General features: G+C 37.2%; 3 protein-coding genes and 1 long non-coding RNA gene across 5 annotated transcripts; all 4 read right to left on the bottom strand.

The window, feature by feature from the left end:
* Window positions 1-553: 553 nt before the first annotated feature.
* LOC131959997 (dnaJ homolog subfamily C member 7-like) lies at window positions 554-9611 on the bottom strand. Of its 2 annotated transcripts, XM_059325207.1 has the most exons (15): window positions 9523-9611; window positions 6352-6440; window positions 5958-6082; window positions 5717-5830; window positions 5523-5597; window positions 5133-5251; window positions 4880-5033; window positions 4059-4223; window positions 3844-3935; window positions 3679-3752; window positions 3428-3574; window positions 3185-3340; window positions 2019-2108; window positions 1865-1903; window positions 554-1071 (listed from the first exon to the last, which is right to left on the bottom strand). In XM_059325207.1, the coding sequence occupies exons 1-14, from the start codon at window positions 9591-9593 to the stop codon at window positions 1866-1868; spliced, it is 1509 nt and encodes a 502-aa protein (XP_059181190.1). In that variant the 5' UTR covers window positions 9594-9611; the 3' UTR covers window positions 554-1071; window position 1865. The 2 variants fall into 2 exon arrangements, with proteins under 2 accessions (XP_059181190.1, XP_059181189.1); XM_059325206.1 differs by having other exon boundaries at window positions 554-1903.
* Window positions 9612-11886: 2275 nt separating this feature from the next.
* Window positions 11887-105407, bottom strand: LOC131959561 (zinc finger protein 385B-like). Its single transcript, XM_059324768.1, has 9 exons — window positions 105270-105407; window positions 66328-66609; window positions 27050-27204; window positions 24643-24750; window positions 19144-19327; window positions 15361-15684; window positions 15044-15246; window positions 14766-14864; window positions 11887-13345 (listed from the first exon to the last, which is right to left on the bottom strand). The coding sequence occupies exons 1-9, from the start codon at window positions 105310-105312 to the stop codon at window positions 13115-13117; spliced, it is 1629 nt and encodes a 542-aa protein (XP_059180751.1). The 5' UTR covers window positions 105313-105407; the 3' UTR covers window positions 11887-13114.
* An 8134-nt stretch (window positions 105408-113541) lies between these two features.
* LOC131959787 (ras-related protein Rab-5C-like) lies at window positions 113542-121388 on the bottom strand. Its single transcript, XM_059325006.1, has 6 exons — window positions 121232-121388; window positions 119166-119507; window positions 117907-118058; window positions 117355-117477; window positions 117153-117246; window positions 113542-116289 (listed from the first exon to the last, which is right to left on the bottom strand). Exons 2-6 carry the CDS (start codon window positions 119332-119334, stop codon window positions 116162-116164), a joined length of 666 nt encoding a protein of 221 aa, XP_059180989.1. The 5' UTR covers window positions 119335-119507; window positions 121232-121388; the 3' UTR covers window positions 113542-116161.
* Window positions 121389-124595: 3207 nt separating this feature from the next.
* Window positions 124596-126833, bottom strand: LOC131959737 (uncharacterized). Its single transcript, XR_009389520.1, has 4 exons — window positions 126629-126833; window positions 126290-126403; window positions 125104-126188; window positions 124596-124982 (listed from the first exon to the last, which is right to left on the bottom strand). It is a non-coding gene; the product is annotated as an uncharacterized LOC131959737 (long non-coding RNA).
* Window positions 126834-131214: the final 4381 nt, after the last annotated feature.

Consider the following 131214-nt stretch of genomic DNA (forward strand, 5'->3'; position numbering starts at 1 on the left):
TGTAATCGTCTGATTTGATTTCATTGTAGTCTTTAAATATTTTTGTTGTGTGTACTGTATCAATACTCTATTATTATTATATTAATCTAGAGACGTTGCTGGAAAAAGTACTCACATGTCTAACATAAGTAAAAGTAGCCTAAAAAATTCCCATTACAAGTAAAAGTCTTGCAAAATGTTAAAGGGCTTAACTCAGTATATAATTAAACATTATTAAGAATTATCACTTTCAGTGTTCTTACAATTTCTTCTTAAGCTGGTTGAGCTAATTTAAACTTCTAAACTACTCTTTCATTGGTTCGTAGTTTCTTCGTTAGCAATGTTTTAGTAATGTTTTTTGAGCTGATATATTTTATATGTGTAATCTTAATCATAAAAAAGTAAATAGTAACTAAGACTATAACAAATTATACACAAGTACAGAACTTGGACATATTTATTTAGTCACTAATGTAATCTGGAGAAAAGATTTCAATAAAAAAAAATCCATCAATAAATTCAAGAGAAAAAGTCCAAAATTACAGTAAAAGACGAGCCTTTATTTTTCGCAATAAGAAAAGCATGTCAGTAATACTGTGACAAGTTTTAAAAATGATACATAGATCAGTGACATATCAATTAACAACAGAAGCATCCAACCTACCATCAGTGGCCCTTTTTAAAACAGGTGGAACAAGTAGGAGAAGGGCTGTACTGACAGAACGTGCAGGACAAGTATGGGTGGATGACAGCTAGGTGTGATGGATGACGACATGGAACAAAGTCTTTTGTGTTTGACAGGATGAAGAATTCAGTGAAAATTTGAATTTTGGTCACTGGCCAGGTTCGAAAAATGTCCTGTAAAAGGAGCTTAAAACAAAAAAACAACATGCTATACAAGTTTAACTGTTGTCTTATGCAAATATAACTTACTCTGCAGCTTTTGATGAATTGTAAGGTTAACTGATCCGCTCATTCTGGTAAGGCACCACTTGAATTTGAATGGGACAGTGGGACAGATGTGTGATCGGTGCTTTCAAGAGAAGAGAATCTGTAGGTGTACGGGTGCTGATTTTGGCCTTTTTGCACAATCTGAGAGCAAAGAGGATGAAAACATTTACAAATGAGTCTTTAAAAAAGGAGGAAGACAATGAACACTGGCATTCTGCTGTATACAGGTTAGAATATACAGTACAATAAATATAAATAGACCGAGGGAAGACTGAAGAAAAAAAATTATGGACACAAAACGATTTACATTCGAGTCAAATATACAATGCAGCATGGAGAAAACAAAAACCCTGCACGTCGATTCTATATTTGGCAAGCGAGCCAATAAAACCTGAACACGCTCGTAATAGAATGGCGTTTTCCTGAACAGGCTGTCCTGAGGTCAGTTTTGACATTGAACTTCCACAGTACATTGACTCTCAATGCTCTAGAGACATGCTGTCCCAGGAAAACCTTAAAAACATATGCCATGTTATGTCTTCTAAAACTAATCAAACATGATGCTTACACTTCAAGAGCATTCCTTATTACTGCCCACCATTCTGAGACAGTTTTACAAGATTTCATTTTGATTTTGGCATCATGGACAAGTTCTGATCAGATAATCCAACCTCTTAAAAAAAAAAAAAAAAAAAAAAAACTTCTTAAGCACTTCTTTAATTCACATTGTTAATTCTTAACTAAAATCTCCTGAATTGTCGTTCCCACTGTTTGTTTGTTAGCATCAATGCGAGGAGTAAATTTAGAGTGAATGCAATAATCAATAGTGGGGAGATTTTGCAAGACACTCAGAAGTATGAGCATCAGGAGGTGACTGTGGGTCCAACTTGATTTTGTCCGCTGCAGGGCTGCATTTTCCCATGCACTTGCTCACCTTAGCCAAACTGGAAAAAGAAATTTCCAGGTCCAGAGTCTTGGGGGAGAAAAAACAAAAAGGAAAAACGAAGTTATTAATATCCTGCACTTTATAGATTAATTCTTCCGTGCTTCAATAAACTTGCCTGAAGTGGGAAAGAATAAAAACATACCTGGACTGGAATCAAAACTAAATCCTCCTCCTCCTCCTCCTCCACCGTGGCCGCCAAAGAAAGCCCTGAAGATGTTGTTTGCATCAAAATCTAGAGAGAAAGCCAAGTGGGAAATAAATAATAAAATTAGCTGGTGGTGAAGGCTTCAGGAAGAACAAGATGGAGAAAAAAAAGACAACAGAACTTGTCAAACTAAGCACAGAATGAAGGTGAATCAAGCTGTTTGGCAAACTGTACACACATTTGAATGTACACACCTCTCCCTAGTGTACACACAGTGTGTATGTACACTATAGACACTTAGTACACTAAGAGCTAGACCACCAAGTGAACCCGATTTAGTGTCTGATGTGATGTGATTGTGACATAGCGCCATCTCCTGGAATTTGTTCAGTTTCTGTGGTTCAATGTCACTAGACCTGGCAAAGAATTCTTACAGCCTCCATTTTTCTGTAATGTTATATTATAGCTAAAAACTGTTTTTTTATTCCTTTTTTAACCAGGCAATACTGTTTCAGTTTAGTTTTACTTATTTGATCATTTTAGAGCATTTCAGTTTACAACAATCATTTTTCACTGCTAATTGTCCTCCCAGTTTGAGTTTTACCTTGCCAGTGAGTCAGTGAGTGTGAGTCAGCATGAACAATACCAACACCCTGAAACTGAAGCAGCCCCATTCAAGTATTTAATTACACCTGTTACTCCTGAGCCAGTGGGGTCTTTCTTTAAAAGCATCTGTTACTTGACTCTAAAAAATAATGTTTCAAAATTAATTACCCCAAACAATTGATACTTTTTCTGTCATCTCAATAATGGCCTACAGGTTAAATGTAAATCTAGCCAAATAAAACTCTTTAAAACTTCTTAAACACCACTTTTATAGACTTGCTTTTATGTAATGCTTTCTATCTCACCACTCCTTTTTACTTCTTCACTTTTTACCTTTTTTCTTTACTCCTTTTACCTTTTATTTTCTGTGTATCTGAGAATGTCTTGTGATTATTCCTGCTCTCTCATATTGTTTTTCTTTTATGTAAGAATTGTTTTTAGCCTTATGGCATCATTTTCTGTGTAATTAACTGCCCTCTGTCAAAGCACTTTGTAAACTGCCGTTTTAAAAGGTGCTATATAAATAAAGTTATTATTATTATTATTACAACTTTTACCTCCGCCATCGAAGGAGCCGTCATCCTCCAGGTCGTGCCCGTTGTCATATCGGATCTTCTTCTTTGGGTCAGAGAGCACAGTGAAGGCCTCACCCACCTCCTTGAATTTCTTTTCCTCCTCCTTCTGAACCTCTGGGGTCGCTGCACTGTGCCGATCTGCGAGACAAAGATAAAAGTGAGATGAAGAACCACAGAATATAAAGTTGGTTTCCTGCGTGCCAGTGCAAAGGCCGAGAGGTCTACCTGGGTGGTGCATGAGGGCCCGTTTGCGATAGGCTTTTTTGATCTCATCCTCTGTGGCGTTCTTGCCGACTCCCAGCACCTTGTAGTAATCTTTCCTCTTGCTCTTCTTCAGCTCCAGCTGTGCCGTCTTCAGCATATGTTTGTGATCTAGAGGGATAAAATGTGAGTGTGTGAACACCTGACCAGCTAGTGTGTCAGTTAAAACAGGTAAAAGTGCAAAAAAAGCCCCAACAATAACAACAGCAGCTTACCTGATGTTTTTTCTGTCTGATAAACTTTTTCATAGTCCCGTACAGCTTCTTCATATTGCTCTGTGTTCATGTAACTATGGGGTCACACAAAGTCACATTTAGAAACTGCAAAATGATTAATACACAAATTAGGAAAAATGGATTAATATTAACTGCTTATCATACCACTGAGCTCTTCTCAAGTAGGCCTTGATATAAGTGTCGTCTAGTTTGATTGCACTGGTGCAGTCGTCAATGGCTTCGTTAAGTTTCTTCAGCTGTTGATGAAGTTAATGACAGTGATCTGATTGAGGAGCTGCATAGTTGCTTTTTTTAAGGCAAATAATCCGACACATTATTGATCATCTTCTGACTGGTAATGCTAGTTTGTCGTGTTTTACCTTGGCTCCTGCCGTGGCTCTGTTGCAGTAGAGTTTAGCGTTGGTCTTTATGTTGTTGGGGTCTATCGTCAGGGCTTCAGTATACAGCTGGTAGGCGGATTCAAAGTTGCAGTTCTTAAATGCCTGGTTGCCCTCCTCTTTTTTGGCTTTTAAGGCTTTGGCATTCTGATAAGTGGAGAAAACAAGGCACAATGTTTCTTTAAAACATTTACTAAAATTTGCATCAAAATGTCACAATGTAAAGGATGTTTTCTGTATTTCAGCCTGGATTTACTGTGTTAAGCTGCCTTGTTGCATATTTGAACTGTAGGAACAGGCATGATTTATACTACCTATACACCTGAAGACTTTGAAAAGATTTGGAAAAGACTCCTGGAAGACTATCAGCTCACACCTGCTCACATCTAAAGACAAGTGTTTAGAGTTTTTAGTCCCAGCCTAGTCTCAGACTGAGATTCTACAAAGAAAGGTGTAAGCCTAGCATTAGTCTATTTGTTTTAGCCTTCTGTATTTGTCACCAAAATGTGTGCATAATTGACGGATAACAAACATGCCTTGTAAAAAATTTTTCACTCAAAACATACGGTAAGCCTATTTTTTGAATATTTTATTTGAAAAATCACATCACAGGTGCATTGGTGGAGTAGACACAGCTTAACACCTGCACACTGTCTTCACTTGCTAACTTTATACACATTTAACCTACATAAGATATTTCCACATTCTTGGTGGTTTAAAGTAAAAATTCATTTCCAAATAAAGGAAAGGAATTTATTTATTTTTAATTCCTTTGACAAAAAGAAGATCAAATGGCAACTTACCCTGCAGGCTAGCCGGGCCTTTTCGTGGTCAGGTGCCATGCGCAGAGCCTGGATGAAGAACTGTACAGCCTTATCGATGCAGTCCTCGTAGTAGAGACACAGACCTCTGACGTAGAGTGCGTCTGCATTTGTGGAATCCATTCGCAGGATATCACTGTACAGGAAAGATTTGTTAAAAGATTTTTTAAATTGCGTCTGAAACCAAGAATAACTGTAACAAAACAATCAAACCATGAACCTCAGCTGTTCCTACCTTGCTACAGACTGGGCTTCTGGATAGCGTCCCAGCAGAGCCAGACACTCGGCCTTCAGGATTTTAAAGCGGTGGCAGGCAGAAGCCACAGCTAAGGCCCGGTCCATGCAGTACACCACCTGGATTTTGACATAAACAGTTCATGATACCCGTAACACTCCATCATTGCATACATTCATTAAAGAAATGCAGATATTTTGAGCTATGCAAAAGATAAATATTGTATTTATTAGAACAGTTGAAAGGTTTTTGTCAAACAAGCCATCGGTCATTGAAATATCTTTAAAAAATGTTCAAGTTAGACCAGACAGAGACAACTGATCACATGACAACTAAGGGGCTGTAATGTTTGTCAGTATTAAGTGCAAAAAGAAAATTGATGAAAAGTACCTTTCTGAAATCCCGCTTCACAAACCCAAAATCCGCCATTCGTTCATACTCCAGCAAAGTCGATGCACTCTTATTCTGAAACATTACACAACAGACAGGTTTGAGTTCAGCACCAAGGCTGTCCTGAGTACCCAACTCTTTACTTATACAGTAAACGCATCAAATAAAATGAGAAAAGTTCAGGTGAAGCCCACCTCCTGCAGGGCCTCTCTGTTGCTGGGCTCGAGCTCCAAAACCTTCTGAAAGCAGCGATTGGCTGCCATGGCATTTCCCAATAACAGATGGCACTTGCCCTCACGTAGATGACCCTGTGGAACACGAAGGGAGTATTTCCTTGTTAGGACTGCTAGTTTCTAGTGTCTACAAGTGCAGCTGCAGGTTTTGAGACAATAATTGTCAGGCAACGCCAAGAAAAAAAGACGATGTCAAACCGACCTTCATGAAACAGTCATCCAGCCGCACGGCCTGCTGGGAATCTTCGAGGGCCTCTCGAAAGCGACAGAGCATCATGAGGGTGGCTGCCCTGTTGCCATAATAACTAGCAGTTTTGGGGCTTGCATCTTGAGATAAAAAAGAAGAAAATGTGTGTCACACAGGCTGGCTAAGATGTAGATACGAATTACAGATCAAATCGACAAAAATAATGATCCATATTATAACTCCATAGAAATGGCAGGAGGGGGAAATGCCTCATTGGCAATAGAAACTTCACGGATTTGTTTTGCTGATTTGTTGGTAAAGGGGTAACAGGAGGGGATCATTGGGATTTTACACAGAAGAGTATGACAAAGAATGGTCAATGGTAAAGAGTAGTTCGTGGTAATCTCACCTATGGCCTTAGTGTAATAGTTGAAAGCCTCAGAGTAATCCTTCTTGCTGTAGAATGCATTTCCTTGCTCTTTGAAGCCCTCAGCTTGCCTGTAGATAGGAAAAACAGACGCCAAAGTCAAGGTGGATGAGGTGCTTTACAAGTAGTTCAGTAATAAATCTGTCAACCAAATAAAGCTATCTCAAGTCATGGTGTACAGAATATTAATTTATTAGCTAATACCAAACCAGACAAGCTGTTTTACAAAGACTCATTTGTTTCCATCAGTAGAATTTCTTGGAAATCAAGCAATGCCTTAAAGACTGGACGGTGGTGTGTTACACCTGGAACTGGGACAGCAGACCCAAGCAGGGTACACATAGTCCTGATAGCTGCAGTACTAAACATAGCAGTGAAATTCAACTGCTGCAGCCCTTTTAAAAATTGCCATGTGTTAAAGGGTAAACTAATGCGGGTTCACATAAGGGAGGAGTTGCTGCTGTGCTGCTTGCTGTGTTAAAACTTTTTAAAATGTTGCTATTCAGGCCTCACCCCCCAGTCCTTGTTATCATAAGAGTGTTTTCGATTAGACAAAAACACCCTTTAACTAAGGTTGGTTGTAGAACAACAACAAAAAAAATCAACCTTTAGGCAGGACTGCAGCAGCATTTTTCTGAAAAGCTTCACAGTAGTTTAGCCACACAACTGTGCAATGTAATAAGAAGGATTAGCTTAAATGTACAAGCAAAACTACTTAATGAAGGGATCCAGCATCTGCAGCTTCATTGACTATTTATTATTCCTCATCCTTTTAAAATAGTGGCTGGGAGAAAACTTTTTTGCATTACTAGCGTTCGTTATGTCACATGGCACCGCCATGACAGATAATGACAAACATTTACCATTTGTTTTTACGTTTTTAGAATATATCTATCACTGTCTACGTTTGCACATATAGCACAACAGTGAGTGTAGCTGTTGGAATTAAATACATTGAAGGTTGCAGCTCTTTATGCAAAAGAGTCCATTAATATTACCAAACTCTTGCATTTTATTGCTTGTTTTTTCAGTGATTAAGGAGCTTAAATGGACAGTTCCCCCCCAAAAAAGTATTTTTTGACATTATTTCTGTAGCATTTTATCAATCTTGTTTTGGTGCGAGTTGCCAAGTAGAGTCCGCATGTTGGCTGTAAGGATGTTCGCCATCTCTCGGATATATTGGAACTATATGGAACTTCACTTGTGTTGCATAACGTACCAAAAACAAAACCCTTAAAAAGTAAACAGCCATGTCTCTATCCAGAAATCATGACCTGGTTTCTCAAGATAAGCCAAAGATCGTATTGTGTGCAGTTTCATGATGGGGCTATACTAGAAAGAAAATAGTTCCTACAAGAAACCGCTCACTAGCCCTTCAGGTAAGATGAAAAAAACAATGCATTTTTGGTTTTTGGATTGACTCTCCCTTTTACAGATGAGGATTAGGGACAAGAAAAAAACCATTATGCACTTTGAGAAAAAAGTCCAAATACAATTTTTGAGTTCCATAAAGTAGACTGCTGGCTACAACTTGATTTTCCTCAAAATGCCTAAAAATTTCACATAAATTACATAAATATTTTCCCAAAACAATAGTTGTGGCAGCCTACTACCAAGAATAGTTAATTTATGTGTGTAGGGGATTTTAGAACTACTACCCTCTTAACTATTGCTCATTTTATGACGTTGATGAAAATCAGGTTGTAGCTTGTAGTCTACCTAACTGTTCGGAGAGACGTGCCATCTCTCTAAAACAATGTTCCTCTGATGACTCACTGTAACATGACAGTTTCCAACTTTACCAAACTCAAAAAGTTGACTTTATTCTCACCATTTCAACTATTTTCAAAATCACATTTCAACTTTATTCTTGTCATTTTTACTTTTTTCTTGAACTATATAATGAATCAAAAAAGAATCCTTCTCTCATTTTTTCTCCTACCTGGCCCTAATCCTCTTTTATACCGTTTAAATGTTTCTTACGGAACCAAAACACTATTAAGATTGATTTAAACGTTGGTTTCTAGTTTCCAAAGCAACTTTATAATCAAAATTCTACTATTAAATGTGCTATGGACATGAGCCATTTATTTACCTTATTATTTTCACTGTACACAGACTCTTTTGATACATTGGCTACTTCTGGTACTTTGGATTATTTCAATCTGGACAAAAGCACTTAATGCGAGAACATACCCATTCCTATATTTTATCTCTCACATGGGTCATATTCTAAGCCCATTAACGTCTAATACTCATTAGTATTGTGTCGAAAATGTACTTATACGTGTTAAAATCTGACAATCCGTGTTCTTTGTAAATTTCAAACGTGCTACTTCACATTTGGAGTGGACAAAAACATCTGCCTTCGTTTGTAACATCTCTGATCCAGTTTGACAGCGACACCAATAAAATGCAAAATGCACTGTCAAGGATGACCTCATGAGGAGGGAATTAATGGAGGTAAACCGGCTGGATGCTTTCATTTTGAATTTGCTTTAACAATGAACACTTAAGGCTAAATATCTGGGATTGTTTTTAAATGTTTAAATAACTTTTTAAACTTCAACTGTAACTTTATCTGATGGCACCAAGTCCAGCTAATGTTATCTGTCTGCCTTTTGTGGAACTTTCTCGAAAGAAGAAAGCATTAGCTGCTACCTACTGTCCAACAACACACTATATTTGCTACAGATGCTTTAATCATATCGTGTTTGGATTTAATAACTGAACCGTATAAAGCTACACATGTTCGTTAGCCATTTAAGCTAAAAAGCCAACACTTCTTGGTAAGCTGTAGCTGAGGATGTCTCAAAACACGCTAATTATCGTAGCTCGTTTTTCTTGACGAACAAGTTCCCCAGCGAATTTGATATGAATAGTAATAGTTTAACGGTTATTTTGTACCGTCGAAACAATAATAACGCTATGCCTTCCATTTATAAAACACCAAAAATCGAAGATTTAGCAAAAACGTGCCATTTTCTTCCCGGTTGTGGTAAAGCTAGCATGGTTAGCTTGTCTCGGGGCTGAACGCCTTGTTGTTTCCGAGCCCTGTCACCTAACAGCGGGGGGGTGCAGACAGCGGATCCCGGGACACTTTTACACATCACACCCAGCACAACCGAACCCGGCAGGTTGTTTTATATTTACCGCTCCATGTCCTCCGGATTTCGGAGTTGAGGCTCTGTGTCCACCGGCACGTCGATGTCAACAGCTGCCATTTTTTCTAGAAAGGACGAACACGAACAGACGTCATTTCCGGTACTTTTTTCTTCTTCGTTTTTGAGGTCATGAGAAACTAGGCCAAAGAGTTTATGCAGCCTACTATTGTTAATCGTTTTATTTGGTCTGGGAGACTTAGTTCTTAATTCAGCCCTGTCTTTTAAGTTGCTAAGTTTTTTTCTATTAAATCTGTAACAAATAAGAAAATCAAATCAATCTTTATTTATATAGTGCTTTTCATACATATAAATGCAACAGAAAGTGCTTTACAAAAAATAAGAATAAAAACAGACAATAAAAAATGACAAAACTCACCACTCCCATCCCCACATACACATCTGTATGTACACATACACATACATGCACACACATGCACATAGACATGCACAAACACACACTCACACACAGCACATTTTGATTGACAGTGTAAAATAAAAAATGTTTTTTTAAAATGCATGTCAGTAGCTAAAATAAATAGAAAGAATTTTGTCTGAAGCAGCCTGTCACAATGATTATTATTATTTTTTTCCCTTTTTTATTAATACTTTTATTATTATATATAATTATTTATATTAATTTTTAATGTAGGTATTGTTTTCTCTTTTTTATTGATATAATAATTATATATAATAATATTCACGAGGTTACATAAAAATATGAGATATATTTTAATTTAGCTTTCTCCTTATCTTCCCCCCTAAATTGAAGATATTTTATTATTTTATTTTATTAATTTAAATGCAAGGCCAAAAACAAAATTTAAAACTTTCATCATTTATATATTTATTTTAAAATGTATTAAACCAGGGAAAGTACTCCTTAAGATTAAATATCTCCTTTACAAGAGGGTTCTGGGCAGGACAACAGCAGCACATCAAATCAAAGTTCAGACATACATTATATAACAGTTACAGATGGTAAAATTAGATGCTGTAAACATCAGATTACAGCAAGGTGGCAAATAGCTCAGTCAAAATGTTTGGTGTACCTTCCTTCAACACCTTCAAACTATTTTTGAAAATGCTTAAAGAGACCAGCTCCCCTGGACCTAAATCAGTCTGCAGCAAATTCCAAGCCACAGGAGCAGCATTAAATAAAATAATAATAAATAGTAGTACCAGTAATGTGCTGCTGTTTTATCCAGCTTTGAACCTCGCCTGAGTGTTTGAACATCCAACTATATTTGAAAACATCCCATAAGCTTCAATTTGTATTCTTTTTTCTTTTTATCAAGTCATAAATTTACGTCCAGTGACTTTTACCTGAGACCCTGCAGCTCAACCTGCTTGTTTCTTTGTGGTGGTTGCACTACCGGACACAATGATTCACAAATTAACAGTGGAAAAGAAAAATGACTTTCTGGTTAATAACATTCTAATTCTTTGAAAGTTGTATGTACACAACTGCGAGCATATGAAAGTAAAAACTAGGTTTTATTTAATGATAAGTGACTTACATGAAACCTCTTAATGTAAATTAAGCCCAAACGCTTAATTTTTAAATGAATTTTTTTCTCTCTTTTTGCACCAGCCTTTTTTCATGTACTCCTATTGGTCTAATGCAAAGATGTTAGAGCCATGCTGTTTGTACATGACAATGTTTTCAATACAAGAATGCTGTGGCTAATAGTGGATATCCATGGAGTGGATGATTTCCTTATTAGGAGCTGAAAAACACTTTCACCTCTTCTGCATGTTTTTAAGTTGATATCCTTCTAAAAATAGTTTTAAATTTTTTTTAAAAAAGCCCCTATTTGCTCTTTGTAAACATGAAAACAACATTTTGTCTAATATATGCATTTTGTACTCACTAAACCAGATTTTAAATAGGGTTTGTGCATCAAAAATAAGGATATTTTGATATGCTTTTATTAATAGTACCTTTACTATGAAAATCATGGTAACTACTCATATTTGTAATCTGTTGGTCTTTAATTTGATACAAATGTATATTAGTGCAAATCACTGACCTCTCCTGCCAAACTAACCTGCACCCTGAGGTTACCAGATTGTACTTGCAACATACCACTAGAGGGCACTACAGTATCATGAAGTATGTCAGCATACTATGTGTTTGAGAAACATCAGAAATGATTTTGTTTTTGTGTTTTTTTTTTCATCTACCATATTGTTTCCAGTCTTGCTGAAGGATTGACATGTGTCTAACTTTGCTGTAAGTGTTAATGTTCATGACTATATTCAAACACAAAGTAAGCCTTTTCACTGTAAATCTAAAATAAATGGTAAAACAGACTCACATTTGGGTGTGAAGAAGCAAACTACCACAACTGTGTAAAAAACATTACTATTTATAAGTTCATATAGAATACAGTATTGACATTTTTAGCACATAATCATTTACATTATTGCAATTGATGCACAGTTACACTAGTCATTAATTTTACCAGGTGACACTTCAAAAATACATATTGCTTAGGATGATTCAGCACAATCAGATGGGAGAGGATTTCTAAAGTGAGAGAATGTTTTTTTTAATACAGCTCTATATAAAAAAACAGGTTTAATAAAGACATCAAAGACACATTTAAACTTGTGGATAAATCATTTAAAGTTTGGGGAACAGCCCGTCTCTCTTCATATTGCACAAACAGCATCAAGCTGTTGCTGAATTGTAGCTTATTTTTCCACACAAGTCCTTTTATTCTATAACTTTAAATGAAAACATATCATTGTGTGCACATATCATTAGATGTAGTCTGTATCCATATGGCGAATATTCTTGGCATCATATCAGGGTGATGGTTGATTGTCACCTCATTACACAGAACAAGAGAGAAACAGAGAAAAAAACATATGTATTTAAATAAAACAAATCATAAATAAAAGGCATTCACATCAGACAATTGCTGTAAAGATACACATTTGTTGAGAAGAAATTTCCTCAGTAATGTAAAGTTATGGATCTCCTTTGTATTTTCATTGGTGGAGGGTGATTTTATGGAAATAGCCACTTGAGGGATGATGAGGGAAATCAATCCTGGATTTTCTTGATTTTGGTTATGAAGACAAAGCAGGAATGAAGTATTGTACTAGAGTACAACTAGAAAGCTCTGAAATTTAAATAATTTTGGTAACAAACACTAACATTTACACACCCTATTTTTTTTAAGTCTATTATTTTCTTATAAATAAAACTATATGATGCTTGTCATTATGGCTTCCAGAGGGGTCCAGACCCCGGGGAACATGCACTCAACAGTTTGTTGAGGGGAAACAGCTAAGCGATGGTCCTTCCATTTTTAAAGGGTGGGAGACACTGGTCATCCAGTACTGATATCTCAATCCACACCGAGGGATTGTGCATACTGTTCTTATGACTTGAACCTGCCAAACTTGACATGCTGATATGCTTCCATCGCAGTCACTGCATAGTGTCCTGGTGTCCCACAGGAGGTCCTTTGCTTTGGCCAAATGGACCAAGCCAAAGTTTTCTGCCAGTCCAGCTCTGGCTAGGTCAGGTCCACTCTACTGCAGGTCCTCCAGCCTAGCGTGGCTCATTGCTAGTAAGGAGAGAAGATAATTGGCGCATGTGTGGCCCTTAGAGGTCCCGGGGCAGGCCTGAAGAGTGTGGGGCTGATCAGGGGACCATGGATGATGGCTGTGGGACCCGGAGGCAGCCGTAGTGCCAATGGTCCAGACGCCATGGTGCACAAGGCAGCTTGATTGAGGGGGTTGGTCAGAAACCCTGCCGGCAGGGCCTTAGATAGCTGCTTCTGCAGGGCCAGTTTGGTCTTGAACAAAAGAAAAGAGACATTTTCAGTCTAAACAAGACAAAGAGTATAAAGAAATGTTTGCAGCACTGTGAGGTTGTTGTAATGTTGCGTTCTGATCAAAATTGGGGGGCAGAATTTCCCATTTGAAATTTCCAACTTCAGACCTCGAACCATTTCAGGAGCCAAACGCAACAAAAAACCTTGCTGACCCTGATAAACTGATGTTTCTTTCCTAATTTTTTCACATTTTTGGAGCATTTTTAACATTTTCCAGATGTAGTTTTGTACAGATAAGATACTTTCAGAGATCAGATCTGAACATATTTTGACATAATTTACACACAGAGTGGGTTAATACAGGTATAACGGAGTTAATGAGTTCAGAAGAAATTTGATTCCATTTGCCATATAAAAATGCATCTCTCAACAACCATATTAATTGAACGCAGCACCCCTGTGGTTCAGAGTCGTGCGTCTCGGGGGGCAGCAACAGTCGGACCTTTGTGGCTCCCTGGTAGGTTCACGGGCTATGAGCTCCGCCATTTTTTATATAAATTACTTTAATTTCACTGCAAATGGGTGGTTTAAGTTGTGTTTGTTTGAACATATAGCTCCCTTACGGTTGAGCCCGTCCTTTTTCGTAGAAAGTTGACAGTGTTTTTCTTTTCTTTTTGTTTACAAAATGGCTAGTGCCACAAGTTAGCTAACTTGCACTGTCTTTTCATTTTATATTTTCCAGATGTGTATGTGTGTGTGAGAGAGCAAAACTGACTGAATGCCAGAATAAATGGCTGGATGCCGTCTTCGTCTCGTCGTAAAATTACACAATGCAAGAGAGAGAGTACCAAGCCGCTACACAGGCATAATATCAATATAATCATATACATATCATATAGGGAGTAACTCCGGCTTCGGGTGGCGATCATTGTACTTAACGTAATCATTATTTTTTAGATTTCCAAGTTGTATGGAACGTAGCATTATACAGAGTGGTGCTGTGAGCTAAATAATGAAAACAGCTTCTTGCATGCTGATGTTTAGTAGGCATATCATGTCTTAGTTTAGTGTGTTAGCATGCTAACATTGGCAAATTTACACTAAATGCAAAGTACACCTCATCATGGATCACCAAAGTCACCAGGATTCAACACCTGGGAACCATGAATATGTGTACAAGCTTCCAAGGCAATACATCCAAAAGTTGTTGAGACATTTCAGTCTGAGCCAAAATGGTGGTTTTCACATAACAAACAGGCACTTAGTAATTATTTATATAATTATACTATTTGTATCAGCCTCTAAGCAGCCATTGGACTTGCAATTATGTTGACAGGTGCTAGGCAGACATTATTATTTGCATCCGTTGAGAATGTGTTGTTTGGATTGCATATGTTCTCTCAAATGTGTTTGTGTTTGTGTGTGTGTGACAAATTCTCACCGCTAAGATAGCACTGGGCTGCAGTTTATTATAGGGGGTGAACTTCGCCTTGACAGGCTTCCCAGCCAAACGCTCTTTGTGTCTCCTGCTGCTCATGTGCTAAATGGGGACAGGAACACAAAGTGATTCAGTCAGCACCGCGCCAGAGAGCCAACAAACTGGATAGTTTTCCTTGAGATCACAAAGGTCAGGAAGTCCACATATTGTAGTTTTAATAACGTGGTCAGTGGTTTAGTAATTCAGTAATAAATCAGTCACATTAATTATATCCCACATACCTGCTTCAGCTGTGTCTCGGAGTTGACAGACACCTGGCACATTTCACAGTGAAAGGGCTGGCTGGATATGCCCACGACTGCTCTGGTCTTGCTGCCCATTCGCTGCTTAATTCGGCTGGTGGGCCTGGGCGATGATGTCATCTTGATCCTGCGTTGTGATTGGCTGCTGTTGTGACCATCCAGCATCTGTTTGTGCTTAGAGCCTGAAGGCAGAATGTCAGAATCATAAACTAACATTCACAACATAATATTCAATTATTATTAAAGGGCATTAAGAAACATCACCTTAGTAATATCAGTAACATTGTAGAACATACCACTACAGTGAGCCTCCAGCTGTGAGTTAGAATTGACCGTCACTTTGCACGTAGGACAGTGAAGAGGTTTTTTGTTGCTCTTGGCCTCATTAGCCTCTTCTGCTTTCTCTGCTGAACTGGTGGCCGGACTGCCCTCCTCCATAGGCGAACTGTCTGAGGGAGGATCAGAAAGCTGAGAGCAAGGGGAGATTTGTGGGGACATCTGAGGAGAGCGGACCGAGGAGGAGTCTGAGGGTGACGGCTGTAAGGAAGGAGTAGTTGCCAGCGTGATCTCCTGGACGTTTTCTGGTTGTTGCTTTGCAGGTTGGGAAGAAGTACTTGGGCCTGTGGGCAGATGAATAAACACACAAGTTGCACTATGAGCCAATTTCAACTTGCTATTAAAATATGATATGAATGTAGTTTTAATAGTATATAAAGAAACTCCCATGAGTTTATTAATACAAGACACCCAGATTGAAAGAGAGGCATACACTGGTCACTTTGCATGTCTTTGTAGGCACATGGTATCTTTTTGTATTTGTTTTAAATATCTGTGTGGTCCATTTGTATGTCTACAGTTGTTTTATAACTTTTTTATAGCCATTTTGCACCATTTTGTAGCAATTTTGTGTGCCTTTTTGGTCATTTAGCATCTTTTTTTGGTTGTTTGGAGTCTCTCTGTAGTTGTTTTGTGGCATCATGTCTTCATTTGCTGTCTCTCTGTGGTCACTTTGTGTCTCTTTGTAGCCATTTGCACCCATTTGTAGCCATTTTGTGCTCCTTTGTGGTCAATCAGCATCTCTTTGTACTTGTTCCTCTTTGTATCTGTTTCTCTGTGGTTTTAGTGTCTCTTTGTAGCCATTTTGCACCCCTTTTTAAACATTTTGTTTCCCCTTGTGAGCATTCAGCATCTGGTCATTTTGCATCTCTTTATAGTTATTCTGTCTTCCTTTGTAGTTGTTTTGTGTCTCTTTGTGGCTGTCAACTTCTCAAAGAAATTCACAATATGAATAAGAGAAAAATCACTTATGGGTGTTAATCCGTAGTAAACACAGTGTTATAAGACAACAACAATACATGAATTCTGCACAGCCAAGGTATGAATATATCTTCTTGACTAATGCAATGCTCTCTTTTCTTCCTCTTATCAGTCTGTTTGTGTGGCAGACCTGTCATTTTTTATTTGTTCTATTTCTTTCATATAACCTTGCTATTGTACTTTTTCTTCTCCTCACCTACTTAACATTTCTGCTCCATCACCTCTCCTTAATTTTTGTATATTTTTCCTCTTTTTTTTTCTTCTGCCATCTCAATCATTCGTCCCGTTTCTCTGTCAATTGTTCGCTCTGTCTACCGCATCTCCCTCTGCCACCATCAATCAACAACCATAGCAACGGCTGAATGTAACAAGCTTATCATTGTGTGGTTTCGAGAAAATTGATAGGTGCTGGAAGAAAATGTGAGGGGAGAGATCAATAATTAAAAGGAAAACCAGACAGAGTTTAGAAAGGATGATGGTAACAATTTTAGTCAGGCAGAATGAGAAGAGGAGTGAGTAAAAGACAGCAAAGTTGTTACTTTTACTGCAGCTTTTTTTGCAGGCCGCGTTGCAGAAACACAAAAAGGTATAACATTAAGAATATATAAAGAATCAAGGGCTCTAGCTACCAATAAAACACCCATGTTCTCTGTATTTAATCTGGGAACTAAAGTGCTGTTTTAGGGAGATATTAACAAGCTAAAGTGCAGTTTCCACTGACAATAGAAAGTAAGAGACTGTTTTTTGACATAATTACAGCTACAAGCAGAGGTGAGGGCCTTTTCCAGCACATCTTAACTTCTGTGCAGTGCACAAAGGATTGGCTAAAGTGCAATATAAATTGGGTGGCCTTGGGTTTATACTTCAGACCCGAGGGAACCTGGTCCTCAGACGTTTATTCTCAGCATAACTTCAAACACACAATTTTCACTAAGACACCCACACCGGCCCTGAGATGCCTCATTTGCCCGGAATACATTTTGTTGCACCTCTCCTTCTATTTGTGCTTCCAAACTTGGCTTATTTTTCCAGTTGAATCTATTAGTGAATTGAAGAAAGAAAAAGAAATTGGCAAAAAAACTTACCTGATTGATTAATCACTAGGGTAATAATAATAATAACAATACATTTTATTTCTAATGCACTTTACATTATAAAATTACCTCAAAGTGCTAATAAACTCAAAGTGGGTGTTTTCATTAAGAAAATAATTACATTTATTTAGTGGTTCCAGCTTTTTAAATGAGATGATTTACAGGATTTATTTGGAGATATCTCTACCCTGCAGTGACCAATTTTCACTTTGTTTTTATATTTTTTAGACTAAATTATTAACTTAAATAGTTTTCATTTAGGTTAATCGAAAGTTAGTAAGTAGTCATTAAGTATTTGCAGCCCTACTTATTATTGAAGCCAGTTCTCGAAGACTTGTTCTCTCCATTATATACAGAACATCCTTTATTTAACTAGGTCAAAGTCTCAGTGAGATTTAAATCTCTTTTTCAAGAGTGACCTGGCCAAGAGGGAAGCATAACATTGTTACAACAATATCACAAACAATACAAATGTACAAATACAACTGCCACGCACTTGAGAAATGAGTGAGCAACATATCCAGTTAAATGCACTTGAAAGAAAACAGTTGTCAAGCATAATATAGATACCATTTTGTAAAAGACTTTCAGTGAAGATAGTAGGAGAAATCACACCAAAAGTACAATTGTATTCATTTCTTTAAACTTACATAAGTTCCCCCATAGTAAACTGCTCAATTCACAGTTGACAATGACAATTTATATAATAATAATAATTTTTCAGCGTATTTAAAGCTTTTTTTGGCTTGTTTTCTACTATTGACAAACAGAGAAACAACTAAAATATTTACTGAGCTCATGTAAATTAATTAGTTATAACCAACATCTAAGCTGAAGGGAATCTTGCAATTCAAGATATACCGGTGCATCTCAATAAATTTGAATATCATAGAAAAGTTGATTTATGTCAATAATTTAATTCAAAAAGTGGAAATAACACATTATATAGATCCATTACACACAGAATGAAACATTTCATGTCTTAATGTATTTAATGTCTTCTAATTATAATGATTATGGCTTACTTTTAATGAAGACCTAAAGTTCAGTGTCTCAAAAAAATGTGAATATTACAAAGACCAATTTTAAAAAGTATGTTTAATATGGAAATGTTGGTCTCTGAAAAGTATGTCCATCCATATGCACTCAATACTTGGTTGGGTCTATTTGACTTGAACTACTGGAAATTTACTTTTTCATAATGTTCTAATTTATTGAGATGCACCTGTATTTATATACATTTCTATGCATCTGCTGTGCTATTTAGTGCAACTGGCATTATCGCACACTGATCGTCCTGTTCTCTACCTTGACCTCGGCACTCTTTTAATCTACTCTAATTTAGTTTGATTATGACAAGAAAACATAGGAATGAGGAACTGTAAGTAGGAGTTGTGTTGACTTCCAACCAAAATCAAACTAAAAGAAAGTAACGCCACTCACCCTCTTCAGATAGCATCTCTCTTTAAGTGCTTAGAGGCTTCTCATCACGGCTTGATGTGAGTAATTACCTATCTGACAGAGCCAATGATAGCAGGACAGGTAATAGCTGGTAATTAGCCAGCTGAGTGGCAGCTACCCAAGCCTTAGTGCTTATGTCTCTCCAATTACCTCTAATTACTCAGAGGATGGAGAGAAGGCCGCATTTAAAAAAAGGAAAATGTATACCTGTTATGTCTTTCAAATGTGAGTCTATAGGCACCGTTCCTCCTCCCATCATCCCCCTCTCTCTGTCTCTGTCTTTTCCTGTCGTGGATTGGCTGTGTCCGTTCTTCTGCCGGTTCCTCTGCGTCTCCAAGGCCTTCAGCTTGCGAGCATGTTTGTGACCTTTGTAGTGAGCCTCCGCCTGGGTCTGACCAGTACGCACACACACAGGAATGCACACACGAGAAACACAAACAGGGGAGAAAGTGAGTACACACGCAGAGACCCGCTGACATGATTGAATTAATGAAGGACAGCATGGAATCAGTAAACTGTGATCTTTCCATCTGTTCCATCTCTTTGGTTTCACATGCTTCCATGGAGTTGGGGGAGAAATTATGCAATTGAGCATTTGACTCGGAGGAAGAGTCACATCGCCATTTTGATCATCATCCTCGTTGTCACGCTTGTGCACAAATGAGCATCAGTTGGACTCATGGCATCTCGTGACCATCCTCTGAGCTCACTGGCTCATCTTTCTACTGATTCGTTGTGACACAAAATGGCCCATGTCTGTTATTCTGCAACACAAAATGACCTCAGTGCCTTCCTCAGTGAGAGAAAACACATTTGTGGCAGTTTGACAACAGATGCATGCAGATTTGGGATCCCAAAATGCTCTACAGAAGATCGAGGAAGTGGAAGTGCACCAACATTGAAACAAAACAACTGAAGCAAAACACATTTATCTGATAATCCACAACAAGATTGAAATCTACATACAACACAACAAATCCATTTTACATACACTATACTTAGCTTTAGGAAACAAACAGCAATAAAGTATTTTGTAGATTTTTTTGTCTCTCATTTTCTATAACAACCTTAAATATATCACATTATATATATATCTGCTGATGATAAAGACAGAGGTGGTTAAACGCTTTGGAAAAAGCTGGTGATTTAACCTTAAGTTAGCTTTTTTGTTTATCATATTTTCTAAGATGTGCTTTCACTTAATACTGAATAAAAACAGTTTTAAAGGAGAAGACATTCACAGCACACATTCTGAATTCCCATTGTAGGAAAAGTATAGGTGTAACGTACACTTACAATGGCTCTGTTCTATTCAAGTGTCAAACTATGACTGTGTGACATTGATCCAGTCTGCACAATAAGCCATCATTGATTTATTCTGTGCTTTTTCTTTACTGTGATATGTCAGGGTCAGTCCAACAAACTACTCACAGAAGGTGAAAAGTTTTCAAATAGCTTCAGCAGCTTGAGCAAAATATACGTACATAACATCAAGTGTACAAAACAAGCAGAAGTGATAAAGGATATGTCTGGTAATATTCTATAATTTTCAAATTGTCAACAAATCCCATGAAAAGACCAAAAATGCACTTACTTACAAGTGTTGTCGGAATAGGCTAATATATATTACGGTTGTCACATTTTTAATTCTAAATTAAAAATAAATTTAATTAAACCAATGGTAAGTTGTTATTTACAAATCAAGACTCGATAATCTACATTTGGCATAGAATAAAGTTAAGTGCTTGACAAAAAATAAAATAAAATTGAAGTCTAATCGTATTGTGGATCTTGAGAATCTAGTCATCTCTAAATATATCAGTCCTGTGCCAAAGAGACACTTTTCACACACTTCAATGAGCCAAATTTGTATTTACTTTTCACTGTAAAAAGTCCTTGTGTAAGTACTGTAACATCCTTAAAAGGACAGTTTTCTCAGCTGTTTTAGGAAGTACTTTTGCCATTTACCCCCACAGGTTTGAAAGGCATGTTTTTCTTGTAAAAAAAATGTAAAAACAGAAATTATAGCTGCATAGCTCCAACACTCCTTGAGCTAATTATGTGTAAAACAACCAAATCTTAGTTTAAAATAATATTTTATCAAACAATATAGCATGTGGCGCCTCCATGTTTTTTTTCTCCAAATAAAAGAAATTCACCTTGCATTTTTTTGTGATTATATGTCTTATACTGTACAAACTAAAAGAGGTGCAGAACTTGCATTGCAGTAAAAAAAAAAAAAAAAAAAAAAAAAAAAAACTAATGTCACAGTGAGTAAAAAGTTACAGGAGCAAAAAACCCATTTTGAAACAGCTTGAGGCTGACAGGGTTAAAAAAAACAAAAAACTATACATAGTATTTGCAACACATTTTTAAATATTTAAATAGGAATGAATGGGCTTGAGAACCACAGACAAGCTAGGGAAGTTGGATGAACTAAGGTGCTGTTGGGTTTGTTCTTTTCATGGGATTTGTTAACAATAAGAAAAAATAAAACATAACCTGCCTCATCCTTTAAGTGCACACATTTTTGCAACACGAGTGCCTTTCTGCAAATGAAAGACACAAGTGCACTCCCTAAATCAACAGAGAGTCTGAGTTTAGAACAGTGTAGACTTGAGACTTGAAGTATCTAGCTTCACACGAGGCTGTTCGATAATTTGCCATTGCTCAAATTATCCAGATTCCAGGCACACACTGTACACAGCACAGCCTCTGAGCTCGGTGTGCAGAGGTGATCTTTTAGTGTGCATTGAGTGGTCATCAACACTTTGCATAAAGCTTGAGCTGCTACACAAACGGAAAGGGTTCCACCGTGGGTCAAGTGTGTGCAGGGGGACACAGAGCCGAGCAAAGGGTGAACGACCCCTTTGGCTACGTTGAATGTCAGTGCACACTAACCATTCAGCGTGATTTCCAACTGAGTCAGAGGGATGAATCTGCTCCCATCTGCATACTACCAAACTATCTGGCATGCCAGTGTAGTATGAGTTCACTATGTTCCACCATAGTAACACAACAAGAGATTAACACGTAGAATAAGTGTCCCATGACGACAAAGATCCTCAGTTAAAGACACCTGACGGAGACGGTCAGGACTGCTCGGCCTCCGCTGATTCAAGCTGCTTTATGCATTCTCACACCACTGACGCCAAAACTCTTCAGTGAGCAACAGCTGTCCTCCACAAAAGGGCAGCAAATTAGAACATCGTGTGTGATCCTTCAGGCTTGAATCATTCATGCTTTTTTTTTCAGTGATTTTAGCAGTCTTAAAGGAATAATTTGAAAAGTCTTTCCCTTTGTTATGCCACACTAGTTGTAATGTAATATAAACTGTTATCATTTTCACAGCCATCCATGCTTTTGTTCTTACTGAACAAATAGATGGAGCTTTCATTTTTTAGTCTGCATCAAGAACAAAAAATAATAATGATTATTAATAAATAAGATAATAATAATTTATGTAGAAGCAAAGAAAATCTGTAATCACCTTAGTTTTATGAGCAACTAAATATGATATATTCTGTATATAATGTCTTACTATTGCCATAACTCGGTATAGATACATATATGTACATTACAAAGCATTTTCCTCACTGACTGCTGTTTGCACATTGCTTTTAGATGCTAAACTTTCGTTCTCTTGTCCTTTTACTACGATGATAATAAATATGAATTTAATCCACTCTAATACCAAATTGTGATATTTAGCCACTACTGAATACTGACATTTAAATGCCACTGAATTTATAGCATTGAAATATTAAACTTTGAGAGCCATCTGTCCTTATTTACGTGGTTCAAAATCAAAATTTGGATCTTTTGAAAAAGCAAAACTTGATATTTTAAAAGGTGGGATACATGGCACAGACCATGAAATAATGAAATCACATGTTGCAATCCAAGCTCTTCTGTTCTGTTCTGGTAGCTGGTCAGGCTGCATGTGCATGTGAGTGCATGTGAGTCCCTCTCTTTGAAAACTGTTGGTCCTGCTGGCTCGCTAGTGGCTGCTGCTTTGTACTGCAGACAACCCAGACTGGGTGTGCACAGGAGGGTCGTGCTCACATGGCGGTTGACACTGAAAACGACTTGGCTTCAGCAATGCAGCTAGCTGTTTCATCACGGTGGAGTGGGTACAATGGGTAAGGACAACACTTTTTCTGTAGTGATCTAGTGGAAGCAATCCTGGGTTCATTTTGAATATCATGTTCACCACCTTTAAAGTTCCCTTCTTTAAAATATCAACATTTGCAGAACTTTGAATGGCAACTTGAAGCTGCATGTCCAATATAAATAAAAAATACATACATATACAGTCATGGGAAAATTATTAGACCACCCTTATTTTATTCAATTTCTTGTTAATTTGAATGCTTGGTACAACTAAAGGTACATTTGTTTGGACAAATATAATGATAACAACAAAATAGCTCATAAGAGTTTAATTTGCTGATATCTAGCCATATTCCATGGTTTTCTTGATCATAATTTTGGTTATTATTAAGAAAACCATAGAAAATGGCTAGATATCAGCTCTTAAATTAAACTCTTACGAGCTATTTTGTTGTTATCATTATATTTGTCCAAACAAATGTAACTTTAGTTGTAACAGGCATTAAAATGAAATAGAAATTGAAGAAAACAATGGTCTAATATTTTTTTCCATGACTGTATACACATGAATGACTGTGGAAAATTCTTTATGTATCACACAAGCAGTGAGTACAAAACATGAAGGGACTTGAATTATTCAGAACTATTCCTTTAGTCGATTTTCTTTATCAAGTGCAAATTCCAGCCGCTCAGTGCAGCCCCCTGTTGGGACCTGGTACCTGCCTGTAACATGGCATCCAACTCCTTGGTCAGGCAGCACTCTCAGCTCAGCTGCAAGTAACACAGAGGGGAGGAGGAGGAGGAGAGAGCCTGTTAGCTAGAGAACAGACTCCTTACGGCATCACTGCATGTCCAAAAGTACAGAGCAGAGACAGAAAGAGACAGAGGAGGAAGTAAGGGTGGTATAATGGGCTCGCGTCAGTGTCCTGCTTTCTTCAAGTTTCACAAAGAAGAGTCATTGTCATTCCAGCAGGTTCCTCCTAACAATATAAATGCAAATATGTATAAATGAACTCCATAGGAATAGGAGCCAAATGAATATGAATAAGGAGGTTTGATAACGGGGACAAAGCGAAAAAAAGAACTAGCTGACTGGTTTCCTTTCAAGAACCTATTGGTAGATTTTTAAAAAAGCTGTAGAAATATACTGATTGGACTGATAAAAAGAATAGCCTGCTTAAAAATATCTTTCGGACCAATAGGATGCAAAAAATATTAAATGTTTTCAAAATATGTGGACTCCAAAAATAATCTAACATTGAGCTTTATTTGACAGTTTATGAGACGATAAGTTGTTTTTGTTTTTATATTATAAATGTTAAGAAAAGCCATCATGAGGGTCAGTGAGTATAGTGAGATAACGTTGATTCAACACTCCTTCTTTTTATCTTATAGCACCACAGGTTGATGTAATTTAATAACCACTTCATTCTGCAAATATCTAAGGTATCTTTCCACCTTACAGCAATGATAAAAAAAAGAAATCCAGCTTTTTTTCCCTATCTAGTTTACCAGAAGAATGCACCAAGAAAGAAACCGGTACATAATCCTCGGGGATATCACGGGGAAGGATTGAACGAGTGTCGGACTCACAGTGGAGTTGAAGCGCAGGTGACAGATGTTGCAAGAGATGATGGGTTTCTTCTTGGGTGGAGCCACGCCGAAGGTGTGGTTGATCACGGCCTTCTGCACCGGGTCCATCTACGAGGCGAAACACACACAAACACACAAACATGTTTGTCCTGCTCAGTGGTGGAACAAGTATTCAGATCCCTTTCTTAAGTAACAGTACTCCAAAGAATTACTCCACTACAAGTAAAAAAGTCCTGCATCCAAAACTTACTTCAATAAAAGTACAAAAGTATCAGCATCAAAATGTACTTATTTTGCAGAATGGCCCCATTTTATATATATATATATATATATATATATATATATATATATATATATATATATATATATATTCAAAATATATTAATGTATTACTATTTTTATGCATTTTGTAAGCAGCAGTTTACTGGTGTCCAAGTAGGGCTAATTTTAGCTACTTAATATTACTTATATGTGGTTAAATTTATAAACATGCGTAATAATTTTAAATTGATCATGTTTTTCATGAAAAATCTCGACCTGAAAAACAATTAAAGCTGTCAGTTAAACTCTTTGCTGCATATCATCCCTCCTCCCTCTATTACTGCCCCTATCTCTCCATTGTCCCTGTCAAACAAAGGCAACAATACCAGAAAAAAATGTATGTGTTGTAGTGGGCCTCATGCAGCAACATTTTCTTTAAAGATCTGTCATATTTTCTATCCATTTTCTAATAAAATAAAATAAAATAAGTTAACTTTTCCAATTATTCCACTTTTGACTGTAACCGTTTTTGATGTTTTCAATGGTTTCAATTTTTTCCCCCCCTGAGATTTAAATAAAGGATAACTGTAAATGGTCACTCATCCTGCTGTGTGTAAATTAATGGTCTTATTTATTAAATGTTGTCATGCCAGTGGAGTAGCATGAGCATATATCTTGTTGTTTTAATCTTTAATTGGCCCTGATAGACAAGAACAACCATTTTTCAGGTCAGTGCTGATTTCTGTGTTTTTTTGTTTTTCCATTGGATAATATACATATAATTATGTATACTATAGTAACTGAGTCATCCTGTGACGTGGTGAAGGGAGATTAGTTTGCCTTTAACATCTAGTCGACATTTATAGTGTAAATTAATGAAAGCCGTGAAAGTAATTCAGAACAAAGATGAGGAAATTACAGCTCTGAATTCACACTTTTTAAATAACCATTTTAATAACTTCCTCTGATGCTCATGTTTGTAATCCCCATAGTGCAGCTGCGTTAGTTGACTCATATTTTTATCCTCAGGTGTCAGACAGGAATTTTTTCCCAGCCTCCCACATGCCTGATACATTTAGCGTGTTCCTCTGACTCATTATGGGTTAAAGCTAAATGTAGACTATGAAAGTCTGCTGCTTTGTCATTTAGAGCCAGACCAAACATGCTTGTGCTTGTGTGAGAGAAGTGTTATATTTGGGATTTCTCCATCATATTGTTACCACTGATTGAAGCCAAGCTATATTTATGCATCTATTATTATTTGTAAGTATAGTGCACATTTCAAGCTAAATAAAGTTTATGAGAGACATGTATTACAGTTTAATACTTCTGCTTTACAGCTTGAGGCTCGAATTAAAACCATTGTGATATCAGACCTTAATACCAATCTTTTTCTACATATTTTTATATTTTACATTTTTTTATTATTATTGATTTTGGCAATAAATCGATGACAGGAAACATGGGGACTTAGAGACTTCAAACTTCTGCTAAGGTCAAATATGCTTTCACATGCTCCGTGGATGGTCCCATTTCTAGAGTTGGAAAGTCGCTCTTTCGACTTTGGACACAACAAAGAAGATGTGTTGCATTTTATTGCTCTGACAACATATTGATAGCTGTTTTCAGTACTTGTGTGACAACGAAGAGCAAAGGAAACAGATCAGATGAGTCATTAAATGTTAACCAACATTTTTGCTGGCTTTCTGAGTTGCTGTTCTGACTTGAGGAGGCGTTCACATAAATGATCCCAGTAGGGAACTAATCACAAATGCACAAATGTCCTATCTCATAATGTTAATGAAAGTGAAAAATAATCTCGCCCTGCGAGTCAGATCTGCTCCAAAATGTAATGGGTTCTTTCTTGTCCAATGCTTCACCCTTCCAACAAGTTTTGTGAAAATTGGGGCAGTAGTTTTTCTGTAATCCTGCCGATAAACAGACAAACAAACTGAGCTAAAAAAAACATGAAGGTAACAAAACCCCTAGGTCATAGAGGCACTCTGAAGTTTAGCTTTATGTGACCAAAACTCTTGAATCTTTTTTTGGGTTGGCAGAAAAAAAGGTTCAATCTGAGGCTGGAACCACTATTTGAACTCCCACTGTAGCCTCCTGTGTGTTTGCGAGATGCGATATGGCATCTTACCGTGCTGAAATTGGGGAAAAGGCTGAGCGGCGAGGAGCTGTTGACCCTGAGCGGCAGGAAATGCTCCAGCTGGGCATGAGTCTGCGGCTGGAGGGGTCGACCAGGCAGAGACAGGGAGCCCAGGAGTGGGTGGACCTGGCTCTGGGAGAGGGCTCCTACAGCAGGGATAATCAGATTTGAGGAGAAAAACATTATTGTGACAACTGTTTTCCAGTTTCATCCTATTAAGAGGTGTTAAATAAGTACACATAGCCTCTAAGCTGTCACCCAATGGTTCGTGGAGTTTGACATTTTTGTCGTTATGATCTTGTTTTTTTTGGAGCCAGTAGTGACCAAATGTGGACGAGAGAGTGAAATAGTTATCACCTAGTGCTAGCTTGAAAGCATAGAAATGTGCCCTTGTAGTGACGTCAATCACAAGGTGACCTAAAAGCATAACTGCTTTATTATCTATTAGACTCTAAATTAGACCATCATTTACAAAACAAACATCATGCTGAATTTAAGAAGCCTTGGATCTAGTGGTTGTGACTATAAAGGCATTAAGAAAACGTGTACTAAGGTGATAAATAATAGTCCTCTATACAGTCGGACTTTATTTTGCAACCAGTGGAGTCTCCCCCTGCTGGCCATTACAAAGAATGCAGGTCACTTTTCAGGCCTAGCAGTTGCTGCTTGCAAAAATAAACACATTTTTGCCATTTTTCATTCCAGGCCACTAAAGCTACACATCCTATTACACTCACAAGGATGAAGACAGAGTTCAGCACACAGCATATGAGATCAAGACCCATTCCCACAGTGAGTGATTCACTCAGTAAAGCTTTAATGACTTCAGTAATAGCAGGGGATAAATGATGAGAGGCTTTGTGTGGCCTTTTCCTGCATTACAAGTCCATAGTTTATCTTGACAAATGTCTGTGGCCTTTAAACACAGCACCGGAGTGTGTAATTGTGTGGTTTTGTTCTTCCTCAGACCCTGCAAATTGGTCAGTCTACTTACAGAGAAAAGAATTGCAAAGAGATTTTAAGGCCTCAAATAGACTGTAGACTTTTTATTTAAATATACTATATACTATATATTGATTGTTTTTTTTTATTATTACTTATTGTCTGCTGTCTGGCATACCCCAGAAATGTTTGTTTTGATGAGCCCCACTGCAATTTCACCATCACATTCTGCTTTGAAATCTCCTTCCACATGACCTCTCATCTCATCACGCTTAATTTTAGTTGGCCTAAATGCTTTAGACCGCTCATGCTTTAAAGAGCAGCACGGCACTGACCTTTGTCTGGACCCAAAGTAAACATTAGTGAACCCACATTGAAATTCACAGTGACTTATATAAGCATGGTGATTATAATAATGCCTGTAAGCTGAGGTATTTAAGTTTGAAGGTCACGTGTAAATTTATAATATAATTTTGCAAGTAAGCAATGGTTCCCGATTCAGGTTGTGTGTAAAAGTTTTAATTTAAGCATCAAATGTACAACATAGTGGGTTTGATTATGGCAAAAATCACAACTATGATTATTTTGGTCAAACATTTTTAACATGATTATAAACTTTGGAAACAAGCATTTATTTAACCCTAAAAAAATCTTGTGTTTTTATTGTGTTTTTTTAAATACTTTAAATATAACTCAACAAAAAAATTTAGACAAATAAATAAACTGAAACACAAGTAAAATAAGAAATATATATTAAAAAAGATGAATAAAATAAAAATACACAATATATAGCTATAATAAAATACAATATAAAAATGGCTTTATTTCAATGAATTGCTGGAAGACAAAAAAATTGTAATAAGAAAATACAATTTTATTTCATATTTTAAGGGCTAACCTGTTTTACACTGCTAACTTTACTCAAAGTTGACAGTGAAGTATTTATTCTCCTCATTAATATTTAAGGAAACATAATTTTGATGAAAATATAATAATAATAACTTCGACAGAGAGCAGTTAATTACACAGAGAATGATGCCATGAGGCTAAAAACAATTCTTATGTTAAAAGAAAAACAGTGACAGAGCAGGAATAACCACAAGACATTCTCAGATACACAGAAAATAAAAAGTAAAAAGTGAAGAAGTTAAAAGGAGTGGCAAAATAAAAAGCATTACATAACAGCAAGTCTATAAAAGTGGGTTTTAAGAAGTGATTTAAAAGAAGCGCTTTATCGCCTCGCTCTGGTGCAGAAAGCCCGGTCACCTTTGGTTTTCAGTTTTGACTTTGGAACAGTCAGAAGGGCGCCACCCGAGGATCCAAGGACGTGGGTCGGCTCGTATGGAGTCAATAATTCTGTTAAATAGCTAGGAGCCAGGCCTAAAAGAGCTTTAAAAGTGATCAGTAAAATCCTAAAATCAATCCCAAAATGAACAGGGAGCCAGTGCAAAGAAGCTAAAATCGGGGTGATGTGATGTCGTCTTTTAAAACCGGTAAAAAGCAGAGCTGAATAGGAGAAGAAAAATAACAAAAAGTAGGATGAAAAACTGGGCAAGGTGCAAGTATCAGCCTTTTTTATCAAGTGTTTTTCTTCCTTTTGAAAGCCCGAGCTTGACTTGGTATGGATTTTAAATCTGTGGTTACTGAGGGTGGTGAGGAGGTTTGGCCTTTGCGGGACGGAAAATGTCAAGAGGAGTTTGATGAGACAGCTGAAGGGAGCATTGGCTGGTAGGAGGAGCCCTATGCATAAAAAAACTGAATGAAATTGACTGATGAAGCCAGAAGTATTAGCATACCAGATGACGACCGGAGGATGAAGAGAGATGACTCACTGGCTTTGGATTTAGAAAAGATACGTGAAGAGATATCGGAAGAGACTGTTGCGGCATACAGCACCAAAACACATCATAAAGTGTATTGTTTTTCTCTCTAAATATGGGAAATAGTGAATAGTCAGTCTTGGAAGTTTCAGTCTAATTATGTTATTTCATAGCGGATAAAAGCACAACAACAAGAAAGCAATTTTCCTCAATTTTCTGCTTCTTTCACCTCTGGATTTTCATTTTTATCTCTGGGGATGAGGCAGGTTTGAGAGTCCTTGAGCATTAGCATGATTTTACTAATCTGGTCCCATATTCAAAATGGTTCTAAAAGCCTGAGCAGAGCAAAGATAGACAACAGAGAGAAGGGGAGAGGAAAACAGAAAAGAAAAACATTTGCGGATTCAAAACATGCTCAGAGGAATCGTTTTGAGAAGTGACTGCACAGGGAATACGTAATACTGGCATGATTTTAGGAGAGTCACCTGAAAAGAGGTTAAGAGGGATCACAGATTTGTTGCATGCAGGTGAGCTGGTAGAGGCGACAACTAATAGAGCAGCAGCAGTGGATGTAACACACCACAGCATGTCTTGTTTTATCATCGCCTGCAACTATAAATGCTTCGGGGTATTTTTTTTGGACAGGGTGAAGGTGCCAGAATTTATTTTCAATGTTATTACAAGTAATCCAAACAGACGCCTGATATGAGAATGTATTTTGGAATAGTACACAAGACAAAAAGTCTAATTAGTAGGATTTTCTTTAAACAACAACAACAACAACAGTGTATAGGCTCATATACAGCTCTGGAAAAAATTAAGAGACCACTGCAAAATGATCAGTTTTGCTGGTTTTACTATTTATAGGTATGTGTTTGAGTGAAATGAGCATTTTTGTTTCATTCTATAAAGTGCTGACAACATTTCTCTCAAATTTGAAATTTAAATATTGCCATTTAGAGCATTTATTGGCAGAAAATGACAACTGACCAAAATAACAAAAAAAGATGCAGTGTTTTCAGACCTCGAATAATGCAAAGAAAACAAGTTCATATTCATTTTTAAACAACAATAAACTAATATTTTAACTTAGGAAGAGTTAAGAAATCATTATTGGTAGGATAATCTCAGCAGCGGTTTTCATAATCTTCCTCATAAAATACGATTTGGTTCAGGTGATCACCTGATCAGTGTCTCATTAAGTATTATGAAGTATTGTGTATATATATATATATATATATATATATATATATATATATATAAAGCTTGTGATGTCTGTATCTGCAGAGACCCGGCCCTTTGCCTGTATGTTCTCCTTTTTTTTTTTATTTCACTGTGTCCGAGACTTTTCTGGGTGTCACCCTTGGTGTGCCACCCCCAGCCAACGCAACATGATCTTCAACCTCAACGACAGAAGAGGTCCTTTGTCATATGAGCGGTTTGCGGTTTGCGGTACAGAGCGTTCTAAAAATAGTGCACTTATGGTTGCGGTTGTAACAAAAAAGAAGAGGCTGCAGTTTTATTGAATTTAGGCTGCAAAACCACTGATCTAGGACAAAAAAAATCCAGGTAAGGTGTTAAATGCACATAAATGCCAGAAGAAAAGTAGTTATGGGTACATGACTACTGGGAATGACACTGTCATGTCAAAACGTGATGCTTGGATGTTCAGTGATGTTTAAATGAGTGTTCTCTTTTGTTTACACATGGGACACAAACCCTGTTCTCCTGGTTGAAAGGAGTATGGTTGTATTTTGGTGCCTGTACAGACGACCTACGGGGTCGTTTTTGAGGGGAGACCAGTCTCGGCAATGGCTTGGCTCTAAAAAACATGGCGACCAGGTGCCAGCTTGTAAGTATAAAGAGGAAGCTGTGCAAATGCAAGACCCATCACAGAAAACAAAGCTCCCTCCAATACATAATCGTGTATTCTTTTGGACAGGTATGTGCATTCAGTTAGCTTAGCATTCTTGCTAAATTAGGCCTATTGGCTTCTCCTTTACAACAAATTTATAACATGATTGTTGTATGTGGTTTGCTTTCTTCAAACTAATCCCAATCGCAAAAATCGATAGAGTCAGAGGAGGGAGAATGTAGTCTTAAATAAGCACCCAATAGTTGTATTTTTAAGTGCATTTTGAAGATTTGCATGAGAAAAGCTTGATGGATACTCACAAAATTAGATAAAACTTTCGAGTTAAGCGCCAAAAGGAGATACGTTCTAATACGTTCTGAGGGCAATCTACTGTTTACTGACGCATTAGCCTACAGCAACACATTACACTGCTGCTACTCTTCTGACAAAAGTATATTCATGCACCTTTGTTCATATCTAAACAAGCTGATGGAAATGTCCCTGATTAACATTTTCTTTAATGCAACATTTAAAAATTTCGCTTCAAAAACTTGCTTAAACTTCTTTTATTTTTTTTATTCACTTTTTATTGAGGATTTTTAAAAACATTTTATACAGAACAAAGAACAGGAACAGTTGGGGTGGGGGGTACCTATACCACACAGCATCATCTTTTTCACCTAGCATCAACTTGCTTAAACTTCAATGAAAAAGCGGCTCGAGGCGGCTAATACAAACTGTCTGAAAACAGTGAGTCTGACTTCAACGAATGTAACATTTCAAAAATAGCTCTAGCAGTGTACATAGTGGTATCAGCAGTCAGGATTACACTTCTGGTATCACTGAGCCAGGGAGGAGGGGCCAACTCTACAGTGGATGAGCCCTGCTCATTCTGCCTTTAAACACACAGTGGCACTTTGAGGGAAATTCTAACAAGTGAATGTTTAGCAGGTATAATGTACACCATTTGCTGAGGCTGATGGAAATGTTTTACATGTTAGTTAAGAAATCACCAAAGTTGTTACATTTCATCCTGAGCGGGAACATGGATGTTTGTATGGTAATCCACCCAATAGTTGTTCAGACATGAACCTCATGGTGGTGCTACAGGAAAAGTCTGTCAATAGTTATTTCAGTCTGGACCAACGTGGTGGACCGAGCAATAAAAATAATCTGGGAATCAAACCACTATTAAATATGAACCACTAAATGACTTAATTCCCTCAGCTGTTTAGCAGACTGACGAACCAAAGAAATACAGCACACCAGTGAGGGATCCACCTCAGACCAGCACTGTGTCACAATCTCAAACCAGAGAGAAATAAATCTGAACAAGCGGAAACTGCCTGTGTGGATCACTGAATAGCAAACACAAAGAAAAGTGAATTTCTATCTGACTCAAAGCCATGAATAGAAATTGGCTGTTATATCTCTGAGAAGAGACGGATGTGACAAAAACTACAGCCAGAATCGTCCTGGTCCAAATACACAGAGAGGACAAACAAGTCCTGGCTACCGAGAGAGGAAAGAGGCAGGTTTGGAAGTCCAAGACAGAGGTGTGAGAAACATTTAACGTGTGAAGAAATTTTGACTTCATAATCCTTAACTCTGGAGAGAAAAAACAAGACAGTCTGCTAGAAAAACATCATTGAAAAACATCTAAAAACGGGAGAATCCAAAGCTAGAAGTAACCTCTAATCAACCCAATAAAGCCACGTTGTTACAGCTTAATCTTCTGCAAATATATTCATTAAAATACTTGTTGTCTTGTCTTGTTTTAGCTCTGCTCATTCTGTTTATTCAGTGATTTACAGGCACTCGAGCATACCATGTACTATTTAGATTAGGATTTTAAATGATTAAAGCCGATTATTACTGTTTATTTGATCCTGCGTGTGTAATGTGCACCACAGATCTCTGTGGGAAACACACAGACACGAAAACACACAGAGGTAACACGTGTTTACTGATCTGATTTTGTTTTTGATGAATTCCAATTTCATTTAAATGCTCCACCGGGACCGTTCATGTACCGCTGATGCCAATAAAGTGTATTGAATTGCGTTACACTGAATCGAGAGCGAATGACAGAGTAGCGAGAAATGAGAGAAAGTGACAGAGAGACTGAGAGAGACAACCACGGGCAGATGAGAGACTGTTTTTTTCCCTCCGCTAGGCCGATGTGCTTAATCTGCCTGTCAGTATGACTTTTGGGGACATTGATTCCCTCTCCTACACAAATCTGAAATTGATCTCATTAATCTCCCACGCATATATTCACAAAACACAGCAGGGCGAGACGTTTAATTAACTGCGTTTTGCACTGAACAAACTAGAAAGTGACATCATCTGTGAGAATTTGTACAACATCAGGGTTGGGACCGTCCCTTTTTAGTTACTCGTCTCGTTTACGTCCACAAAGTGTCAGAAAAGCTTCATTCCAGCTGCTTTGACAAGATGTATTAACACTGTGGTTATATTAGTTCCATCCAATCATGTTGGGAATGTGTTAACCAGCAAGGCCTTGATTAGTTTTTATAAATAGTCACTCATCACTTCAGAACTTATGAACTCAATTACTCTACCCGTAACCTAAAATAAAATGGTTGAGAGCGATTGAGTTAACCGTTCGAGATGAAAAATATTCTCACAAAACTACGTACGTTTTCTGTTAAAAGATAACCATTTAATTATTTTTTGCTGATTCATCACAACGCTTATTATTGAATTCTGTAAGGCAGTAATATATATTTAAACTGGAAGTGCACGCAGACCTTCACTAAGGCCAGGTAAAGTCTTCCATGATGTGCAAATTTGCAAGTGCAACCACCATATACATCCATATAGTATATATACAATACTACTAGAATTATGTCAAAATATGGATGTGCCGAGCTGAAGGCTCATTATCTCAGCTGTGCATTTATTATGTATATATGTATGACCTACTAAATTTAAATAAAAAATAATTGACATTTACAAAACATTTAAACTAATTAAGATCTGGATCTTAATAATAACAATCAATCGTTATGGATATTTCAATTCAATGGTTAACGAAATAGAAAATATTGATAAATATCATATTTAATCTACATCTTATTTTGAAATTCCTACTTTATATTTATGTGATTCTACTCCAAAGGTATTCCGATTTTTGGTAATCCAATGGATTACTTTACTAATCACAATTACTTTAATGACATTTTTAAATTACTTTTTGTAATTACTCCATATCTATTTATTTATTGATGCTGACTGTCACTTTTTATCTTCCTTCCTTTCTTTCCTTTCTAAGTGAGTGATTGATGTCATCTTAATTTCGTTGTGTAGTGAAATGCAATGACAAATAAACAAATCTAAATCTAATTCGTCATATCATTTGTAATCAGTAACCTTTCATAGTAATCTGAACTAAAATCAGAATTCAATTTTGCTGTAATATACCTCTTTTTCTGGCTGGTTAGCTTCTATAGGCCTACTTATTGGTACATTCACACAGTTTGTTTCTACTTGAAACATCAACAGTAAATGCTTTAAGAGATGAGGACGAACTGATCTGTGCAAACATTATCTCTGCTAATATTGGCAAGAGGTGCTGCAGAGTAAATATCCTTAAGTCCAATAAAAGTGGAAAAGAACTGCGAACGTTACCCCAAACTAAACTGTAAGTTAGTTAGCTACACATGCTAACGACTGCAGGTTAGAGATAAACACAGTTTAATCCATCACTCTTTTGCTCTTGGCAGGGGTTTAGCAAACAGTCAACTGAGCGGGGATCATGTCACTTTTGATTTTCCTTTTTTCAACAATAAAAGTAATTTCACATTTAAAAAAAAAAAAAAAAAAGAGCCAGTTCCTGCTCACTAATCAGTATTCACTTTCTTTTTCTATGGAGGAAAGATAGCTGCTTCATGGAGACTGGGAGTGTGTAGGTCACAGCAGCCAACCTTCCCGTATTGAGAAGGGATAAAAGATTATGAGCCAGAGAAATTATAGCACCTTGAAAAAAAACTGGGGGAAAAGCTTAATCTCTATTATTTCCAGGATTAGTCTCTGGGTGACTCAACATCACAGCAATCACAGAGGGAAGGAAATGGCATCTTTTCAAGAAGGGGGGGATGAGAAGCTTTCATATATAGTGGCGAATCAGAGTGAAAGCATCAGAGGAAAGGCTGCTTCGGTCCCTTTCATGGTGAATGCATTTCCCGGGATCATCTGTCTCAGTCAGGCTCCCGGTCTTCAGTCTGAACCAACATGGCGGACTGGAGGCACGCTCTCATTTCTGAAGCCTACCAGCATCCCCTGATGAGCTTTGCTGTTAATGCTTTGTGACATTAACAGCTGAATTAGGGCTCTTTCTTCGTTTCACTGAATTTAATGTGGAAAAGTATCAAACATGTTTAGCTATAATATCACCATTAAAAGATGCTAAATGATTTATGCACCACTGGAGAGTGATATAGGCAAGACAGCTGTCAGAGTGACAGAGACCAGAAATAATGAAAAGACAAAGAATAAAGCTAGACAAAATGCAGATGGAAACCTGGAGGAAAATGCAGAATTTTTTGCTCCTGAGGAGATTTTTTTCTGTCATTAATCCTCAACCCTAGCTCAGTTTGGCCCAACTAGACCACATTATTATTCATTATTATTATTATTATTATTATTATTAATAATGATAATAATAATAATGATAATAATATATTTGATTTTTATAGCGCTTTTAAAAGGTCTACTCAAAGTAGCTTAACATAACAGAATTGAGACACACACAAACACAAAATGCAGAAAAAACACAAACTAAACAAAGATTAGAGATATTGAGTTCAGGTCTTGTAAGCTATTTGAAAAGGTGGGGTTCGAGTTGATTTTTGAAGGTGTGGAGTGAGTCTGAACTGCGGATGTGAGCAGGGAGGAAGTTTCAGAGGCAGCAGTGGAGAACGCTTTTATTTACCCTATAAATGAGACAAACGTATTTAAAAATGTGGAATTTAGTCTGGTTAGCTAACCATGCATCTCCAAAGCATCAACTTTTCAATGGGTTATTGGTGCTAGCTTTTTGACAATGTATCTGCAAGATAGTTTCTGTAAAATAATTTTCTAACAACACTACTTTCTTTAGCTAAAGAGGATGGAGAGGTTTCTCCAATAATTACCAAAAATGAAGACTTAACCCTCCACTTTGCCTGAAAATGTCAAAATCAACAACTTTCACAGGACGTGGGAGGTTAAAATTTCTAGTAATAGAAAATTATGAATCAGTATTGAATCCCAAAACCCAGAACTTAGTCCGCAGTTTTGCACTTCTGGTTCCCTTGTCATGAAGACAATGGGTTTTTGGTTAGATGCTTAAAGTAAGCTCTGTGGTTAACACAAATTTACATTTTGAATGAAAATATGTCAGTAAATACCCTAAAAATAAATGAGTTATAGAGGATTTTTTCTCTCTTTTTTGCCAAGGTTCAAGCTCATGAAGTGCTCCAGCAATGCAAACTGGTGTTGAGATCAATAAAATCTCTGTTTCTGTATGTACCCATTATCTGGTGTTGACATCAGTGCATCAACACATCATAAATCTGAATATGATCTAACTGTTAACAATCTGTGTCAAACTGGTTGACATAAGCACAGACTAAAGGGCTTATAATTACAAGACGTTACATTTTACAACTTGTTAACACTTACACAACACACTAAAAACGTCTATGAAGACATCAGGACTATTTTAGTGACTTTGAATATAGTGTTACTACTGCTTATAATACATTCGGTCTCATTACAATCATAGCATCAGAAAACACAACACATTTAACAAAATTAATATATGCATTATATTAAAGAAATATATATATATGATGACTGAGCTGCTTTGATGCACAACATTAAGTCACTACTGCACAGTGTCTTCTGTTGGTGCAGTTTAGAAAATCCCACTCACTCTATCTTTAACTAACAGTAATCTTTCTGTTTTCAGGATAGCACCCAGTCATAACAAACGCTTTAATCAAATAGTCAGGATTAAGCCCTCAGGAACGTGGAATTGAAATGCTAAAATGTGTTGCCTCCTCTGACAGGGTTTTGCTGTTAAGTCTGCAAAACACATTGTAGAATGATGAAAATTGAATGGTATGTTTTCCACTTCATAATAGCATGAAGCACACAGCTTTTCTGAGTCATAAAACAGAAGTGGTTAGTGCACTGCGCTCCTGCAGTAATGATGATGCCATTCATTGCTTACACAACAGGCAGAGAGCCGGGCATTTATGATGAGCTCTGGAGGATGAATTAGCATCCATTAAAACTGCCATTGACAGCTCAGCTTAGCTCCCTCCACTGGAAACAAAACGGTGGAAGTGAAGGCCTAATTTCCATGATGGCTTAAAATGCTGCCCCCGCAATGCACTGTGTGGTCTTTAAATAAATCATCTTTATTGTAACAAAGTACATTTAGGCCACGACTGGCGGCCAACAGGCAAATTCTCCCGCTGGCTGTCACTGTCTATTTAAACTCACACAGCCGCAGCTGGCAGAGCCGGCGGCTTCGTGAAAATTTCTACCTGCGGGGCACCATCCAGCCCAGATCAGGCTCCCCGTGGTAATCTGTCCTACTTTCAACTGGAGCATTGTGGGCCCATTTTCACCCCAGGGTCCATAAACTTGTATTGAATTTGTTCAAGGTGAAATCCAGGACTAGTGTTCTCTGGTCAGAGAGAAATCACAGGGTACTGTAAGCTAATGCAGTGTTTAATGTCCACAAAAAACTATCAAGAGAGTCAAAATTCATTGTCTTGTCATCCACACTGCTGGCACGAAACAGCAGATCAGATAGCAAATGTGATGCATATCTCTAACCAGAACTTTACAGGAGGCTGCCGGCTCGCTGGAGCTTTTTATTTACATAATTCCCGCAGAGTTTCCACAAGGCATCACATTTAGTCTAATGTTAACACTGGCACTAAACTATATCCAATAACTGCCCTGTTTGGTACATTAGGAAAGTAATATTCCTGGTATGCTCTGGTGAGTGTGATCTTCCATTTATGTATCTTGTTTTGATTGAGAAGACTTTGTCTTTTGGGAAAAGATAAAAACCAAATTCAGATTTGATGCATGTGATGTACTTTTTGATTCTGTGGCCGTACAGGATAAACAAACACTTGGAGATAACGCCAATCTGCTGGGAAATGGGCATGAATGCACTATCAGTGTGGCTCAGAGAGAGCCGCGTTTGTTGTTTTGTTTCTTTTACCAACCCTCTGCCCTTCCATAATGCTCCGCACGTCTTTATCAAGCACACTTAAAATAAACTGCCACCATCTGCTTGAATTGAGATAAGCCGGAGTCCAATCAGACCTGCTGAACGGCAGTCAGCAGATGTGCTGCACATACTTATTGATATTTAAAGTCTGTCGCAGCTCTATCCGCCCCACGAACTTAGTAATTAGCAGCTTTCTGTCTGGATGCTCCTCCCTGGCAGTCCGCCCGCTGGAGTGAGTTTGAAGGATCTTACATTAGCGGCTTTAAAGCGGAGAATCACGGGATCTCTGCTTACTGGTGCATCTCCAAAGACGCCTGTCAGGGATCCATTAAAGAACACAAGCTCACATCAGCAGATGTATTAGAGGGGTAAAGAGTACATTGTTGGGCTCAAGTTTAGACACTTTATTAAAGGATGGCAGAGTTTACCAAACCTGAAATTCTGGGCAGTAGTACCGTAAAGTTACTCAAGGGATTGATCACTAAATCTTTCTAGCTTCAATTTTCTCCACAAGGTGTTTTGTGCATGGGGCTGTAGTAATGCCATGTTGTGACTGCATGAATCAACTCTACACTTTTAGTACCAGTTCCTTTTTTCCATTTTGTTTTCCACTGCAGTTACGAGTACCTGTAGCCTTCTCAGCTGATTGTCATAGCACCCCTGCATGAAACCACCATGACATCATCTTCAAAAAGATTTTCTGCATCCTTTCATCTGCAACCAAATAGAGGAACAGCCGCACTTCGTCAATCGTACGGCATACTATACGTAGTTTTGCGGGCTGCCATTTCTTTTAAAAGATCTGGCCGGATTGATTAAAAAACTTGTAGACTGGTAGCTATTGAAAGTTTGGTCAGAGAGACTCACGAGCATGAAGTAGGGCTTCCTGCAAACTCAGTGGTCTATAATGTTCTAGCTTCACCTTTTAGTATCAGCTCAACCGAGGTGGTACCAAAAAAGTAAGGTACCAGGTACTATCCACAACTTCTGCAAATAAAAAACAAAAACAAAAAAAGAGCAATTAGCGTTGAGGAGAACTGAGCTGCAGTGAAATGCAGCATAGACCAAAAACCAAAACCATAAAAGCAAAAGTGTAAGAAATAGAATAAATGGTGTCTATATCTGCTCTTAAACACTGAAAGGAAATGTCTGAAAACGAGTAGGATGAAGTTTGACTAACTCCTACCCGCTACATATTTTTACATCTCATGTCTTTGATGTTTCCTATTTGCTTCAAAAGTTATGCTTAGATACAATCTTCAACATAGATACAATAATATTAATAATACAGTAATATTCATGTTTCTAATCGACGATGTATAAATCAGTCAATTTTACATTATACACACATCTACCCACATAAAAAAAAACATAAAAAATAAAAAGTTTAATCTCATCATCCAAACTATTCCATACATTTACCCACACACTGATGTGCATCTACTCTTCAGAGTGGTATGAGTAAATGGCTTTTTGAAATTAACATTTCCTCTTAATTCATAATATCCTAGTTGTGAATCTGATAAACTACCTGGTAAGGTTACGTTGAAAAAAAATCCATGTTCATGATACATTCAGTTTATCCAAATGTGTGAAAGTCATGCAGTCTTGGGTGCTCTCCTAAAAATTAATACGTTGTTTTTTCTGCTCATTCCTGCTCTGTTGGAAGAATGTGAGAGTGAAGCTTTTAATGAGTAACACACAGTATTTCAGCAGTTTGATGTTGGTTACACCACCCGTTGAGGAAAAGGTCAAAGGCGGCAAGTTAAATCTTAGAAACTTCACTGCAGCTAACCCCTAATGCACACATCTTGACAGTGTACTGCATTAATTCTAATAGAGAGCACTTCAAATTGTACTCAACATTTTTGGGCAATGTCATGTCTTCTGGCAGCTGCATATTTCAGCAGGTTTTGCATTTTCTGCTTGATTTTCAAGGCACGTCGCCGGATTTGGAAGCACAATATTTTCATTCATGTCAGCATTTCAGCAAATACCAAAACGTGAATGCATTTTGCTGACAGAGTGTGTAGTTTGAGTGTGCCTACGTGTGTGTGTGTAAATCATAAATTGAAACATGTGCAATATTTGAGCCATTTAGGAGTTTCTCTAACAATTGACCCCAATCGTTTGTCACCACTCCAGAGAGAGAGATTAAGTCTCAAGAAGAAAGAAAATGTCCTCAGTCAGCAGCCGTTCATGTACGGCAGCCAGCAGGAGGGAGAAACACTGCACAGCAAACGTCATCCATGACAAAAGTTAGAAATAGTCCTGGCTGTTACAGTTTTCCTCATAGTTTATGTCGACAGAGGCAGAGCCACAGGCTAACAACTGCTGTTTGAAGGACATGGAAGGAGTATCAGTGCCAGTGTCCTCGAGAGTCCTCTCCCTAATGGTCGCGACACAGAAAAAATAGCTTCGACACAACAAATTGTCACAGAGTGCTGGATCACATTTAGACTGTCTGTTTCGTTTTGCTGTTGAATTGGACATCCTTTCTTTAGTTGTCCTATCCTATAAAGATGCTGAAAAACACATGTGTTTATTTCAAATAGATTGAATTATTGCAATGCTCTTTTTAGTGCTTTTTCCGAAACAGTCAATTTAAAAAATGTCAACTTATTCAGAACTGTGCTGCCAAATCTTTTAGAATAGATCTTAAGGATGGGGTCAGAGAGTAAAATATTTTTGAAAAACAAGCCAAATCAATTTGCATTTCTGCATCTCCACCATTCTGTACTGTTGTCCCATAAAGAACGTCCTTATCTAGCAGGGATTACATGTGCTTTTTTAATTCAGGCGTTATTTGCAGTGCTGGAAAAAGTATTCAGATCCCTTACTGAAGTAAAAGAACTAATACCACACTGCAAAATTACTCCACTTCATGTAAAAGTCCTTCATTCAAAACTTGAGTAAAAATACAAAACCATCAGCATCAAAATGTACTTAAAGTATCAAAATTAAAAGTACTTGTTATGCAAAATGGCCCCATTCAGATTGTCATATATGTCATATATGTAATAGATTATTAGATTATTGGTATTGATGCATTTATGTAAGCAGTGTTTTAATTTTCTACGAAGTACACAGTTTTGTTCATTTAGTGTCTTTGTTTACTTGTATGATTATTTTGTTCTCTTTTGACCCCCCCTTTTTTATTTTGCTCCTTACATGAATGTTAGATGGGGCAGGTAATGTTTATTTGTTAAAGAGCTGGGTTCCCTATGAAAAATGTTGTAAATAAAGTTTTGAAGAAAAAACAAACATAGGACTCATCTTAACTACTTTATAAACTATTATGAGGTTTATGTTAAATCTCGACCTGAAAAGTAACTAAAGCTCTCAGCTAAATGTAGTGTGCAGTAAAAAGTACAATATTTGCCTCAAAATGTAGTGAAGTAGAAGTATAAAGTTACATAAAATGGGGAAAAAAAGAAAATTTGAGTCATAATGTGTTGAGAGAAGCCTTCAGTGTCCTCACTATGTGGCCAACACACAGTTCCACATGGCCTCCGCAGACCCCTGAGATCACCCCGTCACAGTCACCTGATATCTTGAGGCTGCATGAGCTCCTGGCAAACCCAAAAAATAATAGAAATCCATGGCATGTGTCTAAACCATTAAAATGACTTAATGTAGTTGGTCTTGGCATGCAGCTCCATTCCCAGGGCAGATTTGGAAAATTTTTGCCCTCATTTTGATGCATGATGTGAGTCACTCTGAGCTTCTACATTTTGCCAGCTTTTGATGTTTTTAAACTCAATTACGCCGCTATCAAAATGGTTATTACAGATTCACTCAAAACAGCTCACATGCAGGATCACTCAAGTGTGAACGTGCACCACGTCAGCTGTAACTGTACTGATCCAAATCAGAAAATTAAACTCCATCTCATTAAGATAAACTGATTTTACTGACATCAATCAATAATTATTGACTCAAACGAAAGAATAGTGGCTCTTGTGTCACACTTAAGAGTTTAGAGTAAAAACAAGGTGTGATGACATCAAGTGCATAGCCTTAGCATTCAGGGAATGTAAATCAATATAGTGTCCTCTTAAGTGACAGGGAATTGTGTGTGTGTGTGTGTGTGTGTGTGTGTGTGTGTGTGTGTTTGAGCCCCTACATCCATTACCATCAAACTCACACTATCAACACTTTTCAATGCCTGATTGGGGCAATCAGTCTCTGTTAGCAGGGTTGAGGTAAAGAAGGGCACATTGTGTTACAATTAGACAGGATGCCAAACTTACACATTCAGATTGTATGCATACTGTAATGAAAATCGTAAAAAGAGCAAATTATGTGTTCAAATGCAAATAGAGCATACATTCTCTATGTAAATGTGCAAGAAACATGAAAGAGATATGACTACATGAGATGCCAACTTAAACTGTGCATGTGCAATGACAGAAATGTGCAGGTTTTTAATTCTGTTTTATAAATCTCAATCATTGCAGATTGCATGTACACGAGCCTCAATCCCAAACCCAGAGTTTGCCATATTTTAAAACACCCTTAAACAAACGTTTGCATATTGATAGCTGTGCAACTGAATCTGTCAATGAGAAATATGGCAAAGAAAATAAGATTTTGACGACTGTGTTGCTTAAGTAGGATTCTCCGACTTTGCCATAGCAGCTGTAATTATGAAAGGCTATTGTACATTTCAGGATAAAAGTAAGCAATCATTAACAGGAAGATGGTGGCTCAAATGTAGATAAAAAATGATGAAATTCATAACATAAACAACTCCTTTAACTAGCATTGTACAGAACGCCTGCAAAAAATAACAACACAATGAGTGAAACTGGTAAACTACCTAAAAAATGGTATGTCTCCCAACTTATTTTTAATCTCCTTACCATATTACTCAGCTAAAAATGTGTTTACGCCTGTTCTGAAGTCTGCGTGAGGTGTTCACTTTCTCATCTGACATTTTTACTTCATAAATATCAGTTTATATGTGTGAAAAGTGTAATAAATTATACATCTGTCCCTGTGAAACTAGTTTTACATTAAAAGATGTTGCAAAGTAAAGTTATTGTGATATAGTTGGTTTGTGGACAAGGTTTAATTCACATTTCATGCAAATAAGTTGTTAGAAGATATCGCATTTATGAACTTTTGACCCAAATTTAACCCTTACTGTGACCAAAGTGATTGGTAGATTTAACATACGTGGAACTTATTTCAGACAATAATAAAAGTCTAAAATCACTATCGCCATATCATACTTTATATGCACTGAAGTTGCAAACTTGGCTCCACGATGATAACGTCTTTTCCGACTGCTGGGGCACAAATACATAAAAATGCTTTAACTGACATGAGGCACCGAGTCACCGTACAGTAGCCTAATTAAATTTGTTCTCTATGATAATCTGCACTATCAGTACTGCAATTAAAACCATACTGCGCCATACTCATTACCCTACGATTAGAATAATGAGACATTAACGCCGCTGGAGAGTGAATTTGAGCCCCAACAGGAAAATTAATGGTCCCATCTAAACTGACTCATGAACTCCTGTCTCGTCAAACATTTTGAAAAACTTTTGTATAATATGACAAGGAAATAGGGACGTGCTTTGTCTCAATCCCTGCAGAACACAAATGAATGTGTTATAGCTAATATGAGAGGTTATAATATCAGATTTTTTATACTCCATTACAGAACTTTAGCCCTATTTCTGTTCTAATTGTCGTTTTGCACTTTTCCACAAAGATAATTTACCTTATTATGTATGCTTTAGGTGAATTTAATGGGGGGGGGGGCTTCATGCTTTTATGCTTCAGTGGGTTATTTCAACTATCCTTGTTGCAATTTAAAGCAACTGTGTGGTGTTTCTAGCTTCTGCGATATAGTAAATAATTTGTATGTGTGTGGGAGGTTGAATGCATCACAGGGTTTTATTATGAAAATGCAAAGTAGGCCTTTGCACAAGCACAAATAGGATGTTAGTGTAGACTTTGGTGCCACCGCCCCTAAAAGGGAATGAAGAGGTTAGATGTCATAACTCAACCCGGCCTGTGTCACACTTAATGATAATATATTCACTGTACTCACTACCCATTTTCTTTTATAAATTAATATGTTGACATTTCCCGGCATTTGTTAGTTGACAGTAGAGGGCAATGAGAAATATGTAGGAGGGGGAGGGGGGGGGGGGGCAGGGGGCTGATGACTCAACTCTAAACTAAAAGAGACAATGTGCCCCAAAGCACTGGAATAAATTATTTTGCAAATTCATGATGAATGCATTTGTTCATGTTTTGAATCTTGGATAAGAACTTCATCATTTAACCTGTTTTATTGTTCTGTCCTGTTTATTTTATTTTTGTTACTTCTGCAAGGCCAGACACTACAGGGAAAAATAATTTTGAGATTTTGGGCTATTTTGCTTTCATAACATGTCTTCTTTCAGACTAGTGGAAAGAAAGCATCCAAAACAAACATTTACGTGTTTATTTTATCCAAAAGTTTTTTTATTTGTATATATAATTCATAGGCTGATTTATAGAACATTTTATTCTGAAATTGACTTTTTATGGCTTTACGACAGTATTTTCTGGAGTTTTCTGGATTTATGGAGTTATAAAAACAGATATCCAAAATTCCCTCTATACAAATATGTCAACAAAATGAAAAAATATTTTTTAATTTTTTTTAAATCAAATGGTCAGATTTCTGTTCTGTTAATGTATACAAATGAACCCATATTTAATAAGACAATGCCTCATTTGCATATTAAAACACAAATTTCAGAAAATGTATAAAACAAAAAATAAAGGTCTTAATGTAAGTTATCATCTGTGGAAATTTTGAGGTGAGATCCATTTGTAAAAAAAAAATGTATTTTACATTTAAAAAGTTGTTTTACCTAATTCCACCAAACATTTACGCTTTTATCACATTTTGCCATATCAATAAATTATACAAAAATAAAGCAATTTGGAATTGAATGATTACGAAAACAGCTAAATTAATATAATTTTTAAAAGACTTGAGCTGACCATGTGGTGATCTCAGTCATCTTACGCCACCGGATGCAGATCATTTCCAACTGTGGCGCAGAAGAGCCGAGCCCCTCTGAACACGCCATTACCAAACCCAGTCACCATGTCGTACTGTGGGTGGCGGAAACAGAGCTCATAATGTGTATTACTGCACTATCGTGATCCTGCTGTGCTGTATTAGAAATATTATATCTAATTTATCAAGACCTTCTGCAGTTTCTGCTGCGCTACATTTCATTTTATGTCTACTCCTTTTCATATAGAAAGATATAAGTCTCAAAGCTGAAAAAAATGTTCTTTATTCTAGGATTCTTTACACATCATTACATCTCTTGCATGTTACACTGAGCAGAGAATGCGATTTATATACATAGGCTGTCACTGCAGCCTCCAAACGGAGCTGTTGACGAGGGGTGGAGGGGTGGGGACAGCTGCAGCATGGCCACCAGGCAAAACTCTACACTTATCTCCTCTCCAACTGTTTCCCTTTGATCTCTCTAATCTGCCATTTAAAGAAGACAGCATCCAGAGCTGCCACACAGACACGTCTCACTATCTCTATCCAGGCACCATAAGCTACCCAAGTATATCGCAAAATGCAAATGTATACACTTAATTTAAACCTGCGCTTTCTGTTTAATCTGTGAGATGAGAAATTACACTTCTTTTTACAGCGTTTTTGCATCAGCGTTCATCCAAAATAAGGAACACAAGCTTTTATCTACAGCTGCGACGAGTGATTTTTTTCATTACCAATTAATTTGATTCTTTGCACAACAATGCAATATTTGCTCGTATCACAAAGTCTACCACCATACGATTTCTATCCAATTAAAGCCAGGGGCCTGAAATCAATATAAAAATATAATATTTAACACAATAAGTTACATTAATATAAAGTCACAAAGAGCAACTAAAATATGATTTGACAACTTTATCACTGAGCTCTTCCAGGCATTTAAATGAAAAGCAATCTATTCTTTTAAATGAAAATAATAAATATAACTTGGGAATTTCAAAATAAAGGCATATCTTAATATATAATATATGACTTCTAAAGGAGGAGCCTGAACTGTGTTTGTGGAGATGCAGATGGGATTAGTAGGTTTATTGGTTTTCATATATTTATTGTCTGTTTTTATGTACGTCCATGTTTGTTGTTTCAATCAAGGACCACTTTAGAAGTGTTTTCAATAATTAGTAACTCGTGATGGATTTAATTAACTAATTTTAGTTGATAGTAAAGAGTGTATTTATAATAACGTTAACGAATGTGTATCTATCTTTCCACTTTGCATTGATATTTTGGATTGCTGATCACAGGGCTGGGCTATAAAGCCAAAATCTTCGCTCCAGATATAGGTCAGTTCATATCTAGATAACGATATATATCACGATGTAGCACGTTTTCTGACAATTCAATAAATAAATTGTCTACATGAAATAACTGCACTGTAAAGCCTTGTATACACCTTGTAATCATTTTATAGGATACTGAAGATCTTCTCATTTTACATCAGATTTTTCTGGGAAATTTGAGTTGGTATGTGCTCAGAAAATTGTGTAACATGCTGATTTCCATAGGATATAATTCCATTGAAAGTGGATAAATTATCATATTGAATTATCGCCCATCCCGAGATGATCATTAAATTGATACATCGATCTAGATCAGTGTATAGTCAGTCACCTCCTGATTAATCTGCTGATTATCTTCAAATATCTTCAAATATCTCAAAAATAATCAAAATTGCAATTTTTCCAGAAGCCAAGGTGACATGTTTAAATTCCTTGATTCGTTTAATCAACAGCCCGAAACCAAAGATAATTAATTTAATGAGATGTGAAACAACTAAATGCAGATTATCTCACATTGAAAAAGCTACCAGCAACTTTTGGCTTTTTTGTGTGATAAATGACTGAAACGATGAATGAATTATAAAAAAAAGATTATTAATTTCAGCTCTACATACATACTAAACTCTTGTTTAGCCATTTGCATCCATTTATCTAGAGGTCAAACTATGAACTTGAGAGTGATGAAGTGTTACTGCAAACATGTGCTGGTAAAATGAAAGAGTAACTTGGCAACACTAAAGTGGTTCTAAATTTAAAAAGCCTAAATGCAATCACCATTTTGCTCCCTTAGCTGAGTAAAAAAAACAAAACACAAATGACTAAAAATCCCCACACTGCCTTTATCTTTAACAGGCTCCAATTATGCGAGCTAATCTGGGCATATTTCCCTCGGGAGGCAAAGACATAATTGCCAGCAATCTGCGCAGTGATATCAACGCTGTTCTTGTGTGGCTTTAAAATGACTTGACACATCTGGGAGCGACAGTGTTGTATCGGTCTGAACTCCACACTTGGCTTCATCAAAAGGGGTCAATTAGAAAAACAAACAGGCAAGGGACTCATTTTGGATGCAGAGGAACTGAAGGAGGGCAGATGGTGGGCTGGAGACTGAGCCTGCCCTTGAGCAACGATGTGAAGTCATTGTTGTAAAACACACACTGACAGGGGAGTACTCGCATGCATTTAGGCAGATGGATCCAACAAAACAACACAAATAAAGCCTGAAAAAACCTCCGCTACTTGCATGCATTCCCATAAATAAGTGCTACTGACACAGAGTAAACAAACGGTCTTACCGAACAGCATCTCCACGTGTTTTGTGATTCCTCTGCCTGCCACTCTCGTCTGTGTTTAGGCGTCTCCTGCCAGTTTATCTCCCATCAGAGAAGTTGAGCAAAAACCAACAAAGTGCCTCCTCGCTTGCAGATTACCTTCTACTGTGTCTATCTTTCCTCCACTTTTGATTCCCTAAACCGAGGTGAAATCCTTTTACCCCGGTCAACGACACATCTTGGCTGTGATCCAAAGTGCCGCAGCTAAAGAACGACACATATGTGCTTCAATTAAAAAAGCCTCAAGCTTGGCTGATCGCGCCGCCCTTTATGAGGCGGAGGAGAGAAACAGCGAGGCGGAAGAAGGGAAGAAAAAAAGGCTAAGAGTGTGATGGTGAGAGTCTGAAGAGCAAGTGTGTATTCTTCTGTGTGCATGAGTGTGTAAGAGAGAGAAGAGGGGGGAGAGAGAGAGAGAGAGAGAGAGAGAGCAGGCAGAGGACTGGTTATCGGCAGCATGAACATCCCACCTCTCTCTCTCTCTCTCTCTCTCCCTTCTTCTTCTTCTTCTTCTTCTTCTTCTTCCTAGCACCATTTTCTATTCAGAGTTCACACCTGCATGCTCCCTTAAGGACATTCAAATGTAATTTCCTTCCTGACATTACTTGACAACAATAGGCTTCATTTATCAATCTGTTTCTATTCTGCTTAAAATGCAGCTGCGCCACTTTATACCCCAAAGTTATCAACATCGTGGGCACAAGATTTCAATCCGCATCCAGCTGATACACCTCATGTGTTCACGTCAGATACTGCAGTCCGCTGTTTGTGATGATTGATTGCAAAGTCCTATTTGATTAGAATAAATGATTTCTACACTCCTGTTTACATTTCCAATAGGTTGAGTGTGCAGGGGCTTCAATCAAAATACCTGAATCACTCATGCAACACATAGTCATTATTTTTTCTAGCACCGCTCCAGTGTGACTGATATAATCACTATCATAATTAAACAGCAGTGGTTTCAGCCAAAGTAAGCAACAGAGTAGAGTAATATTTAAATTAGCTGTTTGTTCTGCAGTTTTCATCCATAAAATCTCATTTTTGTGTTCTGAAACTTAATCAATGCCACATCCTCCTGGACCACACACCCTCTCATTTATAAATATTTACATGTTGTTTGTGATGATGGCTATAACAACTATAATGTTGCATTTTTGGGGAGAAACAGGAAGTAGCACCACATGTTGGACAATGCCAGAAAGGGTAAATATACTTTTTAATATTTAAAGTGACTCTGTAATGTTTGTTGAACAACGACCACTGCGGCCAACAGTAACAATTATATGTTGATTATAAATTGTAGAACACAATATATCAGTAGCACAAGTAGAGACGAGTCGGCCAAAATACAGCTATACAGGGATATCTATCTAATGCCCTTTTCACACAGCACAGTTTCACACTGATATCTATCTAATGTCCCTTTCACACTGCAGGTTCCCACTGAAACCCTGAACTTATCTAGAAATAGAGCTGTCTATGAGATAGCAAATGTCTGAATCACTTGTCCTGGACATTATTCTGACTTTACCCCAACAGCTGCGATTTATAAAGTCCACGTGATGTCCAATTGATGCCCATGTGTGGATAGAGCCAGTCATTGTTCACAAGAAGGTGAAGAAGAAGGGTTATTTACACGTGATAGGAAAGGAAATGTCTAACAGGAGAGACGACAAGATTCAGCAACTTCTGTCTGTTAAGGGCTGACACCCAATTGATAGACACATTAAAGGAACAGCAAGAGACGCTTAATTATGGTAATAAACAACGAACAGCCAGATGACGGTAGTGTGATCTGCGTCATGCCTCTCACACACTCTATCCAGGTGCCAATCTTTGCCACATGGACAATCACCTGCTGTGTGCTACTACATGTTGTCCAGAGTTGATTCCCTGTAGATAGTCTGGAATTCATAGCTTAAGGTTTGCTTACGTTAGCTAACATGTTGGACTGCATAAAAATAAAGATTTCCATTTGTAAGAGAAACTTGTTTGTTTCAAAATTACATACTATCAATTGAACACTTTTAAATAACTTGTTGGGGGGAAAACATCTGCATGAATCTCTAAAGAAGCATTAAAGTAATTTTTATCTAAAGGTGTTTAAATGTACATTAGCGGTCAAAAGTTTGGGGTCACCCAGAAAATGTCTGAGTTGTACTGTTTTATTCAAGAAATGAGTTACAAAATGAATCTAAAATATAGTAAAGACATTGACAAGGGTAGAAATAATCATTTTAACCTGTAGATAGTTTACCTCTAGATACTCAACTAACCAAGGAAGGATCATTTTATTGCTTCTCAAATCACCACAAAACACTTTTCAGCTCAAGTGTTTTAATGATCAATTAAATTTCAACACTATAAACATAGATTAACACAATGTGCCACTGCAGGAGTGATGGTTGCTGACAATATATTATAGATATTTCATAACAATCAGCTGTTTCCAGCTTTAATAGTTGTTTACTACATTAACAATGTCTAGACTTTATTTCTGTTATTTTAATTTAAAAAAATTCAGGTTGTCAATTGGTTTGGCCCCTTTTAAGGACAATACCACAAAGTTACATCTAACAGTCTAAAGGGGCAAAGAGAAGGTGATTGACTAGTGAGAATGAACAATGTAGGGTAAAAAAGGAAACAAAAAGTATAACAAGAGACTAACCTGTAGCCATGCAAATATATTATCATTCTTATGCAAATGCATAATTAATTTGCACCACTTTTTTTAGATACATTATCATCAGAAGACATAATTTGTCTAATGCTTCCATGCAGTATGAGGTTATCACTGTAATGAGTTACAGAAGTCTAAATCATAAATCATGGAAGCTTAGCATATTGATAGTGCAGCTCTTTCCCCACTCAACGCTAATTTATACTATTTGAGATCAAGCAACCAACAGCGTTGACTTGAGCAGAGTGTTTATTTTAATGAGCAGGTGGGAGAGATTATTGTTCACCTAATAGCTCGCTCATTCTCCTGACTAATCTTTCCATGATTACTGTATTGACACGCTGTAGAGCAGAGTTTGATTCCAGCTTCTGTGCTTGTACCTTTTAGTTGTTTGAGTCTAACAACATTGATGGTCTTATATATTAATTGAAGCACTGCTTTATAAATCCATTTTTATGTTCTACTTATTTATACAGTCTATGGTTATTACTAGAAGAGAAACAAAAGAAAGAAACACTTTCACACCACTAGATTCAGCTTTACAGCTTTTCCAAGTCCTTGAGAGTTAATTTGCACATTAAGATTAAATGTACATTGGGTGCTCTTGTGGCCTCGAGGTTCAGGTGCTAACCATGAATCATAACGTCCCTGCTTCAGGATTAACTGGTTTGTTTGTTGCATCCGGTTGTACTGTCAGCTCTCTAATTTACTACTAATAGTATTTTTGCATCGTTGTATGACACTTTACTTGCTTACTTACACATTTTACCACTGCAATCTAAGTACTTCTTTCAGTTTTGGACCATTTTCACTGTTGATTTGTTCTTTATATTATTTTATTTTATTTCAAAAGGTGTTTCTTTCCAATCATCATTTGACATAGGATCAATAGTTTACAAACAGATTCACATCACATAGGCGGTTCTCATAAACAGTTTATACAGTAATGTATGAAAATGTGTAGCTTCCCTACACAATTGTGCCGGTGAAGTAGTTCAAAAGCCAGGGATGTGCATGGATCAAACTCTGACTTTCAACCAGGAGACCTGTGCTCACGTCCTGTTTACAGAAGTACATAACTTCCTGTCCTATTTTCTTTACCTTATGCAAGTAGTTATGGTGCCAAACCCTAACGAAAAACACTGGTCATGCTTCGTAAGATGTTATACAACTTCCAGGCATTACTTTTTGTAGGGATCACACAAACCCACTTATTGGAAAATGTTGCATGGGATTGATTGTGCACACTTAAAAAATATTGCAGTACGTTTAATAGCCATTGTACAGCCTGGATTTTCCAGAGACATTAGCTTTTATCATTTTAATTGAAAATGGGAAGCTTTTACCTTGGGTATGTTAAGAAAAAGCCAGCAGTTAGATGCAATATCATAACTTAAATCACATTATTTACTTACTTATTCTATCAGGTCAGCTAAAGTCTCACCTTATAGGTACTCAGTCGACTTTGTCCAAATCCGGAAACATTTTTCTTTTTGGACTTTAAGGTAAAGTGGCAACTTCTCCATGATATACTGTATATTTTTATATTACTTCTATAAATGATGGGTCGCTCTGATTACAGCCACTGTCTGCATTGCTTGCAGACGTATTTGTTACCATTGATATTCTTACTTTTAAATTAGAGTTTCACGTCTAAAAAGGAATGTAGACTTCAAATACTTATTAATGTTTATGCATTTCTGCTAATAAGTCACATTATGAACATGGTCTTAAATAGTAAGATTCACTGCTATGTGCTTTTTCGTTGCTGTAGAGGAGAGGAGGAGTCTCAGTGCATCTGAAAACTCGACTCCGTCCAGAAGCACGTAGCTGTAGATATGTGTAGAGGCAGCACAGAGGTTTGTACGCACCGCTGGGGAGGGCAGGCCTTTAGTGCATTGGATTTTTATTCATCCCACAGTCACTATAATCACTTCAAATATACACAATTATTCTCACAGTCTCTGCCCTGAAACCCTGGCCTCAAATGTCGTACACAAGTGTCGTCAACACACACAGACACACACAGACACACACAATGCTTGTGTCTGCCCTGTGTGCTCTTTGCTGGCTCCTTGTCCACTTGAATAAGTGTGGTGTGGAAATACAACACTGACAATTCCTGACAGTTATACACTTGATTTCAGCCTGCTGCATTCAAATGAAAGTGCAGAGAGACGGCCCAGAGCAAAACGCTTGTGTGTGTGTGTGTGTGTACACGCAGCATGCTTTCATCTAACTATGATCCACTAAACAACGGCTATACATACCTATAGTTACCTGTATAGTCTGGGTCTGTATGTGGGTATGATTCAGATGCTATGTGCTTTTGTCTTGGTAAATGGAGACAAAAACAGATCAGGAAATGATTCATGAAGTCTCTTTCCTCTTAACGTAATTTACCCTCCCCCAAACCTATTTCCTATGTTTATTTTAGATAAATTTGTTTATTTATTTATTGCATTCTAGCATTATTGCAGCCTATTTCATAAATGTAGAAACACTTCCAAATAGCATCATGTTTGCTCTTAGTGGTTTTGCTATTTTAGTATTTTATAAGCTTTATAAGCTTATTTTTTGTACATTGATCTTACACGTTTTATTCTGTTTCTGTTTTATATTATACTATAATAATAATACTATTATAATAGTTTGATATTATTTTCCCACAGCCATTTAGTGTTATTTTTTAGAATATATTTGACTTGATTATTGATTATGCCATTCGCTTGAACTTGCAGCATTTTTGTCAACTCCAGTTGTTTTAAATGTGCAATATAAATAAATATGCTTGACTAAATAGACATAAATAATGGAAATACTAATATTCACTAATTTTTCCAAAAACAATCTGAAAAAGTGAAGTGATGAATCCAGCATTTCTCATGTTTGTATTCAAATCTATTGACTCTACTTCACATGTATTTGTTTTCACGAAAACAACCTCAATGCACTTAAAGTAATATTAACCATTTCCTTGTTTTTTTAGGTCTAAAATCCAGCTCCCTGGGTTACTTCTGAGATCCCTGACCTGCAGATGACACAGCCGCTGGGAATACTGTCAAACAGGTGTCTGCTTTAATGCCATCAGTCCCTGAGGGTTATGTTGCCATATCCGCCAAGTAGAAAAAAAAGGTGAACAAGCCAACGTCACCATCACTGTCTCTCTCCACCTCCACACTTCTTCCTGCAGGCCTTCAGCGTATGCAGAATGGCCGTAGATGACACATCAAATGACACCTTAAAAATGGCTGTTCTTGCTCCACAGTCTCTGCTGTATGAAATGAGGCCAAGCAGCTCAAAGCTCCAGCTGATAAATGTCCCATTTCACAGCACACAGTATGTTTCAACGTGTATGTCTGTGTGTGCATATTTGCCTGGAGACCTACTGCTTTTATGCATCAATTTTTTTTTGTTATAGGGGATGATTTAACCTTCAGAAAAACATTAAGCCAAGTCAATCTGCAGCGCAGCTCTATTTGAGAAATTTAGAGATTTTCCATTAGTGAGGGGAAGCTTTGTTCCAGAAAGAAGAAAGCCTTAATTTCCCCTTTCAGTGGGAAGATTGTTATAAACGAAGCAGGAGATGTTGTAGGTCGCCTCTCTGACCGACATTATTTTAGGATGTGTGTTTGAACAGTCTTCATTTAAAAAATCACATCAAAAAAGACTGGACATTTTTCTAGTACAGTCACATTCGGTTACTCTGAAAGTTGGATTTTTAGCCACAGTGATTAATGGTTTGGGTACATTAGTATGTAGTGTGTACAGTGGCAAGAAAACCTATGAGAACTCTTAGAAATTACCTAGTTTTCTGCATTAATTTGCCATATAATGTGATCTGATCTGAAGTCCCAAGTACATACAAATACAATGTGCTTGACCTAATACCTAAAAAACAATTATAATATTTCATATCTTTATTGAACACAACCATGAAACATTCATAGTGCTGGTGGAAAAAGTAAGAACAATGACCCTAAACTTGGAAGAAAATCAACTACAGAATGGCTTCAAAAGAATGAAAATTTGCCTTTTGGAGCGGCCCAGTCAGAGCCCAGACCTCAATCCAAATAGAGATGCTGTGGAATGACCTCAAGAGAGCCGTTCACACTAGAAATCCTAAGAATTTTGCTGAACAGAAGCAGTTCTGTAAAGAAGAATGGTCCAAAATTCACCCTGAATGTTATGCAGGTCTGATCAGCAGCTATCAGAAGCGTTTGGTTGAGGTTATTGCTGCCAAAGGAAGTTCGACTTGTAATTTAATCCAAGGGTTCACTTACTTTTTCCACAAACATTATGAATTTTTAATCACTGTGTCCATAAAGACATGAAATATTCTAATTGTTTATATGGTATTAGGTTTAGTACATTGTGTTTGTCTATGCTTGGGACTTAGATGCAGATCAGATACTTTGTCTTGCTACTGTATGAAGCTAAAAATAGCCAAAGATACATATCAGTGCACATCTCGCAGAGAAAAGCCTGAAGGCAATGATGTTTCGGTCTTGTTCATGTAATCCGGGGTGTTAAATGTTCACAAGAATCTTTCTTCCGTGACTTTATCCTTGAAGCAAAACCTCCTCCCAGGTGACGTAAATACTCTGCAAAGCATGAAGCCGTCTTAAAGTACGGATTTTAAACTTGGTTGGCCATTTCATTGGTCTTGCAGAAAAATGCAGAAATTAAAGAGAAAATGTTTGTGTTCTCAATTATTTATGAGATATTCACTATTCAGGACTTCACAGAAAACCATGCTGCCTCTGACTTAAAAAAGGCGTATTTGTTTGTTCATACTACATTATGTCATCACTAAGGTATTACCACATTTTTAGCAGTAGATACTCACATTTTCTGTGCGTCCAGGATATATTAGTAGAATAAAACAAACTCTTACAAATGCTGAAGTCTCAGCTCATCACCTCTCACTTTTTACCATCTTTAACATATATACTCTCAGTTATATGATCTCAGTTCGTTTTATGTCAGTTTTTACAGTAGGGGTGGGAATAATTAATCAATGATCGATTAATGGTTGTTAAGAATTTGGTCGATCACGTGGAATTTTTAATCGATCTGTTTATTTTGACTGACTGCCTATCAGTACACACTGAACTGAACCACGGCCGATGGATCAGTTCTGCGGCCGTACGTGAATAAGCCAATGAGCTGAGAATTAAGTTGGATAAAGTGAAAGTTGTAATAGCAATTATAAAGCACACAGAAATACGAGTGTTAATTTGAGCAAAACGAGCTTAATGTATCAAACATTGCTAGCATGAAATACTGAGGTTAATTTGATCCAAAACGTATTTAAGCATAAAACACATTTAAATATGCAAGATGACTGTGAAAACTAACCTTATGCCTCTTCGGGGGCTAAAACATAAAACATTGAACTCCTTGGCGTTTTCTTTACAGTATCACCTCACTTGAGTTAGTTTACGATTGACAGGATCAAGTCTCTTTTCACCCTTTCAAAATAAAAGCATCCGTTATTAAAACAGGCTTCTGCATAGTACTTTATATATATCTTTTATTTTGCCCATGTATGCATGCAGCGATTAATCGATTAATTTCTCGTTAACGTTATAGACAATTGAGTTGGCCGGTTTCTTCCAAACGCCCATCCCTAGTTTAAATGTATGCTTATACACTTTTATTGTTATCATTAAGCATACAGGACATTTAACTACCTGTTTCAATCTTTGTATGTATTTATTATCTTATGTACATTACTTTATTTTATGTTGTATTATGTTAGATTTTATTCCTTACTTTAACCTGCACTACTTTCTTTTTGTTTTTAAAAATCTTGTTTTTACTTGTGTGATGTTCTTTTTTCTTCCTTATAAATATTGTATTAGAATTGTTGGAGGATGTCTGAGATTTAAAATGTTTATTGCCACTACCCATAATGATTGGACATTTCTTTTTTAAAATCAATATCTGCAATTCTGTTTTCTCCAGCTGCTGGTTATGGAGGTCTTCACAATTCATTGTTTGTTGGATCAAAAATGGACCCACGGAAACATGACATTCATAAATTAGTTTTGAAGTTTTGCTCCTAAAATTCAATACATTTTTTTGGAATATTCTGTAATGATTTGCTTGTCAATTTCTTTGTGCCTCAAACAATTATTCAAGTGAAACCATCTGAGAAGTTCAGAGGAGAAATCTTTGTTAACAACTCTCAGACTTCTGAGATTTAAACTTAGACCGACATGTTAAATTGCCTTTAGATTAATGTACAGCAGTGCATCTCTGAAAGGGGCTTTTATCTTTAGTTCACGCTGAATTGTACCTTAAAAGCACTAAACATCTGTGGCCATGCAAGTTTCTATGCATGACACAAACACACATCGTACATAAATTTGGAAACCATAACCACTGAACTGAAACGACTCCACAGTGGTCCAGAAGCTTAGCGAGGAGTGCAGGAAGTGGAAACTGCTTTGGTTCGTTCCCTTTTCAAAAGGCCCCCAGTGAGAAGCAGCCTATTAAAATCTCTTTTCATTTGAGCAATCACTTCATGCGGCTAAATAAAGGGAATGCTAGTTCAGCTGTGGGGAGGGAATGGGTATTATTAGGCTGGTTTCATCGCAGCACACACTGAATTATACTAACAGTCACCTTAATTGACTTGGCTCGTCCTCCTTTTTCTTCTCTCTACTTTGAAATAGGCAACAGGGAGAAATGCTTGTGAGTCATGGTGTGAAACATTGGCATTTATTTGTTGGAATCTTCCTTCCTATTTGTTTACAAGGTTAATCTGCTTGGCTGCCATTTTGTGCCAGAAAACTGTTGTTGAATCCGGTAATGAATCATCTTTCCCCCCCATCAGCTTCCACATTAAAGGATGCTCACTGAAAAGAAGTCCTACACTTCACGTATCTATGGTGGTTTTTGGCTGGTAAGATATTACACTTTTGTAAGTTATATTTTTATGTGTGTACATTTCTGATTAAGTGCTTCAGATCTGTAGAATTGTGATTTTAAATTATTTCAGGTTCCAATATACTGTGACCTATTAGTTGGACATGCAGCTTTTATAAACACAGACAAAAGGATATCAGATGTTTTCAAGAAGGAAAAGTCACTTAAATAATGAGTTAATTAATTGATTATTTTATGGAGCTAGATTAGGGTCAAAAGTACTCCAAAACATAAAATCTGAAACAGAAATTTCAAGTTTTGATCTTGATCTTGAATACATCAACGTATACAAAATAAAAATAAGTGTACACCTTTTTTTTCCAGGTTAAATACAATTATGATCAACTCTGGTAATTGTTTTGAATACATTTTTCATTTTAATTTTTTTCTTTCATATGTTTCTTTCAGTTGCATGTTTTTTCTTTTCAGATTCAGATCTTATATATATACCATTGCCTTCAGGGAATGTAGGATTTAAAGCGATTCGGCTGCACCACATTATTATATTACATTATTTGCAGTGAAAAAACTGCTGTCAGTGACATCATGCACGAATATCCTGCACAACTAAAACTGTTTTAATTTCCACTGTAAGGCCAAGGCTATTAATATGTCACCTTATTAAGTTTTAAGTTTTCTGTTTCAGATTTTAAGTACAAAACTTTTGACCCTAATCTAGCTCCATATTATTTAATCAACAGAAAATGTATTACATGATTGATCATTTAAAGATATTTAAAAATATGCAACTTTTTTACACTCAATTGTCTAAAAACAACTTAACCTATGATATATATTCATAGAGTTGTGTACTTACATTATTTGCAGATGCAAACAGTTTCAAACCTTGAGACATCTGTAATTTTAGCCAAGGTAACAGTCATGTTTATTTGGTTGGTTTGTCTTTCATAAATTTACTTTTCATCCAGTTGTAAAAAACACAGTTTTAAAAGAAACATTTTAGATTTTGGTTGATTTCAACTCTACATTTTGACTGGATGAAAGACTAGTCATCGAAAATTTGAATCTTAATTTGTCAGAGAAACCAACTCAGCAAACAATATTTTGGCTTGCAGCCCCGTTTTTGGAAAAAGGAGAAAACCTTTGCAGATAACTTGGTTCCCGGTAAAAACCTCCTAAAGGGATCCTGTCCGGAATAAAAACTGCAATTTTGGTGAATACAACAACTCCCGTGATCCCACATTACTTCACAATGTCACAAAACTCCATCTTTTGCTGTTGCTTTGCTTAAGAGACTTCTCGGGGCAAACCAGGAGCAAATGATAGGCTTTTTCTTTTTTTTCTGACATTTTACAGACCTAATTATATCAATTACTCAAGTAAAAGAAAATTGATTAATAATATTGCAAAAAATACAAGTTGCAGGTTAAAAATGACTAAGCAGTACAAGACACTGGCAGTAAATTAGGCAGATTGTGTCTTTGAAAGGACCATTTACGGGCTTATTTTCCTGTTTGTGGTCTAGTATCATTTTTGCTTCACATAAACCATTTCATGGCTATTTTTAGAGCAAGCGGTTGTTTGACTGTGGTATTGTCAATTTCACAACAACCCAAACAAACACTGTAAGGTTCATTTAACCAGTTCCAACATGGCAGGTGTGAAATCACTCCGTGCCCCGTGTGGGGGAACGAGAGGCCCTTCACCCTGAGGGACTGACACAAGCTGCCCATGACTGAGTCTCATCTTAACTATCAATTATTGGATGAGATAGCTCTGACACTACGGCCTGCAGCAGGTCGGGGGTTTAAACTCTGTCAGTGTTGATGCTGTTGATGCTGTTGATGTCTCCATCTCAACGCGTGCTGCACATTATGAAAAGCATGCAATGATGAACAATAAACAAGGAATTTGGGCAATCATCAAAATGGAAACAAACACAATCTATCACTGCTGCAAGACTGAATATATCATGTGTTTGCACCACACCGAGGAATGAATTCTGTGTATGCAATACTGAAGAGTATTCATAACGGTAGGTATTTCCTACATATTTTCCCCTTGTTTTAGAAAAATGTGTTAGTCACTATGTTTACATATGCACTAATTATTCAGAATTTGACACAGGTCACATATATAGCATATTCTGTCTGGATATTCCTATTTCAATGTAGCATCTTCCAATTAAAACATGTGGGATACGCAGATATTATACTGGTTGTAAGAGCATTCTTTAAAACATAAATATAGCGCATTCAAATGTGTGTCTCAGTTGGGGTTTTTACTTGGCTTGAGTGCTATCCTCATTTTTTATACTGTCACATTTTTCCGAAGCTGACATCTGCTAGCAGCTACTTCTTATTTATTCTATTCTATTCTTTATTCTATTCTTTAACCTTTATTTTACCAGGAAGTCCCTTGAGATTGAAATCTCTTTGTACGAGGTTGCCAGTTACAGATTAAAATGACAGTGACAAAACATAGAAACGTATTAGGGCTGGGGGATATATCGATATAAAAAATATATCGATATATTTTTAAATATGATATGGAATTAGACCAAATCGCATATATCGATATAGTTCAATTTTTTCTCTCACTTTATATAAATGCTGCCCTTACTAGGGTTTGTCATATTTAGTTCTTTTGTAATGTTCGTTATACTTTTCTCATATAAATATATTTATTACAGAAAAAGATTGGCCTATTTTATTTGATAGGCTATTTTTATTCAAGATATTTTTTTATTTAAATGTGCGCTTTATGGAGCTTTGATTTGAAAAAATAAGGTACTCCTGTTGTTATACAGTATTTATGTTCACTTAAATAAATGGCTTCAATAAAACTACTTGAGACATGTCATATTTGGCATTTGCTCTCATTTTGCGGATATATATCGTATATCGCAATTCAGCCTAAATATATCGGGATATGATTTTTGGTCCATATCACCCAGCCCTAGAACGTATAATAAAAACAGCAGAAAATTTCAAAAAAGGCAATACACACATTATACATACAAGAAGGTTCTGAATCCAACTCAGGTTAAACAAGTGCAATTTTCAGTTAATTGGACCATTTGAATTGCTTTATTATTTTTTCCAGGGATACTAGGTTTGTAAAATGTAACACAGTTTGCAGATTATTCCAAGACCATGGGGCAAAGAAGGAGAAGGCTATTTTCCCCCACTTAGTGAGGACTCTTGGAACATAGGTGATCCATTTAGGGGAACGAAGCTGAGTATTGCTGCTGATCTGGAGGTTACATAAGTAAGACGGGAGGAGACCCAGCATGGCCTTGTAGATGAAGATGAGCCAATTAAGTTTTCTGCATAAATTAAGTGAGGGCCAGTTGACTAGCCTATACAGCGCACAGTGGTCAGTATGAGGACCATAATTTGTGATGAAACATAGATCCTCTGTCAGATGGAGAGTACAAGATGTAGCATGCATTTAGAGAACATTCCCATAATCCAGTACACTTAAGAAGGTAGCCAGTACAATTTTTTCCCCTGGCTAACATAGTGAAGCTGCTCTGCATACCACATAAAAAACAGCATGTCTACCAGTTTAAATAGACTGAAGGAGCAGCGCCTTTATTTTTGATAGTAAAAAAATCATACAGTTGGGATTTCTAAATACTTTTGTATACCGTAACACTGCCCCAGTTTAGTTTTTACCGCGGTTTGCGACAAACAACATGCCTTTCCTTACAGCCATGGTTTTTATAGACAAACCAACTAGCCATCACTTTGCATCACTTTCCAAAAGGAAAAACCCATATTGGTGGTGAGAAGGAGAAACACACCTGCTTTTAAACACGAATGAACAATGACATTCTTGGATAACAGCAGGTTATTTGAACAAGAACAACGAGGAGGGTGGTTTATTAAATGAGTCTGCCACACCTGAAAAAACGTGAAATAAATGTTACTTTTAAGGGAAAGCATGAAAATGTGTCCATATTTTCGTGTGATAAACAATTCAAGATAATTGGAGCTGGCACAGTTGCATGCAAGCAGGAATATTACTGGAATATTAATTTCCATTATGTAAACAGCTTAGTAAGCTTAGCTTTTTTTTCAGAATATAAGGGCCTAAAACAGACTATTTAGTGCATGTAAATGTAGTCAGTGAAGGCAACATTTCATCAGAGAGAACAAATCGCTCCCTGCTGTCCTGCCAGCAAACTGGAGCAGAATGGAGGTCACATTCACACTTTCTCAGATTGCTGTGGCACTACAAGACACTCATATGGTTCTCTAGATAATAAATCTCTTCAGTCAAATAAATATGCCAACACAGTCTAAAGTAAATGATGGGCAACAGCAATCCACTATCAGACATAAGCTGTGACCCAATTCGATAAATCTAAGCAGGTTTTGAGAATGTACTGTGTTTACTGTACGAGGAGGAAATGGCAAAATAAATTATACTTAAAAAACTTAAAGTATATATATTTTAAAATTCTTAACAAGTTTGACAGAATAACTACATGAAAAACACACACACACACCCACACACAACAAGACATGTGCATGCAATAGTAAGTTGTATTTAGTATTTTAAGGAAAGTCAAGTGATCAGTGGTGTCGGATCTCAGAACAGGGAAGTTCAAAGGATCTCGACTATCGACCTCATCACCACATCTTTAGTCGTATGAGTAACGATCAATAACTTCTGCCAGGTCTGTCAACACTTGTTGCATCACAGCGGAGAGCTGCACATCGTCTGCATGGTGATGTCATGTGGATATTAAGTTCCAGATTTTTGTGGATTGGAGTCTAACCTTAATCTGCTTCTCAAGGACAAAGTAGCACTTGGTGATTTTAGCATGCTGCTAACAATAAGCATACTTGTGATCGCAGTATTGATATATAACACATAAACCACTGATTAGGCTGCAGAGATGCCTGCTGACTAAACCACTCTGTTCTTCTGTTGTTGGCGTTACTTTTGGTTTATTGGCTGCAACCAGCAGCTCTATAGGTCGCTCCGTCGGTCGGTTAGTCCAATAAAACTTTCAGGCTTCATTGGTCTAAGCAGAGAGTAATGTTTCCAAGTAGAGAAACAATTTTAGCTACGACAAGCAGCTCTATAGCTCACTCTTTCAATTAGTTGGTCCTCAGTCAGTCCAGAGAAATTCCCCCACTCTTTGGCGGCCACAGTTTTTGTACAAAGATTTGAAATTTCTACTACTACTAAACTACTCTGTATTCTGGGTGTAGCATATCTGCAATTAAATTTTTGAGTATTTATACATTATCTATTGGAGAAAAAGTAGCACTATGGCATGAACACTACTTTCCAATAAAAATCCTACAGTTATTACACCTGTGATGCAAAAAGATGCCCATAATCTCAATTTAGTGCTCACTTTAAAGTCTATTTTATTACGAGTACACAACGAGTGGACGAGGGAGTGATTTCAGACACAGCTCTTGTCTGTAAATCCCTCTGTATACTTGGGGAGTGTGTAGATTAGAGTCATTTTACAAAGAGTGGTGCCCCGTCTTGACATATTTTTTCAAAGAACACAGGAGAGTAACATCTGAGTAGCTCTCCAGGCCAAATTTCGACTCTTTGGGCAAAAACTGTGGCAGTCCAAAGGTGGGGAAATTTCTCTGGACTGATGGGGAATCATTCACAGAGGAGCATGTTTCGGCACGTTGACCCAGATTTCCATAAAAGTGACTGCACCTAATGTGATCAGAGAGTCTGAAGGTAAAAGTTTGGTGCTGAATGTCAAAAACACACACATACACCAGTTCTGTTCTTGTGCTCTGGATCAGTCTCACACTCTTAAGTATGAATGATGACCCACAAAGGCTATTATCTGACACAGAAAAAAGTCAATAACAATCTGATGATAACAAAATGAGGTTGAAGTGAAGGAGAAATTAAACAATGGATACACTATTAATTTAATTTCATGCACTGTGTTAGATTGAAACAGCTAAATATGTGCGGTAAGCCAACGGAGAGAGACAGCCTCATATATCAACATTAAAAAGTGCCATCTTATTGGCCAGTTGTTCATTAGAGGCTTTTTTTCTGAGAGCTGATTGATCAAGTGGGTCAGCATGGCAGAGTGACACAGGTGGCGGTGAGTGAAGGAGATTAATGGCCCCTCAACAAAACAGGTGTGCAGAGAATGCTTGGAAATGGTGAAGAGCTCCTCTGGAATAGTAAATATATACTGAATGCATAACAGCTCCTCATGGTTTGCAGATGTCGTGACAGAGAAAGTGTTCTACAAGTCATACTAAACAAAAACACCTGACTAAACAAGGTTTGTTAGGTATTAGGCTGCAGTTTCCAAGACAATTTTCCTTGTTTTTTTCCCCAAAAAACACCACAGCACGACTTCTACTTGAAAGCCTGTATTTGCAGAACTTGCATAGTCAGTGCCAAGGAGAAGCAACACTTTCTGACAGGTTGTGGTGAATCCAAGTCTTACATTTTTGCTTTTTTATGCAGGATTGTATTTGTTAAAATCTTCCGTCTATGCAGCAGAAAAACCTGTAGCACTATCACTTCCACTCACACTGTTTTAGTAGGTACTGGAAATTTTTTCTTGATGTCAAACTGCTGCACTAAATAAGCTTGAGACTCGACAAACAAAGCAGCATATGTTTCCAGCACTTGTAAACAGACCGTCTATTGAGGAAAAATTGATTAAAACACTGCAGGTGACAAAATAACAGAAGCACTGACAATACAACAGCCCTGAAGTAAATAGCAATTTGAAGAAGTTCATAATGTTCTGTTTTTGTTCAGGCTGTCAGAGTTGTTGATTAAACTCTGGTCATTTTGAGGCAGTTCATGAGTCTTTGGGTCAATGTTGGTGAGGGTTTACATTCCTCTCTGGCAATAACTGCTACATTGTTATTTTTTTGGCTGCTTTATTAATGTTCTGATCTTTGAGACTTAACCCTCTGAACCCCGAGCAGTTTCAGGTGTTTTTTCCACTGTCACATTTTATTAGCTGTGGCCTCATAAAAAAAAAAAAAGTGGTATTATGGTATAATGGCATAAATCCTAAAAAAGACAAATGTGAAAAAAAAGGGGGCTCAAACTCGTATACATATTGAATTATTTACGGGTTTACAGCATCTACTTATAACCTTTCTTGTCCTCTCCCCTCTGCTCTGTGTAAACAGACTGCAGTTCAGTCAAAATTTCATTGAGTTTTTCTTAGATGACTGTTGATCTCGGACAAGTCAATTATGCTTTCCCAGATGCACTAAGTAACACAGAATTTAACCTTAACCTAAAAACAAATGTGAATTTTTGTTAAAATTTTAAGTAAGACATATAGGATAAAGTGGGCTACACGGTGGTGTAGTGGTTAGCGCTCTCGCCTCACAGCTAGAGGGTCGCCGGTTCGCCTCCCGCCTGCGGCTCTTCTGTGTGGAGTTTGCATGTTCTCCCCGTGTCAGCGTGGGTTCCCACCGGGTACTCCGGCTTCCTCCCACAGTCCAAAAACATGCACTTAGGTTTAATTGGGGACTCTAAATTGCCCGTAGGTGTGAATGAGAGTGTGATTGTCTGTCTCTATGTGTCAGCCCTGTGATAGTCTGGCGTCCTGTCCAGGGTGTACCCCGCCTCTTGCCCAATGACAGCCCCCGCGACCCAATTGCGGATAAGCGGTTAATGGTAATGAATGAATATAGGATAAAGTAATTATAATAAAATATCACTATTTTAAGCTCAAATTTGGTAATTTATGATTCATTAAAGCAATTTAAATGAGAAAATCTGACAATAATTTTGTATTTTTTCAGTTTTTTTTGTATTGATACATTGTGCAATTCATGCCAGTGGGTTGCGGAATTCAGAGGGTTAGTTTACTGATTTTAAGACTGTTAGATATGTTGAAAATACCAGAAAAAAAATTGTAAACTAGAATGGCAAATATGGTTAAAAGCTTTTAACTTACACTGTCAGGTATTAATTCAACTATATGTATTATAAAGTGGTTTTGAACAATGCTGAGAGGTTTATATATTATTTTGTTTATATGAGTTTTACATATTGTAACTCTAATCTTGTACAGGTTTAAAAAAAAAGTAGTAAAATGAGAAAATCAGTGCATCCCTACCTGTGCTGACAGCCTTCGCCAGTCGGCGCAGCCTCCTCTGGTGCGTCTTCCCTCTGTAGTGGATCTGGGCCTGTGCACTGGAGTTCAGCTGTATGCTGCACACTTGGCACATCGTGGCACTGCTGCTGCCCTGACGCCGCTCTCGTTTGGCCCTGTGTACTACTGCCACTGCCCTCTTCTCCTCCTCATCTTCCTCCTCCTCCTCCTCCTCCTCCTCCTCCTCCTGACTCTTGGGAGGAGGGCTACTCTCCAGCCAGTCGGGGCTCTTTGGACGCTTCATATCTGGAGAAAGAAAAAGGCCAATTGGCAATTCATGTGAAATGGAAACAATGCAGTCCCCATGTGAGACATTTAATTGAAAATGTATGTTGTTAAAGTCTCCACAGGGGGGCAACAGAGCAGCACGGCTCCATTCAGAGCAGATTGGGCTTTTTCTTTGGTGTGATTCAAATGGCAATTTTATTTGCACCACCATTAGAGTGCTTGATATTTCACTGTAATAAACAGATTTCATAGGGAGTTAAAACACCGGTATTGCATGAATTTATCTCTGCATACATTTCTATCGGTCATGGCATTAAAGGGCTCAAATTAGGGTGCATCTTTTCTAGTACGACCTGCATTAGACATGCATTAGCTGAAAAGAACGGCCTATCTCTGGCACACATCACAGCATTACAACAGAGACATGTAGCCTGTAGATAAGTATCTTGTTCCAGTTTCTCTGTATTTATCAGATGATAAAAGCTGATTCCCGGGGAACACAAAGCGACATGTTTTTTTTGTGAGCACATAGCTTTAATACCTGTAATGTCTGAGTGATTGCAGCAGACTGACAGCAAAAATCAAGCTGCAGCTGTAACGCGAGCTCTGCTGTAAATGTGGAAATGTCAGCCGAAGTCTAACTGAATGCTTTGTTTTGGTGCTGTTCACATGATAATGGCATCAATTAAGTCCTCATGATGTTGGACATTTTATCCTCCCGCCTCGCTGAAAGCACAACCCCCACCAAACAGAAACCATCAGTTATAAAATCTTTGCCGTTCTGAAAATTCAATTTGACTGGTGGAAAGATGAAAGTGGAAGGGAAATGTGTTCACTGGAATTCATCAGCCTCCGACCAGCAACACAGACTTCAAAGCGGCAGCCCATCGCTATGATTATTTGAATGATGTTTTACTACAGTCTGGCAGTAGATAGGGACATGAGCTGGTGGGGAGGTGATGGAATAAGGTGAATTTCAACACAACAAAGTGTAAGAAGAAAAAACAACAACCCTGTGTCTGAGATTATATTTATGCACAGCTACTATAAATATGTTTTTGAAGGAAACTGGGATTACCTTTTTTTCCAGAAACATTCTGGAAAAGTTGGCTGTTCTGGACTTTGACAGAAAGTTCAGATATTTATTCCGCCTCTGCCCAGAGCCCAAATGGATGTCTTCAAATTGCTTTTTTTGGCCATCAAACAGTCCAAAAGAAGAAATTCAATTTTTTTGTTTGATCGACTGATTAAATCAACTGGGCCAGTACTTTTTGATACAATAAATGCAAGCAACAAATTGTATTTATGATGACATCAAATGTGTGCACATTTTTATTTTATTTTTGCATGTCTAATAATTCAGTTTGAAGCTGGTATTGCTGCACAGTTGCAGACAAAGATAAGGTTATTATAATGTTGGGTATGCAGTCATATATGGGCTGAACAGTCTTCCAGCAAATAAGATGAAGTTCACTGATTTCAGTGCATTTGAAAAATAAAATTAGTATTAAAATGGCTGTAAAATAAATTCAGAGCACATCCATTGTCTGCACACGGCTCTCAATATGGCACTGGCTGAGCCGGCAGCTATGCTAATGGTGTAAACTGTCGTTAAAATGGCACCAGTGGGGACAGAGCTAACTATAGTGTAATTTTGGGGGAATTTGTGGGTGGCTATTATGCTTCGGCGACAATGTCTCTGGTCTGAAAGGCGTCATCGGTGATATATAATTTCCAAAATTCACAACATGTTTTTGTCTAAAGAAATATTCTGCTTCAACCCATATTTGTTGGCACTTAGCCTTTCAAAATGAACATTTTTAGTGCAGTCAAAAAAACAGTTTGCTCTCCCACTTATCACACACAAAGGGAGGCCCGATCCTGTATTAACAGGGCGGTGTAGCAGCAATCTAACAGGCAGCACAACTTACATTTATCACCATTATAGTTAATTATTGAGAACAAACAAAAAAAATACAAAATGAAACTGATGTACCATCGTATCACTACAAATTTGGCAAATCATATTTATTAAATGTCCATATTTGATTAGCCTATGTGTATTTACGTTGAGCAAATAGATGATTTATATCTTTTAAATTATTTTTAAGTTATTATTTTCTTTTTTAGGGTGATGACTTCATAAAAATATAACAGCAGATATTTGAAGCTTTACCCAAAAACCTCAAATGAAGCTTCAAATATGCAAAACGACATTTGTTACAGCCCTAGCAGGTGTTTTCTTTTCTTTTTAAAAATAAAAGGTATCAAGATATATTGATTGACAAAAAAAAAGCCCCGGGTCAAGGCAGAAATCAGCTGCAGGATAATAGCTCTGACTTTTGTTCTTGCATCTTTTGTCAGTAAATGGTCTGCTGTCACCGAACAGTATTGATGTGCCGACAGCAGACAGGGTCACTCAGAGGGAGGTGTGGGCCACTAACGCACTTTAAGGTGGTTTGCATTGACAAGGTTCTTTTATTCAGAAACTAAATGGACGGTTAAACTCACAGAAGTCAGTTTAATCATCTTTTGAGGCTGTGATGCAAGTCTTGTGACACAAATGTTTTTTTTTTTACTTTAAGTGCTTTGGGATTATCACAAATTAGCTGAAGTAACCCAAGCATATTCATGATTTTGATGATTATTTAAAATTATGTTTTTAAGATAACAATGACAATAACAATTAAATGTTCAGCTTTAAAACAGTATTTGTTCTTAATTATCTCACGTTTTCTTTTTTAGATTTTTTAACCAAATCTCAGTGTCTTTGTTCAGAAGAATCTGCTTAGTTGTAATAGAGTTATATGCTTAAATTACATGATTAAAACTATGCAAACTCTATTTGTTTATGGAGATAGTAAGAGGTGATTGAAAGCTCTAAGTGAGCATTTTATTTTGTAAAAAAATATTTAGACAATGAGGTCAAGAGTTGCTGGGACATCCTGCAGCTAGATTTTACACTGTTTTTAGAGTCTGCTAAATAGTCTTGCAAAGATTAATCAATTTTCAACACCTGTTTTTTTTTTATTTTTAAAGGTAAAAATTTTCTGATTACACCTTTTTAAATGTGAATAATATCTGTTTTCTTTATTTCTCTGTGGCAATAAAACTATCTTAGCGTTGTGCACTAAGTAAGACTTTGAGGACATCATCTTGGGCTTTGGGAAACACTGAAGAAAAGTAATTATTAGTTGAATAGGTCAGATCCTTTGGTGCATGTGTCTTATAGGGCCATGTTGTTTCTGCAGACTTCATGTCAAAAGTGGAAAGAAAATTGTTCCAGATGCCATCTGATAAGTACATTAGTACATAAGTACAAATTATCAAATCACTGATATAAAATGTACAACTAATTTTGTTGATGTGCATGCTCACACCATGTTAAAATAATTTGTAACTTCTCAATGTGAAATATAAAGCATGGAGTCCAGCAGAGTTCAGCAGCTCCTGGCTGATGTCCAACACTGCACACTGACCTCTGTAGTTTAAATGTTTAACCCTCGATCACACTGGAGCTGTTTATGTGGTCAGCTGAAGCTGGCACCTGACAGCTTCATTACAAAACAAAAGTTTTAACTGGTTGCTGGTCGGCCGGCCAGCAGCTGCTGGTTTCTGTTGGCGCTCTCTACCACAACCAGGGCTTTTCTCTCTGTCTGGCATCTGAGTGTGCAGCTGGCAGCAGCCCAGTCCTCTGGTTCAGACCAAATAACTTAGGCTACTGGTGCTGCAGCTGAAAATGCATTCAGTTTTGAGTTAAAGTGACAAAAAAATAATCCAAAGATGGTCACAGGTCCTCGGTGCATCTTCTTGCATCCCAGAAATCCACAAACTGAATTAAAAAAAAATCCACATTGTCAATCACCTGTACTTTCTTTATGCCTGATGAGAGATCAAGTGTTTGAGAGTGTTCAGGATTTATTGTTCTTTCAAGCATAATTATGGAAAAAAAAGACGTGATTTCATCTTGATCTGCAAGCAATCAGCAGCATACACAGACCTTTCAATCCAACAAAAAACAAAGCAGTCTGTATTTCTTTATATCAAATGCTGATATTCTTCTTGTGCCAAGAAGATAAATGCTGGACATTTTTTCCCTCTAGAAATAAGATTTCATATATATTTCATATGTCCCATACCAACTACACTACATCTATCTATTGCACAGAATGCAAGTGCATACATTTAACACAAAATATTGCATCACATCAAGTCCCAAAGGATAAAAAGTATGTTAGATTAAGTTATGTTATTAGTTTCCCACAACAAGTGAGACAAGAGAGTCACATTTATATAAAACTGCAGGTTGGATTTCCAGCACTTCTATGACGAAGCTGTAAACAAGATAAAAAACTGTGCTGTGGCTGTTCCTCTGGGTCCATCGATTAGTTTGATGTGTCACAAGTATAATTTACAGAGGAGGTAACACCTGCTAGGTTGCAGGTTAGTTTCTGTCAGTGTTGAAATGAAATCAATACATGAAACTCAAATTGAACTTGACAATCCAAACAGGCCTAAACTTGATCCTTTAAAGTGACTGTGTGAAAAACAGGCTCCTTGAATCTTTCTTTATTGCAGGGGGGTTCGCCATTCAATCTCAGTTATGGGTCACTCCATACCAACTGACAAGACCTCACAGTTCATGTCATCTAAAAAAAAAAAAAAAAGCATGTGAAATTGAAATGCCATTAAATTCATTTAAAGGCATGTGTGATAAAATCAATCATAACGTTATTGATAAATACAACATTTGTAAATATCATATAACATTATAATACAATACAACATGTATATTTGCATTCCGCAATGCCTATTAACACTCTCATAACAAAGGAAATACAGTAATCATTGTAATCTTGAAAATATAGAGTAAAAAAAGCTGAAAAGTGTATATTTCAGCTCTGAAAAAATCTCATTTTTATTTTTTATTTCAGACCAAACAACTTCCAGATAATAACCAGAATTTAAATTTGGTTGCAAGAAGTTATACTAGTGGGCGCATTATTTCTTGGGAAAAAAAAAAAAGATTCTTGGACCTAATGAAAAATGATTAATTTGAATGAATTCGATTTGTGTAAAAATAATTACATGAACATATGTTGCATAGTATAATATCCCGGGGTTTTCTTGAATGTTCATCATTAATTTCAACCCGATCTAATGAAAAATTAGCATTTAGTAATGCTTTGCACACATACAAAGAATCAAAGATTTTACAGGTGCATCTCAATAAATTAGAACATCATGAAAAAAAAGTCAATTTCCAGTAGTTCAAGTCAAATAGCCCCAACCAAGTATTGAGTGCATATAGATGGACATACTTTTCAGAGGCCAACATTTCCATATTAAACATAGTTTTTAAAATTGATCTTTTGTAATGTTAAATTTTTTTGAGACACTGACTTCTAGGTCTTCATTAAATGTAAGCCATAATCATTATAATTAGAAGAAATTAAATAAATTTGAAATGTTTCATTCTGTGTGTAATGGATTTATATTATGTGTCATTTCCACTTTTAGTATTGAATTACTGACATAAATAAACTTTTCTATGATATTCCAATCAATTGAGATGCACCTGTAGCTCAGAGACCCAAACTTTAATAAACATTCATAACTAAGAAAGTATTTGGAGTAGAGCTATAAGATTTTTGTAAGGTCCAATGAATTAGATTTTTTGTTTTTTCAAGAAAATGCATGACCTGGAGTGAGCTGGAAGCTCCATATGAGTTGGCATAAAATGGCATTTATGTTTAATGTCCCCTTTGAAAAAAAATAAAATTAAAAAATCCATTGTGTGTAGGTGAGTCAATCATTTATTTATAGGGACAGAATGACCAAAAAACCCATCTAAAGACACGACACAGGATAAATTACTGCTCTGTGCTCATAAACAAAATGGGACCTAATGGAGCGTGATAATGAGCAAATAAGCATGGGGACTGACACTATAAATACTACCCGCAAAAGATGAACAAGAATTTACATATCGGGCATATCACACTCCTCTCCTGCAATATGATTCATATTTGCTTGCAGAACATCTCATACACAAAGCGGTATAAGTTACTTACTTGTAGCATTATCCAGTCAGGAGACATTAGCTCAGTCTACGTTCCCTGTGGTTGAAGATAAATCCCAGCGAGCCGGCAGCAGCATCTCTACGTATCATTTTGTTCGTTAAACTGCTTCATGATACAGAAAGCTCTGTGAGCAGCTGAAGCATCGAGACACAGTACCTTTATCTGTAAACGCAGTGTCTGTTGTGTGTCCTCTTTATAGTGAAGCTATCTGGCTTCAGCAGCTCTTTAAATACCAGCACTTATCAGCCTGACTGGCTGAGGAAAGACTAGAGCCAAGAATATAAAGCAAAGGTCGTAAATGCTGCTTTACTCTGATGCCCCTTATAAAGTTAAAATTAATCAGCATGACCAAAGAAAGTAACAGACAACTTGTAATTCATAGTGATGCATTAAAATCACTGAGCATTTTCTTGCCATCCTTATGTAAATACTGTTGTAGAGAAAAGTAATTTGACACAGTGTTGAGTGGCTGTTATACTGCCCCCTGGTGATGGCTTTTGTACGTTGTTCTGTTCTGAATAAAAACACGTAAGACCACAATAGGTTATGGGCCCAGAGCGTCGCTAAAAAGCCGTGTTGTGATATAAACAGTGTTGTGGGATTCACAATGGAAGATAAACTGTTTATTGACAAGCTGAGCGGACCAGAGAACTGGGCAACATGGAAATTTCAGTTGGAGCACTTGCTGAAGGCAAAAGGACTGTGGGGCATGGTAATGGAAACGGATGTGCTAGCAACAGGAGCTAATGCTGCTGCACAAGCTGAGTTTCAACGACGGAAAGAAAAGGCATTTTCCGTCTTGGTGCTGAATGTAAGTACACCCCAGCTGTACCTGATAACAAGCTGTCAGACCCCAAAAGAAGCGTGGGATACGCTCAAAGGACATTTTGAGAGAGACACTCTTGCAAATAAACTGTTCCTAAAGAAAAAATACTTCAGATGTGAAATGAAGGAAGGAGAAAGTTTAATTGAACATTTAAAACGAATGAAGGAACTGACTGACAAGCTTGGAGCAATAGGTGCTGTAATTGAAGAGGAAGACCAGATTGTAACTCTCCTGGGTAGTTTGCCATCAAGCTATGCTACTATTGTCACTGCATTAGAAACAAAGATGGACAATTTGACACTGCAGTTTGTTCAGCAAGCATTAATAAATGAAGAACAAAAGAAAGTGCAAGCAGATGATAATGGAGCTGCATCAGGTGGTGCATCAGCCATGTCAACGCAAGTTCGTGGAGATATGCAGCCTAATTCTAAGGCAGTCGGAGCTGACACATCCAGCTCATGGAGATGTTACAAATGTGGAAAAGAAGGTCATATAAAGCGTGACTGTCCAAGAGGAAAAAAGAAAAATAAAACCCACAAGGCCAAAAGCATGATGTGTGAGGATACTGAAGAGAGTGCTTTTGTAGTTAAAGAGACTAATCAGAATGAGATGTCACAACAGGCTCAGTGGTTGATTGACTCTGGAGCATCAAAGCACATGACTTGCTACAAAGAGTGCATTCAAGACTACCAACAGTTTTCAGAACCACAATCTGTAAAACTTGGTGACGGCAGGGTGGTGGATGCACTAGGACTTGGCAACATCAAACTCAAAATGACATTCAAAGTCAGTGCTGTAAAAAATATCACAATGTACGATGTGCTGTATGTTCCCAAGTTATCCGGAAATCTTTTCTCAGTGGGAGCTGCTACAAGAAAAGGAAATACAGTGCAGTTCAAGAAGTCTCGCTGCTACATACGTGGAAAAGATGGAACTCTCCATGGAATGGGAACACAAAGATCTGATGGGCTGTATCAGCTGGACGTCGAGGGAAGTTTGCCTGTGTGTCACGGTGCATCAAGTGCATCAGTAACAGCCAGCCTGTGGCATCAGCGCCTGGGTCACACCAGCAAATTAAAGGAACTCAAAAATCTGGCAAGTGGAGTGGACTTTACTGCAGAGAAAGAAGCTACCTTCTGTGAAGCCTGTGTGGAGGGCAAGCTGTCTAGAAAACCACACAAGCCAGTGGGAGAGATTCGCTCCAAACGTAAGTTGCAGTTGATTCATAGTGATGTCTGTGGTCCCATGCAGACTGAGTCAATAGGTGGAGCAAAGTACTTTGTGACTTTCATTGATGATTATTCCAGATGTTGCAAGGTCTACTTCCTGAAACAAAAAAGTGAGGTTCTCAGCAAATTCAAGGAATTTGAAAAAACATTCTCCAATGAGTGTGGACACAAAGTCACAAGGCTGAGAACAGATAATGGTGGGGAATACACATCCAGTGAATTCCAAGAATACTTGAAAGCTCAAGGTATCCACCATGAGATGACTGTACCTCACACACCTCAGCAAAATGGTGTTGCTGAAAGAAAAAACAGAACACTGATTGAAGCAGCCAGAAGTATGCTGTCTCATGCTAAGTTGCCAAAAATGTACTGGGCAGAGGCTGTAGCAACTGCAGCATATATACAGAACAGGTTGCCCACATCTGTTCTGAAGAAAGCGACACCCTACCAGAGATGGAGTGGCAAAAAGCCGGACATGAGTCACATGAGAGTATTTGGCTGTGTTGCGTATGCACATGTTCCAGACACAGAGAGAAGAAAACTGGACAAGAAAGCTGTGAAGCTTCGCTTCATGGGATACGCAAACAATGCAAAGGGCTACCGTCTCTTCGACGAAGAAAAAAGGAGGATTCTCATTCGTCGAGATGTCATCTTCAATGAATCTGACTTCGGCTGGAAACAGGAAGTGGATGTATCCTGTTCAGAGAAGGAAACATGCATCAATACTGATGAACGGGAGACATCATCTGACGAAGCCACCGTCAGTGAATCTGCTAGAGAAAGCAGCAGAATCAGGAAGCCTCCAAAGAGATATGGATATGATGAGTTTGCTGACAAAGTAACTGTTGATCATATTGCCAATGTGTGTTGTGTTACAGAGCCAAGCACACTAAAAGAGGCATTAATGAGTCCAAATGCAAAGGAATGGCAGGAAGCGGCTGACTTGGAATATGAGTCACTGCTAGAAAATGAGACGTGGGACTTAGTGGATTTACCAAAAGATCGCAAGGCAATAGGATCGAGGTGGGTGTTCAAAGTCAAGCATCACAGTGACGGACGAGTGGAGAGACACAAGTGCAGACTCGTTGCTAAAGGCTACTCACAGATGTATGGTGCTGACTATGATGAAACTTTTTCACCTGTGGTACGATTCAGCTCGATTCGTACATTACTGTCTTTTGCTGTCCAGAATAATCTACATGTACACCAGATGGATGTAGTAACTGCGTTCCTAAATGGACATCTGGAGGAAGAAATCTACATGGAGCAACCAGAGGGATACATCAAAGCAGGACAGGAACATCTTGTGTGCAAACTGAAGAAGTCAATATATGGACTGAAACAGTCTCCTCGCTGCTGGAGCAAGGCTTTCACAGAGTTCATGAAAGACATTGGCTTTAAACAAAGCACATCGGACCCATGTGTGTTTGTGAGATCTCGACAGGAGCTGGAGATTCTAGCTGTGTATGTTGATGATCTGATTTTGATCACAGAATCAACAGAAAGCATGGATGAGTTGAAACAAGCTCTGAAAAGGCGCTACAAAATGAAGGACATGGGGGAGCTGTCCTATATCCTGGGCATCTCTGTTGTTCAAGACCGAGCAAAGAAGTGCGTCTTTCTGCATCAGAAGCATTACATTGAAACCATTCTCCAGAAGTATGGAATGAGCAATGCTAATCCCATTTCAACCCCTGCTGATGCAAATGTGAAGCTAAGAAAAGATGATGGTGTCAGTAAACCTGTGAACCCAAGTACTTATCAGTCCATGGTAGGTAGTTTGTTGTATGCAGCAATGGCCACACGGCCAGACATAGCACAAGCAGTGAGTGTTGTGTCAAAGTTCAATGCAAATCCAAACACTGCACATCTGACGGCTGTGAAGAGAATTCTTCGATACTTAAAGGGAACAGTGAATCTTGCCCTCAAGTATGAGCAGTCAGAGTCAGGAACTTTGATTGGTTTCTCAGATGCTGATTGGGCCGGAGATCAGGATGACCGTCGCTCAACAACTGGAAATATGTTTTTCCTGAGTGGAGGAGCAGTGAGTTGGTTCAGCAAGAAACAGTCAACAGTTGCACTGTCAACAGCAGAAGCCGAGTATATTGCACTCAGCCAAGGAGCTCAAGAAGGTACCTGGCTGAAGCGATTACTGACTGAACTTGGAATGAGTGATTCGCCTGCAGTGATCCTAGAGGACAATCAAGGAGCCATCGCAATCGCAAAGAATCCAGTCAATCACTCAAGAACTAAACACATAGACATTCGCTACCATTACATTCGTGAATGTGTGCAGAATGGGCAAATACAAGTACAGTATTGTCCAACAGCTGATATGAAAGCAGATATCTTGACCAAGCCACTGACAAGACAAAGGTTTGAATACCTTAGGAGAGGGATCGGACTTTATCCTGTTTAAATCTGTGTAACATGCTTACTGTACTGTCTATTGTTCAATATGTTATGAAAACAGTACACAGGGTAACAGATAATAAGAGAAAAAGTAATAAGAAAAAAAACTTTTGCAAGTTTGGAAGGATTTATTATTTTTGGCATTATTTGTGAGGTTGAGCACTGATCTTAGTTATGGAAATTAAGTGCTTTAATGCCAGTGTAAAATTAAGTGGGAGTGTTGTAGAGAAAAGTAATTTGACACAGTGTTGAGTGGCTGTTATACTGCCCCCTGGTGATGGCTTTTGTACGTTGTTCTGTTCTGAATAAAAACACGTAAGACCACAATAAATACTGTTAGAGAAATCACCACATATTGCACATTCTAACAGCCACAAACTGCACTGTGGCAAAATTAAAACAATGTGGACTTTTTGGAGACGGATCCCTTTTTGGATCCCTTCTTAAAACTTCAGCAACTGAATGTTATGAAATGCTTTTACTCTGCAGAGTGTCTGAATTATTCAGTGGTTTGATGTCCTGCATCTTGTTAAAGGATTTCAACTAATGATTCATGTCACCAGCCACACACACAGACACAATAAAGTTCACCTGCCTGTAAGTCTCATCTCTTCGTGTAACACTCCAACTTTCCCCGTCAACTGCATGCTCCACATCTTTGCTTTATGGCCTGAGACAGCTACATGGAAATGACCTGTCAACTTCATAAACTACTCTATCAAGGGACTCACTTGTAGTTACAGCGTAATGGTCTCCACATGGGTGCCTGCATAAATGAAATCATTCATTTCGCTCTTTGACATGTATATGGCTCTTTAGCAGCCCCTTGCAGAAACCGTTTTTTTGGCAGATGACTGACAAAACAATATGTAATGCAGAGTTTTTACATATTTGAAATACTTATTAGGATATAATGCACACAGAGACTGATTAGACTTCTGCTCAGGTGGAAGTTGGGCAAATCTACGCTTGGCATTGAGGGCCCTGGCCTTCATACACCAATGACAATGCTAAAAGTTCTAATTTGTCTAACCTATGCACGTGCAACAAAGCTAAAAGGGTGAGGAGGATTTCCCTCCGAACACTCCTGAAAAGAGCTCTAATCATCTAGTGTGGGTATGCCATGGGTGTGCAGTGTCTTTAATGGTTTTGGCAATGCTAGCACCATGCTAACATGCTAAATGGTGAGAATTCACATGTAAAAGAAGTGGAAGTCTCCCACTTGGTTTGTGGACCACTGTTTTGAAGCCTCAAGTTGCAAGAAGTGACCATTTTCTGATGAAGCGGTTGTGCTAAGTTATGAGCCTTCTAGCTTGCATGGTTAGCAAGGTGCAAAAATGAAAAGCAAGGCACCTCCTTAGAATGTCTATTAGTACAACCGAATGCTGAACAAGACAATATTTAGGCAACCGAAATGATTGATAATCTTTTGTGAGCTGAAAACACGAGAAAAAAGTGTAATGTGTCCTGTCAATCACAAGGTAGCCCCGCCCTAAAGCATTCTCTTCTTTAGAGAGTCTATTTTAAACTTATAAGAAAAATGTTTACTGAGAACATTTGGGTTATATTTTCATTTACAGCTCATAGACTTCTTTTTGCAGCCATTTCTAATGGCCATTTGCAAAGGTTTAAGGGACTTACATTGGCTTCACTTTGCAGACCTGGAGGTTTACGCTTGCTCCCACACACTCCAATCATCCTGTGTGGGTGCACGATGAATGTGCATGACCTTTAATGATGTTCATTTATGCTATGCTAACATGCTGAACTACATAGTGAACAGGGTAAACATTGCACTTGAATACTGCTGTCAGTATGTTAGAATGCTGACATTAGCCTGTTGCTGAAACCACCACTGTGCCGTTGTATAGCCTCACAGAGCTGCTATGACTGTTAAACTTATATGTATTGTTTCTAGAGAAAATTCTGTATATACCTTTAGCATTTAGCCTATATGTCTTATGCTATGGTTTAGAATTGCGGAGAGTGTGTACAATTGTCATTTCAAAAATGTAAAGCCACTACCAAAATATGATATCAATTTTACCATAAAGGTATTGCTAATCTGGTAAACCAAAAGTGGTTTGGTGGATAGAGCCTCCAGCCAGGTGGGTACTAAGCTAACAGGCAGCTATAAAACTGGCAACCTGCTCAGCCTGTTTCCTCCAAGCTGCTCTCCCCATCTGCATGATGTGCTGCCTGCCTTGATGTGCTCTGGTTTCACACTGGGGGCGAACTTGTTTATCACTGAGCTTTGACAAATGAGAGGAAGAAAAGCTTTGGCATTGATCAACATAAAAAAGGTATTGGAACCAAACTGTAACAAGGATTTTTAGAGGAACAGACACATTTACATATGAAATTGCTACAAAATGAACAGGTGCTCTGCTTTTCATTTTGACGTTTGTTCAGATCTTGTTCCATTACATTAATTATATGATAAAAGCACTTGTCAGCGTGTGGATCATTGTCCTACATTTTCTCAAGGGGACTTAGCACAGGAGGGCACTTCTCTATATATAGCAACTCTTGGATCCCCGCACTGTATATCTATTACACTGTGAAGGCTTTGTGGATAAGTAATGTCTTTTTGTTTATCTCTATACAGTCTGTTGAATCCCTAATTATCAAACAAAACCACAAGGTGGCTTATGAATATATTTCAAAGAACCAGGTCCTCTGTTTGAACCACCTTTAAATATTTAAGATGGAACAAATCCAACATCACGACAGGTTATTAATTCAGCTGAACCTGTGAACTTTCACTGCTCTTTCTGTTGTGTGATCTAGGAATCTTCCAGGAATGAGCAGGTCTATTCCAGATGTGTCAAGAGGTGGACCAAGGCCTTTAGCATTTAGAGGCAAGACAGCTGTATGTGTCAGCAGAAGCATATGCTCTTTTTAGAAAAATGGCTTTGTTCCAGACACTAAGGCCAAGATGAGTTCCCTTGCTGCCACACCTGTCATCATTGTTCCATTACGTCCACAGCAGACGACAGCAGATAAAGTGCTCGCCCTGACATGAAAAAAACTGTACAGGGTTTCTAATAATCTCAACATAAGATATATTAACAGTGACGTGTGTGTGCAATAAATTCAGATAAAAGATTATCCACCAAGAGAAGACACCCCACACAAAACGCAGACACCTATATGTCTTTTCACTCTTGACGGTCAAAAATGAATACTGAACGACAGGTGGACTACAATTACAGCTGCGTTGCTAGGCAACCTTCTATTCATCCGCTGAAAACATGAATTGAAACCTTTTTTCCAGACAAATTGCAGCTCAATTATGCTGTAATTTGTGCAGAGAAGGCAAAGAAATGGAGGAAAAGGCCCACGTTTGACTGAATGGCGGAATGAAGAAATGCGAGCAACACAGATGGACAGATGAAGGTGAGTGAACTTAGTCTGATAACAGAGGATCAGTATTGATCTCCGCGCTGAAACGTGGATGAATTAAATTAGGGAATAATCCTGTTTCAGTTGTGGTACATGGTGCAATTTTTACATGAGCAAACCATTCTCAGATATTTTTCTTCTATATTACACCTTACCACTGTAACATTTACACTCACAAAACAATAATGTGTTCAACAGTAATATATTACATTCTGCATGCTGTTGTTGTTGTTGTGCTCTGGGTCCTGAAACTAGGTTTTGGGGACAAAGGGAATAGGTCTCATGGTGATATTGGTGAGGGCTTTGTATGCTGTCAACCGTTAGAATCCATTTACAATCATTGATGACATCCAATATCTCCGTAACAGGTAACAGATCTTCAGACCAGGACTTCCACTTCCATTCACATTCATTACTTACAGTCTGATTAGCAACTTCATCAATACTTTTTGTAGGTAAATCAAACAAAAGAAAATTAAAGCTAAATCATCATCAACTTATCAGAAGATAGCAGAGTCTGCCTTCGGGTTAGGTCTGTAGACTTTGAAAAAAGAAACAAAATATATCGAATTGCAATCATTTAAAAATACATTAAAATGATGATATTTTTGGAGGATCTCTACCAAACAAAGATTTTTTTCTTAAGTATGTTGAATACAATTTGTAGTAGTGGCCGACAGATATTATCGGCCGATATTGGCCTATCAAAGGCATATTGGTAGTATATCAGTGTATATGGTGTCCGAAATGTTCCGTTGTGAAAACTTTATCTTAAAATATGCAGACAATGTTGCTTGCTGTGATTTATAAATGGTGTAAGCTATTATTATTTTACTACAATTTTTTAAATAGCCAGCAATTGACTGAAACTGAACAGTAATTATGTTTATTTAGCCTTTTATTTTATATTCCTTCTTTATTTACTCAGTTATTATTTATAGGATTTGCAGACAATGCAATGTATTGTTTGTATAATGTATAACTATATATATATATATATATATATATATATATATATATATATATATATATATATATATATATATATATATATATATATATATATATATAACTATATAGTTATATATATATATATAATACTATACTAATACTAATACTATAATACTAAATTCTCACCCAGATGTGATCACTATTAGAGGTTCTGAGTGGGATACTGTATCTATATAGTGCAAAAATGAGGCACATGTGCTTTTAAATTGGTTGATAAATTAAGTAGCCAACTTATAAACCCTAAAGAACACCTTATGAGAAAGTGGCAAGGTAAAAGATTTTCTTTGTCATGTGAAGATGTTTCTCTCTGTGGTGTATTTAGAAGATGACAAAGAGCTCTTTATCACGAAAGGAGTCCAAGGAAAAGCATGACTCACCTTCAAGGCTCGGCGAAGTATAAATGCACACAAGTGACAAGTGACACACGCAGACACACACAGGTGCATTTAACACATTAACATTCAAAAACACAGTCCCCGACCCTCAGACACACACACACACACACACACACACACACACACTGAATGTACCATATAGACACAACTGTGTTGTCAAACATAATCCCACAGCATGAGTGGTATTTTTGTGTGTCAGAACTCTATGACAAGGTCATTTGCAAATGTTCCACTCATATAATGCAGTGATTCACTCTGTTAGATAAGTGAGTGGGAGCTGTTAAGAGGGTGCATATTTTTAGTCTCTACATTTCCCTTGGACTCAACTTGTACTGGGAACACGAGACGACAACGTTGTGCATGTGTGTATGTGTCATGAAGGCAGTGACATACAGTACAACTTTATACACCACATAGGCTATTCAGGAAGTTAAAGCTCTGAAATAGTCGTATAAATACATGTCCAACTTCTGACATAGGCAAACACAATAGGTGTGTGAAAGATAATTTGAATTTTGATCTGATTTTTACATTTTTATACCTGAAAAAATAGTTGCTACCATGTCTGAGCGACCAGAATCTTCTATCCCGATATTTAAGCCATTTCACATCTAAAAAATGATAGTAGTGAGTATTTCTTCATTTTATTACAGTTTTTTACAACTGCTATGACCCGTTGTTCAATACTTTTAACGCTTTTTAAAAAATCTTCACACAGTTACCACAACATCAGCCTGTGTGGGCTATACAATTAACGCAATTCTTCTACTTTTGACACAAAATACACACATTTTACATGTTTAAAATAAGTTTTACCTCCTTTTACACACAAGCTCAATCAAAACCAAAACAGTAGATGTTAACTGGTGAATTTTCAATTGCTTTCACACAGTTTGTCAAAACAGAAAACCTTATGTTCAAAACTAATGAATTGAAGATTACATTGATCACAGCTTCTGCTGATGAATGACAGCTAAATGCTGATTTTTTCCCTGTTTACAAGTCATTTTCATTTGCAATACAGTAAAGTGTTCACTGCAAATCCTGTCATTTACTGTCTTCTTCTTTCATAAACATTCTGCAAAGCTGCTCTGACATGGGTCGTTCACTTTTTGTACAAAAAAAAGGAACAAAATTCATGGTCAACAAATGAAAAATGAAGAACATCATCACAAACATTAATTTACATGTGTGATCAATACAATAATCTGTTGATTGTAAAAGGAAAAGGAAAAAGTAGATTTGACACATGCAAAGTGATTCAGTTTGTGTTATTCCATCAGTTGTCAGTGTTTTTATGACACTGTGCTGTGACTGACTAAATGTTTATGTTGGAAGACAACGTGTGTCAGTGCTTTGGTAGATTTGGTGAACTGTGTTAGTGTATTACAGTTTTTTACAACCGCTATGATCCGTTTGTCAGAACCTAAAAAAATGTTTTAAAAACTGTTAACGCACATCACACCTGAAACACACAATTCCCCAAACAGTTAATTTCATGCTCAAAATCATGCAGTGCAACTAAACACAGACACACACTTCCAAAATACAATAATACACTAAGACAGTTCACCAAATCTACCAAAGCACTGACACACGTTGTCTTCCAACAGAAACATTTAGTCTGTCACAGCACAGTGCCATAAAAACACAGACAACTGATGGAAGAACACAAACTGAATCACTTTGCATGGGTCAAATCGACTTTTTTTTCCTTTTCCTTTTAAAATCAACAGATTATCCCCACCTCCATGTCTCCAGTGCCCGTGGGGCTGGTCGGTGTCGGCAAAAGGGCCTTTCTGTGTGGAGTTTGCATGTTCTCCCCGTGTCCCCCGAGGATCTCACAAAAACATGCATTGATCCTGACCGCTATAGTGGTCGGGGCGCCTGATGGGAGGTAGAGGAACCGTTAGGAATAACGTGATCCTCCCACGCGATACGTCCTACCGGGGAAACTCCCCCTGTCAGGTGACAACAAGCGGTCTGCTAACTCCGCATGTCTCGGAGGTTCAGGGCTCTCCCCAGACCGACAGGGACGAGGTGGCGCCCAGGATCATGATATAGGAAAAACTGGGTTTTAAATAAATGGGTTACAAAAGCGTGGGACAAAAATAAAAAAAATAAAAAATAAAAGTTTACCAGAACTCATCTTCTGGCTGGCCGTTTCTTCTGGCTTCTGTGTTTTTTCAGTATAGGTTTGTTGTGTTTGTCGTAGCAAACTTTCCAGAAAATTCTTTTTGTCGATAGACCATGTCCAATTGACATCAATTACTCTAATTCAGGAACAAGCTTAGGTAAGGCAGTCTGTGATATAGTTTCCACATGTTGTGTTCCCTCATGATAGCAAAACCTCGTCTCTATGGTTCACTCTGAAAGGAACAGAACATAAAGCGTTCTTAAAATGAGAAAATGAATGAAACATGACCATAATGCAGTTTGGCCACTGGTTTTTGGAAAACTGTGATAGAAACAGTACAGAAAAATATACATGATAGATATTTTTGACGATGAATTGTCATCATTTTGGCTATTCAGTAGCCCACCAGCATATCAAATTAGAGCTTAAACACTTAAAAATGCTACTTTTCGTAGCATAAAGAAAATACCTCTCAACCAGCTGACGACATTATCTGCATTTGTGTCTGTTACTCTTCAACTAACTTGGGGCATGAATGGCGCTTAATCTGGCAAGTGTTGTATTTTCTAATCTAATATAAATTGGCAAAACAATTGCAATTGTGCCTTCAAAGCATAAAGTGTATTTATTATTGGCATATAATTCATTATGAAATCCATTTCCACATAATCACACTGTACTGAATTAAATAAAATGGAGTGGGTAATTGGGAAAGGATGTAGTTTCTGGCTATTTGCAGTTCAATCTGGTGTTTAGCAAGGATTAAAAAAATAATTTAAAAATTACAACAATTAGAGAAGCAGTAGCAAAAAAAAAAATCAGCATCAATGTTTTTTTCATAATGTGGTGCAACAGAATGTTTCAGTGCACCACATGTGATGCTGAATCACCCTCAAAGCCAGATTATTAACCAAAACACATGAATATCAATGAAAATAATGGCGACACAAGATGCTGTGGAGCCCCAGGAGCCTGGGTAATTCATGTGAAAATGCACAAGCGTGTACACACACACACAAACACACACACACACACACACACACACACACACACACACACACACACACACTCTGGGGTAGCTTGGCCGGGTTCCCAACAAATGTCTGTACTGGTTTGGCATCCATCTTGTAGACACCTCACAGCAATCACCAGATAACACACACACGCGCGCACACACACACACACACACATACACATACACACAGAGCACTCTGTAGCAGGAGATTAGGTCCAATGTTAAACAAAGAGGGAGAGCAGGTTTCTGACATGCCAGCTCTTTAATTAGACCACTGGTATCTGAGGGGAAACACACACACACACACAAACCTGCTCCAGCTAAGTGCGTGTCTGTTTGTCACAGTAAGACGGTGCGACAGCCCGATAGGAGGTGAAGCAGCCAATCAGCTGTCAGCTGTCTCCTCTGATGTGTTGGGAGGCTCCACAGGACCAGGCAGCCCTGCGTGCCACCTCTTTGGCAAACCACTGTAGAGTTTTTGCCAGTGCAGGCGACTCACCAAATCCAGCAGGCTTTCTAAACATTCAAATCCATTTCATCGCCACTATGAGAGCACTATGAGCATTAGTCGACTGATCAATTAGTCAGTCGACAGAATAAATAGTTTTACTTTGATCATCAGTGAATTGTTCAAGTAATTTTTCATGCAAGAATAGCAGAAAATGCTGTTTTCTGCCTTTAAAATGTGGATATTTCTTAGACCACCATTGTTTTCTTCAATTTCTTCTTCATTTTAAGGCCTGGTACAACTAAATGTACATTTATTTGGACAAGTATAATGATAACAACAAAAATAGCTCATAAGAGTTTAATTTAAGAGCTGATATCTAGCCATTTTCCATGGTTTTCTTGATGATTTTGGTTATCATAAAAAAACATGGAAAAATGACTAGATATCAGCTCTTCAATTAAACAAGTGTACCTTTAGTTGTACCAGGCATTAAAATCAACAAGAAATTAAAGAAAAAATGGTCAAATATTTTTTTCCATGACTCTATATAAAAAAAACAAGGCTTAGAGTATGTTATTTAAAGCCAAAAATGCATTATTGTAGCTTATCATTTCAAACCAGAATTAGTATCAACAATCCAAGAGAAAACACATGTATTTCTTCAAGGAGAATTTAAAACACTGATTTTATCTGATAAAAGACCTTCAGTGAACAGAAATTATTTTATTTTAAGTTGGCAGCAGCACACCATGCTGTTATGAGCCGGATAGGTTGCCCCAACAGTTTCATAATGAATCAAAAATATTTTTTATTTCTCAACGGATGGGTCCTATGCAGTCAACCTGTGGGATTAAACTGATTTATAAAGCTATATGCCTTGATTGCATTCTTTATATAACCTGCCTATCAATCCTCTTTGAGCTCAATAAACAGATAATATCTGAACAGGATTCTTCTTTGAAATCTTCCAAGACACATAGACAGAAATCCTGGTATGCCACCTAAACCTGAAAACTTATTGATTAGTAATGTTATGGATTTTGTTCCCGTTTCTCAGATCTGCGGTTTTTCAGGGCCAACTGTTTTTCTATCGCCATCTTTGCTCCAGATGGGTGTCTGAAGGTTCAGCAGCCAGTATGCTTTTTCAGAAGTGATTTTCAGATAGTCGAAAAGCCTCATAAAGCCCCTCCCTCCACGCCTTTTATCATATTAGTGAAGGCTGTGTCTGACCATCATCACTTTCCAAAACTGACAACAACACCTACTTCGAAATGTGATTGGCCAGTTGTGTGGAGACGAAAAAGGAGCAAAGACTTTTTTATCTAGCTCTTGAGAAACTGTCTGAAAGTGTACTGGTCTGCAGCCCGCTGATTGAGAACCACTGATTTTGATGATGGCTTGGTGTCAGTAATGGAAGCTGGAGGGGAAAAAAATCAATGAGCAGTTTACAGAAAAAAAGATCCCCCCATATCTTTCCACCTTATAGGTTATAGAGAACTGACACTTCAAAATCAACTGCACCTGGTAGTCCAATGGGCCAAATCGATATAAACTGTAGAGACTAAGATTGACCTGTAGCGTCTGTATTGTTATTCGGGGACACATAGGGGATTTTTCAACAGATAGAGAAACATTCACATCTATGAGAAATTAAGAGTTTCTGATTCACCTAAACAGTGCCACTCAGACATCAGAATACACACACACACTGCAACAGATCACTGACACACCACATGGTCAGTCTGGTACGGTGAATTAATGCTGTAATGTGTTTGATCCTGACAGGCTGCCATATATTATGAATGAGACTGATGAGATGCTGGCAGCTGCCATCATGTTTATGTGCAGGATTATGGGAAGCCTTTCTGTCATCGCTGACCAGACACACAATGTGTGCGTCAAAATGTAACAACAGAACAATGGGAAGTAGCAAGTGCACCTCTTTAACATTTGACCTTGACTTCAGAGAAGCATCTGTTGCCTCTCACCAAAGGTAAGACCCTGTTTTTTTTAGAAATGGACTCATAAAGATCAGTGTAAACGGCTGTCATGTTCATTGTAGTTTGTTACTTTTCTGAGGTGAAGTTCCTCCCCTTCTGGTGTCCCCAATATAACCTTATTTTTATGAAGTACTGATCTTGTCAATATAAATATTTAACACATCACTAATGTATCTTCTGCATGCATTTACATGCTGGTCCAGAGCTCAATATATAGCAGTATGGCGATACGAAATATTTCACCCTAATATTTTATATTTTTCACCATCTACTTTACACTCACTGTAAAGTTACAATTTCTGTTGAGGAAATATTAAAGCTATTCCATAATAAACTATTCTGAAAGGCCTAGAGGGAAGTTCACATCGAGAAAACCTTTTATCAGGTAAATAGAGTGACTAAATGGCCACATTTATTGCACAAAAGCCAGCCGTTTGAGATCCACACATGATGAGCTATTCAGTCTGTTCACTCTGTTTCAGTGAAACAGAGTGAAACTGCACAGTTGGACACATTATAAATGTGCTGAGTACGACTTTGTTGCAGAGTGAAACTGCACGCACAGTTCCACAGTCACCGTAAAAGCAGTAGTTATAGCTTATTACGTTTGTTTTTGGGCAGCTTTTCTTATCAAACTCCACAAAAGGATTTCAGGATGCATTTTAAATTTCTATATAACATTTGCAGGAATGACGAAATGTAATCTCCTTCTCCCAGGTGGAGTCCCTTAAACTGAAGCGTCCTCTCGTATGTGGCCAGGCAGAGCGGCTGTCATATAGAGACAATAGTTGCCTTAAATAAAACCGCTGCAGGAAGGACTCAGCCTTGGTATACTCTATCAAGTGAGATACATGGTGCTCTATAGAGACAGAAAATAACTAGTGACCACCTACGATGGGACATAAAGTGCCTTTACCTTCTTACTCCCAACTTCAGGTGCCCTTGCTCGTATCCTTCATATTGATCTCAATCTGTGGAGTTTCGTGACTGCACAATTCAATCATGGAACAAAAATGATTAGACCACCCTTGTTTTCTCTAATTTCTTGTTCATTTAATGCCTGGTACAACTAAAGGTGCATTTGTTTAGACAAATATAATGATAACAACAAAAATAGCTCATAAGAGTTTAATTTAAGAGCTGATATCTAGCCATTTTCCATGGTTTTCTTGATAATGATTTTGGTTATTATCAAGAAAACCATTGAAAATCAGCTCTTAAATTAAACTGTTATGGGCTATTTTTGTTATTTTCATTATATTTGTCCTAACAAATGTACCTTAAGTTCTACCAGGCATTAAAATGAACAAGAAATTGAAGAAACAATAGTCTAATAAGTTTTTCCATGACTGTATATATGGTGACAAAATCTGCCCCAGGAAATATAAACATCTGGCAACATACTCAAAACCCCTTCTGTGGTGGCGTCCCGGTGAAACACAGACACCTCTGTCTCCCCCTTTCACTCTGTATCTCTCATGGTCAAAAAAAGAAGAAAAATCTCCCAAAAAATCTCCCAACTGCTTCTGTGTTAGTTCCTGCTGCAGTAGGTATCTCCAGGACCACATTGTGCTGTGGTGACACACAAATACACTGACTCACAAGGTGAAAACAATAGTATTGCTGTCACAGCTGGTAATCACCCACACAGAGCAGAATTTGCACTTGACAATTTTTGTTTTTATCAGAGAACTTCTGTGGAGCCAATTATGGTGCATTTGCTTTCTAGGTACCAAACCATGTGACGTTAGCTCCTGCATTAACTATAAAAAAAAATATACAATGTACACTTTGTACAGTAGTGTTCAAGTGGTAACTTGTTTGCCATGTAGCAATAGAAAATATACTTAAAACCTGGATTAATCTTGTTAGTCACACTGGACTGCTATTATTTTGAACACTACTGTATATCATTGCATGTTCCTCATCACAAGCAAACCAAGATGTTACTGGTTTCTGAGTAGTTTAAACTTGCTCAATTACTTCATATTGATGTCTGATTCTATTTTTGACAAAGGTTGTATCTACCATAGCAAAAAAAACTTTAAACCAATGGGATCTTGTAAGAAATGACATACACCTATAACTTAGAAGAAGCTTGAAATGTCACATGCAGAAACGCTGACATGACCCTTTACTGAACTGCTAATTTGGGATCCTGTCACTGCAAATACACAGACAATTCAATACCCAATGTGTCTGACATTGTTAAATAAACAGATATGAGTCTTTGCCATGTATTTTTACCCGGTGACAGGACATTAAGGATTCAAGAATGGACACCTTATTGTGGCCAAAGCCCTTGGTAAGCATCCAGCTCTATGATAAAAAAGGAGCAGAGGACATGGGATCAAGCCAAGGACGAAGAATGGTGCAGCAGGAAAGGAGAGGATGTTGGGAAAACCGAAATGAGACAGAGGTGTTCGAACAAATTGAGTTTTTTCAATATATAAGCAAAGTAAAATACAGCACGGACGGAAACGCAAAAAGATGCAGAATATGATCGAAAATGCATCAGTCTAGGACAAATGGGAGAACTGGGACATTAGGGGGGAACTTGGTAAGGACATTTTTTTTTTTTTATCTGGAGGGAGGAACTGCACTCCAACCAAGGGCAACAGCAATTGTGGGCATCTGTCATCGGCCATCTGGGAGAATCCTCAGGCTGCTGTGGGGAGCAAAGCAAATGTGACCTGCGCAGGAATGACATCAGTGCACAAGCAAACAGAGGGAAAAAAAGGAAAGTGCCTCGGTTATCAACAATAGAATTTGGGTAATTGATGCAAAAAATACAGTGCAGTAGGGATGGGAGATATGGTCAAAATCTTCTCTCACAATATACTTAAATATTATACTATTTTATGTTACGCAACTGTATCATGGTAGAATAAATTAAGAAATGGTTTAAAATCATCAATCTTTATTTCAGACACACAGAAGGTTCCATATAAAAGAGAAAGAAAAGAAAAAAACTACATAAAACCATCATGTGCTTCAAATTTAATTATTTTCTTATCTGGATCTTACATACAAACAGAAACAACAGCTTCACCTGAGACAGATCCTAAATTAAAAAAACAACAACAACTTGTAAGCTTAGCTTTGCATAAAGCCTGGAAACAAACAGCAAGCCCAACTTTTTCCAAATGTTGCGAGGGAGTGCTGATTATAATAAGATGGATTAGTTGAGGCGACTGTGCCGTTTCTGACAGGGAGATGTGGGCTGGTGAAGTCAGCTGTAATCCTCTTTCTTCCCTCTACGCTAAAAACAAGACTTGACCTAAATTCTCTTTAATAGTTTTAGATACATTTAACAAAGGGGATTTATTGCAAGAATTAGCATGGCGAAGTCATGCCAAGAAAATGTGTGAAATTGTAAAATCAAGCCATCTTGTTTTTCCCGGTGCTATCCATCCTGCGATCGACAAGGAAATAAACTTTCTGGCTGTTTGGAGGATTCAGCAGATGCTTTATTATCTGTTGAAGATAAAAATGTAAAGCCTGCTAAGAAGACAGTAATGGAGTGGAAACTTCACAGTGATTTATTCTACATCATTTTTGCTTGACTGGCTTGAAAGTGCAGCCAAAAACAGATGTTTCTTTTACTAGAATTACCACCTCACTACTGAAGTTGGAGTTTACATCCATGTCTGCATATAAAAGTAAAAATAAAGCAAATTCTGACAGCACAAAGCTGTAGCCCTGAAAATAGACAATGCTTCAAATACTGCCACAAATAAGCTGCAAATTCTAAAATGTGGTGCTTCAGCAGCACAGAAGATCTATACAATCACCACAGTTTCAAGGTTGGCACCCGAGATTAGTGTCATTATTGCAGTATCATTTCCCTTTTATTCCAAAGTTATGACATTGAATAATAGCCAGAAAAGTGTTTTTGAAGAACATTTTTATGTCTCTTTTGAATAAAAAATGTCATCACTTAATTTTATCACATTAAACCTCAACCTGAGTCTCAATATATGGGTCTAAAATAAGGTAGCATAAATTAATAGTTCACTATATTATCAGTATGCCAAGTCGTTTACTTGCATGTAAAACATTAATCATAATGTTACCACTTTGGATGATGTTTTTATGCTTTGTCCTGATTTGTTTAAGTCTGTTTTAAACTGCTGGTATTACAACTAATAGCATACTGATAATAAAAAATGTCTGTTTTCGTCACAGATAATATAAAAATCAATTCTTGTTGAAGTGGCCAAAAACAAAAGTGTTTTTCAGGTATCCTTCTTCAGGGGACAGTGTCTGACCTTAATGCAGTACAGCATCCAAATCTGCTACATCAAGTTGAAAGTGAAAGAGCCGTAAAATGTGCAGCTGTCTAAGTAAAAATAAACAGTGAGCAATAAGAGTGCATGGGCTGGTAAAATAATATATTAATTAAATATTTCACACATACCTCTCGTGCCTTATCTGCAGCAACATAGAGAAATATTTTTAAGTGGCCGAATGACGCACCAAAAAGGGTCAGTTTCAGTTTCTGACAAACCGTTTAAGAACTCTATTCTCTGGAATAGAGATGTTCCATCTTGAACTTAGATTTTAAACGCATAGCCAGTTTGAATTGTCATGGCAGCGTTGAGTTGTTGAGTCCATTATTCCAGTTCAAATTGTGAAAATAACTTCTTGAAATCAACACTGCTAGCCATTTTAGCCGAGGATATTGAGTTCTCCTGTCACTGAAACACGGGTGTGAACACGTGTTTACATGTTGAGGCGACCCGGGGTCCAGCCGGGTTAAGCCCCTTCCAGCCTGTTTTCCCTTTGGGCTTCGTGCTCCTGACAGCTCTCAGATCAGTCGCTGCACGACACTGATATCACAGCTGAAGCTGACATCTCAATCACAGAGACAAACACCACATCTCAATCTGTCTCTCTGCCGACCTCTTTAAGTGCATTTTCAGCTTTGGCTCCAAGTTACATTCTCGTCGTCTCTAGAACTTCAGCAAATGCTAAATATATTAATGTAAACTGATGGCGTGCCAAGTAGAAAATCCTTCCATTTGAGGAGAAACGTATGCTTTCCATGTGGAGTGTCAGCAGGCGGTGGGCGGAGGGAAGCACGGAGGCAGGGATGACTAACGAGGATGACTAAGAGATGTATTCAGGGTGGTTTTCCGTGTCATTTGTCTAGCCCATGTCTGGCTTTATCAGTTGATAAATATACATTGTGTGGGGTTGAGACTCCTGTGAAACTGCTGGCTCTTTATAAAGGCAGAAAGCACAGTAAGGAAAGAATGAGTAATACTTCAAATGTATAGTCATTTACTTCAATAGGTGCCAAACTTTTATTTTTCCCAGGGATTGCAGGAATATCTGAATATAGAAGTTGGGACGCCGCAACAATTCGCTAAACTTTTATTGCATATATGTGATTGAAAGCGATACAAAGACAATACATCTTATGTTCTAACAGATAGACTTTTTGTAAATATACTCAGATTTTAATGCAATCCATCTTATTTACATTTTACACAGCGTCCCAACTTTTTTTTGGAATTGGATTTGTATTTATATTTGAGTTTATTATAGTTTATAGAGTTTAGAGTTTATTTATTATTATATTTGAGTCGATTTATTTGAGCTTTAGTGAGCTCAGTGAAATGAAACACAGCTGAGGTTGCTGTATTTCCAATAAAAAGGAAAATGTATTTTATCATAAAACAAACAAATCATTTTTTAAATTCAAACTAAACAACTGAAATTATTAAATTGGTCAAATTTGCTATTGCTAGTTAACGGTTAATTAATAATAAGCTTAACATAAAGCAGTTATTCAATAATAATCTAATATTAGGTTGATCAGTTTATGGGTCAAAAAAACCCTTATTAACCCTGGAGTTGTCCCGATAATATCAGGGCTGATACTAACTGTTATCGACTGAAATAAGGCCAATCATATACTGATTCTGCTCTACTGATTGTCAGCTGCCTGCTTGTGTTGTAGCTCTGCTCTCTTTAAGGCTCTACAATGTGAGCCCTCTTCTGCTTATGAAAGTGGACATTAGACTGTTTGAATGTGAAAGATTACTTGCAAGCAACAGGGAGTGACTCAGGAGTGAGTTTTTATACATTGCAGCCTTGCAAAATGCATATATTTGCTAAGCTACCAGCTAATTATAGTGAGCAAATAGCAGTACTAAATGATCTGGAGGCAGCTTCTTGGTAGGTCTAATCAACTGTCGCTAGTTAACGTTACTTTCATGAGATCCAAGTGAGAGGTCAATTCAGGAGTCATACTCTCCTCTTTCATTCATATCACATTTAGGCTTGTTGATAATAGTTTTGAACAAGGGCCTTCAGTATTTGGATCAAGTAGTGTCTAGGTGTGTAGGTGTGTAAAAGTAGTCCACTGCTCACAACTTGTTTCTGCTGCCCCCAACAGGCCAAAAAAAAGTTATTGAAGGTTTAAAGAGATGAATTGGTGCTGGACTACAGAATTTCATCTCACATTGCAAAAAAATTACATTTCTGCAAAAGTTATACATGTTTACTAAGTTCTAAAAAGGAAACTTAAGACAGTGTCACTCAGAACCTGTTGTAGCAGACATCTTACTGCTTCCAGTGAAAACATTCATGTGTTATCATGTTGATTCTTAGCTATCTGCATTAGTAATTATCCAGCCAGACATTTGATTAAATTACTTTTCACTTCAATGAGAAACTGCTGAAGTATCTAATCACACGGTGAAGAAATTCAATGGCGTTTTATTTCTGGAGCAAATCATCCCGACGTTGACAGATGACTGCAGATAAGATCGCTGCTCTTTCTTGCTTCCATTCCCCTAATCATCCATCCTCCAAGTTCTTATCAGTGCTGATTCGTATTGGAAACCTGACAGGGTAAATTGGATTGACTTTTAATTAGCTGTACTCCCCAGGTAAAAAGGGTTTAATTGCCTGCATTATCTCACTGGTTTCTTACGGTGGTTGGGTAAAGAGAAGCACTGGACAGCTTTTTCAACAAATAAACCAGTGTGACTGCTAGTTAGTTTGTCAGTTTGAATCAAATTCTTATCTGCCTCTAGCATATGATAACTAGGAGGGCATGTGGAGAGGACAGAGGCTAACACTTTATTTCATAATGTTACAAAACAAGTGAAAAAAGTGAATTTGTGCATCATCACCATGATTTGGATCCTCTCCCAAAATGTAATGGGTGCTTCCTGGGCCCAACTACAGCAGTGTTTCTCCTTTAATCATTCAATCATTACAAATTATGAACAACACTGCTGTAAAATGTCACATGATCATAAACATCCTTTGCTCTTTACTTCAAATTTGATATCTTTCAAAAAATTCAAATAAATGGCTACTTTTAGGGATTCGTATCAAGACACACAAGGAAAAAAGACCTAAATGAATCCCCAAGAGTCTTAGCATTCCGGTGATACCAAATTTGTTCAATTCCAAGACCGTTTAGTTAACCCAGTATCTAGAAATATTCTAATGCAATTGGCAAAATAGACACATTTGTACTACATGAGAAACAAATTGTGTTCTTTTGGCATTCAGATATTTTTAGTTCAAAGGGAATCCTTAGAAAATGGCTGTGTCACTCTATCCCTTGCTAAAATTTATTCCAACTTTGGAGGGTTTTTTCACACCTTTCCTGACAAGATAGCCAAATAAACATGGCATTTTTTTAATAAATTACCCCAAACTAATGGCTCAACTAATTCTTAAAAGCTTTGACGGTAAAAAAAGCTGTACAAGTACCGACCAAATATTAGAAGCAAGTCTTGAAATTCATACACTTTCTGCAAAAAAATGAACAAAAACAATATTTAACTGCTTTATTGTATTTCTGCATAATGAGACAATATGGAGCTCCCAGCAGCTGTTACCCACAAATGTTCATCTATCACCTGAATTAAACACTCCACAGGGAACAGAGGAGCAGCACACTTCACTTCTTGCAGAATATAGGCAAAATGTGAATTTTACTATAAACTGACAGAAAGAAAATACTAATGTAACAATAATTAATTGTCAAGTCTGTTTGCAGTACAACAGTGAGTTATCATATTGAGCATGAGAATGACATTGTTGAGATTTAAATAAAAGTAGGCTAATTTTAGTCAGATGACCGATCATCACATCATGTTAGTGGACGCAACAGTCCAGAGGCTTCGCCCTCGGCTCCCTGTGAGTCAGTCATGACTGAAGCAGACGGCACTAGACGAGCAGCAGAGCCACGCTATAATGGCTCCTTCAATTAACGACCATTTAATTTGGCCTGCTTGACTGGTCTTTTGTGCTCAGTAGTAAAGGCCATTACAGGGAATAAACACACCATTTAATAGAGGAACAAAGAGCAAAAAATAATTTCAGAATAAAGAGACCAGGACAGAAATGGTCTGGGTGCTGCTTTTATTGGCAGAAATCTGACTTCCAATATTGCCAGCTGTATTGCGTGACCTGCATCTAGGGGGTTTCTGCTATACGTCAGGGATTAAATATTTTTATATGAAATTGATTACTTTGGTGGTCTGTTTGTTTTGTTGGATGATGTGTCATTCAATATTGTTATTGATGGCATACTGTATGCAGAAGGCCAGAAATATTCAGAGAGAAGAAAACTCATCTGCTGTGAAATACCATCAGGGTGCCCCCTTCTTAAAACATTTCTGTATCAGGTGAATTTCTCAACACTAAATGTAACACGGGTTAGCATGGGACACCATCACCGCTGTAACTGATCAGAAGCAGTTCTGTACTGAGGAGAATTATAGAAAAAGTGCAAAAGCCTTGTAAATTTCAAATCTATTTCGATGTTGATGGAACAAAAACGTGCAGCACTTATTCAAGAAGACATGAAGTTCATCTTCATTTAAGGCTAGCACCTGGCACATTTTGTTTTTTATTAATTAATAAGTAGCTTTGTGAAATAAAGGTGAAGTATTATGGGGATACTTTTTGTGCCATCAGCCACAGACAAAAAAATTAGGGAAGTATTGATTCCCATGAATAGCAAATGAGCCAATTGACCAACACACTGAACCACTTTACAAAATCTCAACAAAAAGATGAAAATGGTAGTTTGGTGGGATCACATTTTTGCAACCTGCAAAAACCGCCTTGTCTTGGGCTCTAAAGCTACCAGGGTTTTCCACAGAAAAATGTTTGGTGGCAAGATACTCATATTCTGATGCATCTTGTCTCATGATCAACTTTTAAATCAAAATCATTCTTATAGACAATAAGGATCAAAACTGGACATAAAGAATAGTTTTCAAAGGCCTTCTGTTCACATCCATTTAAATGACATTTTCTCTGTGGCCATGTCACCACACACACACACAAACACAAACACACACACACACACACACAAACACAAACACACACACACACACACACACACACACACACACACACACACACACACACACACACACACACACACACACACACACACACACACACACACACACACACACAAAGCTTTTTCACACTGCTGCCTGCTGTGTTGAATCTGTACCTGCAATGCAGCCACGGGGGAATGGAGAGGTAATGGACCGTAGGAAATTCAACTTCCCACACAGCCCTCAAGGTCTGTCCATCGCTCCGTCCATGATGATGATGGGGACTCAAAGAGTAACTATCCATCAGGGCTGCTTTCTTACACACAGATATTAAAACATATGTATGCATTAAATGCAGGTGAAATGTTATATGTAAAATATAATTTTTGAAAAAAAAAAATGAGATGGAGAAATCAAGGGGCTCTCTGTGCATATACAGCACACTGTGTGTTAATATTATAGGGCATTTTATTTATTTATTTTTACACAGAGGAGCTTGTTGTGCATGTGAGAAAGTGGAGAGATAGTGTCTGTATGTGTTAACTTTGTGCCTCGTAAAGATCAACAGTCCAGCAGCTTATAAAAACACTTTTATGTTTCTCCAAACAGGAAAGCTGACGAATCCACCTCAGGGAAGATGATTCATGCCGTCAATGTAGTGATATACGAGCTGTGAAAACTCCTTACAGCAGGTGTAACCAAACATTTAACTTAGTTTTATAGACAGAAAGCCCATTTCTCTTCAGTTTTTTCAGTTTAACACAGCTCAGTATTGACCCGCTTGTGTTGTCATTACATGTCTCCTATTGATCTTTTGTGGGCATTTTGACATTCTCGCAGCACCTTGAAGGATTGTTTTTCCACCCTTGGCTCCAGCTGACAGACATTTGTTAGGGTGTGGGGGATCAGTACAGAGTGAGAGAGGTGGCTCTGCCTTTCTTCACTTCTGAGCAGCCAACTAAAAGATCACAGTTATCAGTCCAGAGGCAGGTTTAAGCCGCCGCTGTGTGAAGGAGACTGTCATCTGACTTGTAATGACACAGCCCGAGAGCCATTACATCTTTGATTGGAGACGTAAGCAGAAATCCATTTCAGTGGGTCTGAGGTGAGGCAGGGAGAGAATTTGTTGTGATAAGGTGTGCTGCACATTTACTGGTGGAAGCTTCTCTGCGGCTGACTGTGGTTTGTAATTTCACCGACAGTCCATTTCAAATTATTACTGATGCTGAATGGACAGATTTTTGCCAGATTGAGCCACACAGGATAAAGACAGAAGGGTTTCGTCTCAACATATTTTATCTTAATCGGCCCTTTTTTCCGTGTTACTATCAGACATCTGCAGACGAAAATGTGTGTTCACAATGCAGGCGGGGGGTGCAACAATGAAATCCTGGGAAGAAAATGGCTGCTCTGGAGCACTCTGGTGAATGCGACACTGCAGGACTCTTAGAGTCTTGATCATATGCACCATTTTTCTCTTTTTCTATCACATCTTCAAGTATATATTCAATGAAACAACATCTGTTCAGTATAACTAAAACAACTGAACAATTAATCAATTTCCATTGACAAAAGAGATTAAAGCTCAAACATTTGCTGTTTTTTAGATAAGTGAAACCTGAGATGAGACCAAAAGACTGGGTTTACTATGGCAGGAGGATCCTATTGGTGGACCTCCCTGACTGATTTAAGACCTGTGGTTCTACATGTGACAGAGCAGGTGGTACGCTCCATCTGCACCGTTAAGAGGCTGGAAACCTGCTATAAGCAATATCTGTAGAAAAGCAATTTAATGCGAAACCTCAAACATGATGAAGTATTTCTAATGCACTGCTGTTCTTCCAGCTTCACCCTGGATGGAGCTCATCCTCTGGGAAACCCAACAGTCACAAAGCCACAGTGAAAAACAGCTTTGTAAATCATCCCCATCACTGTGCATGTTTTAATGTTGCACATATTTGAGAAAGAGACAACCAGCTGCAACCTCACATGTCAGACTGGGAGAAATATCTCACAATCTGGCAATGACAAGTTGAAATTACATTTCTTTAAACATGATTTACAGTTTATTTGTATTTAAATTAATAATTTACAGGACTTTGCTAAAAAACAATGTATGTCCCCAAGAAAAGATTCCCTCTCAATCATCACTTATGACCCACTAGAAGTGTGTGGTGCCCTCTGCCTATATTTCTCTTATAATAGCAGACACAGGACAGAAAAAACATAAATATAACGAGGCGAAACGCCAAGCTGCTTCCAAAACAAGTGTGAATCTGGCGTTTGGATTCACTTTTGTTGAGCTGGGGAGGAGGGGCCAAGTTCAAATTCTGTTTTTACAAACTGTAAACACTGTAAACAACAACTCTTGCATAGTACATCTTTAAAGTATACTTATTGCAGTATTTGTAATAGAAGAGGACACTGATGCATCTATAACTGATTTCTTAGTTATACCAAGAATAGTGTTCAACAAGCTGTGTTCAGGACAGTAAGATTTCAGTTTGATATTTAGTTATTTTGTTTTGGTTCTTTTTAAGTGGTTTTCAAATTAAGTTTTTGGTTTGTGGGTAATAAATGTTAATGTTTCTCTACACAGCAAACGGCTAAAATGATGGGTTTGTATACCAGCCATACAAGCTAAAGTGTAAATTTAATGCAGTATGCCAAAAGTACCAGGATGTCCTACTACATCTGTAACTTATGTTGCATTACGCAAGTCGGCATGATTTTCTTGCTATTCCTACCCACAATCCACTGCACAGTATTTATGTGAACCAGAGGGTCAAGGTTCAAGGCGCCATGTTGATGGTGGCGATGATGCATACTGCATGCAACAGTATGTCCTTCGTAAGGGCAGCTGCAGTAAACATTAAAGAAAAAAGTTTGATTTGGAACAGTGTTTTCATGTCAGACACCAGGCAGATTAAATCAGGCTTATCTAGAGTGATTTTCTTACATTCTTCTCATGTATATGTATTTTTGTGTAATATTTGATAAGGTTATATTTTGTATTTACAAGGCAACACTAGATGTGCCACTGAAACTGTGTTAAAACTATAATTGCATTCAGTGCTACTGACCTGTGGCTAGTGCTGTGCCATGTCGTATCGTTCACAATAATATCTGTATTTTTTTTTATGGTTAAAAAAATGCATATCATGATATTGGCAACATTCCTACTTCTTGATGTAGTGGCGTAAGGTTGATCGTCAACCAGTCAGTCAAACCCCGACCCCCACCTCCCCGTCCTCCTCCCAGACATGCGTGCGCATTCACACCCTTACACAACTGAATAAACAGAGCTGCCCTCCCCCCTGCGCTTCAAAACAATTCAAGCATGATAGAGAAACGTGCTGACCTGTCTGTATCTGTCCCGCCCCCACATCATCTCTCCGTGTGCGTCTGTGTGTGCGTGCGAGCCCAATTAAATACTATCAACTAGTACGGGTGGTTCAGATCCAAACACACTGCTGCATAATGCATTTTCTTAGCCAGTGCTAACATTAGCTAACAATTAAAGTTGTTTGAATCACAAAAAGACGACTTACTTCCTGTCGCTAAACACATGCAGCTTTCAAAATAAGAGCACAGTGTGTTAACAGAATCCACCACATAATTTACAAGAAGACTGTCAAAATAAGATGCCTTAAATAAAACATATAAGAACCTTTATTCTCCTTTACAATATTTCATTAAAATATGCCCCCGGAACCCCTAAATGGTTATTTTTATTATTTACTCATACTCAAGAGTCAAGAGTCAAGAGTAAGTATTTCTAGATCGTCAAGTTCGTCAAGATCATCATTATCGCAAAAAATAGTCTGAAATATTGTGATATTCTTTTAGGGCCATATCGCCCATTGCATTATTCAAGATGTAAGGAAAAAATTATATTTTTTACAGGAGACAAAATAAGCCGTGTTTGATAAATAAAACTGACAGTGTGTAAGAATATTTTTAACCACATTCAGTTATATTTTTATTTCAAGCCTTGTGTAACATCCAACACATTATTCCTAAAGGGACTTTGGTGACATGTTTGTAATCCAACACAATAAACTTTACTTGTTTTATATAATAAACTCTTTCGTATAGTTTAACAACAGCATTACAATATAAACATTTTTCAAGTTTAGCATATAATGATGTTTCTGTGACTCAGTGCAGCACATATAATGAGATTGTCACACTTTATCCTTTTGTTTCCACAAATTTGTATTTTTCTCATTTGGTTTCAGCACAATGTTTTTATGGTCGTGTATTGTCCGGTTTTAATTGCATTTTATCTTGCCAGATAACCAGAGGCTGTTCAAATAAAGGAAGAGAGATTTGTGTGCCAGTAATGCATTAATGCACACTTGAAAACTTTCTGTGGAATATTAATAACGCACATTAGGAATAGTATTTGGGAATACCTATGAGATTTCTCTTTATTGTCCGTTTAAAACATAAATAAAAACGCAGCTCTGGGAAATTAACTAAAAGCCCGAGAGTGATGATTCTAAAAGAAGAACCTTCGCTACGTCATGCCAATGAAAAAAAGTAATATTGCTCACAAGTCAACAAAAATGTATTGTGGGTGATTGTTCAGTCCCTGGTGGACTTTATCAGCAGGAGCCACGAGTCCATTGACAGCGAAGGGCTGGAGCTCAAGCTGCTCCCGTCCCAATCTCGTTCCACATGATTATTCTCAATTTCACAGCCGATGGTTTTTACTGAGACAGACGGTGGCGACCAAATGCCAAAAGTACAGAGGAGACCGCTCTGAGGTGGGAGAGAGAGCGAAAAGATAGGCTGGTCACTCAACTTCATCACCAGTGTTTGGGATAGAAGTAATCTGTGAATGTGACCTATTGCCAGGTGCAGGGTGGTGAGGGATGTGACGTGCTGCTAGATGTTAGGTCTGAAAGAACAAACTGGCTTCATGTGGAGGAAAACATTGGCTCTGCAGGTAGAAACACAGGTGAAACCATTCATATTCACAACTCTTCTTTTTTAATCTTTAGATCAGTGTTTTGATTTCTCATACCATTCTGGAGACATAACTGAAGATTCTCCCATCATACAATCATGGAAAAAATGATTAGACCACCCTTGTTTTCTTCAGTTTATGGTTCATTTTAATGCCTGGTATATCTAAAGGTACTTTTGTTTGGACAGATATAATGATAACAACAAAAAGAGTTTAATTTAAGAGCTGATATCTCGCCATTTTCTATGGTTTTCTTGATAATAACCAAAATCATTTTTAAGAAAACCATGGAAAATGGCGAGATATCAGCTCTTAAATTAAATTCTTATGAGCCATTTCTGTTGAAAAAATGCTAAAAAAAATGTGTATGATGATATTGGTCCCCACAGTAGCTATTTCATTATAGTGTGAGCATTTTTAAAACTTGACCTCACTCTATAAAATGACCCGTTGTGAGCACTAGGTAAATCACAGCCTCATGAAACAAACTACAGAGCTAGAGGATTTAGAGGATGTATGGCCTTCCTAGATACATCAACAATAAGGTGGTTTCTAAGCAGAACAGAAGCATTCACTAATCATCAGGCTGCAAGCTTTTAAATACTTTAATGTGTATTTATATGTGTGGTATCCACTGTTATCTATTAAGATATTAAGAAATTGTTTCAGCCCTACATACAAAACAGCATATTTGCAAACTGCATGTAAGCAATGCTTGCAAATTAATATTTTAATCGCAAAAATGAAAAAGAGCCAGTGAACTACCACAGTAAATAATAAGCTCTGTGAGCGGGGGATAGGTAAGACAGCTAAGGTCTGTCAGTTCTTGTCCTCCAGTGCTCCCTGAAACAGCCTTTAAAAAATACTTTTAAATAGCTTTTAAAAATACCTGTGTTTCAGGCACTGGGTGGCCTTGCACCACATTTTCTTGTACTGGTTTATAAGCAAAGAGCTAACCAGTTTTTATGCTCCTTGTCAATGAACGACTGTCACTTATTTTAAAAGCCGACTGAAAAGAGCCTTTGTTTCCTTGATGTGTGTAATGTAATGTGTATTTAACGTAAATCACAGTTTATGTATGAAAGATGCGACATAAAAGTCAGCTTTGTCTTTCTTCAGAAAGCTCTTTTAGTGAGTTTGAGTCATCATGCTGCTCGGAGAGTGTGAGTCTGTCCCAGCTGCGTAAACACCTAAGAGCCCAACAGAATCACACAACGTACGATGAAACTCTCCCAGCCTCGCACAGGAGGAGTGCTGGTGAAAATTATGGCATCACTCTGGAGAGTGGGCAGTAGGAGGTGCGGGATTTGATGAATCAAGGACCTTTTGTTCACAGCGAAAATGACTGCTTGCATGCAGTTGGAAAGAACATCTCTTAGGCGATGCGGCGGTGCTTGGCAGGCAGCAGGCGGGCGTCATTTGGAGCCATTTAGGTTTGAAGCTGACGCAGAGGGGGGACGGAGGAGAGCAAGGTCATTTAAAGAGGATGCAGAAGATGATGTGGCCAGTGCTGGGGTGTTTAAGTGGGTCTGCTCTGCTTGAATTGAGTAGCAGCTGAGTATGCCATGGCAACACTCACAGTAATGACAGTGTGAGACAAACAGGAAGAAACATAACTGAACTGAAATATGGCCAGCAAGGCTGACACATAAGGTCTTTCACTGAATGATGTATAGTCGAGGCTGTAAGTTGATTAATGGATTAGAAAATGAATCAGTAAATACACTAATAATCAGTTAGGGGAAAGGATCTCTGTGAAATGTGAATATTTTTAGTTTTTTTTTAGTCTTCAACAAACACTCTGAATGTGTCAATTTCTAAATTTGTATTTTACAGACCAAACAATCAATATATTGATACAAAATATAACCACCAAACTGAGCTCACCCTTTTTTCTTCTCAAGATGATTTTACAATACATTTCATGCTATTTGTATTTTGCAGGGGAGTAATTTGGGGTTCAGTCTTGCTTAAAGCAATCTCAAACCCATCAGCTATCAGTCCAACAACAAGGTCCAATATTTCTGGGGTTCCAGTTTAACCAGCGGATATCTGTATCACTTCCTCTTCCGTATGTCACAGTCCATTTAGCAACTTGGGACACAAGAATGTAGTAACTACTACTGCGACAAAGGCCGCTTTCACAACCCAAAGTTTAGTCCTATTTAACGTATCTCTAGTATGGTTAGATCTTCGTTACGTTTCATTTGGTCGACTGGGAATGATCCAATTGTACTCTGGTGCGGACTAAAAGAACCGGTCCGTTTCCAAATGAATCCTAGCACAGTTTGATTGCACTGGGATCACAGGAAATGAGCCAAAACGCAGCGGATTGGGGACTAACTTTGCCGGCATTATGTGAGATGTAAACTTTATATCTGTATACTTTTACATTTCTCTTACATGTATGCACAGTGAAAGCAAACCAGACAAAAATACAAAATAAACCAAAAGCATCAAAAAATCACTCTCATTCGTACTAGTCAAACAGACTTGTGTTGTGAAAGCACCATCAGGCGCCAATGTGTGCCGCCTTGTTTGCTCTTTACAATGACAGTTTACCTTCAGTCAACCAAAATCCACCTAAACCTCATTGGTCAATGGTACTTGGACTACAAATGAAATCCACTGATAACAAATATGGTCCTGTTGCCTCAAGGTTCTGCATTCATATGCAAAAAGAAGAATTAATGTAAAAAATAAAAAAAAGGCAAAAGGTAAGACAGGGACATATTTCTCAAATGGACACTCGAAAAAAAATGCTGCATTGTCCATCTCTGACCTTTCCAACTTATTTTGCAGGACACTTAAGGTGGTTTACACACACACACACACACACACACAGGCCTGGAGTGTGAGAATGTGCATGTGAACAGAGACATTTACACCCCGACTGAGACTTTGAGTCAACAGATGCTTCAAGTCCATATGGTATAAATAATTAGACTGCTCTATTCATTAACCTGGTCAAGAACATTTGAGCTTCATCAACAGGGATATCACAGCTGTCAAGAAACTACTACACCCTTGAGCAATGACAGAAATACTTCATGTTTGTAAACTATTTTAAAGCTAAGATAACAAACACAACTGTAAACTTTATATTAAAAGGTCAAACGTGTTTGCATCCTGTCACAAAGGTTTCTTAAACAACTTAGTTTAACAACTTAAGTATATGCGAATTGAGGAAATAGGCTATCATGTTGATATTATAAAACTAAGACAAACATATCGTTAGCTAATTAGACTTCTTTGTTGTTCTTTAGCCAACATTAACAGCATTTTGACAAAGAGGCACATTGTAGAAACATCAGTAGAAACATTTGGTCGGAAGATACGAGCAGTGTACATGTGTGTCAGACGACCAGCAGACAAACAGCGTCGACTTGTACAAATTAAAGCCGTTTTCCTACCTGTGTGAGGTGGATCCACCGGTCCTCCGTTACTGCTGTCCATTTCCAGTCGCCAGATTACAGCGCGAGCTCAGCTGCAGGCGTTTCAGTCCCGCGAGCGAGTCAAGGAAAGATAAACCACGCGGATAGTGTGCGCGCGCTGTGCCACCGCCGCCTGCGCGACTGAGATACCAAACCGTTGCGCGCGAGGCTGAGAGAGAGGGAGAGGACAACTGAAATCAGAGCGGAAGCGACAGTGGCAAATGTGAAATGTTAAAAAAAACAGAAAAACAACCTGATTTGCTGAAATGTACTTGTTAAAGCCAAAGAAATGTGGCTATTAAAGTCACAGCAATTATGTAAATATATAGAGGGTAATGCAGCTTTTGTTTTATTTACAGTAATTACTTTATTTATATATGATATGTAAATAAGCTGAGAAAGCCAGTTGAATCAGTGCAATCATAGGAGCTTTCACAGTGTGCCATTTATGTTTCTAGACTATTTGTAAAATGTGAATTTTCTTTCTACAATGAAAACTATTACTATTTTTAATTTACATGCAAATAGACTATTTTGCAGTTTTATTATTTATTTATTTATTCTGCTGTTTTTGTGTGTATAAATGGTTTTAAAAAATGGTACATTTCCATAGACACCTGTGTCATTTGTTTGTATTTTCAGTTCCTGGCAGCTTTATAGTTTGTTAATTAAAATAAAATGAAAAATCTGATTGATAGCCAAGTTTGTGTCGAGTTTTTCTCGACACAAACTTGGCTATGCATGTGATGTAAGGACAGACTGAAAGATGCTAAACAGAGACAGAAATTAATGCATAGCAAGTTGACAAATTTGAAACAAAATCTCCTGGACATCAGAGGTTTAATTCTCGAAATATTTTGTTTTGTATGTAACAAAATGAGTGTTTTGAGCCAATATCAATCTTAATATTGGCTCTTAGAAAACATTACCACATAACATAAAGATTTGTTATACCTTAAATTCATGAAAGCAATATATGTACCACCAGGGCTGGGCAATATGGACCAAAGGTCATATCCCGATATATTTAGGCTGAATATCGATATACAATATTTTTCCTGATATTTTTTATCATAAAGTGAGAGCAAATGATCAGTCAAAGCCAAATATGACATGTCACAAGTAGTTTTATTGAAACCATTTATTCAAGTGACCATAAATAGACCATAAAAACACCAGGAGCACCTTTGAAAAAAAAAAATCAAAGCTCCATAAAGTGCACATTTAAATAAAAATAAAAATATCTTGAATAAATATAGCCTATTAAATAAAATAGAAAGAAAAAATGTAATTATATGAGAAAAGAATAATGAACATTACAAAATAACTAAATATGACAAACCCTACTAAGGGCAGCATTTATATATAAAGAAAGAAAAAAAAGAACTATATCGATATATGCGATATGGTCAAATTCCATATCACGTTTAAAAATATATCAATATATTTTTTATATGGATATAACGCCCAGCCCTATGTACCACAGAGTGGGGCATTATCTTGTCATTAACTAGGCTTTTTTTTTTTTAGTGGCTGTTTCTTCTATATGTATTTCTGAACTACAATTTCTTGTTGGATTCCCACATATATTTGGGAACTCACAAGAGATGGATTTTTTCTATGTCAAAATTGAAGCTGTAGAGGCCAAGATGTCCTAGACATTTTAGTCTCCATGTTGGGTCAAAGCATACATTTCCCACAATGCCTGTTAAAAGCCCATGTCTTTGTTGTATGGATTTGTAGTCTCTAAACCATAATCAGGGTTATTTTCTATCCCTCCAGAGCCACAGAGGACAATATACAACCAGTAAAGGTAATCTACTCTTAATGGTGACCAAATTAGTCTTTTATGTAAAATGTGTATGTAAAATCAGTGGAGCAGCCTTAAAAAAATCCTCCTTTTTATTTTCCGAAGACTAAAGATTAGAGCAGAGGTATTTAACTTGCTTTTGCAAAATGACTTAAGGCCAGGGGCCAGTTAATAAACAAGCATTATGTAATAAAACACTAAAAGGCCCATAACTTATCTTTCTTTAAAGTGCTGACTTTCAATTAACCGTCTTATAAAATTACCTTGTTAACTAAATTAATTGACACAAGGATTAACACTATAGGCCTACTATGACAGATAAATCATATATTTTTACTATACTCAATTGCTGCAACTGCACTTAAGTAAATGTGAGTTTGTACAACATTAAACACAACTCTTCTATCATGCAACCCTTCAAATATTAGAATGATTCCTAAAAATAAACTGGTCCTGACAGGGGAAGAATGAATAGCTTGTTTAAGCTCTTTTACTATGAAATACACAATTGTGGAAACAGGTTTCTGACGATGGGGTCCGAGAAATCCTCATAAAGAAGATTTATATACTCTGACAAAACAATTTCCAGTGTGAATCAGGTTATTGTCATTGTAACTTGGAAAACGGTCCTCAGGCCATCCAGCAGCTTGTTTGACCCACAGGTCGTTAATGGCCTGCCACAGGGCTAAAGCCTACAGTGTCAAGAAAACATCTATCTGTTCTGTTATTTGCTCATTTTGTCTGGTGAAAATACTATTTTGCATGACCTCACTTGAAGTCTTTGTAAAACACCTGCTGGCGTTTTTACAGCCCTGAAACAATGCTAATGCATATCCTTAAATCTATTAAAAACCACCTAAGAGTCACTTGCAGTGAGATTAATTGGTTGCGGGTCAAAGGAAAATGTTGTACTACTCTGACATGTCACGTCAAAGGCTCCCCCCCTTTGGGTCCTGTTTGTGCTGGAGGGGTGGCTATCACCAGGAATCACTCTCCAGTCCCTCCCCCTTTAGAGCCCCTCATTAACATTGTTGGGCTACGTTCAAAAGCAGATGCCTGCAGATGAACTCGGGAGTACAGTGACACAGGCACATGCCTGAATGTGCTGCGGCTGACCTGGTTGTGTGTGTCTGGGTCAGCTGTCAGCCGGACGATGATGGATGCTTGGTGGAAACATACTTGGAGTTTGAGCTATGTCCTTCTCATTGAGGTCCTTTGGCACCCTGCTTGACCTCGCCACAAGGCAGCCACCCTAAAAATAAAAAGGTGCACATGTGCTTGTGTGCACATACAGGCAGAGACAAGGGTGTAAGATATCACAGCTCATCAAGCGACGTCTCTGTGGATACAAAAGAAAACATACAGGCATACACACAACTGGGCGCTCCCACAATAGTTGAATCAGCCTCCTGTTGTTAAGGCTGGATTTACAAGGTGTATATGTTACACTTCCATGAGTCCAATCAAGCATCAACGTTAATACCAATGAGCGGCTCCACCATCATCTTGAGAGCTTTCATTAAAGGACATTTATATTCTTCTGGTCCCCGAATTATCAGAAACCGCAGCGCATTTCAGTTTAACCTGGTCACCATGGCAACATTTTCTGACTTCAAAGTTTGATTAAGATGGCACTCTGAAGGATACAAGTAGTTCATTTAAAAAGAAAGAAAAAGTGAGAATGTGGAACAGAAGAAAAGATCCACTTTCAGAGCTGGAGCCAGATAATAACTGCAGTTCAGTGTCTGAGCGTGACCACAATAATCAACTTCTGATTCATTGTGACATTAGTCCACTACAGCAGCTGAAATATGTAGCATTTTGATAAATTATTTTTTTCAGAAGATGTAATAATTTCTTGGTCTTCATTTAATTTACATCACATTACAGACTCTTAAGTCATCTATAAATTGTAGATAAGACCAAAAAATTAATCCTCATAAGAAAAAAAATTGAGTTTTCTAGATTGTTCTGTCTTTTCTACAAAGTCAAACTTTTTCTCAAAACAGATATTACATTTTTGAAGTCAACGATTTTTGTTGACATCTATCTTACTAACAGACAAGGTAAACTTTCTAGTAAAAATATATGAAAATAGAGAATTATATAGAAAAGGAAAAATCATGGGGAGACCAATGCGGAAATTCCTAGAACCTGCATTCTCTCTAATGGCCAGCAGGGGTCGACTCCACTGGTTGCAAGTTTGTATAGAAGTCTATGAGAAAATGACCCTACTTCTAACTTGGATTATTATGTCAGTAAATATTTTCAGAATTACTTTATGGCCTCAATCGTTAGTTTTAAGTCTTCTTCAATACAGTTTGATGTATATTTGTAAATTATGGTCCTGTTTAGAGTAAAAGAGACAATATTCAGTCATGGAAAAAATTATAAGACCACCCTTTTTCTTAAATTTCGTGTTCATTTTAATGCCTGGTACAACTAAAGGTACATTTGTTTGGACAAATATAATGATAACAACAAAAATAGCTGCTCTTATGAGCTAATTTTGTTGTTATCATAATAATTGTCCAAACAAATATACCGTTAGTTGTACCAGGCATTAAAATTAACGAGAAATTCAAGACAAGGGTGGTCTTATTATTTTTTCCATGAATGTATGAACCTACATCATATGTGGGTATCCTTGTTAATGAGGAGAGCAAAGACTACAGGAGTATTTAAAAAAATACTTATAGGTAGACTTAACAATTAAGAATGAATGATGAGGAAAGCTTCTCAGTAAAGTGACATAAAATCACAAGATCACAATGATGCATTCTGGGTAAGACTTGTTGCTAAAGTGTGCATCATTGTTCGATCTGTCCTTGAGGGTCAATGCCACTGAACTTTAGTTTTCTCAGTAATAGAACGACACTCAAGTTGGCAATGTTTTTTTTGCAGAGAAGGTGAAGACAACAGGAGCTCAACTATTGAAATTCACAGCTAAAGTCATTGAGATTTTTTTTCATGTAAGTTTTGTGGTTATGAGTCATCATTATGAAGGCTGAGCGCTATTCAAATCCAGGCGATTCATGGAGACATATTAGGCATGTTTTTCTCTCTTTAGAGTCGTGAATGACAATCATGAATAGACCTCAATGACAACATAAAATGTCTTGCTGTGTGAGCCAAGTATATGCACTTAGACTTATAAATCTTATGAGTGTTCTTTTCTCCTTTGTCTTCTTCAATCTGAAAATGATCATCAACATCAACCATGCTTTTGGACCAAGCAGCTAAGGCTAACTGCTGGTTGGCTTAACACAGCATAAAGACACCAAATAGTGGGAAACAGCAAGAGTGAAGTGGATACTGTTTTCACTGTTAGTATGGTGCCGACGGGTTATTTGTTTCCTTTGGGTATTTTTTCTTGTTAGCAATGTTAGCATTGTTAACAAGCTTTAGCCTCACAGCTAACCCACAGTTGGTTTGTTTTTATCTGTTTATTTGGTCAAAATAAATTCAGCGGGTTGAGACAGGTAAGCAGTTTGTTTTGAGGTTGTTATCCTTGTGTTTTCAGCTAGAATAATTATATACCATTAACTATTCTCTAGGTTTTGTTTATTATAATCTGGTATTGACTCCAAAATATGGCGAGGTAATATAATAGAAAAAAAACTCTGCGTCAAAACAGGTTATATGATCAACTTATAAACCTTTTTAGGTTATGGACAAGATTTGACATTGTAGCATTATTTTATTAGCTCTGCAAAGCGCCAGGTTCCTGCCTTGTAGTCTTTAAGCTAAGATGCAGTTATTTTTGGCACACACACACACTGAAACAGCGAGCAGTGGATTCGTCCTCTGCATTTAACCCATCCTTTTACACACCCGTGAACACACCATGCTTAGGAGCAGTGGGCAGCACAATTCTGCACCCGGGGAGCAGTGGGGGAGGGGTTATGTGCCTTGCTCAAGTGATCAGTCTCCTTGGCCTGTCAGTCCTGGGATTCGAACCCTCCAGTTACAAGCCAGATTCCTAACCTCTAGGCCATGGACTGCCCAAGCTAAGGTAACTGGCTGTTGGCTGTGGCTGCATATTTATCATAAAGATGTGAGAGTGGATCTCCTCATCAAACAGGCATATCTCCCAAAATGTCACACTCTTCCTTTCATGTTTGACTCTTTTGTAACCAAGAAAACACACCCTGTTTTCAGTATACAAGCCACTTGGTCTTCAACTGTGTGGATGCTCAGTTAAACAAGGAATGTGCAAATATATTGCAACATAATGCAAGTCATTTCAAAAGAATCACAATGCATTCAACTGTTTATTGTGCTTTATTGTGCTCCCTTCCTCGGCAGCATCCTATCTGGAGGCAACACAGTTAGATGTTTCATTTTAGATAAGAGACAATTATTGTACCACATCACACATGCTATCGCTATCAGTGGAAATCACCACAGAATGCAATCCAGATACCGTGTCCCTGTGCCCTTGGTATTTAATGACATTTCTTTCTGTCCAGGAAGATAGAAGGAATCCATCAGAGCGAGCATTTGGAAATGTTTGACTGTGTCTTTTGAACTGCTATAAAATTGGACCAGAGGTTTCTCAAGCAAAAGCATGGTACAACACACTACTAAAGCTAATCTGAGAAAAAAAATCATTATTGTTATTACAACCACGCCATGCTAAAGCTAGGTTTTGGCCATTTTGCCAAAAAAAAAAGCTACAAATAATGTGAACGTGTAAAAGGTTGCATTTATTTTCAGGGCACATTTCCTTCATTCTGCAAATCTCCTCCTCTAAACGCAGTCAATTTCAGTCCAGCTCTCACACCATTATGATTCACAGAGGCCAAGTATGAAATGAGTTTCTTTTTTGACAGAACACATCTTGATTGACAGCTCAACAAATGAGAAATCATTTACTGTGAACAGAGCAGCCGCCTGCTTTTGGCAGAGATGCTGCCTGTCTCTGAGGCAAGTGTGTGTGTGTGTGTGTGTGTGTGTGTGTGTGTGTGTGTTTAAATGGCTTTAAAAGTGGATTTAATGTTAGGTTTAGGGCATCAAAACTACAATAGGAGGGCTGTCAGCCTAAAATACAAGTTACACCATTTTGTGGTGTAAAAATCTTTGCACTGTTGTAGTTTTTGTTTACATAGAGCAAAAGAAAGAGAGTTATCAGCTAGGAGTTGTGCTGGCTAGCTAGCTAGGTTAGCAAGGTCAAAAATAAACAGCCAGCTAGTTACGCTATTAAATAAGACTGTCCTCCCGCATAATATGTCCCCAGTTGATGTTTGAAAAGCGGCTTATTATGAAGGAACAAAATGTGGTCTTTCTGTTTGAAGGATTTGTTGCTTTTAGTACAACTAAACGCAGAAGAAAGACATTTAAGGTGACCAACATGGTACAATGAACTGAAAACACACTGTGAAATGGTCAAAGTTTTAGGACAAAAGGATGCCCTAGAGCTTTTTTTATAATCTATTTTACTCTAAATGGAACCATAATTTACAAAATGAACATCATGCTGTTTGAAGAATACTTGAAACTAGCGACTGAGACCATAAACTTATTAGGACAATGCTTATCAAGGAATAAATCAAGTAAAATGTTGTCTATTTTCTCATAGACTTCGAAACAATCTGAGTTTTTTTTTTTGCAGCCAGTGGAGTCGCCCCCCTGCTGGCCATTAGAGAGAATACAGGTTTAAGGCACCTCTGCATTGGCTTCACTTTTCAGGCTCAGAGGTTGCTGCTTGGACCAACAGAACAGACTTTAATCAGCTGTACCGTTATAACCTTGAAAGCAAACATATTGTTTCATTACTATCTCCTGTCATCAGATTTGTGTGGAGCGATGAAGGGACCTAATTCAAACTTGTACTTGAAACAAACAAACAACATGACATATTTTAATCATGTTTTCAATTTACTTTTCCATCCTTTGAAGTTTAACTGGCGCTCTTTTAATAATGCAATTTTGTCGCACCGTCTTCTGCAAGAGTTTAATGGCACCCTACTGGGAAATGAACACGCCCAACTGTTTATCAAGATAAAACCAACTTCAAACATTCACAACACTGTAATTGATGGTTTTCTTTTGCAGGTTTTCTGGAAAATTTATAGAAAATTTGTGCTCAGTTTGGATGGAATTTTGATCTGGAAACTTGAAACAAAAATTTAAAATGGAGTGTTTAAGATCTCTATTACTGACAATTAATTTATTATAGCCCACTAAAAAGTCAACATTAGCCACTACACTAACGCAGGTTAGGGCTCCGACCACCAATAATTTAATTTCTGCATACATAAAAACGTATTGATGTTATGGCGAGGCCAAAATGTTAGAAATACAAATGCAGCTCCCCAGAAGCACAAACTACCAAACCCAATAATAATAACTCACCATAATAACCTTCATATGGGAAGGATTTATTGCATTTTGTAATAGTTGCACAAAGAGTGAGTGTATGTTCACAGTGTTTTCTCCATTTAAGCTGCTCCTCCTTCTGAAATGCTCCGAACACTGCTAGACATTTCTAAAACCTTAACAGACTCGGAGATCCTCCTTTGCATGGTTGCCCTTTAATGTATTCTACAATTTTTTTTAGCTAATAGACTTAAAACCTCAAAGAGCTTCAGCAACCTCTATAAAAAAGGGCACCGTTCATCACAACACAGTGAACTGCTGCATTAACCCAGAGAAACCCTGCTTTACAATGAGCTGCAGGATAATCAGGTGAGCACAAATGAAGCACACCACGACTGTGCCAATCCTCTAAAAGACAGCTTTTACTTTGGCGATAATAGCTTTTTTTTGCATTGCTAATCTACATACAGTCCACCTTCACACATACACACAGATGGCTGTGCATACAAATGCAAACACAGAAGGTGTGCTAATTTTTTTTAAAGCTATTAAAATGTGGGAAAGAGTTTGTCCTCTCCATCACTTAAACATGGTAATATTTTACTAAAAGCTACCACAAATACACAGACATATTTCATATTAATTTAATGTGTGCATTTTTAAAAAAACTTTTAAAAGGAAATATTGACTACATGTAAATGAATGGCTAGACATGCATTTAACAGAACACATTTGTGATTAATAAACCTAGATTAAAGCATGATGCTGCCATCTAGTGGTTGATTTTTTTATTGACGCAGTATATGCTGCCTTATCGCACTAAGAAATGTACATTTTAGGCTAACAATTAACTGTTTTTGCATTGCAGAACATGTGGCCATGAATCCAATTCAAACATTTGTTAGTAACTGGATTATGGATCTGTTCATAGCCAATTTAATCATGGTGATTTCTCCCCCAATGTTCCAAAGCTCTGATCAGTGGCTAACAGATGAATATGGAATTTAAAAAGCTGTATGAATAACATTTAAAAACAGGAAAGAAATCTCTTTCTCCATATCAGTGTATTTAGTTCTGAATGAGATTTGCCAAGCTACAAAGTTGCTGTAATAAGGTGCAAATAAAATATGACAGTTGTTGTTATGACCAAGTACTTTTTGTTGCTCGATGCTTACTACCAATGCAGACTTTGAACACCATCAGTATGTAATTTAGAGAATTTGGACAGAACCATATAAACTCAAATATAAGACCTATAAGTTCTAATTGTAAGATAATCCACCTCAACCCAAATGGCAGCTATATCATAGTTGACATCTTTAAATAATGTTTTTTCATGTCTTAATAATATATATATATGGTATAAAGAATCCATAAAAAAAACTGGACACCTCTGCCAAGGCCAAATGCTTGATCTTGCAATGTTATTAAAAGTGGGAAATAATTGGTGTAAACTCCTCTGTGGTTTGGCTCTGCTCCAAAATTTTATGGATTCTTCCTTCCAGCAAGTTTCATAAAAATGTGGCCAGTAGTTTTTCAGAAATCTCACTGACAAACAGACAAACCAATCATTAAACCAAACCGGAAACATACCTTCCTTGGTGGAAGTGGCAGATCTACAAATATGATTAAAATCTGATAAACATGGTGTTCTTCATTCCAATGAATAATCCAAAACAGAATTTTAAAAAACCCTGCTGATTGCATGTCATACGTTTGGTTTGTCGGCTGTAATTTGCAGTAAAAAATACAGCAAACTATGTCTTATATTTGGACCAATACAGCCTCTAACAAATCTAAAAGCCTTCTAAAGAGGCTGTGCTGCTTGTTACGCCAAACCAGGCCACATTGGTTTGAACCCGCCTGCACCGCCAACAGACTTATGCAAATAACCCTCCACTCACATCATACCACTGCAAAACAACTCAAAACAAATTGAATCTTGCATGTTATTTATTACTTCTTTTTTTTTTTAGATTTACAAGTTATTTTCACATTTCTTTTTAAAAAGGCTAACAACTCTCTGGTATCAATACACAATAAATGCAAACAACTGCATTTGTTGCACAGTTCAGAAACATCTTCAGATGTGTAGCCTGTTTAATCACAACCTGCTTCAATAAGCAAAGTCTGGAGCTTTCCTTATATCTGTGTCAGGCCCAGGTCCCTAATGAGAACAAAATGCTGAGGATAAATTGCAATAAGACAAAAACTTTAAGATTAAATGCTCTGTAGTTTGCAATTTCAGCATTAGTAGTTGGGTATTTGTATGTTTCATAATGACGATCACTGTAGAGGGAAATGAGTAGAAAAGTAAACTGCCAATACACATGCATGTGTATGTAGAATATACATACACATGCATTACATAGACACACACACTCAACAAATAGGGAAAATGGCAACCAACCTCAGAATCACCCTTCAAAAAAATCATTTAAGACAGAAAAAAAATCAACAGAGACAAGCTGAAGATGAACAGGGAGGTAGATCGATAGATACACGGGGGAAAGACAGAGAAGAAGAAGTGAGGGATCTTGGTAATTCCCTCTAGCTTATGATTCTTTAAAAAAAAAAGTTCCTTTAATCAAAGAGGATCCAGATAATCTCATCTGTAATCTCAGTTTAAGTGCAGGGTGGCGAGTGGCTCTGCCCTCTCCTGCCTCTCTGGGTTTAAGCTACGCGCTGTCCTTAAAACGATGTTCAGGGCTCGCTCACTAAGTTCATTGTTTTGTACTTGCTAATTGCTGCCGCCGCAGCACTTGCTGCTGCCGCTCTGAGGAGCAGCTTGTTGTAGATCAACTCCTGTCCTGGTCCGGCCCCCTTGTCCAGCTGCACCCTGAGGATCGCTCTTCGGTAGCTTCTTCGCTGCAGGGACAGAATCACAGTGGTTACAATTTAGCAAATTTAACAGTTCAGAGTTCGAACATAAAGAACAAAGGTTACACTACACTATATTTTGCCATTTTAGTGCTGAAAAATACTGAATTTATTCTTTTTTACTAAACCTTGAAACCCACCAAAGACCCACCAATCTGTCTTTTTTTAGGTTAACAGTAGATGCCATATAGAAGTGGTGTACATCATCTGAAGACTGTAACCCTTAAGATTTATTTGAGATGCAGATCAGCACTGTTCTCTTCTGGAAATGTGTTTGGTTATTCAAACTGCAACAATTTTAAAAGTTGATATACAAATTAGGTGCTACAGTTACCCATGTTTTAAAACTTGATAAAGAATTGATAAATATAGCCAAAAATCACTCCTAAATCTGAAGACACCAATACCTTGATGAACACCAATGAAAAACCGATTTGGTATTTAAAACTCTATACATTTGACATTTTGCTCCTTGGATGGTGAGCTTTTTTGTTCTGGAAACTACTCAGACTCTCAAACTACCCCCTATTTATCAATATACATAGGAAAACCATACATCTTCTGAATGCTCTAGGGAAACAATTTGCTTACTACACTGACACGGCTACTATTGGGACTTACATCATCATAAATACATTCTGAGTGAGTCTCAGATTTTCAGTTATACCCAATTTAACTGTTTAGGGACCTCAGTATGTACAAAAATGTATAATTTACAACAGGCAAAAGCCGTGTCAGTTGTCATGTTATGAAATTTGTGTCTAATTCAACTTCGATTGCACAAATAAAGCATAGATTTCCCCGAAAGATCCCTCTGTGGGAGCAGGGGAAAAGAGAGATGATGCACTTACCGATAGCCATGAAAATTTCATTGACGTTCATGGCAGTCTTGGCTGAGGTCTCCATGAAGAGTAGACTGTTGTCATCAGCGTATGTTTGTGCCTCCTAAAAACACAATTACATGTTTAGCATTATTTTATGATAAATTCAGGATAAGTTTTAGGATAAGGCTTTAAAAGGTCTGAAGTCTTAATTTGCTGAACGTCTTCATACCTGAAGGTCTACGGCTCTCTTGTTGGCAATGTCAGCCTTGTTTCCAGCCAGAGCGATCACGATGTTTGGACTGGCTTGTCTCTGCAGCTCCTTCACCCAGTTCTTCGCTCGTGCAAAAGTATCCTAATGGAGCAACAATCTCTATTAATACTGCTTTTTATATTCACATGATGACTATATTTAACCCAATGTAGGTGGGACTTTCTCACTTACAGGATGCACACTTCTTTGTGAAGTCTTAACACCCACAAGTCTAAACACCTGCAGGACTAATTTTAGACTTTAATTAAAACTGCATGGTGTCTTGTAACTTGCAGTTACTTGCTACACTGCCTCTAAAAACCCCAGATATACCTACATTTTCTCAAATGTACAATTTTTCTTTTAACTTCTGCATTTAGCTGTTTTTTTAGTCACAGCAATACAGTCAACAATGAGTTAGACAAAGAAAAAGACAGAAAAAACATAAAAGTTAGTCAAAACAGAAAGAGTTAGTCATGTTGCTGCTGACTGATAAGACTCCCTTATTGTTGCCCTGCAGGTGAAACCTACTGTGTTGGTGATGTCATAGACCACGATGGCCGCCTGAGCGCCTCTGTAGTACATTGGAGCCAGACTGTGGTAGCGCTCTTGACCTGCTGTGTCCCAGATCTCAAACTTCACAGTGGTGTCGTCCAGACAGACGGTCTGAGTGAGGAATGCGGCTGTGGAGAGCAGGACAGTGAAGATCAGTGGGATTATAATGTGCAAGAAATGAAACATGCCACTCGCAACCAAGACCCTGTTTCCAATGTTTTTGGATCTAAGTGACTAATGGTCCAGTATTGACAGAGCGCTGCAGCCACGAAACCAGCTGGTCAATATACGGGCACAAGAAGTGCTTGTTTCACAAATGGTTGTTACCATTATTCACTTAGACACAAAAACACAGGAAAATAGGAAATTTGTTGTTGGTATATTTCAAACACGCAACTTGTGATGCAAACGCACTTTATCAAGAGTAGAATTGGTGATTTCTTAAATTTTGTAATATGCGATAGTTAATTTTTAGAAAGATTTTTTAAAATAATTAAAGCCCAGAAACTTGTACTATTTGTGTAATGTAAAGTTATTTATAGAAATGGGACAAAGCCCCCCCCAACATGAAAATTATAGGTTGAAATTCTTTAATTATATCTTAACTAGGGCCTTGATATTATTTTTTACAGATCAAAAGGTGTGTGTGGATGTTGCTCTTGTCATCAATGTTATCACCCCATGATAAGGTTCTGTTTGCAGAAGAAAACATGGATGAAGGAAGGTTTACATGGGGCAGATAAACTCACTATTATTAAGGCTGTTATTGTGATTGTCGAATTGTCATTATTATTTTTATTTTATTTTTTCTGATTTTCAAGTTGCCTATCAATTTAGGTATAAGTATGTCTTTGTAAGAGTATTGTGATAGAGTTTTAAATGCTATTGCAAGGATGTGATTTTGACTTTTGATTTTATTTATAGATTTTTTTCTTTTTAATTTCTTTTATTTTTAAAAAAACATTTCTTTCTTCTTATGTTTTGATGAAAAGACTTGACATGTTTACAAGATGTAAAGCAACATGTATGTGCTGTTTTGTTTTCTTCAAATAAAAAGTTTAATAACAAAAGGTGTGTGTGTGTGATGCCAAGTATCAAAAGCTGTCAAATCTGCAATATCCTTACTTATTCTTTGATATAGATACATTTTTAAAAGCCACTTGCATACACATAACAACACAATCTACCTGCTGAGACAATCAGAGACCCATATACAATGATTTTCAGTCTCTTACCTCCAATGGTACTCTCCTGGAATTCATGAAACTGGCCTTTGACGAAGCGCAGCACTAAGCTGGACTTGCCCACTGCTGACTCCCCCAGCAGCACCAGTTTGAACTGGCAGATTTTGTTTGCTGCTGCGGCACCATTTGGCCTGGTTGATCCTCCACCACGCCCAGCCATTGACAGAGATGGACTGTTATGGATGAGATGGGCTGAAAACTACAGGTTAACGAAGGGTAAAAGGTGGAAGTGGAGTCTGGACACACAGGCACTGATGGTGATCGAGGTCAGACGCCAAACTCTCAGGGGGAAGAAGCGGATGTAGTGAGCAGCACTGGAGTGATCCAGTTTACCTTGAGGAAAATAAAAAGAGAAAATCAGTGGACCTACTTATGACAACACCTACACAAAGAAAAAATAATATAATATTAAGGGCAGATCATGGAAATAATGTATACATTTAAACCATTCCTTGAATTTCACCTATTAGAGCTGCAACTAAGTTATTATAATTTTCTACTTCTTTGCAAAATACTCAAATAATTGAACCTTTTTTAAAGTTTTTATTTTATTTTAACAGTTCTAGACTGAAGAAATCATTAGTTGCAGGCCCATTCATTTATTTAATTTTAGAAATGTAAAAATTCACTTTTCATGACAATGCATGTTGTCATTAGTGACCTAAACACTTAACCCTATTAGAATCATTGTAAATAAACATATATACATATGTATATACATTATCAGATTATAAATATTAATGCATTCATTGCTTTTCCCTCATCCTACAGACTGGAATATACAGGTGTATACTTTGTAATATCTCACAACTGCTTCATTATATCTTTCCAGATTTTTTTCAAAACATTTGTCCCTAATGATCTCATATTATTATTCTTGGTTTTAATTAATGCTGTGTAAAAATGCCAGTGTATCAAGGTCCACACAATTCCACCTATGCAGTTTACATAGATAAAATAGAATAGACTGAAAAAATGTTTGCCATGAGTTGCAATACAGGTGCAGCTCAATAAATTAGAATGTCATAGAAAAGTTTATTTATGTCAGTAATTCAATTCAAAAAGTGGAAATAACATATTATATAGATCCATTACACACAGAATGAAACATTTCATGTCTGAATTTATTTAATTTCTTCTAATTATAATGATTATGGCTTACATTTAATGAAGACCTAAAATTCAGTGTCTCAAAAACATTTTAATATTACAAAACACCAAAAAGAAAAGTATGTTTAGTATGGAAATGTTGGCCTCTGAAAAGTATGTCCATCTATATGCACTTAATACTTAGTTGGGGCTATTTGACTTGAACTAGTGGAAATTGACTTTTCCATGATATTCTAATGTATTATGATGCACCTGTATAGTATCACACACTATCATATGTGTGATACATGTGACACTCTCACTAACTCATTTGGAAAAAACAGAAAAAGATGCAGCAGACGCTAATTGATATAATAACGTCAGAATGTATTAATTGATTATTATTATTATTATTATTATTATTTTTTTTACCGTTGATCTGAATCAGCGAGGTAACTGAAGCTGTCAGATAAACGTAGTACCTCCAATGTGTACTTAAGGATACAATGTGCACTGTTATTTTCACCACTACCATTACTAATGATTTAAAACACCAGTTAGATGATCAAGTCCCCACCCAGCGCAGACTGCACAGAGTAAAAATGGGAGAAACAGTTTCTGAAAGATCAGACACTAAAAAGGTTTATAAGTTGATCATATAACTTGTTGTGACACATAGTTTTTATGAGATTACCTCGCCATATTTTGGAGTCAATACCAGATTATAATAAACAAAACCTAGAGAATAGTTAATGGTATATAATTATTCTAGCTGAAAACACAAGGATAACAACCTCAAAACAAACTGTTTACCCGTCTCAACTCGCTGAAGTTAACTTTGACCGAATAAACAGATAAAAACAAACCAACTGTGAGTTAGCTGCGAGGCTAAAGCTTGTTAGAAATGCTAACATCGGCTAACAAGAAAAAATACCCAAAGGAAACAAATAACCCGTCGGCGTCCTTACCAACAGTGAAAACAATATCCACTCCGCCCAGTGAATAGAGAGTTATAATCGTGGTGCTCGTCGTTAACCAGGTTTTCTCCAAAAACACTTTCAGGTTCACTAAAATATACGCTTCCGCCTTGTGTAACCAAAACACTTCCTGGATTCTTCCGTCATGTGATGCAACGTGACAACCAATCAAATGGCCAGATAGCCTGACGTCAGATAGAAAAGCTAAAATAAAATAAAATAAAATAAAATAAAATAAAATAAAATAAAATAAAATAAAATAAAATAAAATAAAATGAATGAATAATAAATAATAATAATAATAATAATAATAATAATAATAAAGAATTAATTCGTTTTGAAATGTCTAATATTTACTCTAGTCTACTCCAGTGAAGACTTTTTTTGAGGAACTTTCACTTTACTCAAGTCTTTAAATATTACACTATTTACATTTACAGTACACAACAATGTAGTTTCTAGTTACTTTACAGATTCAGCTTATAAATAATAAATCATGGTGTATTATTATGGCTAAGCTGTTCAGCAATTTATAAAGTAATCAAAATTAGCCCCAGCTGCAACATAAGTGCAGTATTGGCGATTAATTGGTTTCTTTCTTTCTTGCTCTGATCATTTACTGTATATTTAATGCAGATGCAATGAGGATGCAACACAGATGTTTGTGAAATCTTAATTGAAAAAGAATAATAGGAAAAAACCCAGAACCTTTCTATATATCATCATTTTCATATTTTTCCTCACCAAACAATGAAGTAAATTGTGCTGAACCACCAGTTGATCAATATAAATGAGTACATTATTCAAATACTGTACTCCATTTATATACTGTATTTCCATTTAAAGAAATGTATACTTCGACTCCACTACATTTAGATGTCAGCTGTCTGATTTAGCATGAAAAACATGATCAATTTAAAATGATCAGGCATTTCTAAAAAAAAATATTTTAAATGAAACCACATCAAAGTACATTAAGTAGTCAAAATGAACCATCCCCTAACAACAGTGAAATGTTGCTCACATAAATAATTATCCAATAATATTATTTGGGATATATTTAAAAGTCTGAGTGGGTTCATTCTGTATAACAAGTACTTTTACTTTTGATACTTTAAGTTCATTTTGATGCTGATACTTTTGTACTTTTATTTATTTAGATTTTGAATGTAGGACTTTTACTTGTATTGGAGAAATTTTGCAGTGTGGCGTTAGTACTTTTACTCAAGGAAGAAATCTGAATACTTTTCCCACTACTGGAACCAGAAAAGTTAAATAAACATTGGCTTATCTTCACTAACACTCTTTTAACACAAGGTGGTGCAATGTGATCGAAAGAGAAAACCAAATGGCAGTCCTGGCATTCTTTATCAGTGATAAACTGAAATATATGTGCCTTACAATCTTTTTAAGAGAAGGTTGAGGTATAACTGCGGCTACTAATGCAAAGAAAACACTAAACTTGACAAAACACAACCTGCAGATTGTATACAGGGCAGCCCCTGTACACAGACTGCCTGCACTGAACAGCAAATGTTAAGACTTCAATTAACACAAGACACCTGTAAAAATTAAATAATCAGTCAACTTGCATCAAAGGGGAGATCAGACTGAGCTGCAGCCCGTTCTGTCTCCATGGCAGTAATTAATGCTTGTGATTGGACAAGGCAGGAAGAGAAGAAATATGTATTTTTTTCATATTAGTCATATATTCTTATTTTATTTGTGCTTGTATTTGTTTTTCAGTGATATGTTTGACCATTAGTTGACATTTGGAGCTACTGCTTACATTGTAAACCTGAATATACTCATCAATATCAATCAGACAATATAAAAAATAAAAAGTAAAACAACAACAACATGCACAGTGATGTGATTCATTAAAGTAAAATGTGGGGGTGGTAACTAAATAAATGTTCCCCTTTCTCCACATTATCCACATTTTTAAATAAATGAATTACCTATTAACTTTTATTATACGTATAACATAAAGCATGATGTATATACACTGCTAGTCAAAAGTTTGGACACACCTTCTCATTCAGTGTTTTTCTTTATTATGGTTTTTTATTATTTTCAACATTGTAGATTAATACTGAAAACATCTAAAACTATGAAAGAACACGCGTCGAATTATGTAATTTAAAAAAAGCTTTGCACACTTCTGTTATTCTCTCAGTCATCTTCATGAGGTGTTCCCCTGTAATGGTTTTCAGTTAACAGGTGCACCTTGTCAAAAGTTAACTTGTGGAATTTATTGCCTTCTTAATGTGTTTGAGACGATCAAAGAAAAAGGAGGCTACTTTGAAGTATCTAAAATATAAAACATAATCTGGTTTGTGTCAGGCAAAAAATGATGGTAATTTCAAAGGGTTCACATGCTCAAAATGTCTGAGATTAAAGTCAAGAAATGACTATGAAACAAAACAATCAACATGGATATTATCTGGGGTATTTAAAAAGAAAAAAAGAAAAGAAAACTTGATTATTCCCTGATATTAAAGCCATTAAGGTTTATTTTTTTGTCAAGGAAGCACATTCCATTGCTTTCTTCTCAGAATATTACTTCCTCACCAGGCTCCATGATTGTTTTTTTGTCTTTAACATGCAAAGACCCTTATATGCAGTCCTGCTCCATAGACCAGAGATTAGCCTGTTAGCATGCTAACATTTGCTAAACATGTAGTACAGCTGAGGCTGATGGGAAAGTATTTGTAAAAACAGGGTCTCTTTGTGCCTGCGGAGTTCCACTTTATCTTCACTGTTAAAAAAATGACTGTTATTATCAGTTCTAAGATTAAAGCCCACAGCAGCAGCCTGCAACAAGTTCTAGTCTCTGGAGGTTGTCAACATGTTTCCTTCATCCAGTGCATCTCTCGGCTGCATTGTGGTAAGAAAGTAACCTGCTTCATGACCCAAACTGATATAATGAGATAGATGTTAAGCTGTACAGCTTCAGAGTTACAGTCATCTGTATTGAAGTCTGATTTACTTTGATTGAGACACGCTAAATATTCTGTGTCCTCTCAGACCTCAGATATGTCCGTTTGGTAATAAATAATAAATATAAATAAATAATGTGGTCAGGTCAGCTCCAGTTGATTTATAACTACCAGCAATGCCAGATTACACTAATTAAAATAAAATGTTTTATAAAATAAATAAAACAGGCAAGTCTTGTAAATTATTGGGGCTGCTTCTCATTTTGATTTTGACTGTAAACCTGTGTTTCATGTATTACTTGAAAAACAGGTCTTTTCTCTCCTGTCTAACTCAAATCCTGTGAAAATGTCAAATGAAGGCAAAAGAAACGTTTGAAAAAGCTATTTTTATAGGCTTTACAGAAACATAAAAAAGTCTACAATTTGAATTGTAATTTAGCTATAAAACACAAAATGATCATGTGCCAAATGGCCTTGAATGGACTCAAAGTCAATAACATTGCACAAGGTTGAAACATAGAGTTTAACAACAAGACTGTTCATGTTCATGTTGGTTTTAAAAACCATTAGAAGACATTTAAAAAAGGGATGTACATAAAGTGAAAAAGCAAAAACATTATAACTGATCGATCTTTAATATGATCATGCAATAGTGCACAACACATGATAGTAGATAATTACTATTACTGTTGATCCTTTCTTCTATTGTTTCTTCACATTTTGTAAGTTTATGTATGTATTGCACAGGTCAGTCATGCAGCAAGTAGGTGAATTCATGCAACCCTGCAGAAAGCCGACATCTGTGAAGACATAAAAACAGGCCGAATGGATTATTAGACATTTTTCACAAATTGAACAGTTCCATGGAACATATTTTTGATTTTAACTAAACAGTACAGAGAGGAAGCAGTCGATACTTACCAGCTCCGGCCTCATAGCTGATGCTGGCACAGACTTGATTTAAACAGGAGCACGCCTCCACGCCTCAAGGCTTCACCTGGAAAAATCTCATTCAACTATTGCTGGATTTTTACCACCACTAATTATTGTCCTTAAACTTTAAAATCGTCTCAAAACAGAAACACTGGAAACATATACATAATACAAACTGTTATTGATCAGCTGCAGATTATTGCAGCTGGTTTTAAGAAGGACGTCATCCAGTTTAGTAGAAATAGACAGCAGGTTTACTGTGATTCATGAATATTAACTCACCATGGCTGACAGCTAACAAAACCACAAGAGCAAAAACCACAGACTTCATATTTTCATGTGTCTTTACCCCAATATCTGTATGAATAAAACAGAGAAATCAAATGCCATATTTGGAATCACTTCAGTCATGCACATATGAAAAAACTTAGCTCACCTGGTAAATTGTCTCTCTGGTGTGTTGATTCTTGAGATTTGTGCTGCCAGGTTGCTGGCTTTCATTTTCCTATGTACTTTTTATGCAATCAATGCAAACCCAGTGTATCATTAACTCAAACTCCACTGGGTTTCACTCACAAACAGAGTGACTTAAGGCCAGATGTTGATCCTGCAACTCCTGATTCATCAGGAGAAAATACAAATAATTTTAAATGTAACAGCTGACTTAGTGCTAATATTTGGCCAAAACAGTCTGGGTAATAAGTTGACAAAATGATCGCAATCATCATTTTTAGGAGTTCCTGCATGAAGACCACAGAGATAGTTTCCCAACAGATGAAATTTAGCACACTATGTTTTGGAGGGCAGTATGCAATTTGAAATAGCATCTTTAAAAAAAAATAAAAAAACATCAAATAACAAAAAATATGGAAAATATCTTTTGATATAACAAACCTTTATTGTGGGGGTTCATAATTGACATTGGAAATTGTATTTTAACAAAACTTTTAATGAGTTTATTTTCATTTATCAATTGCACAGATCAGTGCTGCAGCATCTGCCAGCTACAGTATTAGAATTAACCAGATGCTTGCACTCATTTCCATCATGGCAACTTCGGAAGATGCTGACAACTGTGGAAACATGGAAAAAGACAGAATGGATTGTTAGACTGTGACTCCAGGTAATGAATTTTTCAACTGAACAGTACACTGAGGTAGCAGAAAATACTCACGGAATCCAGATTGAAGAATGAAGCTGGCGCAGACTTGATTTGGTCCGGAGCAGGTCTCCTCATCACCTGAACATATCTTACCTTGGCCTCCACAGTAACACTTCAAGGCTTCACCTGGAAGAAGAAAATAAAAGTGAAACCCATTGAACACAAACCAGTTCTGCTTTTTCACCACCAATGATTGCTTTGGCTATAAAAACAGCTCAAAACAGACACACTGGAAACATAATGTTAATTTACAGGCATTAATCAGCTGCCAATTTGCGGCTGAGGAGAATCACTCACTTTTAATAAAATAGACTTTAGCAGGTGTATTGTGTTTCATGAATATTAACTCACCCTGGTTGACAACCAGCAAAACCAGAAGAGCGAGAATCAGAGACTTCATGTTTTCACGTTTCTGTGCAGGAATGTGAGTGAAAGAAAAGTGGAAAAAGATAAAATTTTAAGTATAGTTGGGAGCGTGTCGGACTGGAGTCTTGATCCCTCGTGTGTTCATGTGTGCTGCCAGGGAGCCAGTTGCATTTATGTTTGGCCTTGTTGGGCAATTGATGAAAACCCAGTGCATCATTAACTGTGAAATTGTCATCTGGGTTTCACTCAAACAGCATTATCAAGGCCAGACATTGATCCTGCAAAACCCGCTGATTCATCAGGAGAAAAAACAAATATTTTCAATGGTAATATTGCAAAACAAACAGCCGACTCAATGCTAATGTTAGCCTAAAACAGTCTGAGTAATGAGTAATGAGAAAATGATCACAGTCATCATTATTATGAATAATGAGTTCCTGAAAACACAGAAATAGTTTCCCAACAAGTGCAATCTGGCACACTATGATTTGGACGGCAGCGTGCAGTTTGAAATAACACCATTATTTTATTATAAAACATCAGATATAAAAAAAATATAGAAAAGATCTTTAAATAATTAATTTTTTTTATTGTAAAGGTTCATAATGACGTTGGAAATTATAGTTTGACAGAAAGATTTTTAGCAAACGTTTTTATCAGTTGATTTGCTTATTTATTTGCTGCTTGTATTTTTTACCTTATATTGTATACAGATGCAATATTATATTTGTATACTGTTAGCTGAAAAAAGGAAGGAAATAAAAAGAAAAACAACAATATTAACACATTATCACTAAATGATCAAGTGAAATCTACTGAACCAAAACAGGGAAATAAACACTGTGCATTTCCTGCTTTCAGCAAGTCTTCTACCACAAGGTAGTGTAATGTGATAGAGAAAGACTGAAATATTTGCCTCACAATCTTTTCAAGGGCAGGTGGAGAAAAGAAAATGCTAAAATATAAAAGTCTGAATACAGGGCAGCTCCTCCACCATAACTGAACACACTGAACTGCAAGTTAGTTTTTTGTCTTTTAAATTTTACTTACACTAGACAACTAAAAAATCTGAATTATTAAAGTCCCTGTGCACCCACACTGGTGTTTTACATTATTATGACTGGACTATTTTGAATCTGACTGAACACCTGTATTGCATGTCATTCAGTCTTTCTCCCTCCCATGATTCCTGTCTAAAGTTCCCTCCTGAAACTCTCTAATAAAGGCAAAAATGACAACAACATATAAAGGATGATAGAGTTTGCTCCTCACTGGACACTGATTGGTCAAAATTGCTGGTTGCCAGTTTGCCATTGAACATCCCCAGCCTCTCAAAAATGTGACTGCACATAATAATAATTTGCAGAAATGGATACTTGCACTTATTTAAGCTCAGCCCCTGTGCACCCACACAGGTGTTTAAAATTATTGTTGGTGGACACTGGACACCTAAGTTAAACATGATGCACTCTTTCTCCCACGATGCTTTCAATCTACCCTGAGATTGGCCTGTAATATAAAGTTGATACTTTGTGAGAATTTAAACTTTTTTACTAAAACTTGACTTTTACCTGTCAGGGGAAAAGTGTTTTTTTATCCATAATAAAAGTTGTTTTTGTACTTCATAACTGTATGTCACAACACACCAACAGTTAAATGCAAGTTGTTTTGGAATAAGATGAGAAAAAATTAGCTATTTATCTGGGAGACATCAATGTGTGAAAGTCAGGAGAGCTCAGTCAGAGTTATTACTCATTACAAAAGGCATTCAACAAGGGTCAATCCTGGGCCCCCTCCTATTTACTATTTATATCAATGACATTATCCTGTCACTGAATGGCTTACAAGCTCATCTTTTATGCAGAAGAATCTATTATTTATTGCATTGCAGGCTGTGTACAGTTAGCTATTGTCACACACAACTTTTAGCTCTCATTTAACACTCAAGATGCACCGATTGGTCTCAAGCTGCTACTTAATGTAAGCACAACAAAATGTATTGTATTCCCTCTCTAGGGCCAGAGATATTACTCACATACCAGAAATGGATTTTAGATTAAACTGGTTACAAAATAAATATACCTTGGAATATGGCTTGATGACAATTGTATGGCTATTAAAGACGTAACTGTGCCTATATGTGCCAGTTGGCCTTTACACCATGTTGTTACTTTGTGGGAATTGGGACTATGTCGCTGACTTTTGCTAAAATAAAAGCTTTCTGTACAACAAAATATTTGTAAGTAACAAAAAAACAATCAATATATTTTGGTTGTTTTGGAAAACCACTCGAGAAGAAATTAGAAATTGATACATAAAAAATAAAAATAGACAGACTTTGCAACTTAGTGTTCTTTAATATGACAATGCAAAAGTTCACAACACACAAAAGTCATAAATTCTTCAGTAAATGGGAGATGTGTTGCATGATATTTATCTTTCATTTTACAAGTCTTTTAATCAGTTGCACAGATCGCTCTTGCAGCATCTGCCAGATGCAAAACTTTGACTAACAAGCGATCTGCAGTCACTTTCCCTGTAGCAACTCTGGAAGTAGCTGACCGCTGTGGAAAAAATGGAAAAAGACAGAATGAATGGATGGCAAAACAACTTCTTTTTAATGAAAGTAATGACTCTGAATCTCTCCAGTATCCTGAGGACGCAGACGATACTTACTGGATCCAGCATTCAAGGTGATACTGGCACAGACTGGGTTCGATCCGGAGCAGGTCTCCACCCGACTTGAACATCTCTTCGAGGTGCCTCCACAGTAACACCTCAAGGCTTCACCTGGATGAAGAAAAAAAAAATCAGTTTAACCCTTGTACACCAACTACTGCTGCACTCTTGCTCTCACATACGGTAGCTCTAAAATCTGATCAAAACAGACACTGGAAACAAAACATTTTAAATAAAGAGGGTATCATTCAAGTTTAACAAAACCGACAGCATGTCCGTCTTGTTTCCTGCACATTAACTCACCCTGGCTGACAACCAGCAAAACCAGAAGAGCGAGAATCACAGTCTTCATGTTTTTATGTATCTGTACACCAATATCTGTATGAATAAAGTGTGAGAATCAAACATCATATTTAGCTAATAGCACTTTAATCATATGAAAAAACTTAAAGATATCTCACCTGGTAAACTGTTCCTCTGGAGAGTTGATTCCTCAGATGTGTGGTGCCAGGTCGCCAGCTTTGCTTTTATTTTCACTTGTTGAGCAATTGTGGAGAATCCAGCGTATGATTAACTCTCATGTTTTCACCTGGGTTTTACCCACACAGTACTTTATCAAGGTTAGACAATAAACCTGGAAATCCTACTATTACACCACTGATTCACTGAAAGAAAACAGAAATAATTGTGTCATATTAAAATAAAAAAGTTGATGGTAATGTTAGCTTTAAATAGGGTTTCTAATTAAGATACAAAGCCTATTTTTCCAGAATGAAGACACTGACTCACCGTTCCCCCTTACACATTGTTGTGCAACATGTGAAAATGTAGCACATTATCATTTGGTTGCCAGTATGCCATGTTGAAGAAGCACCTTTATTATATTTTCTATTAAAAATAAAGTCACACAAAAATAATAAAACATCTTCATGTATAATAAAAGTTTAATTGAAGGAACATTAATAACACTGGAGAATTTAGTAACATGTTATTTAGCACACTGCTTAATTTCTGGAATTATTCCAGGAGGTGTGTCCAAAACGTCCTAAATATTTTCCAGTAAGTGGACCTTGTGATGACATAGCTTTTCCTTAAAATTTGCAACAAAAATAAACCTGAATGAATACGATCACATGAAAGGGAAGCAAAAAAATATAATGTAAACGAGAAACTTTAGAAAAAAATGATTAGGACAGTGGATAAAATCAGGATCTAAAAATCAAGTAGAAAATTTCCTCTGGGGAAATTCTGAAAGGGCCACGGGGGCTACTGCCGGTGTGTGTACACTATGATGAGATTCTTCAGAGATTTCAAACTATGCCCTTTAACCTCAAAAATGTGTGTGTGTGTGCGCGTGTGTGTGTGTGTGTGTGTGTGTGCGTGCGTGCGCATGCGCACATGTGTTTGAAGCATGTGTATGCATGTGTGAGGAGTGTGCGTGCTTACGCGCATGTGTGTGTGTGTATCTGTAACTGTAATCACATCAAAGATCAAAGGCAATCAGATCAAAGCAATCAACAGAATTAACTGATACCTGCCCATGTCCCGGAACATTGACAGGCTGGAATTTCTGGCCTCGAACAGAAAGCATTTTTGGCAAAACCATAATACCTATCATTGATCCGACTTCACTTTGAGCATCCTGAGTTCTTCCTGAACGTCTACATATGTTTTTTTTTAAGAAAAATGAAAAAGTAGCTTTGTTAGAGCGATCTAAAAAAACTGTTACATCTCCCCTTTTCCAAAATCTTCCTGCGTTTTTAATATGGGAGCCAATGAGGCTGTTGCTGCGTGTTGGTGGCACATCTGTGCGTCCTACAGCCAAACTATAACTCTGACAGCTTTACCAGAGGATTGTGAGTGAGAAGACAAATTTTCCTACGTTTCTATGT

This window comes from Centropristis striata, chromosome 21, assembly GCF_030273125.1.
Source record: "Centropristis striata isolate RG_2023a ecotype Rhode Island chromosome 21, C.striata_1.0, whole genome shotgun sequence".
Classification (NCBI taxonomy): Eukaryota; Metazoa; Chordata; class Actinopteri; order Perciformes; family Serranidae; genus Centropristis; species Centropristis striata.

What these genes read in the sequence shown, in the direction of transcription:
- LOC131959997 (XM_059325207.1), bottom strand. Translation starts at nt 9,593, where the DNA reads ATGGCAGCTGTTGACATCGACGTGCCGGTGGACACAGAGCCTCAACTC. An exon ending in CGGCTCCTTCGATGGCGGAG is followed by an intron (nt 2,109 to 3,184) that starts GTAAAAGTTGTA and finishes CTTTCTCTCTAG; the next exon opens with ATTTTGATGCAAACAACATC. An exon ending in TAGTTTTGATTCCAGTCCAG is followed by an intron (nt 1,904 to 2,018) that starts GTATGTTTTTAT and finishes TTCTCCCCCAAG; the next exon opens with ACTCTGGACCTGGAAATTTC.
- LOC131959561 (XM_059324768.1), bottom strand. Translation starts at nt 105,312, where the DNA reads ATGGACAGCAGTAACGGAGGACCGGTGGATCCACCTCACACAG. An exon ending in GGTGGATCCACCTCACACAG is followed by an intron (nt 66,610 to 105,269) that starts GTAGGAAAACGG and finishes TTCTTTCTCCAG; the next exon opens with ATATGAAGCGTCCAAAGAGC. An exon ending in ACATTTGAAAGACATAACAG is followed by an intron (nt 15,685 to 19,143) that starts GTATACATTTTC and finishes ATCTGCCCACAG; the next exon opens with GCCCAAGTACTTCTTCCCAA.
- LOC131959787 (XM_059325006.1), bottom strand. Translation starts at nt 119,334, where the DNA reads ATGGCTGGGCGTGGTGGAGGATCAACCAGGCCAAATGGTGCCGCAGCA. An exon ending in CCAGGAGAGTACCATTGGAG is followed by an intron (nt 118,059 to 119,165) that starts GTAAGAGACTGA and finishes TGCTCTCCACAG; the next exon opens with CCGCATTCCTCACTCAGACC. An exon ending in TGAAATTTTCATGGCTATCG is followed by an intron (nt 116,290 to 117,152) that starts GTAAGTGCATCA and finishes CTGTCCCTGCAG; the next exon opens with CGAAGAAGCTACCGAAGAGC.